A 144,179-nucleotide genomic window follows, 5' to 3' on the forward strand; every position below is an offset into this window, starting at 1 on the left:
CTTCTTCCACCAGTGCCATCTGCATTTTATGGCCAGAGCATCAGCGTTTCCAGACGACGTGTCAAGAATTGTGTTTATCCTCTCATACATGGGTGGGGACACCGCTCAGTGGTCCATAGCGTTGGTGGAGAACGATGATCCTATGCTATTCAATCTGCCGGTGTTTAGGGAAACCATGCGGAGGATGTTTGCCCGACATACGTTTGCGCAGGCTGCAGACAATGAGCTACTTAATCTAAAGCAAGGCAACAACGACTTACTCCATTACATCACTACGTTCAGTAGGCTTGTCAACGAGGCACACTGACTGAATCCAAGAAAGTGTCGGTTTTCTATTGAGGATTGCGTGATGACCTCAAGGATCTAATATCGCAAATGCCTAACCCGCCTGACGAAAAAGGGCCGTTCATAGTCCTGGTAGTCAAGGTAAACTACCGAATACAAGAAAGAAAAAACGAAAAATGGAAAGGAAGTGACAACCCCTTCCTGTCAGTCGGGGACAAAGGTACAGAAAAAGGCAGGGACGAAGCGGCTCCTCCTAGCGATTTCACTGAACCTATGAAGATAGGAGGTATCAGAGGACCCCTAACCCGCCAGGAAAGAGAAAAAAAGAGGAAACAGAACCAATGCCTGTATTGCGGCAAGAGCGGACATTTCGTCAGGGAATGCCTGGTGAAACCCACATGCACACGGAGCCGACGGCCTTTTGCGTTACCCGTTACTAGGGAGACAAGCTGGAAAACGAAGCAACCCAGTTGACACGGGCGTCCGTCCACTGGGTTTATCATCCTGCAAAACAGCGATCCCTGCGGTTTTTAATGGTAGTCATCACGTGGGTGTAGAGGTAACCTTACTGAATATGACAGGGATAACATGGCTGGTAACAGCTCTGCTGGATTCAGGAGCTACCGGAAACTTTATCGACACTCAGTATTCACAAGCGTTAGGTATGACCACTGTGCCTAAAGCTAAACCAGAAACTGTCAAGGTGGTGGATGGAATGGACTTGACTTCCGGCCTTATCCGGCATCAAACAGAAGACATGGTCATGTCCTTCGTGAATCACCATACAGAGACCATCAGCTTCGATGTGATTGATGCACCACAGTTCAAAGTCATATTGAGTCTTCCATGGTTGGTTAAACACAATCCCCGGATCAATTGGGTGTCCAGAGTCATAATTTTGGATTCGGAACACTTCAGCGCATCCTGTTACACAGACGATGGTTCCTTTGGTGTTCGTGGTATACAAGCACACTCGTTACCCCTACTGGGTATGGGCATGGTTACCCAAGCAGACGTACCAGAGGCGTATCTGGACTTGGCAGACGTGTTTGACAATGAAGGAGCCAATACTCTGCTGCCACATCGATCTTTTGATTGCAGGGTAGACCTGATACCCGGTTCCACACTTCCTTGCAGTCGGATCTATTCCCTCACGAATAAGGAGAATGACCATGTACGCTCCTACCTGATTGAGTATCTGAACAACAGGTTCATACGCTATTCCAGGTCTCCGGTGTCCTCTCCCCTTTTCTTTGTGGCTAAGAAAGAAGGCGATCTGAGGACCTGCATCGACTACAGGGCTATGAACACCATCACTGTGAAGAACCGGTACCCTTTGCTGTTGATCTCTAACCTCTTGAATCAGGTGAAAAACGCTTCCATCTACATGAAGCTGGACCTACGGTGGGCTTACCAACTAGTCAGAGTCCGGAAGGGTGACGAATGGAAGACCGCCTTTCGAACTAAATTCGGTCTCTTCGAATACCAAGTCATTCCTTTCGGACTCTGCAATGCCCCAGCAGCATTTCAGTTTTTCATAGATGAAGTGTTAAGGGACTACATCGATGTCTTCTGTATCGTCTATATTGACGACATACTGATATATTCACAAAACGTCAAGGAACACATCCAATACGTACGTGCTGTCCTCCAGCAGTTGAGAAAACATCGTCTTTATGTGAAAAGCGTTTTTCATGTAACCAATGTCGATTTCCTGGGTCATATCATCACTCCTGCTGGCATACAAATGGACAACAAAAAGGTGGAGGCCATTCTGCTGTGGCCCACTCCGAATTCCGTGAAAGACGTCCAGAGGTTCCTGGAGTTTTTCAACTACTACAGTCTCTTCATTACAGGCTTCTCTGACATGGTAGCACCTATCAAGGGAGGTACAGGCGAAAATGAAATAATCTTTAGAAAATAAATGCTGGTGTATGGCTAAGTGCCTGTGGCAGACAAGGGTGTGGGGCCTGGGAGGGGGGCTGCACTGCCCCCTCCTTTAATTGTTTTTTTTAAAGAAAAAGAAATGACCTGTTCTTGGAGGATGGGATCCCTGGGGCTGAAAATGGCCCTGGAGGGGGGCTGCTGAGAAGTTATAGTCAGCGAAAAGAATTTAAAAAATCTTTGAAATTCACTACAAAATCAAAGGTTACAGGGACGTTATAGTTAGGCTGACATTTCACTCTTACGAAACCAGAGAAATTCAGCTGTTATAGTTACCTGAGTTAACTATAAGTTGCACCCCTACAATGCACTGGTTATGACCTCACATATTACATCATTCATGACATGGTCAGTGACATCACTGATGACATCACTGATAACATCTCAAATGGCTAAAAGCTGCTGAAGGATTCTTCAAAGAAGGTCCTAGCAAGGATGTAAACATTTAGCCAGGGTGAACCCGATGATGAAGCATGACACTATTAGAGTGTATGATGGTTACTATACAAAGAGGTATTGCCCCACCAATACTGGTAGAAGCATATAATCACCCCTCTGATAGATAATTGTGCCTATACCTAACAGTTCAGTTCCTTTTGGGCAGGATACTTTCTGATCTTGGGTAGCACAAAAAGGCCATTAGGAATTACATTGTAAAAACAATTAACTCCAGATGCACTGGAGAACTGATGTCCAATAATTTCAGTGACATTTTAAACTTTCACCTTTTTCAACAACTTTGAAATTAAACTTTCCTGTTTTGGCCAATCTTTTTCCTCCCTGACTTTACGGAGTCTACATTTGACACAGGTGGATCATTTCTCACAAATTGGGTATCTACCCAGATGTGGAGCATATAAACTTCTCAATCAATTGTACTCCCTCACACTTGAACTGTGTGCACTCACTTTGCACCCATCAAAATCTATAAGATACAGTCCATAAAGTGACAAAACATGTGACAGTGCAACATAACACATCTCCTCTTTCAAATCGCTTTGCCCTACATTTATAAGTGCTTGATCTGGACCTAATCCTAGAGACTTATAAATGGTAATTACATATGTCAAACGTACAGGAAACTGTTCTCTATTCACATGCAAATCTTTCACTAAGAGAAATCTAGCACTTCACCTACCTATTTATTTTGGTTCATTTATGTGGTCAAATTGTGTTATAATGTGCTCAAACTCAGTTATATTAGGAAATGTGATAAGGTCTAACAGTAGTCTCATAGCAGCATTCACTAAACTCTCCTCTGCATTCAAATTCTGACACAGAATAATTCTATAGTTTTTATAGAGGGTTAGATTTTTCTGTAAACCTGCTGTTTGAGACATTGATTTGTCTTGTCCCTACAATGTCTTAACCACTGATTGAAACAGTGGTAACGTCATACCTTGATGGTCTATATTGTCTTTGCAAGGAAGGGGAATAATGTCCTCATTCACGAATGTCAGCAATTCTGCAGCAAACTGTGCACACGTGTCCAAACTTGGCATAAGACATAACATTTGTTTGTAATTTATTTGAAGATGTTCCATTACAACTGCTGAGGACTTGTGATTTGGAAAAAGAGTAGTTAAAGTGTGACTCTAAAGTGCCAATTTAGCTTTCTTTGTGATTATTCCTATTCTTATGTTTTTCGAAATATTTTTATACTCCACATCTGCAGCCTGTCTCATAGTCTCAGTAAACCTTCTGTATTGGAAGTTTAACCAAATGTTCACATTTGCAATACTGCCTAATGAATTTCCAGTTTGGTCATGGAGCAGCTTATTGAACACCGGATTACCTTTCACAAGGGTCAATTGAAGTAGTTCCCTGAACACTATAACGTATCGTAGCCTGCCCAGAGAACTTCTTGCATTGTCAGGTGAATAAAAGCAAGCATTAAGTTCGACACTATGCTCACTTAACCTCTAATTAGGAACATCAACTTCTTCATAATTATTTGTGAAAAACATCACCACTTAACTTATGGTACTCTATTTTGTTGTCATTCTGCACTAGCAATATCCTAACATATAACAATGTAGGCTGTAAAGTGATTCATGTACATTCAGAATTATTAGGAAGAATACCATGGATCTACTGATGCATTTATGTCTTTGAATATCTCTAGTTACTCTTCATTTAGTTGACCTACCATGTTGTCTAAGCGTATGGTTTGAACCTTGACTTGGTCCATAACATACTGGCCCTGATTCATTGTAATGACTGCCTAATTCTAAATAGTGAGCTGCCCATGTGGATCTTCACTGTGAGATCCTGAATTGTGGCTCCCTTGCAAACTATGGGACATATTATCAAGCCTGGGCGATAAAATTATCGCAGCTTTATCGGCAGAAAACTGCAGATAAAGCAGCACTAATGGGCTTCATAATATGCTCTATGGAATTCGAATCGAAGCTCATGTTAGATGTCTTTCACATCTAACATGAGCTTCGATTGGAATTCCATAGAGCATATTATCAAGCCCATTATCGCCGCTTTAGCGGCAGTTTCCTGCCGATAAAGTGGCGCAAATTTTATCGCCCAGGCTTGATAATATGCCCCTATATTTTGCAATCTTACCTGCCACGGTCTCCGCTTGTTGAATCTCATAATTCAACATTTTCAAAAAAGTTGGAAGCACTGAACGTATTAAAAGACTCTCCATAGCTGTCTTAATGATCTCATAGTTCTTCTTCATGGTGCCACGGTTTAAACAGCTGGAAAAAAAAACTAAATAAAATAACTCTCTCTTATCGGCACATTGGCAAGAGAGTTTGCAGTGGTTGATGAGACTTGCCTAGTTGTATATAACAAAACAAATATTACTCGCAGTCACTGAAAATTTGACAGTTTCAATGTTTTCTTCCACATTGTTTCTTTATGTGTAGAACTAAAGACAGAGATTTTTTAATTGGACATTTTAAATTTGGTAATACGTGTCCAGTATATTTGTTTTTACAATTTCTGTACTATCAGGATCTGAGTGTTCAAAGTATTCAGTCTCATCAAAAGACTTCAATACTCTGGAGCAATGCCTAAACCAATCCAAATGACTGATTTTAACTTTCCATTTAAACTAGAACAACGTAAATCGGTAACACTCCTCATAAGAACCGACCTTTCTGCGAGAAAGCATTTTTAAGCTGAAGGAGTACAACTTCTTTGGTAAAGACTTTTCTGCATAAATATCTTCTAACACCTCTTTCATTCCTGTCTTTTCAGAATGTGTAATGCCAGAGCTAACATAGTGTGCAACAGCAATGGAATTGTCTGCCACAAACTGAATGCCATAATTTACCTTCAAGAAACCTGAGGCATGGGCAATTTCTTTTTGGATGGTTATGCTTAGTTTGTTTCTAATACCACACCCTCTATTCGTGGCAGAGATAAATGGGGGGGGGGGGGGTAAGCACTTTTAGAAATTTGACCCTCAGCCGTAAAATGGAAGGGGTCTTACCAAACTCGACTCACATTCTGGGCACTCTCTCGGTCTTTTCAAACTCTCACAGGATTTTGATTGTGAATGTTCATAACTCTATTTAACTTAGTGGGAACATGATGTGAGGTGTGATCTTGGGCACTTTCTGATAGATTTTATTTACAACTCACCAAGTTTTACAATGTGGATGCTGGTGGGCGATTTTGACCCATACCCTTGTATGTAGTGTTATCTGTATGGTGAAACTGTTGATGCTTGTTATGGTATGGACCAAGCTCACATTAAAAACTCAAAACAGGGGAAATTGTTAAATAATCTGATGTTAGAACATAATTTAGTGATTCTGATTAAAAAGGAGGATGTTAATATGCCTGATCGAATTCCAACTTATAAGGGGGCAGGCTGCAGTTAAAAATGAATTACATGTTTATTTCCGCTTGCCCATTATCTGCCTTTATTAGCTTCCATTTTGCCTGGGTGCTCACTGATACTGCCCAAGGGCAAATGTCTGTATAAGGAATCAGTCAGTTTAAAAGATCAGGGGAGAAGACTTACATGAGAGAAGTTAGTTCCAGCAGAATTTAATGTATGCTTGCTTTCCTCCTGTGAAACCAATTTTTTTTATCTTCCTACATGAGAAGGCCAATAATGTTAACATTTTTGCTCCTTTTTCTAGTCTAATGGGAGTTTTAGGTTTGCCCCTTTTCTGCACAGTGCTGTGCATTTGGTAGGTACACATAAATGGTGTGACAAGAAATGTTTGCAGCTTCCTAGAGTGCTTATGGCTTCCCTTCACAAGCAACCCTGGGATCGTGGTGAATCTAAGGAAGCTAGGGGTTTTATTGCCTGGCATGTAATGAAAGAAAAAAGAGCTATGGGACAATCTTCTGGGAGCTTGTGCCTCACGGCTAGCTTGGCCTTTTGGGGTGTAGTGAACCACCATCTGCTCCGTTTGGAGAAAATGTTGGTGCAAACTCTTAACATTACCTCAGAGGTTTGGCTTGATCATTTTATGGATATTTATGGCTTTGAGTGTGAACTCATAGCATTGTGGCTGTGAGGATGATAGGCTCACCTTCCAGTGAGAGGAAGTTAAAAAAGCTGATCTTGTCCCTCCCTGTTGGCAAGGCCCCTGGACCAGATGAGGTACCAGGAGACCTGTTTAAATCTCCTGTCGACCTGTATGCCTCAATAGTGACTGAACATATTAATGCAGGTACTCGCAGCTTGCTAGTTGGAGCCAGTTGGTGATTGTTTCCCTTTTTAAAAAGAGTAATAGGGTGGACCACTCATGGTATCACCTGATTCCTTTGATGGATAGTAAAGTATAAATTATAGGCTGGGTCATCTTAAACCATTTTACTCAGTGGGAAGACAATAACACTGACCATTCAGAGATCCAGTTTGGGTTCCGGTCGGGGCTGGAGACTGTTGAGCAAAATCTAAATCTGTATCTGTTGATCTCATACTATACCAGAGCAAAACGGGGGGCCTTCCACTTGGCCTTTATGGACCTCAGCTTGTCCTTTGACAGGGTTAACAGAGCTAAGTTCTGAGCTGTGCTGTGCTACGGTCCATGGGGGTCGAGCTGTCTCTTATCACTTTCCTGCATCATCTGCATGAGGGCCTCACTGCCTCTGTAAGGTGTGGCGCCAACGGTAAATGTGCCCAGTTTTTTTTTTGTTTAAAGACAGGGGTGCGATAGGCCTGTATCCTTGCCCCCTTCCGCTTTATCCTCTACATTAATGGTCTGGGGTCAGGCCTACCAGAACTTGGGACTGATGCCCCTTGCGTGAACAGTCGCTGATTGCCTGCACCTTTAAATGTGGATAATGGCGTTCTAATAGCATGCACGGCCAAGAGTCTGCAGCATCTCCTAGATCTTTTTGTCACTTTTATGGATGGACATTTCATGTCCTGTGTTATGGTTATAGGGCCTAGAAATACTAGCTCCAAAAGATTTGTGGCAAAGGGTCACTCTGTCAGTAGAGTAGACACCTTTTCTTATCAGGGCATCCTATCAGATTCCTATTTTTCCTGGCAACCATTACTCTAGAAAAATACCATGCTATTTAAAAGTGTGCTGAACAGTATTAGTGCTTTTTAGAACACCTAGGCCAGACCCACATAAAGATGACACTTAAAGTGTGCAAGGCCAAATGCATTCCTGCAGCTAGTTTTGGGTGTGATATATGGATCTATGCATCTTCTGGTCCCTTACAGGTGGCCAAAAATACTTTCAAGGGAAGTGTCTTAAATGTCCCTCAAGGTACCCTACAGTGAGGTAGTGCATGAAATATTGGGGTTGGGGCACATTTATAATCTCATTGACCTATTTTAGGTTACATTGGTTCCATCAATTGATGTTTTCCATGGGACTGAAATCTCAACACTTGCTGTCTAAGAGTTTTGTTAAGACTTTCATTGGGTAATCTCACATGTTATATACTGCTCAGTGAATGATGGCACTGGCTCATTAGTACCCTCTCCAAATTTGGTGCACCTCTAACCTATAGCAGCATGTGAGTATGTGGGGTACTCTTAGCTTGGTATGCTTTAATCCAAAAGTAGTCAGTGACCTCACCAAGAGTAGTATTTCTTTTGTTGCAAGTAAAGTGAAATATGGCTTGATATTTATAATTAAAGTACCTGCATACTTGTATGGGATCCACTGAGCATACCTCATCTGGTGTTTTAAAATTAATTCCTGGAATGTTCAAGTTAGCTTCACTTACTCTCTTCCTCCAGAAATCCCTACATTCTCCTCCACTGCTTCCTTCAAAAAGGAAGTGAAAAAATCCTAATGCTCAAGTTCCTGCCTGAATAGGCATTGGCTACTAGACTCTATTACTGCCCTCTGTTTGGTCATCTTGATTGACTTGTGACATGGTTATATACCAGGGAATAACATTGTTAGCATGCATTGTACATACATATGTTCGAATGTTCCTCACCCATTACTGAACCCTTATGCGAAGAGTTCCGATACCTACAGGAGTCTTCACGCATCTTGCATAATTGTGTAACTATTATTTTGCCTCCCAATACCCTTACCCAAAATTGTGAAGCGCTCTGATACCCATAAGGGTCATGTTCACGCTATAAAAAACTTTATAAATAAATAAGGAACTCAACCAAATCATCCCAAGGCATACTCTGCATAACTTAGAGTTACAAACATAGTAGGTGCAGCTACGTTTCACAACCTGCACTTCAGCTCACCATGCTGACAAAAACAATGCTCATTGGGTCCACGAGATTCAGGAGGTCAGACTCAAGATTCTCATCTTTTCCTTGAACTTTTTGGACAATCTTTTTTGCACTGATAGGGCCTGTTTCACTTAGACCCTCTGCAGTTGTGGTGGAGAAATGCCGCAGTCATGGCGGAGTCTCTGCACTCATGGCAGAATCTCCACAATGAGTTACATCAGTGCAGAGATTCCGCAACAAGTGTGGAGCCTGCTTCACAACTGCAGAGCCTCTGCCATGACTGCTGAGACTCCTGGTGAATCGGGCCCATATTTTGAAAACGTTCTCCTGTTTCCACAATACGTGCAACTTGATATGACAAAATTAACATTTCAATTTCAAACAGAAGGTGAAATAGATGAGGAATGTTTTGTCTGAATCTGGGATCTTCTGAATACAGTCTTGTTGATCTGTAATCTGAAGCACAATTCTGTACTGGCCAATCATCAGAACGACTGACTTCTCCAGTTGGAAACAGATGTGGAAAACAGTGAGCTTCTATGCACTTTTTCCAAACATTATTATGTTCACCTTTGGCTTATTTCATTTGATTCAATCCCAAAGCATCACACATGCCATCCCTAGAATGAAGAGGGTGAATACTGTAGTGCTCAAATATCTCTTCTGCTCTTGCAGGATCTGCTCGTTTAAATTGCCCACTCTCAGTAGACTTTGAAGTGGATGCCACTAGTGAAGCAACATGATGATCTACATCTTTATAAAATATGTTTCCTCTTTTGAGATATTCAATGGCTTTCTTTACTTTCTCTTCATTAACAATTTTTCTGCCAAATCATTTTTATTCGTCACTGGGACACCATTTACTAAAATCACTAATGCCTCCTCTACTTCTTGATCAATCCCAGGAGTTTCAATATTACACGACTTTTCCTTTAATTCCTTTCACTAACTCACTTTAAATAAATTATCTGCTTTTTGTTTGCATTCTGACTTTGGCTTGACAGGGGTTTACACTTTGAGTCAAAATATTTTAATACACTTTAACTCTTTCAGTTCTAGAGGAATTGGAAAAATGTCTACGTTATTGTGAATACCTGTAGCAGGCATTTTATTATCATCAAGTTTAGTGATGTAGTATGTGCACACCACTTGATTATCGCATAAATCAAACTGTTCTTCTGAAATTAAATACAGGGCACGTTTAAACCACTGAATAAGGTCTTCCTCTTCAATTTTTGCACAGATTTCTATTTTTCTTGTTTGTACTTTGAAGAGCGTGTATCAGCAAAAATCACATATCTTGGCAGATGTAGCTAACAATTTGCTGATGTTCTTCCTGAAATTCTCTAACATAATACCAGTATTCTTATTCTCTAATGTAGGAGCTACTATTACTTCACATACTTCTCTCTGGCTCTCAGTCCAAAGTAACATTTTTGGATGTCTTCAGATTTATTAGTAATTTTGGACACAGTACCATGTAAAAGAACTTTATTCAAAGCTTCTAAATGCTGAGCTGGACGTTATACAAAATAGAACCTTGTAAATAGAGTGCACATTGCAGACAGCATCCAAAAGTGTTGGTAAGTACATTCATATATGTCTTTGTAGAGGCAAGTCAATGAAGGCCCTTGTAGTTTAGAAAATATTCTTACTCTGCAGGGATCAAGAGTTTGCAAAATCCTGATTTTCTTTTCAAAACTTCCTTTATGAAACTTGTCCAGAAATACCCTAAGCGTGTCAATTGGTTCTGGCCTCATCTTACAGAAACTACTGAACTGCCAATCAACCCAAGAAAGAGGTCTGGTGAGAGAATAAATGCATACGCATAAAGCCTTTGCACACCAAATAAAGAATAATGTAAAACTGGAACGTATTCTCAGCTATTAATCCACAGACATCTAATGGAGCTAGGAATAGGCTCAAAGTAATCTCTCATATGCAACAAACCCAGAGATGGAGCTCCAGAAAATGCAAACGAGACAATCCTCGTCTACTCTAGAAACACACACTAATATAAACACAGTAAATTGTAAGTTGAAACAAACTTTACATTCTCTGTTCACAGTGTTCCAAAAAGACTTTTAGTAAACTCACAGGAGAAGATAAACTACATAGTTTCAATGTACTTCACAAACAGCCACAGAAATAAGTCCTTCAAAAGATACATTGTTCACATTTTGTGGTTCAGACTGTTCTTCCCTTGAAGCATACTTCTTTTGTGTCCTTTCCTCTCAGTGAAACCCTCACTATCAGCTGCCTATTCACTAACAGAAGGCTTCAGGAGAGTTTCTATAGTGGAAAGAAAAACATCTTGTACAAAAAACAGTACACTGCGAAATTAGGTCTTTCATTCATAATGTATAAAGCCATGTTAACATAACTTCAAAAATTTGGGCTAACTTAAATCATCACATTATTATTTCTAGTATATGTTTATGAACCTTAATTATGAGGACCTTCTACAAAAGTATTTTTCATATTAAATGTGCTAGCTACCATAGACGCTTTCATTTTATATTAAAATGCGTTTTTTGTTCACAAAATGAAGAAATTCGCTGTAGAAACCTCATGGAGGCCGTTGTGAAAAAAAAATGCTAATTGAAATATTTGCCCTCCTCCTACTTACATGTTACATGATTATCTCTAATGTAAACAATGGACTTGGTGACCCACCGAATAGTAGAATCTTGTCATGCTTTGAACATGCAACCTTACATATGCTTAATTTTATTGTTAATTATTTGCATAATCATGAGTAACTCTGGGGGGGGTCTCACCACACTGCCGGGGATTGCTGCTGTCCATCGCGGAGGTCCAAAGGCACGGGACCCGCGGTATTTACTACCGCTTTGAGCGCCGCAGGAGCGGCTGAAAAACTACATTTCCCAGCGTCCCCTGCTTCTTCCCGGGGACGCCGGGTGCAGCGTCAGGCCACAGCGCACGGAGGCGCATAAGAGAAGGGGACTCCTGCTGAGGAGCGGGGGGTCTCACCACACTGCCGGGGATTGCTGCTGTCCATCGCGGAGGTCCAGAGGCACGGGACCCGCGGTATTTACTACCGCTTTGAGCGCCGCAGGAGCGGCTGAAAAACTACATTTCCCAGCGTCCCCTGCTTCTTCCCGGGGACGCCGGGTGCAGCGTCAGGCCACAGCGCACGGAGGCGCATAAGAGAAGGGGACTCCTGCTGAGGAGCGGGGGGTCTCACCACACTGCCGGGGATTGCTGCTGTCCATCGCGGAGGTCCAGAGGCACGGGACCCGCGGTATTTACTACCGCTTTGAGCGCCGCAGGAGCGGCTGAAAAACTACATTTCCCAGCGTCCCCTGCTTCTTCCCGGGGACGCCGGGTGCAGCGTCAGGCCACAGCGCACGGAGGCGCATAAGAGAAGGGGACTCCTGCTGAGGAGCGGGGGGTCTCACCACACTGCCGGGGATTGCTGCTGTCCATCGCGGAGGTCCAGAGGCACGGGACCCGCGGTATTTACTACCGCTTTGAGCGCCGCAGGAGCGGCTGAAAAACTACATTTCCCAGCGTCCCCTGCTTCTTCCCGGGGACGCCGGGTGCAGCGTCAGGCCACAGCGCACGGAGGCGCATAAGAGAAGGGGACTCCTGCTGAGGAGCGGGGGGTCTCACCACACTGCCGGGGATTGCTGCTGTCCATCGCGGAGGTCCAGAGGCACGGGACCCGCGGTATTTACTACCGCTTTGAGCGCCGCAGGAGCGGCTGAAAAACTACATTTCCCAGCGTCCCCTGCTTCTTCCCGGGGACGCCGGGTGCAGCGTCAGGCCACAGCGCACGGAGGCGCATAAGAGAAGGGGACTCCTGCTGAGGAGCGGGGGGTCTCACCACACTGCCGGGGATTGCTGCTGTCCATCGCGGAGGTCCAGAGGCACGGGACCCGCGGTATTTACTACCGCTTTGAGCGCCGCAGGAGCGGCTGAAAAACTACATTTCCCAGCGTCCCCTGCTTCTTCCCGGGGACGCCGGGTGCAGCGTCAGGCCACAGCGCACGGAGGCGCATAAGAGAAGGGGACTCCTCCCGCGTCGCGGGACCGCGCGCGGGTCGGCGCCCGGGGCGAAGCCCGGGCAAAGGGCGGGCCCTCTGTGGCCCTCAGAGGCACAAGGAGGCCGGGACGGGCCACCACCCTTAATACCCTGTTACAGCAAAGAGGTACTGTGATTCCCTTTACCATCTCTATTTACCCCACTGTTTGCTATTTAGCATTATACCATGTCTATCTGGGACGAGCTTAATGCCATGTGTGGAACCCAATATACCCCCGACCTTTTATCCCCCATAAGCACAGACAACAATCCACATCTTGCTTACGCCACCCTGCAGATGTCACCTCTGTCTGTTAATAAACTCCAATCTCCACTTATAGCACTACCGGGTGGGCAGAACACCAAAAGAAAGACCGATGATGCCAGCAACAACGGAAAGCCACCCAAAACTCTTAAACTATGCCCCAGTCCCTCTCAGCACCACTTCAATGTTAGCTCTGTGTCGGGGGATATGGACCATGGAAAAAAGGAAACCTCCCCATCATCCCCCCAACCAACTTTATTGGCCCAGCTCGAGCATTTATTAATCTCCCTAATTTCACCATTGGTGGAAAAAATCAACGATCTGGGGGATAGGTTATCTAACATTGAACTGTTAGTTAAAACACATATTCCACCAGGAACTAAACCAGCATCATCAAACCCTCCGATCCCCCTCCTTGTCCGGGAAAAACCAAATCTGAACTCCCGCAGGAATGCGCATTCTCAAACTTTATCGTTGCCTCAAACAAACCACACTCAGGTGAAAAATGAACCTATTAGAATGCCACGAATAAATTTACCTCCCGAAGCCGCCCCCTATGTGACTGTTGTCTCCGGGATTTCACCTCTAACCCACGGAAAAATTGAAACACGCCAAGACTTACTACACAAGGCCATGCATTGGTTACAGACTAATAGACCTCTGCCACCTGACCTAGATGGGGGGATCCTAAGTGTTAGGAGGGTGGGGTGGTTGGGCACTTTGCCAAAAGACATTCCAGGGGACCTGGTTCTAATTAGGTTCAAGCAAAGGAAAACAACCCCTTACTTACGTTCCTGCAAGTATAAACAGGGGGATGGCCCAATTCGTATCTGGGACTTACATGACTTTTATCTGAGTTTTCCATCCACCCAGATATCAAGAACACAAGGGCCTAGGAAAACTTGAGATCGATATGGGAGATAACAATTATTGCTGTTTTGAATTTGCTTTTTTAAATGTAGTTTCTAAATAGTTCCCATATCAGTGATTTTTAACCTCCTACTGAGTATTGGATGACTTCTTTTAACTGAAATCGTTTCTTGTCTTTCATTATAATGCTTTTTTAAATTTTCTATAATAATGTATGCTTATATGATATTTCTTCTGAATATCGAATAAAGCTTATTTTGAACCTTTGAACCTTTGAGTAACTCTGTAAAGCCAACTTGATTTAATTATTATTTAGTGAGATGAAAGGCCCAACCTTTTTTATGCTGTTGCATATATCGCACTTTTTATTTTTATTAGCTTTTTCTTGTTACATCAAATACAATAGACAACAATTCTGACCAGGTTAGAAGTGACATATGCAGTTCCCTAACACTTGCCCTCGAAAGAAGAGAATAGAGGCACAAAGAAGTATAAGTCCCTTGCAGCCATTACACCATCAACACCATTGTCAGTAGTTCAAGCATCTTGTTACAAGGTCCGTACGGGCGCATCTCTATACCTCGAGCTCGATATCTCATCCATGGTCCCCACACTTTGGCAAACTGATTATGCATAAGCCAAGCCCATCATGCAGCAATACAAATACTGACACGGTATTTTATTAAAGAATAGCATTTGTTGCAAACATTTAAAACACAGTTTTCGATGGCATCACATTTATATATCATTAGCACATTGTAAAGCGCCAGGGTCAAGCATTAGGTATATTTATCAGTAGGGAAAGTGACTAGGAATGTGTTTTACCCCTACCTCGGATTTTACCAACTTAACGATCTTACTTTTTGCAAATTTGAGAAATACGTTTACTCTGAATCTCGGATATATGTTCATCTTAATTTTTCAGACGAAATGTTTAGTGAATGCAGTAAAGTTTAGAAACTCTTGAATCCAGTGCAATACTGCAACGTAGCAGCCCACTGTGCCTAAATCACGTCGGTGTCGGAACACTGTAAAACACTGACAAGAATAATAACAAGAAAAAACAGATATGCAAGTCTTTCAATTTGATAAATGCAGGAGCTGCAATTTTGAGAAAGGTAATCAAAATGATAAGAGAAAGAAACAGCCTGTATGTTCCTTGAACAATTCAAAAATGATGTGTTTATCACTTCATTTTAGATAAGGCTGCCCGGCTTTTAGAATTATTGCCGTGAAGTCCTCAATCTGGATTTGGCAGATAACGTAATGGAAGCCATGGAACACTTCTGTTTACTGAGGAGATCTAAACATCAGCTCAGAAAGCACGAGCTGGAAGAGAAAACGCATGTGCTTTTTAAAATACATAAATAAATAAATAAATAAATACAAGCCTTCTTGCATGGCAGAAACAACCTTTTAGAATGAACAAGATATGGAATGGATTGCCAGCGGCTAAAAGACATGGAGGAGTATGAAATACATCTTCTAAAATAAAAGGAAGAAATCTTGGCCCACTAATCTTTCCCTCGGACATTTTCTATTTCTGAATGTTGCATTCGGCTGTCAGAATGGCTTATCCCAAAGTGATAAAAAATGGAAAATCTTTTAATGATAGTCCAAATGAGGAGAATAAAATTCTCTTTTCACACTGTTAGTGGCCAAGACCTGGCGGGAACCTTGCCAAACGATATCACTATGTAAGTCTGTTTTTTCAAGCAACAGATAACATTCAAGTTGCTTGTAAAACTATTCTGTGGCAATGTAAGTAGTCCATCAGCCCTATGGTGAGCCATGTTTTCGATTTTCTATGAACACTGACCTCGAGGTATACAAACATTGACCAGCTGCATGCTTTCCTTAAGGTTATAGCCAAATATTTTGGCCTTGCATCCGTAATAAAATTTCAAGTGCCATGTTGGGTAACTGGAACTAGAAAATGATAATGGCTATTTTTATAATGAAAGTACTGCCGTTTTACTGCCATCAAAAGTCTATAATAGGAATCTGGGGCACACAGGTACTTATAAAACAAGGGGCAGATTTACAATAACTGGCGCATCCCTGCATATCAGCAGGGATGCGCCAGTTATTGTGTGCCGCAGCTCCGCCAGCCTGGATGCGCCGCGCTCAAAAACAGCACAGATGCGTGACGCATCTGTGCCGTAAAAGCTGTGCATTGCTGGAGTTGCGTCGCAGGCGCAACGCAGCTCCAGCAATGCTCTGGGGGGCCCTGTCTCCATAATGGTGCATCAATCCTTACGCCTGCTTCAAGCAGGCGCAGGGTTTTGACGCAGCATGGGCCCAAAAGTGACTGAGTGAAATCATGTAGATTTCACTCAGCAACTTTTGGGAGGAGTTCCTGCGCCGGAACGCCCCCCCCCCTGTGATGGAACGCCTCCTTCTCGCGCACGGCTTTACAACGTGACGCATCTCCCAGATGCGTCACTTTGCAAATACCCGCACCATGGTGCATCTTTTGCGCCATCGCTGCGTCACAAAAGTGATGCAACAGCGGCGTAAAAGAGGCGCAGGGGGCTTGTAACTCTGCCCCATAGTGCTTAATTTGTTCCCGTGTTCCTTTTCCTTGTATTAATTAGAAACCAACATGTGGTGGCGCTCTATGTGTAATTTTCAGCAGCTTTTTAATTTATTTTTGAAAAAATTATAAAAGATGGACTTTAACCTGCAGTTTAACGTGACATACGGGTTGTACCAGCTGTTGGTGACCCATATGTAATAACTGACCCCTGGTATTTATTTTTTAACAAATTAAGGACTGACAGAGCCAGAAGGTGGGGCTAAGAGTCTGTTTTGCTCATTACTTGCTTTGGAGTTCCTGTTCACGAAGGCCTTACAACACCATTGATGTCAACATAAGGTGGCCATCGAATTCTTCAGTGTTGAGATACTTGTGGGACATTGACTCCACTTTCGTTCTTCAGTGGAAAAATCAAATCAAACAAAAGACGCTACTGTTAACTGAACTTTTTTTTTCAGGAACTGAAAACACAAGCCCTCGGAGAAGTGTCAATAGAGAGAATAATTCGGGTGACCAAAAGATTAGCAAATTTGGGTGACCAAAAGATTAGCAAAGCCAAACTAGAAAATAGCCTCCAGGAAGTGCATTTCTAAATGCCAGGAAATGTATTCCATCTCATGCTTCTTTTTCCCCACAACCCTACACTTCCTGCCTCTTTATAAGATTGTTGCAGGTTGTTTTTAGTCCCTGATTCGTCCCTTTGTCAATATTTTCTATTTACCCTTTCTCTCTCTCTCTCTTTTTGCCTTTCTCTCTCTTGCACTGAGTCAAATGATGAAAAATTGCTCCTGGTCCACAAAATTCAACTAAAAATCCATACATATGGCACAAGCTATCTTCAACCGTCAAGGGACCTTAAATCTATTACAACAAACATAACGTCATGCATACAAAACGGACTAACATTTGGAGGTAAATCATAGACTATCCTACTACTTGCACTGTGAAGTCGAAAGGAACCCCTAAAATTCACAAAAAACTTGAAGCCGGTTCTATTTAGAGACGTTTTCAACCCTCACACTCTTCTGATCTCCTTGATGTACATTTGTGTTTCTACATACAACTATATAACCTTTACTTCCATGAGGAAACGTTTTACTGTTGTATTGTGGGAAGTAAACACCCGGTGCATGATTTTGGCCATTGTGCCCTTATGGTGCTGCACAATAGTAGGGCAGCCGTCCCTTCTGTGTTTTTGTGGTTCAACATATATTTTGGTTATGCACTAAAAACAAGCTAGATATTATGTGCATAAGATTTGACCACTCTCCCCCTTTGAAATACATAAATCGGCAGTGCTAGTTGTCTTGTTTGGCAACTACTCACTGCAGGTATACATGTTATTGTATCAAAAGAACTGTGTTTGTGGTAGCTGCGCATGCCCTCCTGACTCTGTCACATGTAACACAATCAATTCAATTCAATTCAAAAGCTTTATTCGGTGTATAACAACAACCATATAAGCATACATAAAGCACGAATTACGGGGCATATTACCAAGCAATAGCGATAATTATCGCTATTGCTTGGTTAGAGAGAAAAATTTACTGCTGAGCTGCGGCGATTTTTATCGCAGATAAACCTTGGTATTACCAAGGTTTATCGCAAATGCGATAAAAATCGGCCACAATGCATGAATATCGCTGAAAAGTCAGCGATATTCAGCCATTACCGAGCTAATGCTCTTAGCCATGTTATCCACCTCCAATTGGATAACATGGCTAAGAACTGCTCAGGGCAGGTGTTAGCTTTTGGAGATATTCGCTCTTAGCGCGAATATCTCCAAAAGTTGGTAATAGGAGATAGCGATGTTAGCGACTGTTTCCAGTCGCTAACATCTTGGCACGCCCACTTTGCATGCCATTAATGATAAATATCACTGACATGCAAAGTGGGGCCCATGATGGACGCTATCTCCTACTAGCTGTCGCTAACTGGTGTTAGCGACAGCTAGGTAATAGGGAGATAATTTTATCTCCGCTATCTTGGCTTTTAAAGCCAAAAAAGCGGAGATAAACCCCCTTGATAACATGCCCCTACATTTCCTATTGCTTGCTAAATGATAGGCTAGACATGGCAACCAGAGCAATTAAGTTAGCATAGCGCAATTGCAATACATTAAATACAAAAAATGACTTGTGCTTATAGCATACAATGTATACAGTTAATAAAATCATTTGTACATATGATTGTTCTGTTTCGGAGTTCCAATACTGGTACATTGCATAATCAAGTTAACAATAGCAACAAGGCTATTAGCTTATTATAAAAACATGTGCAAAATACGCTAAAGTGTTAAGTATAAAGTGAATTGTGCATACAATGAATATTTGCAATTGCAACTTTTAATCTTATACATAGATGTTCCTAATACATCACTGATTATTTTCTTTGTTTCCTTTAGTACAAATAAAGTGCAACATTTCTTCGGAGATATATCTTTTTAAAATATAATTGATTTCCTAGCGGAGATACATTTTAAAATATAGGAAGCCGTGTAAAAACAAACATCGGGGCACATCGGGACTTTCCAGTAGGCATAACAACCTCATGGCATTTTTGGTGGATGAAACATTATATTTTAAAAACAATGGTTTCAAATAAAATGTCCTCAGGGAATAGTAACATTTGCAGAACAATAAAAAATGGCAAGAGCTTTGCATAGATGTATTGTCACATGGGCATACTGCACTCGAGCTTTTGTCCTTTTCTGGAAAAGCCACTAAGTGATGTGCAATCCCTAACCATATACGTATTAAAATGAAGCAGTTGGAAGATATGGTTACTTCATCCAAGTATGCCTGGAAGCCAGTTTTAAGGTTTAATTCATTGTAAAATGCAACAGTGGGCTGAGTCCCAGTAAAATTTCCCCTTTTCTCATTTTATGGCCTAAAAATATTCCTTTAAGGTCTTTTTTGGCAATAGAGACTGCGTATTCTGGTTCAATAAAAATGTCACGTTTATATAAGAGACTGTACCAATGACGGATATATATCAGCCACGGAATACAAAGGTTGTGGTCGAGCTTAATACAATCTCTTATAATGCTTTGGGTAAAGCGGTTTCAGGTTTAGCCCAGATAGAGCGCCTTAATAAAAGGGGGCGAAGGCCGGCCAAGTCTGAGATATATTTTAGGCCCACTTCCTGATGTATTATTGCTGTTGAGGCTGAAGATGGGACACACAGCAGGCGTTTAATACATTTATTTTCATCCTGCTGTAAACACTATTCAGAATGGTGACCCTACACTCCGGCGCCATATAATGCAGATGATACACATTTGGCGTTATATATAGATACCATGTCTTTAAATCTTCGTGCACCAACTTTTGCGGAGAAACGGAAAATGCCATTCACATTCCTGCTCATTTTGAGGCGGGTGTGAGCATATTCATGTGACCATTTCCCGTTTCCTGCAAAGGTTACCCCTAGGTAGCAGAAGGATTTGACTGATTGCATTTTTGTACCTTCTAAATAAAAGGACTTTCCCGGTTTAGTTGCGGATTTTCCACATGACATAGCAAATGTCTTTGTTTTATTAACTAAAAGTTTCCTGCTCTTTATAAAAGACTTTATAAAAAGAATAAAATTATCTATAAGACGTTGAAGGCCAATCGGGGTACGTGAAATTAAAACCGAATCATCTGCATATAGTAAAATGGGGACAGCCTTACCCTCTATAGAGGGTGCGTCAGCAGGGATTTGTTTTAGAGTACTATCCACGTGATTATTGAACAGCGAAAACAACAATGGCATGAGTACACATCCCTGACGAATGCCCCTTTTTACACTAAACAGGGGGGTACACTCTCCTGCAGGACCATAGCGCACTTTACAGGACAACTTCTCGTACACCCTTGCTAAAAAATAAACAATCTCCTTAGGGGCGCCGGTGTCCAAAGGTATCTGCCACAATATAGAGTGATCCACCAGCTTGAAAGCACTGCTTAGGGCTGCGAAACATAGATATAAATTATCCCCTTTTGCCATGGTATATTTACTTATTATGAGGTCCAAATTAACACACTGTTCCAGGGTGCAAATACCTTTTCTAAACCCATATTGGGCAGGTGAAAGAATTTTGTTGTCCTGGGCCCATGTTTCGAGTCTTTTCAGCTTAACCCTGCTCATTACTTTGAGTGAGGAGTCCAGCAATGATATCGGGTGATAGTTGCTGGGCACAGATTTGGAACCTTTTTTTAAAAAGGGGGATAATTAATGATTGACCCCATGTTTGGGGGATTTGACCAACAACGGCGGCATTAAAAATAACAGTTAAAAGAGGTGCCCATAAATCCTCCTCACTTTTGTATAGGTCAATGGGCACATCATCTGGCCCTGGTGCCTTTCCCCCTTTGCTGTCTGATAATCCTTCATGAACTTCATCCATTTGTATCATTAAAGGTAGTATAGGCCAGGTAGAGGTAGATAGTTGATTTGTATTGGTCTTATCTGGGTTAAAAATCAATGTGTAATGTTCAATCCACATATCACTATTTATATGTGAGGTTAGTTCCGGTCGGCTATCATCTTTTAAAAAGGGACAGTTGACCGTCTCCCAAAAGAGCTTATTATTATTAGTTGCAGCCGCCGAGCTAAAATTTTCCCATGCCTCCTGTTGTAGTTCTTTTTTCTGTACCCCTATAATGTGTTTATAAGTGAGGCGTAGCGCTCTAATATTCTCCTTGTTTCGGAGTTTTATGCTTAAAGCAAGCTTTAAAGCATGCAGGGCGTCAGTGCAGCTTTTGTTAAACCATCCCGTATGTACCTGTTTCCTGGCTTTATATTTTTTAGTGAGAAGTTGCTCAATAAATACATTAATCTTTTGGAAGTTAGAGATCAAGGAACGTGAGTCCGCCTCCTTGCTCAGGCAATAGTCTATTTCTTCTTTACAGTGGGTGATGACTTCCTTTTGTATTTTATTTGGGTCAACGCTTACCCACTTTAATCACATGCCATTTGTTGGAGAAATATCAGTTATGCAATTTGGTGTATTTACCTGTTAATTTCCCCAGCATAGCAAGGCTATGGAAATGCTATTGTGGTCGCTGACTACCTGTTCCCTAATCCATAAATCCTTTTAATCACTATTCTGAGATAATAAGATATGATCTATAGTTGTTGACGCACCCCTCCCAGTGAAAGTTGGACATATAATATTGTTTTTATTCCTAGTGCAGCTTAAAAGGTCAAGATCGTACTTTAACAAAGTATTTAGTGCTGTGCCATATTCGCCATGGGGGAAGTGCAGCATTTCCTCATTGTCTTCCCTGCTATAGTCTTTGGTAAAGCCACATATTTTACTTAGGGTAAATGGGCACATTTGAGCATTAAAGTCTCCCATCCATAGGATGGTTGCTTGTCTGTTTGGCAGTTCCAGTGCTCTGTCTATTTCTTTTCCGATATCATAAATGGCACCTCCTCTATTACTACTAAACTTATTGTTATAAAAATTAATAAGCAGGAGGTCATTACCCCTATTGAATCAGAGTCTCATTAGCTGACAATTAGTAGTTATAATTGTACAGCAAATGATTTTACACTCGACTAATTTGTTAGAGACAAGTATTACGAGACCTCTCTTTGCCCTACCAGAGGTGGAATCAACCGCTTTAACCCAGTTAGTAGTGTACCCATCCACATAGACTGGTTCTCTGTACCACGTCTCCTGCAAACAGATTACATCATATTTGGATATAATAAGAGTATTCCAATGTGGGGTATTTAACTTGATTTGTAGGCCTGCTATGTTCCAGCTCACGAAGGTATAACCTCCATGCTCATGGACCATATTACTTTCATGTGGGTTGGTTATTTTAAGCGTGGCAGTTGGCTGCCCGATTGGTATACCCTTGTTGTATGTAGGTACTGCTGGTATGATTTTAGGAAAAGACTGGCTTACTACTGCCCCCCCCCCCTGTATTTGGTGCTAGTATATCGTTTCCGAAAGTCGCAATAAAATTGGATTTGATTTGAGGATATTACCATCCTGAATAACTTTGGGTTGAGGCTGTGTCGGGCTGTCCTTGACTACTGTTTTACCACCTGTTGCAACCCTACTCCCAATTTGTTTTAATATTGGGGTTGGTGGGGCTCCCTCAGTTGGCATGAGTCAATCATTATCCTCCACAGAGCCCAGTATCTGGTATCTATTAGATATAGGGATGCTTGGGTATGGAAGTAACGGTGGTGGTGGAAAAAGAGTTTGATGCCAGGTTTTGGGATAGCGGGAGATACTGCCTTGGTCAGATTTCCCCATGAGGTGTCTGTAAAAATAGCCGAGTGGCAATAGTGTCATATTATATTCCCATTGAGATGGAGAGGGCCATTTGCTAATGCAACTCGTGCCCAGACTGGAGATTTAAAATTGATTATAACACAGTCTCCCTCAAATTTCTTCCTCAAAGGACCTATCCAACCCACTCGTTGCACTAATAATATATGTTCCGCAGCCAATAATGGAAAACCATATCTGTCTGACATCCAATGAATTATTTTGTTTTTTAGTGCTATGTGATTTTCCCGGAGGTCTTTTTTTAATTTAGGTACATTCACCATAACGGCCACATAAGGTCCACACTCTGGAGGTAAATTAATAAATGGGGGCACTATAGAAGTAATATTTGTATTACCTGTCACCTCTGGGACCGGTACAGGGGGGGATCTACTTTCTGGTGCAACTACATCCCTTTTATCTTTTTGGCATTGTGTTCTAGTGGTATGTTTGTTAGATGGCTGTTGGGGGATATCGATCAGGTCTCACATCTGAGTTTGGTTACCATTAGAGGGATTCCCATCTTGTTCTTTATTAGTACAAATTGCAGTGGTATTATCTCTCTTGAGGTTGTTCGATACATTCGCACCCGTATCGTTTTTGCATTCACACTTGTTACCTTTCTCTATTTTTGTATGAATTTTCTCGAGGCACCCGCATAATTTGTGCACTTCTTTAGCTATATTGTCTATTCTTTCATGCAGCGGCCTTAACAGAATTACCAATTTGTCAAAAATGTCTTGCATGTTCAAAGTTTTTGGGGCAATATTCTGCTCTGCTTCCTTATTTATTATAGCTACACTCGCTCGTGTAAAATGTTTCTTATCTCTCTTTGACTTTATAGCACCCTGGCCCGGAACTTTTTTTACTAGTAATTGCATCCTTTAGTGGTGATGTGGGGAATGTAGTGGGTGGGGTAGCCAATATAGATAGGGAAGGTGTTTTAGAAATACGTGAATGGTCTTGGCTGATCTCGGTTATATTGTCAGCGTGAATGATTTCATCTCCATCTACAAGCAATGACCCTGTAGTTGGTATATCTTCTATGTTCCCAAAATTGGATTCTTCCCTTGAATTACCTCTGAACGCTGCATTTGAACTCAAAGATAACCGTCTCTCTGTGCGATTGATTTCTTTAGACAGGTCACTGACTGCTTTAACTAAATATGTATCCAAAGTGTTACATGCATTCTCTACCAAGGTCTTGTTTCCCCGTTTTCTAGCCATTGTCACTTGTACCAGTGGAGAAGCGTGCGGTAATTTAAATCATGCAAATAGCTTATAAATGTAAACTAATTAATGTATCTGCTAGTAACACGCAACAGTATCTTCCAGATATTATGGCTGTTTTCAACAGGTTAGAGGGGTGGCCGAGTCCAGTCTCTGCCAGCCTCTGACGGCCGCAGACGGCCCCGCCCTTGTACCGGGCTTCTCCCGGCGCCGCTGCCCTCGTGCGACGAAGGGAGGAGCGCCTCTCCTTTGAGGAAGTAGGAGGAGGTGGGCTGGGTGATGCAGCTAGGAGATCTGGGGGCTGTAGTCTCTCCCCTCGGCGGTCGAGCGTTGGTTCAGGCAGCGGTGGCGGGGGAGATTTGCAGCAGGAGGCAGATGGCCCCCAGATCAGGCGGTGTATCAGGGCGAGAAGGGAAATGCCCAAGGTCACGGTCAGCCCTCACAGAAATTCGCCGGTAAGGCCCCCAATCCACCGGAGGAGCGCCTCTCCTTTGAGCACCTCTGGGCGCGGAAGTGGGCGGAGGTGGGTGGGGTGATGCAGCAAGGAGACCTGGGGGCTGTAGTCTCTCCCCTTGGCGGCCACACGTTGGTTCAGGCAGCGGCAGCGGGGGAGACTTGCAGCAGGTGGCAGATGGACCCCAGATCAAGCGGTGTATCAGGGCGAGAAGGGAAATGCCCAAGGTCACGGTCAGCCCTCACAGAAATTCGCCGGTAAGGCCCCCACTCCACCGGAGGAGCGCCTCTCCTTTGAGCACCTCTGGGCGCGGAAGTGGGCGGAGGTGGGTGGGGTGATGCAGCAAGGAGACCTGGGGGCTGTAGTCTCTCCCCTTGGCGGCCACACGTTGGTTCAGGCAGCGGCAGCGGGGGAGACTTGCAGCAGGTGGCAGATGGACCCCAGATCAAGCGGTGTATCAGGGCGCGAAGGGAAATGCCAAGGTCATGAGCAGCCCTCACAGAAATTCACCGGTAGTGATGCTTTACTAATGCAGTGGGACTGCCATGTAGCCTCAATAGGTAAGACACCAGTTTGTAGTAAATATTTTTTTAATTCTATGTTGGGGTATTGGACTGGAGAATAACCCACTCTCAACAGTGTGAGCAACCACCCCATTGCCTGCCTTAACATCAACAATGCTTACTTATACACACCATCCCAAGTTAACCCCTCACCAACTGTACATAGCAAAGATGTTGAGTGCTTCTTCCCACCAGCCTTTCTTCCCTCTTCCAACGCCATCAGGCTCTCGATCCTCTTATACTTAGTGCCATCATGGTATCCCCATACCAAATACTGTTCCCAAACCTTTTTGCTGCTCTCCAAACACTTGCAGGGCACCAATGTTCTTACCCAACAAGAAGCTCCATTTTGTCCATATTAATCATGCCACATTTTATTATCTGCGTGTGATTGGCAATAGTACTGTCATGAGGCAGTGGAAGACGTGCAGCTGACTTCAGTCACCAGTCCTCTTCCGGTCTAATGACATCAGCAGTGTGTGGGCACATACGTCACCGAAGGACTTCCATCTTCTGAACTGAGCCAGTCCTTGATTCAGTAGGTTGATCCTCCCTGGGTTAAGGCAGCAATGTGGTAAGCTTCTCATCACAGTTTCTGAAACGACAGCTGAGTGAGGGATAGAATCTATTTTCCTGTAATCACAGTAATCTTTTGTTAGCATGATGTATCTATCTGTATGTGTAATCTCCATTATTTGCTATAGCTCTTATCTACCTAGTTAAGTTGATAGGGAATTCCTTTACCGGTTGTTTTTCTGTATTCCTTAAACACGAACCGAAAACCAGACAGACGCCATTTTGTTTGGACCCACATTAGATTCAGCAGTGGTCAAGTGCTGTCCTCCAAGTAGTCAGTTGGCCCCTGCTAGTTGAGTTATAAGAAGCAGCTGAATGCACACTATTCTTTCACATCTTGAGACCCAAGGTCGCATCTGGCTTCAGGGGTGCTAAGCACATTCCTGAAGGTCCCGTGCCTGTGCTCCCAGGCACCGAGATGAAAGGGAGTCACCCGTCCTGACCCTCTCCAATAATAGTAGAAGCAGACTTTCAAACTAACATTGTGTGCCATATATGGTCTTGCCTTCTAGCTTCAGTGCCAATTAGTATCTTTCCATATACGGTGATCTCATGCATCATGATAAAGGTATATATACCATGTATTGACTATGAACCGGCAGTCTTCTCTGCGCACCGACTGGGTGATGACGGAGAGGCTCCTCTATAGAGTATTTTGTGTTAATAAACGATTGATTTTTCTTCACTGCCAAATGACTAAATATTTTGGTAAAATGATATTGGGGCTATTGGTAGGTATAGCTCCCTTTGTTATTTTTATAGTACGTCATGAGTTGCTTCGAAGCACTATAGCAATAGAAGCTTTGGTCAATCTGGTGCACTTCTGTTCAGTGCTTCATCAGCTCCACATTCACTCTGCAACACCTTGGTAAGTGTCTCGAGCCAGCAGATTCACTTCTAGTGGCACAGGCGCATGTGGAGCACAGGGCTAGACTTTTTGAGTGCACTTGCTACAAGTGTCACATCTAGGACAACAAAGTCAATGCGGACATACTTGGTGAGAGCCACGATTTAACAATTGCCTCTTATTGAGCAGTTCAAAAAAACTCAGGCACACTTTGGGCAAGGCGCAGATAAAGTGGTAGTTCTAGGAAAACGAAAAGGAGTATTCATGTGAGAATAAAAGCTAGAACGAGTAAAAACCATAAGAGAGGCAGCATAAGCAGTAAAAAAAAATATAAGCAAGAAGGTAATTTACACTTTAAAATGCACATATGAGTACAACATAGGAACAGACATTTTTGACTATGAACTCCCACTCACATTGATATAAAAAAAACTATCAACAATGATAGAAACAACAATGCACATGGCAACAAGTGTAACACAACAAGACACAATGTCTCATTCACAATAGCAGGCGCCGCTGTTTTGGTAAGAGGACTAAAAAAACACAGAAACAGCGACTGTAGAAACGAAGAAACATACATGGGGCTTGAGGGAACATGATGGATGCGAAGTAGGCATCGCCATTATCCGCCGAGAAAAGAAGTGCAACGTTAATCCATCTGATAGGAAATCGAATAGGTTATATCAGAGAATATTTCTGCATGTCACTTTCACTTGCGTTTGCAGCGGTGATTGAAAGGGCACGTTTAGCACTGGTCACTATTTGACTAGACCAAGTCATTTCGTCACCATCTGTTTACTGTTGATTTATTTTTAGAGGTTTATACATACTTTACATAACCGCATGTGGACATAGGGCATTAGAAACATTGCAATGTAATGGGTACTGCTAGAAATACATATTTACCAGATAACTTTGTATCTTTAGACCATTCTTAGTTTGAAACAACAGACAGTGCATCTTTATGTAATCCATGCAGTTCCAATTTATGCACATTTGAAATGTGACATTAATTTCGTCGTGTGCTTGACTAGTTTCATAATTTGAAACAGTAGACAGTGCATATTGTAATGCATCATAGTGTTCATATGAACATTTGCAATGTGACATTAATTTCGGATGCGCTCGGCTAGTTTCAGAGACGATAGGGTGACAAAAGCAGGATGTCCAAAAGAGGTGATAAGCATTCGCAAATTGTGTCAAATTATGTTCTTGTGGGGGAGCTGAGGTGCTTGTACGTGCAACTTCTTCTAATCGTATTCTTGCAAATGTAATGACTAGAGCATTCTTCAAAAGGGAGGAATACAGCGCGGTCTGTCAGCTGGACGTATTCATCTGCCGGATTGCAATTATCTGTTAACTCATTTTCTCACTCTACCCTTAAACTCCAGGAGCATTCTTTTCTTAGCTCTCCCTTCCCCCAGGTGAACTCTCAGATTGTCAGAAAAGCCGTAAGAAAGTTTGAAGTTGATATAAAAAAAAAATTATGCTAGGATTAACGTATAACAACTTACAATGTATTGTAGCAACTTTTGTCATTCAACCTTCCACTCAGAAATGTAATATCAGGAGTATACTTTTAACAGTTTCCTAATAAGCTGCAGATGAGCCATTAAGTACACTTATACTTTAGTGTGCCGCCTAGATGGGAGGGGTATGGCCAGACATTGGTCTTGTGCACACTATACCACTGGAACCAAGCTGTACCTGGCTGATGAGCCCATAACTAGGGCAAAACAGGTCCTGGGTTGCTTGTCTTCCGGTTCAGGGAGAACATGGCTTGGAAATTAGGTCTGGGAGCCATTGGAGCAGGATCAAGACTGATTTGCATATAACTGGGTTCAAACATAGGTGGCATGGTGTGCAAAATAACAATAACTGGGATGCGGCCCAATGACTGACATTAATACAGCATTTCATCCATCACTTTTTGCATACTTTAGAGCATGCAGACTGTCATTGTATAAGCTGCCACTGACTACACTTTCTGAAATGTCATCAGATGGTTGTGATGGCACCCAAAATGATGCCTGACTAAATGTCTAAGGTCCTAATCTAAAGGACAATTCGACAGGAAATGTTCTTCTTGAGTACCTCCAAACCTTCTGAAAGGATGATTACCAAATTGTGATGGTATGGTAGTTCTTTGTATCTTCAGGCTCATTCCAGGGAAAATCTGGTGAAATTCTGTTGAGTTATTTTGGAGATATAAGGCAAACTGTGAAGCTCTAATTTGCATGTCAATGTACAGGTTCCAAAAAGTTCACACACATTTAACCTTGCAGGAGTACAGATTTGTGAATGTATGGTGTTGCAAATTCCAATATGTTTGAAAACTCTAATTTAAATGAAACTTTCAAAAACACATTTAAATGGGGGGTTTGTGCCTCAGGTATGGCTAATCCTAACTCCACATCACCTAAGAAGCATGAGTGGTGGATGATGTATTTCGAGTTTAATTGTAGACAAAATTACACAATTGAGTCGAAGATATAACATTTTGATTTCATTGGAAGTTTATGGCACTATTTGCATTGCAATGTTAAGATCTTACCCAATGCTGCCATTGTACAAGAAACAATTGGGTTATTCGTGCTCTAGAGGGTCGTGTGTTCCTGCAACCAGGGCTGGAGTTTCCTTTTATTTCAGTGGGCATTCCCCAATGGACTGGAGCCCTTGGAGGCCGGGAAGAAAGCCCAAGGCCTCTCCTTGTGCCTTCGCCACCTTGTCCAACAACCCAAGGTTAATTGAAGCAAGCATGTGGAGGCTTTAGAAGAGAGCGAAAGAGAATGAGGGTGGAGACAGAGAGAAAGCGATGAGAGTGAGAAGAGCGAGAGAGACAAAGTAAGGAGAGCAGAAAGAGAGACAAAGGATAGAAGGAAAGAGAGAGATAGCATAAGGAGAGAAAGGGACTTTTGCTGGTTTGAGCATTTTTGCCAGGACTACTTTTGGTTCCCTAGTCCAGCACTGCCTGGAACACAGAGCTCAGTGAACTCTGAGTAGTTCTGCCACCCAGACTGCTCTGTTGATTCTTTGCTTGTGTTTTCCACAAGGGTTGATCCACGAGCCATCTAGAGTGCCTGTCAGGCATGAAAGTCTTTGCTTGGTTACAAAATCTAGTTTTCAATAGAATATGTTGATGTTAGTTTCTTCTTTAATTTCTAAAAAAAAACATGACTATATGAAAAGAAATGTGTACAAGCCTTACAAAGAGCCTTTCTCAAGATGATGGATGGACTATAGAACTATTTGGGTATTTTGAATATAAGTAATGCCATTTAGTTGTGCAATGCTTCTGACATTTTTCAGTTCCCAGTATTCTCAGATGTTTTGAATCAGTTTGTGTTGTCCGTTTTGAATGACATTCTAGTGTGTTCCAAGACTCCTAAACAGTAACAAATAATGTATGTTTGGTATTGTCAAGACGTCTGTAACGTATTTGTCTTGTTAATCAACAAAGTATAAATCTGAAAAGTAAGAAGTTGTGTACCTTGGGTTTGGATAGAATTTGTGTGGCCTCTCTGAATGCTAAGTAAGTAGCAGCTGTATTGTAATTGTCGTTACTTACTAATGTAAAATTGAAGTGAAATTGACACATTTGTAACAATAAAGCATTATGATTTTTTTCTGCAAAAACAATATTATTTGTTTTTTAAGAAGAAGAACATGAAGAAAGGTTTTTAATGGAATCATCAGCTGAAACATAATAGGATTAAACAGAGTCAGCACCAATATTATGTCACCCTGATTCTTCAAGGAAATTTATTGTCTAAAGAAATGCTTCTGAAAGAGCAGCTAGGGCAGCTTTGTTGCAATAACAAGAAAACCATGGCCAATACTATCCTGTTTTTCAATTGTTCCATGATCTATCAGAATCTGGAAGGAATTATTCTGTACTAGAAACAGAACTTTTTACCATGAAGATATCTTGTTCTAAAAGGAAACATCTGTTGATGGGAACAAAAGAAACATTTGAAATCCAGACTGATCACTGGAATCTACAGAGTGTGTGAAACCTTCACCGAGTCAGTTGGGGATTTATTTCGCCCAGAATTATTACACTACCACCTATCTTCTTGTTTCCCGGAAAGCATTAGAGAATGTTTTGAGTCAATATTATTGTGAAACATGATTTGCCTATGATCAGCCAGTAATTCATCCTCAATGAGTGATTAAAGCCCTTTTATAGATAACATCAAGATAGCTTAAGAAAAGGTGGATTCCCCAGAATAGGAAGCGCTTCATTTATCAAGGTACATAGATGTAGAGTTAAAATATTAAATCTATACTTACCTGTATATACAGAACCTCGTTAAAATATTGTCCCACAAATGTTGGCAACAATATTCTGATATCTTGATATTACATTCTCTGTATTTCAAACTACAACAATTCTCCTGTCAACGAATTATTGATGTTTCATATATTATTGCAAATAACTGTGCTATCAAAGTTTCACATTTGTTGTATGGGCTAGGATTTAATTCAAGAGTTTTTCCATCCTTTCACCATATTGGTCCTCCATCTACAGTGACAACTGAATATTTAAATCAGTTACAGATACATAGGTATCTTGTTTATGAAAGCTTACAACATTCTAAAATTATTAGGAAGGAAAATGCATATAAATCAACTTCGGTCCCCTAGGTTTGATGGTCTTCACATTTCCTACCTGTCTATACATTGCCAGTAAAATTTCAGGGCTAGGTTTTTGTGGCTTTAGTAATAACACATTAAATCAATCCTGTGGACATATGGTAGAAGTTTGCTTATACTTTGAAAATCCTTTCTATTGTTGATTTATCTCAACCAAACAGTAACAGCAGCAAAATGAGGTGCAGAAAATGTGTGATTATGGGATCTCAAAATCATCTTTAATTTCTATTTAATTGGAAAGACTAACCTATATGATAACATTATTGGAAAAATTATTCATCAGTTTATATTCCTTTAGTAGTTTGTGAGTTTGGTTTTAGCTAAGCATTTTGCTTCTGAAGCAAGGACAGTGTTACAACAGTCATTTCAATGTCTTACTCAAAGCCGTATGTGTTCATGAAACAAGCAAGCAGTTTTCATGCTGTAGTCCTGCCTGTTCCTGGAACATTCCTTTTAGTTAAAGGCAAGTACTCACACTGTCGAAACCACTGAGGCATGTTCATGCTCGTGCTCACCAGGAGGGGTGTTACGAGAAATGGCTGGAGCACCAGACATGAAAGTAGGCCTGGGAAAAATGTAAATTGTGGCAGTACAATTTTGCGAACTTTCTGTTATGGTTGTTACCCAAAAGTCCAGAATCTACATTATTATGCCACTTCAAGTAATCACATGGCATTTGCAGAAACAACTTAAGGCAAATACATGGGACCAACAGAATTGGAATCGCTGTTGTTTGGGATGCTTTGCTTAAATACACCCTTATGGCAAAAATCTAAGTCAGGAAATATTTTGAGCTAAAATAAAGTGTAGATTTGCAGATTTGCATTTCATATAATTTTGTGTAATTTTACCAAATGTTAGCTGAAATTAGGTGACAGCATATTACATGAATTTTGCCAGGCAGCAGTGGGGCCTGAAAGCCAGGGTGTACTGAAAAATGTCAAACTTGGGCCTTTTCTTAATCTCTTAAAGAACACCATTACTTTCTAAAAAAGGGGTGTGGACAAACCCTCAAGTCAAATATCTAACTTCTCCTAGGATGACGGATTGACCATTGAACATTATTCAAGATTACTAATCTAAGTATGAGGATTTTCTGTGATGTCAGCTCTTACTTAATCATATATAAGCGACACAGTCAAACAAGGAACATATATCACAACACATGTGTTTCCTTACCTATTTAATGCACTCTTCGACTCCATGTATAAGAAATGTGGATGTTAATTGCGGAAGGTGAGTCCCTATTGCCACTAATAACTCAACCATTGTTAGGGTTGAAGTCTCTAAATTACCCTGAACTCAAGCCCCTGGTAGCAATAGCACAGAGCAGACAGGCTTAACTTAGAGCCAATATGTAAATATTTATTGAATACCAATACAGTAATAAAGTCAAAACACAATAGAAGAAAAATACTAAAACAATTTATAAAAAACAAAGAGAGTACATTTAAAAAACAATAACACTAAAATGACAAAAATCCACAAAAAGTGAAACCAGAGTTATGAATTCTTACAGCAGGGCAAATCTGCAGGCTTTAGCTAAAAAAAAGTCGCACAAGGATGGATACCTTCCCCATGAGGTCCAGCTGAATCCAATATGCCATTGCAGAAACTGGACCAGCTTGGAATGTTGGTCCCAGTACTCTTGAGGTCTTTGAAGCCAAAACGTCCCAGGTTTCAGGATTTGTTAAGAGTATTATACTTTAAAACTAGTCAAGGGTTTTGAAGACTTTGGTGACAGCAATTAGGGTGGGTTAAGAGTCACTCAAGCAGAGACCAGCAACTGGCTCCAGAGCATGTTCAGCTGACATTGGTCATCTGGGCAGTTTGTAATCTAAAGTGTCCCGTCTGGATTTTCTTATCTTTCTGTCATTCACTTCCTGTGGACGTTGGGGAAAAGGAAATAAAAAAGTTTACCACAAACAAGAACAGTGACGGCCAAGAAGGACAAGAAAAAATAGCAGATAACTTAGTATTGAACATTTCTCAATGGCCTTTAACTCAAGTACAATCCAATACTCTACAAAAAGGCACATCATTCGTTCCTACTACTCACACCAATATTTTGGAACTAGATATCAGTTTATTTAAACGCATGAGGAAACTAAGATTGAGAAATGTTTTTGATAATGTAATGATTGAAAATAAACAGCAAGAAGAAGACCAACTTAAAGGATTAAGAACTACAAGTACCTACATGGCCCCTGTGAGCTATAAAACCATTGATTTATTTGAACAAATGTGTAAACAAGATATCCATCATCTTAACACAAAAACGCACAAAAAATATCAGAACATGACGGCCAAACAACTTGGAACAATTAGAGCCATCAGTAACAACGATAAAATACTTTGTCAGAAAGCAGACAAAGGGGGAGCCCTAGTCATAATGGACAAGTCATATTATGAAACACAAGTAACAGATCATTTGGAGGATGAGAATTTGTACATGAAACTGGATAAAAATCCCACTCAAGAAATACAAAAAACATTGCAACAGATTATACAGAAAGCAGTGGAAAAAGGAGTCATACAGGAACAAACTGAAAGATATGATATTTTTGAAAAATCCACACGAGTAACTTTATTAACATTGATTAGGGCGGTGTTGCTTTAAGACGACATACACTGTGAGTCACAGGTTTATATGAATTGTAAAGACCTGCGTCTTCTGACGCATTTGCAGATATCCCAGCATGCACCGAACGGTGCAACAGAGTAACAGTTTCTGAACGCCACTACGGTAAGCGCGATATAGATCGAACATTTTAGTTAATGCGGTTAGCGCATACAGTCATAAACGGCCTCATACGGGGTGAAATGAAAACGCATTACCATGTAACAACTCGGCAAAGCGTAAAAAGAAACCATAGATTTTCAATTTCATATCACTTCAGCTGCCCATTATCCAATGTTTGTTTAACGTTTTACAGAACACATAGTCGAATGTGTAGAGTGTTTCATTCCACTGTCAGTCAACAACTCATATAAGTGGTTAAATTGTTGGTTTATATAAGAATTTACAGCGAGAGAAGGTATAGAATTGTTTTGTGGTCAAATTGTTGCTTTACATAAGAATTTACAGCAAGATAAAGTATAGAATTGTTTTTGCCTTGAGTACAACATTTAGATAGATACAGAACTTGTAAAGTGTATTCACGGGTGGTAATAGTATGCAGAGCATAAAGATTGATATATTATTTTTTTGACAGATTAATCCCTTGAGAAAGGCGCGAAGCGCCGAAATGCATCGGGAAAGAGAAAGTGGCACATGTTGAAGATAATATATATACAAACTTGCATCGTTAATATGAAGATAGATGTGAAGCTAACATCTGACAAAGAACATTGATCAATAAAAGGAATCAGTGATAAAAAATACGAAATACTTTTGTAATCATTTTTCGCTGGTAATCCAGCATATACAGTGCCCATGGAGACAGACCAAGGTGTTGGATCTGCTGTTCACGATACTATTCTAATCCTTGCCACAGGAGATGTGTAAAGTAGTCTAACCCATTTAAGGAACTCCCCTCAAACCCCAACCCTCTGGAGGACCTGCCACAAATAGGACCACTCCACTGAGTCAAAGCCTGTTCTATATCCAGCATTGCTAGGGCATAGTCATCGTCCAACCATCAAGCACAGGGCATGCCAAACATGTGTCATTCTCCTCAGGTTATGAGTGGTACTGCGCTTAGGTATGAATCTGCCTGGTCTGAATGAACAACGTGGGGGATCCCAGGGAGAGGTTGCGCTGCCATGACCCCACCAAGTATTTTCACATCTATATTTAGTAGTGATTTTGGTCTTTAGGAATTGGCTAGCAGTGGATCCCTATCTGCTTTTGGTATCACGGCCATTAGAGCTTCCCTCATGGAGGGTGGGAGCATGACCTGCCCCAGTGCCTTGTTGTAGATCTCAACTAAGTGTTCAGACAACTGGGGAGCATATATTTGATAGAACTCTGCAGGTAGCCCATTGGGACCCGGACTTCTAGTGGGGTTTAACCTTTGGATGGCCAGCATAGCCTCCTCCTATTTTAAAGGCGCATTTAGGGACTCCACCACTTCTGTATCTAGATGGGGGAGCTCAATCAAGTCTAGAAATGTTCGGATCCTCTCTTGTGATACAAGAAGTGGTTGTCCATATACTTTATCATGGTGTTCAGCCAGGATTGCCACAATTGCAATTTGTGAACAAAAACGGTGGTGCTGTCTCTGTCCTTAAGCTATACAATCAGGTAAATATCTGATTCTTGTTTAATCAGGCGAGCTAGCAGAGCCCCGGCTTTATCTCCCTCCATGCGTAATCTTTGTTTGTTTGTGGATCGTACATGTTTTTCTAATCTTTACAGAGCTTTCAATAGGGTCTCACGAACCCTACGCCATTTCTCCATCCAGTAAAGGGCCCCTGGGAGGGCTCTCTTTAGATCACCCAGCAAGGCCGCCTGGTTGGCAATATCTGTTTCCAGCTGGCGGCCTATCCCATATGATATTTTAATACATTCTCCTCTTATAACCACCTTCATGGCTTCCCATTCAAGAGCCTGTGTCAAGGAAGTCCCCCCAATTTTCTAGGGCTATCAGTAGTGTGGCTGCAAAGGGGGGCCTGATAGGGCTTCAGTCCTGAGCCTCCACAGAGGCACAGCAGGACGGGCCCTCACCCCACACAAGCTTAACAGTACGGCTGAATGAGCGGACAGATATCTACGTAAATACGTTATTCCTCCCACTTCAGGTCCTAATTCAGTGGAGAGGAACCAATAGTCTAACCAACTAAAAGTTCTGGATACGGAAGAATAGCAGGAAAACGGTCGAGCTGTCTGGTGCCACTCATCCACCAGATGCATCGCATCTATAATGTCTCATAGTGTTTACCGTCATCCGGGCTTTAGTTTGGGCCTTGAGGCTCATGGTCCATGGCTCCATCCAGGATACAGTTAACATTCCCTGCCAGCAGTACAGATGATCCCAGATAAGGAACTGCCACCCTCATCAGATTAGGGAAAAAGATGGACAGACCTCATTTGAGGCATACACATTAATAATGCACACTTCGTTGCCAACTAAGTTGCCATACAGGATGACGTACCTCCCATCCGGGTCCACAAAGTGATGGTGAAGTTGGAATGGGACACCCGGTTCCACCCATATGAGGCCCCCCCCAGTAAACCCAGAGTACGAGGTGGGATACAGTTGCCCCCTCCAGTGTTTCTTCAGGTAGGGTAGGGAATCACTATAAACATGTGTTTCGTGCAAACATGCTATAGCTACTTTATATTGCCTTAGATAGTCAAATACTCTTCTGCGTTTATCAGGGGCGGGTATTCCAAATGCATTCCATGTGATCAGCTTATTCACAGGGGTTGCCGTATCAAGTACATTCCTGTTCCACCCCTGTTTCACAACCATGCATTACCATATTTTGCTTGTCGCACTTGATACTGTGGCGCCATTTCATATACAGTGATTCCATGAGAAGGTGGGAAGAGTAACCCCAACCAATACCAAACAACAATAAACACCTCTCACACCTTAGGCAGTATTGCAACCCCCGTCGCAAAAAAAGACAAGGTGAAGATGTGGTTTTGATGCCCTATCCCCCAACACAAAGCATATTTAAACAATGCAACTGTAATATGCTATCCACATCTTAACTTTCCAAGTGCCTATACTCCTTGTATTAGACAGGTATAACTTTCCAACATTCTTTTGCCATGCTAGTGGGGGACATGCTAGCAGGGTGTGAGGACTCACCTCCAGTCTGAGGTTTAAAACCCTGAGGCATTGTTTTTCCCCCATAATGGATTTTCTTTGATCCTTCACCCATTGTGTGTAGTCTGGGTATATTGAAATTGGATGTCCTTCAAACATCCATGAGCCTCGAGTATGTGTCATTTGCAGGATAGATATTCAGAAAAGGGGGTGGTGATGAACAGAGTGTCTGAATTAAGCAGACCACTCTTACCCAGTCCAAAGATCAGGGCTTGATCCATCACAGTTATTTAGCTCACTGCACCATCCCAGCTCAGAACCTGGCTATATGCAAATCAGTCTGTCCCTGGCCCAGTGCATCATGGGAACAGGGCAGACTAAACTACCAAGCCAATTCTTCACCAGAAAGGAGACAAGCTACCGGGGACCGGTTTCTGGCATTTCAGCCGTCGTCGGCCCGGCTTGCTTGAATCCTGATGGTGCAGTGAGCAATGGACTCATGTCTGAGTATACCCTGCCACACCTATAGTGGCCAAAAACGATTCAGAAAAGGGGGTGGTGATGAACAGAGTGTCTGAATTAAGCAGACCACTCTTACCCAGTCCAAAGATCAGGGCTTGATCCATCACCGTTATTTATCTCACTGCACCATCCCAGCTCAGAACCTGGCTATATGCAAATCAGTCTGTCCCTGGCCCAGTGCATCATGGGAACAGGGCAGACTAAACTACCAAGCCAATTCTTCACCAGAAAGGAGACGAGCTACCGGGGACGGTTTCTGGCATTTCAGCCGTCGTCGGCCCGCTTGCTTGAATCCTGATGGTGCAGTGAGCAAGGGACTCATGTCTGAGTATACCCTGCCACACCTATAGTGGCCAAAAACGATTCAGAAAAGGGGGTGGTGATGAACAGAGTGTCTGAATTAAGCAGACCACTCTTACCCAGTCCAAAGATCAGGGCTTGATCCATCACCGTTATTTAGCTCACTGCACCATCCCAGCTCAGAACCTGGCTATATGCAAATCAGTCTGTCCCTGGCCCAGTGCATCATGGGAACAGGGCAGACTAAACTACCAAGCCAATTCTTCACCAGAAAGGAGACAAGCTACCGGGGACCGGTTTCTGGCATTTCAGCCGTCGTCGGCCCGGCTTGCTTGAATCCTGATGGTGCAGTGAGCAAGGGACTCATGTCTGAGTATACCCTGCCACACCTATAGTGGCCAAAAACGATTCAGAAAAGGGGGTGGTGATGAACAGAGTGTCTGAATTAAGCAGACCACTCTTACCCAGTCCAAAGATCAGGGCTTGATCCATCACCGTTATTTATCTCACTGCACCATCCCAGCTCAGAACCTGGCTATATGCAAATCAGTCTGTCCATGGCCCAGTGCATCATGGGAACAGGGCAGACTAAACTACCAAGCCAATTCTTCACCAGAAAGGAGACAAGCTACCGGGGACCGGTTTCTGGCATTTCAGCCGTCGTCGGCCCGGCTTGCTTGAATCCTGATGGTGCAGTGAGCAAGGGACTCATGTCTGAGTATACCCTGCCACGCCTATAGTGGCCAAAAACGATTCAGAAAAGGGGGTGGTGATGAACAGAGTATCTGAATTAAGCAGACCACTCTTACCCAGTCCAAAGATCAGGGCTTGACCCATCACCATTATTTAGCTCACTGCACCATCCCAGCTCAGAACCTGGCTATATGCAAATCAGTCTGTCCCTGGCCCAGTGCATCATGGGAACAGGGCAGACTAAACTACCAAGCCAATTCTTCACCAGAAAGGGGACAAGCTACCGGGGACCGGTTTCTGGCATTTCAGCCGTCATCGGCCCGGCTTGCTTGAATCCTGATGGTGCAGTGAGCAAGGGACTCATGTCTGAGTATACCCTGCCACACCTATAGTGGCCAAAAACGATTCAGAAAAGGGGGTGGTGATGAACAGAGTGTCTGAATTAAGCAGACCACTCTTACCCAGTCCAAAGATCAGGGCTTGATCCATCACCGTTATTTATCTCACTGCACCATCCCAGCTCAGAACCTGGCTATATGCAAATCAGTCTGTCCCTGGCACAGTGCATCATGGGAACAGGGCAGACTAAACTACCAAGCCAATTCTTCACCAGAAAGGAGACAAGCTACCGGGGACCGGTTTCTGGCATTTCAGCGGTCGTCGGCACGGCTTGCTTGAATCCTGATGGTGCAGTGAGCAAGGGACTCATCTCTGAGTATACCCTGCCACACCTATAGTGGTCAAAAACGATTCAGAAAAGGGGGTGGTGATGAACAGAGTGTCTGAATTAAGCAGACGACTCTTACCCAGTCCAAAGATCAGGGCTTGATCCATCACCGTTATTTAGCTCACTGCACCATCCCAGCTCAGAACCTGGCTATATGCAAATCAGTCTGTCCCTGGCCCAGTGCATCATGGGAACAGGGCAGACTAAACTACCAAGCCAATTCTTCACCAGAAAGGAGACAAGCTACCGGGGACCGGTTTCTGGCAATTCAGCCGTCGTCGGCCCGGCTTGCTTGAATCCTGATGGTGCAGTGAGCAAGGGACTCATGTCTGAGTATACCCTGCCACACCTATAGTGGCCAAAAACGATTCAGAAAAGGGGGTGGTGATGAACAGAGTGTCTGAATTAAGCAGACCACTCTTACCCAGTCCAAAGATCAGGGCTTGATCCATCACCGGTAGTTATCTCACTGCACCATCTCAGCTCAGAACCTGGCTATATGCAAATCAGTCTGTCCCTGGCCCAGTGCATCATGGTAACAGGCTAGACTAAACTACCAAGCCAATTCTTCACCAGAAAGGAGACAAGCTACCGAGGACCGGTTTCTGGCATTTCAGCCGTCGTCGGCCCGGCTTGCTTGAATCCTGATGGTGCAGTGAGCAAGGGACTCATGTCTGAGTATACCCTGCCACACCTATAGTGGCCAAAAACGATTCAGAAAAGGATAGTGGCACGAGTCTTGCAATAATTACTCTCGGTAGTACGCCCAGCTTCGGTGGGGGTACAAGTGCCCTGTGTGCCCTCTCTACAGTTAAGAACTTAGACAACTTTTTGGGATCTACTATTGAGATAATCCAGTCTTCCAGGAAAAGTTAGCTTCTTCAGGAAATCCTATAAAAACATTAGTTATTCCTTTTTGACCTTCCATCTGAATCCTTTGCCCATTTTTCCAAGCAGACCGCTTTTTTGTGAAGATCAATGACTGTATCCCTCAAGGTGTGAACGTCCTTTTGCAGGGTGTACACCCCTTGTTCCTTAGTGGTGACTCAGCCTGTGAATGAATTTGCAAAGGTCGCAGCGAAGTAGGTTGACCTCAATGACGACCGTGTCTAGTTTATGGACCATTTTGTTGCGAGTGACATGTATAGTCTCCAGCACATCCGCTATGGAAGGGCGTGTTCTCTAGATCCTGCATGTTCTCTTGTTGTTCTGTTAGGGTAGCCTCTTTTGGTCCATGAGCTGGTGGGAGAGGGTGTGCATACTTTGAGATTTTGTTAGTTTGAGGTGCACTGTTCACCTTTTCCTTGACCATGCCATTGGAGTTTGCAAATTTCTACTGTGCTGAGAATTCTTGTGCCTGGGTTTAGCTCCACGGAGGTCAGAGGAGCAGACTGGGACACCGAGACACCCTACGGCACTTTGGTGATCACCTTGTGGGTATCGTCCTGCACAGATACCCCTCCCAGCAAGTATATGTTTCCTTGTTTCAGTGAGATCTGGATGCAGGTTTGTTGATGCCAGACCTTGTTGGTTACCACCTTGAGGTTAGGGTTCCCCTCAGCTTCCTTTCAAAGCAAATGTATGTTCCAATCCATCAGTGACGGCTAATTTCAGATTTGCTACTGTCAGCCTTGGTCCTGTTCTGTCTCTTCTGTTGAAGGCTTTCGGGGTGCTACGTGTGCATCGATCCTTTTCTGCTGTTCCAAAATCCCGGGCTCACCTTCCTTCCCCCTAGGTCACCCCGTGGGGGATCCGAGAAACTGTGGGCTAGTCTCACCCTTCCTGGCTGGGACTATGACAGGGCTTTAGAGTAAAGTTCAACCCCCTCTGCTCCACCTGATCCATCCGGCATTATGAATCATATGCTCTTCGTGGGGGCCATGGGGTTCAGCCAATGCACGTGGTTGTTGCAGCCCCTGCCTCCTAGGTAGTTGTCTGCAGGCTCATACCCTGCCCATGCTGATGTCATACCCAGGTGAATAGGCAGCTGAGGACACCACCGGTGTCTCCCCGAAACCGCCTGCAGCTTCAGACAGTGCCGGTCACACCCAGGATATATAGCCTGATTACTTGTTGAGGCTTGCATCCCGAGCCTTAGATTCCAGCTGCCTGACCACCCCCGGGGTACTTCATAAATTCCTTCCGTCGGTCTCAGTTTCATCCTCGATCTGCAGGCCCGCAGCAACAACACACCATCAGCCATGGACTTCCTGAGGAACTGAACACCTTTCCACACCAAAGTATTTTGTTTCAGTACTGGGAGCAAGTTCACACCACTTCACTCCCGGTTGAAAGCTGTAGCCATGTACATGGGCCTACAAAGGCAATAGGTAGGGCGGAGGTGATTTTCTCATAGTACATTTGATGCACATCTGACATCACTGTGAATTGGGTTCGTAATAAATATTTAAATAAGTCCACAAATGAACTTTGTAGCTGCTTCTCAGTCACAAATAGCAATATTGAATGTAATATTGTATCTCAATGCTTTCATTTGGAGCTGCCAGCTCTGTTACAGTAAATTGGCTTTTAAGGCCTTTCCACTGTGAGGTAATGTTTATCATTAAGCTTTTATATATTCTATTTTTAAATATGGTGCACCCTGCCTCATGGGCAGTAAGGCCTACTTAGGGGTGACCTACTAATATTTAAAAGGAAGGTTTAGGCCTGTCAAAACGTGCTATTTTGAGAGGTCAAATTTGCAATTTAAAACTGCAAAGTTATGCTATACGTGGTAGTCATGCAATCATGTTTAAATTGTCACTGCAGTGGGTGGCACAATGGGTACTGCCGTCCACTGGTGACAGCTAACTTACAGGCCCTGTTACACTTGGCTAAATATTTAAGCGACTTATATATAAGTTAAAATCAAAATAAGCTTTATTCGATTGAGAGTAAACAATCATAAAAGCAAAATAAGATATAATTACAGCAACAATTCATAGGTAAAACGGGTTCATAAAAATTAATTTACTCAGAATTTATAAAATTTCCATATGAATAAAAATTTGTTAAAACTGACAGAACCCCCATTTAAATTAGAGAAACATTTAGGTAAGCTTTTGCTTTCTTTGACTTAGGACCTTTTTCAGGAAAATTGCCGTCCTGTAGACAGAATGCACGCTGTCTAGTTGTTGTAAAGCCAAAAGTGCAGATTGACATTGGCGAAGCCCAAACAGTTTTAATACGGGTAGTAAAGACAGTCTTCTAGAAAAAGAATAAAATCTACATAAAAGGATAACATGTATCGTAGTTTGTTTAGAAGTATAATCACAGGGGCACAGCTGGAGGTCATGAGACCATCATTCACTTTAGGGAAAGTGACTGATCTATGGAAGACACCCCAGTCGAAATCGAGTTAATAGGAACCTAACATAAGCTTCTGCCACGCAAGTAAGGTAGGGTTGAATATTAAAAGTGATTAAGATCATCTGATTGTGTAGGTCAGTGGGTTTTGCTATCTCAGATGACAGTCTGGTGATGTCTAACAGTGACAGGCCCGCCTTCTTTAAGTCCTTCCGGTTGATTTCCCCGATAGAGCTAGGATTGGTAAAATACGCTGAGCATCCAAGGTCTTTCAAAAAGTTTCAGACATAGCTTATCCATGGTATCCTCATGGCCCCATCCAACTTCAAGACATACAGAAGGATGTCTCTGCTTAATTGTGACTCTTCTTTAGTCCAGAGTCTGTGCCACAGCAGCCCAGGCTCAAGTTTAGTTAAATCAGACTCCCCATGACATATACATGCTGAGGTACCATTAGGGACAGATAAAGTATATTTTAAAAAGGAGTTTTCTACTTTGGATGGGTAGCAGATCAACTGGCCCCTCAGACCCCAGTCCCATAAACTGCAGCCGAAACATATTTTGCTTGATAGATCTTGATAAGCTCCTCAGGTGGTCTTTTACCTCGTTTTTTGGTGAAGGAACTAAGGGCAACTGTGGTACGTCGTAGCACCAGTTTTTTCGTGGCCACTGCTTGCATCCAGGAATCATTATGGCCGAAAAGAATGCCCAGGTATGCGAAATTCTTTGTAACCCTTATCTTTTGCACTGCCACAAACATATCTTTTAATGTTTTTTAATGCCGTTGCCACAGCGCATTATAAAAGTTTTGGAAGAGTTGACTCTTAACCCTAAATCTTTCATAAAGGTTCTGAAGCTATCCAGTACCCTCTGAAGTCCTACTTGTGTGCCGACATGAGCACTGCATCGTCTGCATACAAAAGTCCTGGAATAGGTTGCCTTACCACTTGGGGGAAGTCATGATTATCATTTAAAAGAACCTCCCAAGTCTGTGTATATACAAATTAAAAAGAAACGGGGCCAGGACACAACTTTGCCTAACACCACTTTTTATAGGAAAGGGTGCTGAACGTTCACCCTTTAAACCACAGCGCACTTGTGCATTGGCATTACATTAAAACGTTTAAGAAAATAAATAATCTGAATATCAACCCCCATTACTTCGAAAATTAACCAGAGTTTGTTATGAAACACGCAATCAAATGTGGCTGTGAGGTCAACAAATGCTAAAAATAGATTCCCCTTTTTTGCCTGGGGTATTTGCCTACCAGGAGGGACATATTCAGGCCCTGCTCCACAGTCCGTACGACGGCTCGAAAACCGTATTGCAGGTCAGACAAGACAGAATTCTCCTCCACCTAACCCTGAAGGTGTTCCAATATAATTCTCCCTGCAACTTTTGGTGTGGCGTCCAATAGGTAAATTGGCCTATAGCACCCCGGGTCCTGTCTATTCCCCTTTGTAAAAATAGTTAAATATGCCAATTAGGGGAATGCTTATTTTATCATGTTGAAAAGGGATGCTCAGGGGCGCTATCACTGTCTAGCAGGGGTAAAGTGCACAGAGTTATACAGTTAGCATAAACAGTGAAGCCAAAAATCTGCGGGCACATCACACAAAAGATATTGATTTCCAGGGGTGAGCGGTAAACTCTACTCTGACGACAGAGTTCAGGGAGGTCGCCAAAAACTCCACTAACCGCTGATGGAGCAGTTTACCAACGCTCTAATCCCTAGTTTTAAGATTTGGTCTAAAGGGGTGAGTTTTTACAGTGCAGATATTAAGACAGTGTGTATCTGTACTGCCTGCAGCCAGGTATGATTATAAAAGGAAGATATAGCTGTCTGCTGTGCTGGCGAGAAGTTGATCATCCATAGGTCTTTTCTATCAATCTGTCTCGAGAAGACGCTTCTCTGCCTAGCAGCACCACATATCGGCAGAGACCAGACATGCTGTTGGGCAGCAGCAGAGGTGATCAATGCCATTTTTCTGATAGGATGTCAGTCTGCCTGCCTTGTGGTGCAGTGCCACCCACGTTATGTCAAATTCGTTTTCAGTGTGCTTCTCTGCCTCTCAGTGCCACACGTCTGCAGAAACCAGACATGCTCTGGGGCAGCAGCAGAGGTGCTATCTGGCATCCATTGAATAGGATGTCAGGCTGCCTGTCCTTAGGTGGTATGCCACCCACATTATATCATGTGATTTTATATAGCGATTATTACATTTTGCAAATACCCTTTATTGACAAGGGACACGTACTGGCCTGAGTCAAATATTCCATTAACATTGTTTTTGTCTGTGCTTGTACTGTTTAGATTCAGATTTAACAATGGCAAGTGAGGTTAGAATAGACTAGTCTATGGTTTAGTAATTAAATGTATTGGATAGTGACATACCAGTGCGCATGTGCATTTATTGATTGCCACAGTGATAATGCACTCACTACTTCTAGACTCCATATGCACACTGTTGTGTGCAGCTGCCCAGGTCAGCAGCTCTCAGGTGCACACCAGCAGGTACCCTTCCTTCACTTTATCAGAAAAAATTATATTGACCTTATATAGCGCACCAATACTCCAACAGGTAGTACAAGCTCTAGATATTGTCATGTTATCCAGTATTTGTATAGCTTTGAACTGACACTAGGGTGGCACTCGCAGTCCAGAGTCATTAGAGGCAGATCTTTACATTTAGTTGGGGGGTTGTAGCAAGACAGAAGTAGGAAGATTAATGTGCCTGAATTGCACTTTTAATAAAGGTAGTAACTTTGTATGGGAGCATCTGACCACATCCCCCCCCCCTGAACTCTGCACAGGAAGACCTTCACCTGGAAACAAAACTTACTTATGTGTACTTGTATTGAGCAATGTCCATAATCCACAAGTACCCAGTGTTTTTCTACTGGTAGATTGAACAGCCCAATCACCTGAACCCACATATTTCTCACTTTAACTCAAATTCTTCTCACACAAGTGAGGATGTACCCTGATCTTGAGGACTGAAAAATATCCAGATTTCTCTTCTATCACCACACCCTCTTGTCCTGTGACTGGACCCTGTGACCAAGAATTCACTCCTATGTCTGCACCCAACCCCTACTCATCTCTCCTATTCCTCATCTTGACACCACACTTTTCCTCACCAAGATCAAACTCATTTGCCCCAACTAAGGCAGTTCCATCAACAGGCCATCATCAAGAGCACCACTATAGAAGCCTCTGTGTCTGTCCATGGCACTCAGGTTGCTTCCAGATTTGAACACACATTACAATTTAAAGATGTGAGACTCATGAGTCACAGGAAACTTGGCTTCTCTCCAAAGTGTGAGTCTCAAACTTAATGAGTGAGACTGTAAGCGTCTTCCACTATGTGGTGCCTTCTCCCGCAGGGAGCATGAAAGTGCACTACTGAGGATTTCGACACCACACAGACCTGCTGGTGAGGGGGGGGCTAGTCTGTCTGACACCCTATAGTTACCAGGAGTTACACATATGCATGGATGTTTCAAACAAGTTGGCCACCAACGCCAACACATGTCTGGCAATCACAGTGAGAGTGAGTACACAATCCATGCCTACCCTCTCATCGAACAATAAAAGCACTAACATGCTCAGGAGCTTCTATCTATAACCATGCAAAACCTCTTGTGCCCACAGAACATTTTATTGTACTGACTCTGTTTGCTCACCCGGGAACTCCACAGAATTCCTTGGAGTGAAACTCTACAAACTCCGGCCAGGCCAAGTGATTTCCAACAACTTGATACTATTACTTCATCCCAGGTTTTTGTTTTAAGCACATTGATCTTCTTCTGGATTTCTTCACTTTGGTTCTGGGGCATAGTAAATACCGGGGACCTTAACATCCCTAAACCAAGATTTCATTTAAACGTACAGCCAACCTCAAAGACACACTGGTCCACATGAGACCCAAAACTAGGATGGCAAATATCCAAAGAACCCTTTGGGATTCACCCGCAGTTGTCGGCCATTACCCTTGCGGTGGATGTGCTGTCTGTAACCAAACTAATCCATGCAAGGAGATTCAACTGACATGGACATTCACTTGGCACCTAAAAAGACATACAAACTGCAACACAGTTAGATGCATTTACCTGCTCTCATGTCTGTGACATGAAGTATATTGGGATGACTATGAGGCAGGGGAAATTGCCGATAACTGAATTCAAGAGCAATGTTAGATGCCTTAGACTACTACTAAACTGTACACCCATTGCAAGGAGCTCCGACACACAGCTGACAGCTTCAAATGGGTGGTACTCGAGGCACACCAAAACATTACACAGAGAGCATTGTTTAAGATCGAGCAGAGGTGGGTGTACCGTCTGAATACCGATAACTCCGACCTGAATGATAATATAGCATGAGCGATCCTGGCTAATAACTAGTGAACTTCTGGACAGTAATGCCATCATGCCTATCATTCACCATGCTTAAGTGGTGGACACTGACACCTGCGTGCCCTATACATTGTGCCAGATATTTTGTGAACATACAGTATCCGCTGACTTCCACTGCACCAGCAGCTGCATTTACACTTCCCTTTCCTCTTCACTTGCCATTACCTTATGGGCTATTACGCTTAACTATGCCACCACTTAGTCCACTCAAACCGCCTAAGCACCGAACCCTGATGCTGTCTCACTCCAACTAACAAGACATGGTTGGTGTGGTTGGCGTTATGGCTTGAAGGCTATATAGTGATTACGCTATAGTGTCAATGCGTACACAACATCCCTAAGTGTGTCCTATGGAGGACAGGTGAGTTGTTTGAGAGCGGGTGTGTACGTCGACAACAGATGCAGTCTACCATTCCTTGTTAGACGTCCTTCTCGGCGCCGTCCGGGAGTGCCCGACGGGTTTACAGGTTGAATGCTATGCTGTTAGTGACAGTGGGCGAGCAAGGCTGTGGGACTCGGGGATGTGGTGCATGGGCACCGGGAGAGGGGGGATAGGAGGTTGACCATTTTCTGCATAGGGTCATTCCTGTTCCCCCCCCCCCCGGGCCGAGCACACACGCCTCTCTCTTGGCCTTTGAAATGTGCGCGAGGCTTCAGTTACCTGACATGCCAATAACTCAGGGCTTTTTGCCACACCAACATCGGTCTGGCCCCCTTCTGCTGGCTGCATAGACGTTTGGCCAGTCCCTGAATCATTCCAGGAGCCCTAGTGGTCTACCTATATAAATGCACTCCCAGGCATTACCAGACTGTCCACGTCACTATTAAGTTTATGAGAACCCCCTTGGCATTTTATGTTTCACCCTCATTTAGGGCATCTACAGCAAGGTGTCTATGCCGGTACACAGACAAAATATCGAGTTTTAAATATCGATATACCAAAATATCGAAGTTTAAATATCGATATACAAAAATATCGAAGGTAAGTAATATCGACAGTCTAAATATCGATATTGGTATGATATCAGTAATATCGAAGTTGTAAATATCGATGTTAACAATATCGAAATTAATAACTTTGATGTTACTAATATCAATTTTTAAATAAATTTAGTGTACATTATATTGTATTTATTATGTTTTATTATTTATTTTTAATGTAATTTAATTAAATATTGTCTTTTACTACTGTAGCGGGTTGTGGGTTTATAGGGGAATAGGGTGGGAAGTAATTTAAATATGTTAAATTAATTATTAATTAGTAGGAATTATTAATTAATTAATTGAGAATTAATTTTTAATAATTTTTAATTAATTGATTAATTGATAAATATGTTCTGTAGCGGGTTATGGGTTTATAGGGGAATAGGGTGGGAATTAATTTAATAATAATTAATTAATTGATATATGTTTGTACATATTTTAATTAATAATTAATTGGTAATTAATTTCTATTAATTAGTTAATTAATTATTATATTTTTTTCACATATTTATAATTATTAATTAGTTGTTAATTAATTATTATTAATTATTTAATTACATTAATCATAGTAATTTTTTTATATATAATTTATTGTTATTCTTAATTAATTAATTGGGCAAAATAATATTAATCATTAAATTAAATTAATTACAGCAAATGTGCTAATATATTTACTTTATTGTTATTGTTAATTAATAATTAATTGGTAATTAAATAATATTAATTAATTTTGGGTACAGGGCTACTTTTAGGGTTCAGGGTAAGTTTTCAGTTCATGGGTACAGGGGTATTTTTAGGGTTCAGGGTCAGTTTTCAGTTCATGGGTAAAGGGGTATTTTTAGGGTTCAGGGTCAGTTTTCAGTTTTTGGGTAAAGGGGTATTTTTAGGGTTCAGGGTCATTTTTTAGTTTTTGGGTAAAGGGGTATTTTTAGGGTTCAGGGTCAATTTTCAGTTTTTGGGTAAAGGGGTATTTTTAGGGTTTAGGGTCAGTTTTCAGTTTTTGGGTAAAGGGGTATTTTTAGGGTTCAGGGTCAGTTTTCAGTTTTTGGGTAAAGGGGTATTTTTAGGGTTATGGGTCAGTTTTCAGTTCATGGGTAAAGGGGTATTTTTAGGGTTCAGGGTCAGTTTTCAGTTTTTGGGTAAAGGGGTATTTTTAGGGTTCAGGGTCAGTTTTCAATATTTGGGTAAAGGGGTATTTTTAGGGTTCTGGGTCAGTTTTGGGTTTTTGGGGTACAGGGATATTTTTAGGGTTCAGGGTCAGTTTTGGGTTTTTGGGGTACAGGCGTACAGGGTAAAAACAAAAAAATATTACATTACATCAAATAAATTAGATGAAAAAAATTAAAATTACTTTAAATTTTTAAGTGTTTTATTTATTTTAAATGTATATGTATTAGTTTTAATTTTGTTTTAATATTTTTATTTAATACTTGTAAAATTATATGTATTTAAATATTATTTTTACATTATTATTAATACATTTAAAAAAACGATATTTTTGATTCCGATATTTTTGTACTTCGATATAATTTTTTCGATATTTTTGTACTTACCTTAATGAAGATTGGATTCCGATATTTTTGCTGTCGATATTTTTGCTCCGATATTTTTGCATGTCGATATTCTGTCTGTCGATATTATGTCAGACATTCGTCTACGCCCAGGGTAACCGCTTAAGCAAACGCTTCCACTTACTGGGGTGAGTTTCGCCTTGATCACCACCGGTTTCCCGTTGTTTTCTTCATTGTTGATTGTTGTTTTCAGTCACTAGGCTTTTTTAACTGCTTTCTTTTATATTCGGATAGGTTACTTATTTGCCTTTCCAGCTCAACAGTTTTAACACAGTCTGTGAGCACATGCTAGATGACACTTTTATTGTTGTTTATGTCATCCCCTCCAGGTTTCAGCCATGGCCGAACCCTATGTATATCCTTTTTGAAAAGTAGGTTGTGAACACTACACACCTCCAATCCATTAGTGTAGATAGTTTGGTTCGGTCCTGAAAAAATGCACGGTATCATTCTGAACACTATTTTCTGAACACTATTGCATGAAACATGTCGACCAGTACTATATAGAGTAGGCTACAGGTTCGCTGGACCCTTAAGTCAGAAAGCAGCCGCTCTCATTGTTTTTAGTAAGGTGGGTCACCACTTTATTAAAGTTCGGTGTGGATAACCCAACCTTTTTTAACCACTTATACACATCTACACCTTTCACCTCCTCCCCTAGGGCCCTCACACCCACGGCACCATACAGCAGGAACAAAAGATCTCCGCTAAAGAGCCCCTTTATGGGTGCCCGTCGGGTATTGCACCGCCGACCCGACGAGGAGCGTGCCCATATGATGAAACATGACACCTAGCTTGCTGGGTGTGTGAGGACTCTAGTTCCAACAAGGAGGATTCCCCTCCTTTGTGCCTTCACCCACTTTATTTTCAACTGTCGTTAGAGTTTTTTCTTCTCTGGGGGACCATGAACTCTCTTTTGTTAGATTGTAATCAGGGCACGTACACTGGACCCCGTTAAAAAGCCCTCCTTGTCCCTTCTTTTGTTAGAAAAGAATCCTCCTTTCCTTTCACAGTGCATGGCAGGAACATCAGACTCCCCACATGAGATGGAGCCAGCATTGTGGTGGGAAATCACAGCCCTGGAGCACTTTGTTACCATGATTCCTTCTCTTCTTTCACAGTGCAGGGCAGAGAATCAGCCGCACCACAGGAGGTGGAGCCAGCATTGTGGAAGGTAGGCGCAGCCCTATTCAAGTCCCAAGTGCAACTCTTCCCTCCCATCTAGATGCAGATCTCTCTATTCACCACTGGGTGACTCAGCCTGTCTCCGGGAATTCCCCAGCCTTGTCACTTTCAAAACCAGACATAGGAATACACAACCTAGCAGAGGCAGGCTTTGGAAAGTTAGACAAGGAAATATCTACTTTCTAAAAGTGGTATTTTCAAACACAGAATGTTAAAACCAACTGCACTAAAGGGTGTATTTTATCATTCTGAGTCCAGGCATACTAGACTCGAATTTCTTCCGCCTTCCCTGAGTCAGTTAAGATTATAAGAATGTAATAAGCTAACTGCCCATTCTGGCCTATGGAGAACAGGTAGCCTTGCAATTATTCTGAGTCCAGGCATACTAAACTCGAATTTCTACCATGTTCTCTGAGCCTGCTAGGATTATAAACATGTAACAATCCAGCAGCCCATTCTGGCCTATGGAGAACAGGTAGCCTTCCAATAGTGAAAAACGAAAATGGCTGTAATTCACTATTAGGACATGCCACACACATCAGGGCTTGTCCTACTTTATACTTACAATGGACCCTGCCCTTGGGCCTACCAAAGGGGTGTCTGATATGAAGAAAAGGAAAGGCTTAGGGACTGGCAAGTGGGTGCACTCTCCCAGCATGACAGTATCAGACTGCATGCAGACTCTGCAATGGCAGACCTTAGGCACATTTTAAGAGGTTCCTTCTGTGGGTGGCACAACCAGTGCTGCAGGCCCACCAGCAGCATTTGGATTTACACACCCTGGGCACACTCAATACACTATATAAGGGTCTGACAAGTAAACCAAATCAGTCAATCATGGAATCACTAATCAACACATTCATTTACAATAGGGAGTGGCACAGTTGTCAAAGCATTTAACACCAGAAAAAACACATGAGGCAGCAGCAAAAATGGAAAGGAGACCCATGCCAATGGTGCCAGGTCTAACATGTGTCCTCTTCAGCTGAAATGTGGGGAGAACTACCCTACCTCCTGGGAGTTCTCTTCACTAAGGCGGAAAAATCTGGACAGACCATCAGCATTGACGTGTTTTATACCAGGCCTATGTTCTACCATAAAGTCCATACCCTGTAGGGAAATGGACCACCTCAACAGCTTTGGATTCTCACCCCTCATCTGCATTAACCATCAGAGGGGCATGTGGTCTGTTTGAAACCAGAAGTGAGTTCCAAACAGGTATGGTCTCAGCTTCTTCAATGCCCAGACCACAGCAAATGCCTCACATTTAATAGCACTCCACCTCTGTTCCAGTGTGAGTAACCTCCTACAGGCAACATCCATAACAACGCGGTCAAAACACCGCGCTGCCATTACCACGCGTCTTTTACAATGCAAGTCGTTACCACGACTTGCGCTGAAGGGAACTGTAGACTAAGGAATAGTAGATTTACTATTACAACACCTTCCCTACTGTACGTAGGCTGGAGTTGGAATAGTAAATCTTACTATTCCTAAATCCCTTGCGTTGTAAAAGATGCGTTGTGATGTACCGCGATCTAAAAGATCGTGTTGTAACATCATACAACCCCTCCTACTGATGAAGGCTACAGGTTGATCTAGGCCCTCCTCATTCATCTGTAACAAAACAGCCCCAACACCATTCTCTCAAGCATCCGTCTGAAAGATAAACTCTTTGGAGAAGTTGGGTCTCAGGAGCACGTGCAAAGTGCACATGGCAGCTTTCAGCGTCTCAAAAGCTTTTTGACATGTGTCAGTCCAGATCACCTTCTTTGTCTGCTTCCTGGAAGCAAGCTCTGTCAAGGGTGCAATAATGTTACCATACCCATTGACAAACCTCCTGTAATACCCTGTGAGGCCCTTAAAGGTTCTCACCTCTATCAGGATTTTGGGTGGCTCCCAAGCCAGGATGGTTTCAATCTTGGGTTGCAGGGGTGCCACCTGGCCGCGCCCAACTTGGTGTCCCAAGTACACCACGGAACCCTGCCCGATCTGGCACTTACTCGCCTTGTTCCTGAGACCTGCCTTCCACAGCACCAACAACACTTCCCAGAGGTGGCGCAGATGTTCCTCCCAACAGGCACTGAACACTGCAATGTCATCCAGGTAGGCGGCACTGAACTCATCCAGTCCAAACAACACCTGGTTGACTGACCTCTATAAGGTGGCAGGGGCATTCTACATCCCAATGGGCATAACCCGGAACTGGAAATGCTCATCTGGTGTGGAGAATGCTGACCTCTCCTTTGCCCCATCAGTCAAGGCAATCTGCCAGTACCCAGACGTCAAGTCAAATGTGCTGAGGTACCGTGCAGCCCCTGGCCAATCAATGAGCTCATCAGCTCTGGGGATGGGGTGTGCATCAGTCTTTGTGACTGAATTAAGCTCTCTGTAGTCCACACAGAACCGGAGTTCGGGAGTGGCACCTGGCGCAGCAGCCTTCGGGACCAAAACCACTGGACTGGCCCAAGGACTGCTAGAGGGATCACCCCTAGCGCAAGCATCTGTGAGACCTCCTCTTTGATGCAAGCCCTCACCCTGTCAGTTACCCTGTAAGTTTTGTGCTTCACAGGTAAGCTGTCTCCTTTATCCACATCATGGATGCACCAATCTGTGATACCAGGATCCAGGGAGAACTGATCAGAAAACTGTCCCAGCAACTGGCGGCAGTCATTCTGTTGCTCATGGGTCAGGGTGGAAGAGAGGTTAGCACCATCCACTGACCCATATTGCTCTGTTGCAGATAAGAGGTCAGGAAGAGGCTCAGTCTCCTCCTCCATTCCAGCATCTGTTGCTAAGAGCATGCCCACTTCAGACCTCTCTAAGTAGGGCTTAAGGTGGTTGACATGCAAGACCCTCAAGGGGTTCCTGAGAGACCTCAAGTCCACAAAGTAGGTAATTGGACTCTTGCGCTCCACAACCTCAAACGATCCAGTTCACTTATCTTGGAGCGTCCAGGGCTCCACTGGGGCCATGACCCACACTTTCTGGCCAGGTTGAAGCTCGACCAGAGTGGCATTCTGGTCATACCATCGCTTTATCTCCTCCTGGCTGATTTCCAGATTCGCCTCAGCGAATTGTCTGTAACGCCGAGTCTGGTTCCGGAAGGCCAGCATGTAGCTATATACATCCTGGGGAGGTTCCCTGGGAGATTGCTCCCAGCCTTCCTTGACCAGACTCAGAGGTCCTCTGACTGGGTGTCCATAGAGAAGCTCAAAGAGACTGAACCCTCGAGGCGTGGTAAGAGGACGTCCCACTTATGTCTCATAGGTTCCTCAAGACCCAGAATCATGCCTTTTAGGGTTCGGTTGAACCTTTCAACTAACCCATTTCCTTGGGGGTGGTAAGGAGTAGTGAACTTGTAAGTTACCCCACACTCCTGCCACAGGGACTTCATATACTTGAAAATTAAGTTGGTCCGCCGCTCAGACACTACCTCGCTAGGGAATACCATTCGGGAGAAAATTCCCATCAGTGCTCGTCTCACCACGGGGGCTGTCACTGTCCTCAGAGGTATGGTTTCCGGGTACCAGGTGGCATGGTCCACCAAGACCAGGATGAACCTGTTGCCCAATGCTGTCTTGGGGTCCAGTGGCCCCACAATGTCAATACCCACCCGCTCAAAGGTGGAACTGACCACAGGGAATGGCTGGAGAGGAGCCATGTGCTTCCTCCAACTATTTACACTTGCCTGGCAAGTCTGACAGGTCCTGCAATGAGTGTCTGAAATCTTGTGCACTTGGGGCCAATGAAAGTGGGTGACAAGCCTCTCAAAGGTCTTGTCCTGCCACAAATGTCCTGCCAATGGCACATCATGAGCCAGCCCCAGTAGGAAGGCTCTGAAGCGCTGGGATACCACCAGCACACGGGCTGACACAGGCTCAGCAACCTTAGGCTTGCTATACAGGAGACCATTCTCTCAGTAGATCCAATTTGATCCCGACTGATCACTTGCTGCCTGGCTTGCATCCTGTTGCCACAAGCCCTCAAGAGAAGGGCATTCTCTCTGCTCCTGGCAGAATTCTTCCCTGGAGGGGTCTCCTTCCTGCTGCCGATGGGTCAGCTCAGGCAGGTCCCCCAGTTCAGCTACCTGCTCCCCGGTAGGCTCCAGGTGATGGTAGCCCTCCACTTTTTTGCAACTGGTTCCTTCCAGGAGACCATGGGGATGCGCCCAAGGGGATAGAAGTCACCCTTCACATCGGCCAATTCTGCTCCCATAGGGAAATGAATGTAGCAATTCTCATATAGCATCATAGCTGCAAGAACATCCCTCAGCACCTGGCTGAACATGGGCTGCAACATCCCTCCAGCGCTGGCCATGGTCTCCTGGAAGGAACCAGTTGCAAAAAAGTGGAGAGCTACCATCACCTTGTATGTGGGTGGGAATGCTGTTGGATAGTGGCAGCAAGGCTGCAGGTGGGGCTCCAAAAGATCACACAGTTTCTTCAGTGTTGGTCTGTCGAGGCAGAATTTCCGAATGATTGCAACATTCCCCATGTCCTTCAGCACTGCCAGGTGACGTAGGAGATGTGGCCTCCTCCTAGTTGAGATGTAAATGTGCAAATGTCAGTGACAACCATCATGAGATGGCCACAGCACATACCATCAACGATGTCATGGAAAACAAAGACTGCCCTGAGAGATGCATAGCACACCAGGTTACATGGGTGGACATTTGAGACACACAGAGGGCACACCTCTCCACTAACAATACACAAGTGCCGCAAACAACACGTAGGTCAATGTAAATGCACACATACTGAACCACACATTTCACATGTGCACGCCTGGTGCTGTACCATCGGCCAATGTGTCTAAAATGACCATGACTATCATACCCATCTGCTGTACCTGTCACACCTCAATGCATCCTGTAAACTCTGACACATCCACAACACAATGATCACAGTAGCCGGAAAACTTTCTGAAAACTTTCTGTTGTGTGCATGAGCTGATGTGGTACGATACCATGCAGTGAGACAAGCCTTGACAAGGTCAGCACTGACCCACAACACATTGATTTCTTCAACATCATTGACAGCTGAAGAGTTTCAAGCATCATCAACCATCAAATGCATATGTGACATGGCAGGGACCAAAGACCAAAGTGCGTCACACAGAACGTGGATCCACCTTTGGATGATATGGAAGAATGGCATTGTGTGTACAATGATATGCCCTTCACCATGTTGCTGCTGTGTACTGATGCAGTGTTCACGATAGACATAGCCATTAAATGTTACAAAAATGGTGGTAGGTACACCTGGTCACGGCAGTGTGACACCAGCACCACCCCCTTCACAAGTGTGGTAGCCATTGGCATGGAGACATGTGTAGATGGCTGTGGGCATGCTCCACCACCCAAATAACGGTAGGTACCACCTGGCCAGGGCGGTGTGACACCAGCACCACCCCCTTCCCAAGTGCGGTAGCCATTGGCATGGAGACAAGTGTAGATGGCTGTGGGCATGCTCCGCCACCCAAATGGCGGTAGGTACCGCCTGGCCATGGTGGTGTGACACCAGCACCACCCCCTTCACAAGTGCAGTAGCCATTGGCATGGAGACATGTGTAGATGGCTGTGGGCATGCTCCGCCACCCAAATGGCAGCAGCTACCGCCTGGTCGCGGTGGTGTGACACCAGCACCACCCCCTTCACAAGTGCAGTAGCCATTGGCATGGAGAAATGTGTAGATGGCTGGTCGCATGCTCCGCCACCCAAATGGAGCATTGCCTACAGCCAATGGCAACTATGATCGCAGTAGCATGATGCCGATTTGAAAATCGCGGAAGGTGTGCACCGCCACCATGGAGGCGGTTATTGGATGCTTTTGAAAGAGGAAGACCTGGACAACCAATTGTTGCAGCTTTGCAGGTTACAAACAACCCCAGCCTCACATTTCCACTGCTCACAGAGCCTGCTGCCTAGGACCCTCTCTTGCTGCTGCCTCAAGAGCCTGCTGCCTTGGACCCTCTCCTACTGCTGCCTCAAGAGCCTGCTGCCTGGGACCCTCTCCTGCTGCTGCCCACAGAGCATGCTGCCTGGGACCCTCTCCACTCACTTCCATCACAGGTGTTCCATGTCCACAGGGATGGCAAGGACAGAGAAGATCCGTGCCAGTCCATTCACAAGTGAGGAGCTGGAGGTCCTTGTGGACAAGGTGCTGGCACAGTACCCAAGGCTGTTTGGTGGTCCCAATGTAGCGGGAAGTCACCATGAAGGTAGCTGTAGGGCATGGGGGTGTCAGATGTGTAGTTGTGCTGCTGCAGTATATGCCTGAGGGTGTGGGGTTGTGTCAAACACTGACAGACAAGCTGTCTCCAGGGCGAGAGAATGTGTGTGTCCCAATGTCACTCTTTTCCATGTCTGTACTTGTATGTGTGAGTGGGGTGCGTTACATTGTCAGCCATACAGAGCCACCGGATGTTAGCCATGTAGGTGCCAGGACAGTATTTGATTGTGTGAATATTTCAGTGTGCCCCTGTTGTCTGACTCATTGTGGCCCAGAGAGTAGGTCCAGTGCCTGCCCACCCAAAATGAGAAAACATCACCAGACTTACATGCTCTTGCTCCAGTTCCTTCACACTGAATAGTACATATGGCCCATCTGTGCCCTGTATAATTGCACACTTACACACTTCTGTCGATGCATATTGTGTTGATGCATCCTGCCTTTGTGAGATTATCATGGACCCTCTACGCCCCAATGTGTGCATGCAATCACATCTGTTTGGGCCATGCAGAGTGCCCTTGTGAGGGGTCCCCCAGTTTTGGAGGAAGGGAGGTTACAATTGGTCCTGAGTCTGTTTCTTGCTACCGTACTGATAGATGTTGGTACCTGACACTGCGTAACTGGTTGTTTACCCTTCTTTTCTCTCATACCTGCAGCTCAAGGTACAACAGGGTAAGGCCATGTGGAGGGCCATTGCAGCAAAGGTGTGAGCCCTGGGGGTATCCAACAGACGACGCACCCACTGTCACAAGAGGTTGGATGACATCAGCCGTCTGGCAAAGCAAGTGGTAGAGATGACATTGGGGATGCTACCACACGCAGGGCATTTGGCACGGTGCAGCAAGACTCCACTGATGGGTCGCATATTGGCAGTGACTCAGCCAGACCTGGATGCACGTCTGAAGGAGCATCGCCAGCAAGGCAGGGGTGGTGAGTATCTGGGGAGGGTGACTTTTGCTGGGAGTGGATGCATGTGTACAGGGCCTGTGGCAGAGGTGACCCATGTGATGTGCGTGTGTTGTTGTGCTGTGCTGTGTAATGCAGGTTACTGCTGTGATGTGTGCTTGAATCAGGCATTGGGCCACCCTGACCTTACTAAGCTGATCCTCCCTGCTGTACTTTCGCATTGCCAGATGTGTTAGGCTCCACATGGTCATTCATCATTGGGATAGTGTGGGGAATCTATTATGGGGTGAACAGCAGTGTCTCCTTTCTGAGTGTGACTTCATGTATGCCTACTTTGCATACACCATAATCGTTGAGGCCCACACATCTGACAACAATGTGCCCCAGATTTCCACATGGTGCTTGCTATGGCCTACTTGGCATTGTGGACTGTAATGTCATAATAGGTGTGTGTGTTGCCCCCTCCTGTTCCATGAAGGTCTGTCAGTGGTAATAAGTGTTGTACCCACATCAAGTCCCTAGGTGAGGGCAGGGCAAGTTGTGTGTGTGGTGCAATCCATCTACGGGCAGGGTGTAGTGCTGTGTGGAATCAACATGGCTCACTCATGGCAGATATTCTGCATTACAGGCACTGTTGTGGTCTATGTTGTGCGTTGCTGCAAAGTGATTGCAGGGTGTGGTGGTTACCATGTAGATTTGGGCCTCTCCAGTACTGCATTGATTTGAATTCGTGTGACCAGATGATGACACTTAAACAATCCTGTATCACCATGGAGGAACATGAGCCAGAAACCAGTGGTGGCGAGAGTAGCACAACAGCTGCAGCGGAGGCCAGTGACACAGAGCCCACCATCTGAGGGGGACAGAAGTATGCAGGAGGAATCTGTGGCTGAGACACAGAGTACCACATCATCTGATGCCAGCGGGGATGCATCCACGTTGGTAGGCACAGGGGATGGGGAGTCTGCATCATCCTCTACCACCCAGCGGCCAGTGCCCAGCCTCCCATCCACTTCCTCTGGTGCTGCCCGTATCCGTGTCACTAAGAGAGGACGAGTCACATTCACACCTGGCACCGCTGCCCTTGTACCTGTCCCCCCTGCTGCCCTCAGTGCAGAGTGTGTAGAGCTCCTGCGCCAGCTTTGTGTGGGCCAGACCGCCCTGCTCATTGCCTTCAGTTAGCATGACAAGAAGTTAGGCCAGGTGGTTGCATACATGGAGGGCATACACTCTGACGTGGGTGGGCTACACCGTACAGTCCAGACGTTGTCATCCACAGTGACATCTGCCCTTCAACAGGCACATGCTCCCATTCCAGCTCAGGTATCTTTGTCCATCCCTCAGCCAGTGGCCACATCAGATGACTGTGACCATTTTTTGCATGCGTCACCGAAACGATACAGCACATGGAGCACACAACAGACACAACCCAAGCACTCCCACCCACAGACACCATCCCCACTGAAGAGCAGGGCCACTCCACAATGCACAGACAAGAGCCAGTCAGGGAAGAGCAAGGCCAGAAGAGCAATGAGGCAGACATCAGGCTCACATTACGCAGAGGCATCACCAGCAAATGACTCTCCTGTCACTAAAAATTCACACAGACCTACCCATGCAGTGTCTGTGCCCACTGAGGAGGTGTTGCATATCAGAGGTACACCTAGGAAGAGCACAGGGACACATCAACCCCCAATTCCAAAACCATTAAAGCAGGTGGAGGAGGGCACTGTGGAGACCCCCTGGCAAAAAGGCAAAGGAGGGCACTATAAAGACCTCCCCTGGCAAAAAGGCAAAGGAGGGACTGTAGAGACCACCCCTGGCAAAAAGGCAAAGGAGGGCACTGTAGAGACCACCCCTGAAAAAAAGGCAAAGGAGGGCACTGTAGGGGGTACACCTGGCAAAGAGGGGAAGGTGGTCCAGAGGCGTAGCCAGACCAAGCGTTCCGCAGGATCCAGAACATCACCAGAGGTAGTGCCAGTGTCTGCACCTGATGTGGGACAGTTGGTGTGTGTGCCTGTTCTGTCATCACCACTTCCCATCAACTCCAAGACAGGGAAGCCATTTCAAATTTCCAAAAAGTAGAAGCGCAACCCTCAAACCTCTCCCACTCACACTCTGTCAGAGGTCTGCATGACTCCACCTCAACGTGCCACTATGCCACCTGGTCCACACAACCCTCCAGCTTGCCAAGCCACTGTTAGCCCGACATCACCTGGGGCTCTGTCACCCCAGTCAAGTGGGTCTGCTGTAACCGACACACAGCCAGGTCCAAGTCCGCATGACAGCCAGGAGTGAGTTGACATCCCCCTCATTAGTCTGTGCCTCATACTGGTGTACTAGTCCTGACCATTGTTTACAACCTGGGTGTGTTGCTGGCCCTGTTGCTCTGCTGTGCTGTACTCTCCCTTGTGCAGCCTCACATGTACTTGCTGTCTCACCTGTGCTATGGAAACTGGCCATGTTGCTCTGCTGTGTTGGGTTCTCCCCTGTGCTATGGACACTGGCCCTGTTGCTCGGCTGTGTTGGGCTCTCCCCTGTGCCATGGACACTGGCCCTGTTGCTCTGCTGTGCTATACTCTCCCCTGTGCAGCCTCTCATGTACTTGCTGTCTCACCTGTGTTATGGACACTGGCCCTGTTGCTCTGCTGTGTTGGGCTCTCCCCTGTGCCATGGACACTGACCCTGTTGCTCTTCTGCGCTGTACTCGTCCCTGTTCAGCCTCTCATGTACTTGCTGTCTCACATGCGCTATGGGCACTGGCCCTGTTGCTCTGCTGTGCTGTACTCTCCCCTGTGCAGCCTCTCATGTACTTGCTGTCTCACCTGTGCTATGGACACTGGCCCTGTTTCTCTGCTGTGTTGGGCTCTCCCCTATGCTATGGACACTGGCTCTGTTGCTCTGCTGTGTTGGGCTCTCCCCTGTGCCATGGTCACTGGCCCTGTTGCTCTGCTGTGCTGTACTCTCCCCTGTGCAGCCTCTCATGTAATTGCTGTCTCACATTTGCTATGGACACTAGCCCTGTTGCTCTGCTGTGTTGGGCTCTCCCCTATGCCATGGAAACTGGCCCTGTTGCTCTGCTGTGCTGTACTCTCCCCTTTGCAGCCTCTCATGTACTTGGTGTCTCACATGTGCTATGGACACTGGGCCTGTTGCGCTGCTGTGTTGGGCTCTCCCCCGTGCTGTTGACACTGGCCCTGTTGCTCTGCTGTGTTGGACTCTCCCCTGTGCTATGGACCTTGGCCTTCCTGTTTGTATTTAACCTGTGCATAGTATCTTGCATATGATCATCATTTTGTGCCTTGCTGTTGTCTACTGTTGTTCTACTACTACATATGTGCAATAAGTGAATAAATACAGTTACTCCTGTTGTGTGTTTTGTCAGTGTCCTTGCTGATTAAAGTTATTTTGGTGTTTGCATTTGATTGGCTGTGCCCCATGCTCTATGTATCACTTCAACATTGCAAACCTCTTTGCACGCATCAGATTTTTAGACAGGGGCGACAGGGTCTTTAGTCCATTCTGAACCTGATAACAGTGTAATCTGTGATGGCTATTTTACCTGCCATGCAGTTATCTTCTTAGTGATTTGCTATTGTTGGCTACACTGTTCACATGTCAGGTTGGGGGACACTGCCAGCACAGGGTGTGATGCTGTGCAAAGGTTTGGAAGCAGGATGGAATAGGTCATGATGTATGTGTGTGGATTCATTTACGTGTGCCCAGCCGTGTATGTGTATGGCCATCTTGTGTTGGCCCTTAGTCCTGGTAACATGGCCTACATGAGATGCGTAGTCTTGGGTGTAGCAGAGGTGTGCAGTGTGAAAGGTGTAAGTTTGTAGTGGATGTGTGTGTGCCCCTGGATTGTGAGAGACACACATGTGTCACCCAGGAGTTGTATGCCTGTTGTTTGTTTTGTCTTGCCCCGTGTAGAAGATTGTATGCACTTGTGTGAGCTGTTTGTTGTGCACCGTGCTGTGTGTTGGTGTCTCCATGCTGTTGTGTGTGACTCCTCCTTGTTGTGTTGGTAAGTTAGAAGTGTGCAAAGTGTATGAGTTGCACATCAGTGTTGTGTTTGTTTGATCCTCAATGTATCTTGGGTGTATTTGGTTGTGTAGACTGTGTGGCCCTGCTGTTCCACACTGGCATTGTGTTTGTCATGCATAGCAGGAACATGGTGGCTTTTCTCCTCCTGTATGCTATGGTATGTGTGGTGTAAAGCCATCCCCTATGTGTGCCACTTGTGCCTGACCATTGTGGGTCTTCCCTCCCTCTATTTGTGTGTGGTACACCCCTTACATGTCTGCTACTGACATGCAGGGTATTTAACTTTGATGTCAGCTGTCCCCTTGGTTTCCATGTGTGTGTGTCTACCCATCACTTCATTTGTGAGTTTGTGCTTTGTGGTGCAGTTCTTGAGCCAAGAGTGTTGTTCCACTTTTGACATTGCCCCAATGGTTTATGTGTGCTGTCCTTGTGCTATTAGTCATTATGTAGTGGTCATGTGCACTTCAGCTGTGTGTGCTGCCCAGTACTCTGGTGGAGATGGCATGGCTCTTGTATTCCAGAGTGGTGCATGTGTAGTTGTTGTGTTGGATGTCTGTGTGTTGGCTGTGGTGTTGCTTCACTTCCTGGGTGTGCTGTGCTGATTTGTGGTGCGTGTGATGAGGTTGTGTCAATCATGTCTGTGTGTGGCTGTTGTGCTTGTTATGCACATATTGCTTGTTGTGCATGCAGTGCTGTGTGTATGTGGCCTTGGCATTGCCTGAGGTGCATCCCCTAATGTCCTGTGGTGTTTGTTGATTAGGGTTTCATGTACATCTGTGGTTGGTTTGATGTGGCAGTGTGGGTTTGTCCTGATGAACTTCTTGTGTGATTTGTGTTATGATGTGTGTGTTTTGTTCCTGAGTGATGATGTTGTGAACTCCTGTTGTGTGTGTGCTCCCATTGCCTTTCCCCAGTTTGGCTGACAGGGTATGTCTGTTTTGGTTGGGGTTCAGCATGTGTTCCTGTAGTGTTTGTGTGTTGTTCCTGTGCAGGCATCTGTTGAGGCATCCCTGTGTGTGTGTTGTGTTTGTGGCTACACCCAGGGTGTGTGTTTGTTTGTGTGTGTATGTGCTGGCAAGGATTGTGAGCCTTCAGTGTGTGTGGCACTGGTGCTGTGTGTTGTGGCACTCCTGCAGTGGCTGTTTCCCTGGCTGTGTGTTGTGTGGTGCTCGGTGTGTATTGTGCTTGCTTGTTGCAGTGCTTGTTGCTTGTTGGTGTGCATGGGGATGCACAGGATGGGCACCTGGCCTGTGACTTGATGGGGTGTGTTGCTGTGTGGTTGGGGGTGGTGAGTCCTTGTGGTGTATGTGCCCTGCCCATGCCTTGGAGTGGCCCTGCCTTCTGCATAGTGCTCATGTGTTGACCGCGGCGGTGACGTGACCGGGACGTTGCTGCTGGTGGCGGTTGATGTGGGTCCCGGATGCTGAGGGGTGCCTTGTTGTCAGGTGGGTCATTTGTGTGTGCCCTTGTGGATGTGTTGTGACCCCCAGCAGGGTGTCTGTGTGGCGATTGGACCCTGTGTCGGCATGTGTGTTGTGTGTTGTATTTGTGTATTTGCGTACCTGTGGCGGCGTCCACGGCGGCCCATCTGACGGTAGTGTTGTAGGAGGTACATCACCGGATGCATATGGAGGGCTGGGTTCATGGCGTTCAGGTCTGGGTCTTGGCTATCTCGCTCCGCTGTCGAGTTTCCGCCTGCTTAAACTGGCCGGTGTCTCCGCTGCGGTGCGTCAACTTGTTTGGGCCATCCTAATGTGTTGAGTGGGCAGACGTCATTCCGCACGGCGGAGAGTCTCAATTGGCTCCCACCGCCGGGGTGGCGGGAGCACTTTGATGGCGGTGTGCAGCGGTCCGGGGCGGACAGGAAATGGCCTATGTTTTGCTATCCTAATGTGGCGGACGTGAGTACCGCTGCTCTCGGGCGGAAAAAGCTGTTTTTCCGCTCCGCCACCACCACGGTGGTGCCACCGCCCGACATCCTAATGGGCCCCTATATGTTTGCTGATAGATGACTTTGACTAACTAAAGACGGCATATGGAGAGTATTGGCTTCTCTCAGTCTGTCAGCTGTTTTTCCGTAGTCGACAAAGAAGGTAACATGGGGCGGTGGTGGCGGTGACAGCTTATGTATGATTTTTAAGCATAAAACTTTCGAACAGTGGGTAGAGCTTTGTCTTTTCTTCCAGCACACCAGTAGTTTTACAGCAGTTCCACAGAAATGCTGCAAAACTGGCGGATGGATAACAGAGTTTTGTCCGTCAAACCATTTTACTCTATATATTTCGGGTGGAAAGTTATAATGGAGGACGTAAGAACAGATTTTTTTGACAGTTTACCTCATTTTTACTTGAACTCTGGTCTTTTGGTTGTGTTCAGTGAAGAATGTGCTATTATACACTTTTGGGCAGTGTACTGAACACCATGTTCATTGTCCGTGTGCCTTTATAGTAACTTTTGATGCTAAACCGCAGTGCCATGTTTTAGTTTTACAAACATGCAACACCAGGTCACGTGGTTTTGCTATCTTGCCTCCTCTACAATTAAGGTTAGTTGGTGAATAATTGAGGTTAACTATTGAATCAGCTATTTAATATTATTCACACAGAAGAGAATGGCTTTGTTTCTAAGGTGGATTAGTTTCCAAGAATATCTTGGACAGTTTGCACCCGTGGGAGATTATGTTCCAAACGAAGTGCAAACTGTTCTTTTCAAAGTTCTCCTGGTTTAGGGCTTGTGTGTCTGAAAAGCCATCTTTTATAATTCTACCAAACAACACTTGGCATTTCTTCTTTCAAGATTGCTTGTTGGTTGTAATTCCGTTTACACTGGCTTCCCACGTTCACGCTTTCACATTCTGCAAGGCTTCCAAAATGATGTGGCCGGACTATCTGTCAACACAAAAGATCACGATATAATATCTATTTCTCCTTCTTTGAACAAATGAAGTGACTTTGATTGTAAAAAAAAGTTTGGAAAGGCAAAGTCTGCTTAAACGTAGCATGCAGCAGTAGGCTTGCAACAATGCGAATGCCAATTACATACTGCAGTATTACCAACTTAGTACAGCCAGGTAAGCCCTTATGTACCCATGGGAGAGGGTTGGACAGATTCAGGGGACCCTCTTTGGGGAGGGTAAGGCCAGAGGGGAGGCAGAACTTCGCGAACTCCGTGGAAGCCAGCGTGCAAAAAACTCTGCAAACTCCACAAACGGACGGATTTCACTGCCCAGGCTTTCCTTTCACCCCCTCAACAATGGTAACAACTAGCACATTACTCTCTTGATAGCTACATAAAGGATTTAAGCCATGCTGTGCTTTCTGTGCATTAATATTAAACAAGATGTTTCACCGGAACCGAGACAGAAGATGTTATTTCCATGTATCAAGATATATTCATACCTAATATCTTTTTGGTTATTAGTGGGGTTGATTTCCTCATTCAAATCAGTGTAAAATTAGTTCGGTAAGAAAAAAATCTGTATTTTCTCATGTCAGTTACAGTGACTGTCAAAATAACTTGGACATTTAGGTCTGCACTGTAGTACTAAATGTGTGAATCTGCATGTATTAAAGCATTTTCTCCAGATGACCTGTTAAGGGGACACTTTTATATCCACTGCCATGATATGAATATATATTCATCTATTACACACACTATAGAGTCTTTATAGCACCATAATTATAATTTTCTCAATATCATTATAAAAAGTGCATCTTTCTATCAGTTTCACACTTTTAAATAATCTGTGCAGTTCTAACCCAAAAAATAGTGAATCATTTCATTATGATCTTCTCAAGTTTCGGTGATTGAAAACGAGGCACCTGCCTATCTCCTTGGCTATCACTAAACTGTAAATTCTGCACAAGCAAATTGGGAGTAGGTACTAAGTGGGTTCTCCTGGGAATGATCGCAGGATCCAGTACTTCAGTACATGAAGAGGGAATAGACCCCTCACCATCCGACTATGGTCTTGGTTGTATCTTAAACAAGCATTTGCAATGTAATAGGTCTCACATTTGCGAGACTTTGAGCTACTGGTATTGTAAATGACAAACCTTTTAACAATGTGTTGGTTTTAATGTAAATGTAAATGTATGAAGCTTATATAGCGCATGACTTACCCTGGGGCATCTCCGCGCTTGCTTAGGAAACCCGTCCTGGTATTCCCCTGTGAGATAACCCTGGCAGGGTATCCACAAGGTGAAAGCCAGGCATCCCACCGCAAGGGGCCGATGTGGAGATTAAGCAAGCTATTGCCCAGAGTCGCAGAGTGTGAACCCGTGAGTCGAGAAGGCACCGGAGCGAGAATTATCGAGTCCGTGGAATTATTGAGCCCAAGACCTGCCGAGGCAGGGAATTGAACCCTGGTCCAGGGCCGAACTCAAGCTCCAGGTCTGCCGCCTCTAACCCCTGAGCAACACTTCCCCACTTTAAAAACAGATTAAAAAAAGGCATCGTCATTTAGAATGCCAATAGCTTAAAATTTCGCAAATGTGAGACCTATTGTATTGCAAATGCTTGTTACACTCAGGTTGAAAACAAAAAAAAATCAACTCTGCAATAATACAACCATTCACTGCCTTTGATATAACTTCAAAGAGACTCATTTTTCAGTTTTATATAGGGCAAACTTAGAGCGCTTTACATGAGCACCAGTTACATTACACAAGGCGGGGTATATTCATTTTTAAATCACTTGCTGTTGAGCTGTGAGTCTCAAACCGGTTTTCTCAGCTCGAAGGTCAGCTCCTCTAATCCTACCACAACCTCACCCACAAGAGCCAGTCGCATTTTTAATATTATATACAGCCAAGTCATAGTTGGTGCTTATTTATCTTATGCAACTTACGACCGTTGACAAAGCCAATAGTCCTGGCTTGTTGTAGGTAGGATGTTACTTGTGTGATATATCTGGATCAATTTCTCAGATGGAGCAAAATACCAGTGAGGCGGCATGCTATGCTAAACACAGATTTTTAGCTTTGTTTTAAGCCACACCCTTAATAACAGTGGCCATGGCCCTATGAGAGACTCCCCCCCCCCCCCCCCCCGGTGTAATCTCTTATTATGAGTGCTGTGCGTGAGCTCTTTCCACGCTGGGCCACCTCCTCCAGAGTGGCTCCTGCTGCCCCCCGCCCCCTTCATCCTGGTGTTTGAGACTTGAGCTGTGGTTAGCCTGCCCACCCCCCACCTGCAGGGACTTCACACACCGGGCCTTTGAAAGGTGTGTAGCTAGGGACGGTGCACCCCAGTGAAGGTGCATGGGATTTACTTGGAGGTATTCTGGCTACAGAGCGCTGTATGGTGAAGTGATGGAGGGAGTTCGGGGGAAGGAGTCACGCCAGCTGGAATCCTCAGCCAGAGGTATACAAGTGGGTGAAGTGTTGATGGGGAAGCGCAAGACATTAGTGTCTGTGTTCTGGGTAGTAGACAGGAGGGCGGTGGGTGAACTGAAAACAACCTTGTACGAAGACCTTTTTTTTTTAGAGAGAACTCTAGACGTCCTGTGCTCCGTGGGAGAAGAAAGTTCAGTTATGAATGTTCCTTCCCATTATAGTGCCTTCGTTTTGCATTGACCTGTCCCGTTCACTCACTCCTTCATCCATACACCAAAATCAGCACAATACACATTTATCCATGCACCAAATCGGTCAACCATTCAAAAAATACATTAACCTTTCATCCATCCATTCATTTACCTATAGTTTCATAAACTCACTCATCCATCAATTCATTCACTAATCCTTTGACTTATTCTCATAATCACACTATGAAATACAAAATAGCCAAATATTGTTTTCATTAAAAAAAGAGGCTGATTGAGGAAGTAAGCAAGAGAAGAATGGCGCAAGGAAGCTGAAATAAAAAGGAGCCATGTGCCGCAGCTGGAAAGCTGCCAGCGAGGGAGGAGGCTCCTCCGAGCAGCACGGACATAAATATTCAAGGTCGATAACTCCACTACCGTGCTGTACACCTCTCTAAGCAGGCGGCATGAAAAACAAGCATTGGCATAGGCAATAGGTCTCGCCTTTGGGACCTTAGAAGTATTTAGTTATGCAGCACAATATCCTTTGTGCAACAACGTCAGCTGTTGCATGGCTAAACACTTATAAGCATCGTCGGATTGGTTACGATGGCATTCGGGCAATGCCCGAGGGGCTGGTGTCCGAGTTCCTGTTGTGGGCTGCTTTTTTTAGCAGTCTGGGGGCCGATGTGGGCACTGTCTCTATTGTTCGAACAGCCAGCGGCCCAGTGGGTGTCTGAGTGGCCTTTCTATAGGCAGATGGGCGCTCATTACCTCCTGTTTAGCAACAGACAAAGGTATCACTCCCTTTGTCTCGCTGGCTGGCCCATTAATGTGGGCACATAATGAGCGGGGGCAGGGGGCCTGAGTAGAAGGTGTGTTTCAGCAGTGGAAACTAACGCGTGCATCCCCCCCCCCACCCTTGCTTTTTTTTAATAAGATTACACCGAAGCAGTCATTTGAGAAAAGGCATAATGTTCCAAATGTGGGTCGATATTTTTTTGCGTGCCCGGGCTGATTTTCAATCCCAATCCAACCCTGCTTATAAGGTCCCAATGGCGAGACCTATTGGCTATGCACAGTGACCCCTGCAAGGAGATCCAAGCGGGGCATTGTTGCAATGGCAAGTGCATTCTACTTTGCGCACAGCCCTGTAATAAGCCCACATTGCAACTATGTTTACATTTACTGTTTCAAGTGGTATTTACTAGGGGTGTTTGGGCCCAGGCGGGTGCCTTACGCCGGCGAGAACCCTTGTGACGCCTCTGTGGTCCTCGAGGGATGTGATGGAGTATCGCAGGAAGCACAGGCTGTGGGTGTGACTTGTGCCCTACCAGGCATCAATACCAGTCATTAAAGAGTTCTATTGATCTGGACACAATTCCTCTGACAGGGACCAACTACTTTCGAGTCTTGGTAACCCCCCATCCTCCCCCTGGCTTTGCATTGGCTGTGAACGTTAGGAATGGTTTGTAACCGGGATATCCGAGCAAACCCTGATGCAGGGAAAGGCAGCCAAAACCAAGCTGTCCTAATCTGAAGTCACCTCGAGTAGCTCACAGTGACTAATCATCGCTTTAAGTAGGATGAAAACATTGTGTGGGGGTGTCTCTAAAATAGCCTTGCTTTATGTACTTAAAAGCATGGCTTAAAAACGTAAAGTACATTTTTGGGATTCCTATAGTGTGGCTCTCAAGTGGTATGAAACTTGAGTTTCTGTTATTGCATCAAGCTATAATAACACAATAAAATACACCAAAAACCAGCCCGGGCTGTTGTTAGTAGTTGTCTGAGTGCACTGTGCCGAGGCCAAAGATTGGTTGGCCTTGTATTCTGTACACCTTTTTGGCCCACGGACAGGCATTGCAAGAAACTTGCACTGGCTTCAGGCTGAACATAGTGGCCGTTATAACACCTAGAAGCAACTCAGCTGAAAGTATGCACTATACAAGAGTAATGTGCCAAACAAAAAACAAAACCTGTTATGAACTGGAGGCAAGATTCAGTAAAATATGAAAAATAAACGGGACTATCACTGCAACGGATATGAATTAACTGAACATGTTAATTGTTCATAAATCAGCAGGTTTTTCACTGTAAAGTTAGAGGTAAGGGACCGTCGCATCTGAGACCGAAGGGACCCTGCCCGCTTAAAGCCCAGTGACTAATGTTATTTGATAACTAGTAGCCATGCATGTACAATGATTAAAACAGGACTAAAGGTACCAGAGAGCAAAGCTTGCAATCAGGCCTGGTAGGCATTAGTATGTGTCTGCTATGAGGGGGAGGGGTAGACAGCTGCTCACAGTCCGGGACCCTCCCGAGAAGATGTATGGTTAGGTACACAGTGAAAATATCGAGTCCCTGATGTCGACTTGCAGCAATATCGAGTCTCAAATATAGAAGGTAAGAAATGTCGATGTTGTAAATATTGTAGTTTAAAATATCGTTTTGATCTATTGTGTTTAATATCGATGCAAGTAATGTCGAGATAAGAAATATCGATATGTAAAAATATCGAAATGTCAAAATATCGTTGTTTTATGTATTATAATTGTAACATTTTTAATTGTTATGAATTATTTTTTTATAGTTATTTTAAAAAGTTTAGTAATGAATTAAAACATTTTAGGAGCGGGATGTTGGGTTTATAGGTGATAAGGGTGGGGAGTGCTTTAAAAAAATTTAATTTAATTTATTTTTTTATAAAATTTATAAAATAGAAATAGGAATTTGAAATTTAAAATGTATAATTTCATTAAAAATCTTAGGAGCAGGACGTTGGGTTTATAGGGGATAAGGGTGGGGAATGTTTTAAAAATATTTAATTTAAAATAATTTTTTAATAAAATTTATAAAATTGAAATAGGAATTTGAAATTTGAAATTTATAAATTCATTTAAAATTTTAGGAGCAGGATGTTGGGTTTATAGGAGCTAAGGGTGGGGAGTGTTTTAAAAATATGTAATTTAAAATAATGTTTTTATTAAATTTATAAAATTGAAAATGGAATTTAAAATTAGAAATGTATAATTTTATTTAAAATTTTAGGAGAGGGATGTTGGGTTTATAGGGGATGCGGGTGGGGAGTGTTTTAAAAATATGTAATTTAAAATAATGGTTTTATTAAATTTATTAAATTGAAATTGGAATTTGAAATTTATAATTTCATTTAAAATTTTAGGAGCGGGATGATGGGTTTATAGATGATAAGGGTGGGGAGTGTTTTAAAAATATGTATTTTAAAATAATGTTTTTATTAAATTTATAAAATTGAAAATGGAATTTAAAATTAGAAATGTATAATTTTATTTAAAATTTTAGGAGAGGGATGTTGGGTTTATAGGGGATGCGGGTGGGGAGTGTTTTAAAAATATGTAATTTAAAATAATGGTTTTATTAAATTTATTAAATTGAAATTGGAATTTGAAATTTATAATTTCATTTAAAATTTTAGGAGCGGGATGATGGGTTTATCGATGATAAGGGTGGGGAGTGTTTTAAAAATATGTATTTTAAAATATTTTTTTGAATAAATTTATTAAATTGAAATAGGAATTTGAAATTCAAAATTTATATTTTTATTTCAAAGATAAGGAGTGGGATAGTGGGCTAATAGGGGGTAAGGGCGGGGACGGTTTAAAATAATTAAAAATTGAAATTAATTTTTAACAAAAATTAAAGAAATAAGAATTTTAAATTTGACATTTTTAATTTTATTTGAAATTGTTGGAGTGGGATGTTGGTTTTTATAGAGGATAAGGGTGGTGAGTATTTAGAAAAATATTAAATGTTTAAAATTTGAAAAATTGAATTAGTAAATATCTAATTCTAATTTTATAATTTGCACTACATTTTTATGATTTGGATGTTGTTTTTATGTGTGATTGCTGTTCAAATATAACAAATTTCATCTAAAAATACTTAAATTATTTGAAATTCACTAGAAAATAAATTAAGATATTTCAAAATTATTTATTATTTAGAAAAATATTTTGGAATTATAAATTAAATATGTTCAGTGTCCAGCACCTACCCTAATTAAATGTAGATTGGAGTTGGAATAGGAAATTAAATAGGTTCAGTGTCCAGCACCTACCCTAATTAAATGTAGATTAGAGTTGGAATAGTAAATTATTTTGGTTCAGTGTCCAGCACCTACCCTAATTAAATGTAGATTGGAGTTGGAATAGTAAATTATTTTGGTTCAGTGTCCAGCACATACACTAATTTAATGTAGATTGGAGTTGGAATAGTAAATTAAATAGGTTCAGTGTCCAACACCTACCCTAATTAAGGGCCTCATTAGGATGGCGGACGGACCTGCGTCCGTCCACCACCCCAGAGTAGGAGGGACTGTCCGCAGGGGCAGCGGCGGTCCCTCCGTGCAAATTAGGATGTGACCCCCATCCTGGCGGTCACATCCTTCATATTTAACATTGCGGCGGGTGCTGCTTGAAGCAGCACAAGCCGCAATGTTAAATAAAGCATGTATACCATTGCGTGCAAGAAGCTGCAGGCACCGCGTGGTGCCTGCTGCTTTGTGCACGCAAAGGCAGGGAGGTACCATAGGTACCCCCCATGTGCACCCCCCACTTCCCCTTCACCCCTGGGGGCCTACATCGGGCCCCCAAATAAAAGTCTGTATGCCTTCCCACGGCGGAAATACCGCAGTGGATAGGCATAGGACCGCCTCCATCCTAATATGGCTGGCGGTGTCTGATAGACACCGCCAGCCATGTTAGAGCTTTTCCACCACGGTCGGAAGGCGACCACAGCGGAAAAGCGGCGGACGGAAAAAAGATCCCCCAGCCATCCTAATCTGGCGGGGGGTCTTTTTTCTGTCCGCAGCGGTTAATCCGCATCCTCCGGGCCGGCAGTGGCTTCCGCCGGACCGGAGGATGCGGATTAACCGCAATCCTAATGAGGTCCATAATGTAGATTGGAGTTGGAATAGTAAATTAATTATGTTTAGTGTCCAGCACCTATCTCAATTAAATGTAGATTGGAGTTGGAATAGTAAATTAAATAGCTTCAGTGAACAGCACCTACCATAATTAAATGTTAATTGGAGTTGGAATAGTAAATTAAATAGGTTCAGTGTCCAGCACCTACCCTAATTAAATGTAGATTGGAGTTGGAATAGTAACTTAAATAGGTTCAGTGTCCAGCACCTACCCTAATTAAATATAGATTGGAGTTGGAAAAGTAAATTAAAAAGGTTCAGTGTCCAGCACCTACCCTAATTAAATGTTCATTTGAGTTGGAATAGTAAATTAAATATGTTCAGTGTCCAGCACCTACCCTAATTAAATGTAGATTGGAGTTGGAATAGTAAAATATTTTGGTTCAGTGTCCAGCTCCTACCCTAATTAAATGTAGATTGAAGTTGGAATAATAAATTAAATATGTTCAGTGTCCAGCACTTACCCTAATTAAATGTAGATTGGAGTTGGAATAGTAAATTAAATAGGTTCAATGTCCAGCACCTACCCTAATTAAATGTAGATTGGAGTTGGAATAGTAAATTAAATAGGTTCAGTGTCCAGCATCAACCCTAATTAAATGTTATTTGGAGTTCGAATAGTAAATTAAATAGGTTCAGTGTCCAGCACCTACCCTAATTAAATGTAGGCTGGAGTTGGAATAGTAAATTAAATAGGTTCAGTGTCCAGCACCTACCCTAATTAAATGTTAATTGGAGTTGGAATAGTAAATTAAATAGGTTCAGTGTCCAGCACCTACTCTAATTAAGGGGTCGATTAGGATTGCGGTGAATCCGCATCCTCCGGGCCGGTGGAAGCCACCGCCGGCCCGGAAGATGCGGATTCACCGCTGCAGTCCATGAAACGACCCCCACCACATTAGGATGGCTGGGGGGTCATCGGTGGACGGGAAGACCGTCCGCCGCTTTTCCACCGCGGTTGCCTTCCGACCGTGGCGGAAAAACTCTAATATGGTGGCGGTGTCTATCAGACACCGCCAGCCATATTAGGATGAGCTTTAGGACATGCCTTTCCATGACCGCAATGCCACCACGGAAAGGCAAACGGTCTTTTCTTTGGGGGCCCGTTGTGGGCCCCCAGGGTGAAGGGGGAGTGGGGGGTGCATATGGGGGTACCTATGGTACCCCCCTGCTTTTGCATGCACAATGCGGCAGGCACCGCGCAGTGCCTGTCGCTTTGTGCATGCAAAAGCGCAGCATGCATATTTAACTTTGCAGCGGGTGCTGCTTAAAGCAGCACCCGCCGCAATGTTAAGTATACGGGATGTGACCGCCAGGGTGGTGGTCACATCCTAATTTCACCGGAGGGACCGCCGCTGCCCCTGCGGACGGTCCCTCCACCTCGGGCGTGGCGGATGGACGCAGGTCCATCTGCCATCCTAATAGGCGCCTAAATGTAGTTCGGAGTTGGAATAGTAAATTAAAAAGGTTTAGTGTTCAGCACTTACCTTAATTAAATGTAGATTGGAGTTGGAATAGTAAATTAAATAGGTTCAGTGTCCAGCACCTACCCTAATTAAATATAGATTAGAGTTGGAATAGTAAATTAAATAGGTTCAGTGTCCAGAACCTACCCTAATTAAATGTTAATTGGAGTTGGAATAGTAAATAAATAGGTTCAGTGTCCAGCCCATACCCTAATTAAATGTAGATTGGAGTTGGAATAGTTAAATATTTTGGTTCAGTGTCCAGCACCTACCTTAATTAAATGTAGATTGGAGTTGGAATAGTAAATTAATTATGTTTAGTGTCCAGCACCTACTTTAATTAAATGTAGATTGGAGTTGGAATAGTAAATTAAATAGGTTCAGTGTCCAGCACCTACCCTAATTAAATGTACATTGGAGTTGGAATAGTAAATTATTTTGGTTCAGTGTCCAGCACCTACCCTAATTAAATGTAGATTGGAGTTGGAATAGTAAATTAAATAGGTTCAGTGTCCAGCACCAACCCTAATTAAATGTTAATTGGAGTTGGAATAGTAAATTAAATAGGTTCAGTGTCCAGCGCCTACCCTAATTAAATGTTAATTGGAGTTGGAACAGTAAATTAAATAGGTTCAGTGTCCTGCACCTACCCTAATTAAAAGTAGATTGGAGTTGGAATAGTAAATTATGTTGGATCAGTGTCTAGCACCTACCCTAATTAAATATACATTGGAGTTGGAATAGTAAATTATTTTGGTTCAGTGTCCAGCACCTACCCTAATTAAATGTAGATTGGAGTTGGAATAGTAAATTAAATAGGTTCAGTGTCCAGCACCAACCCTAATTAAATGTTAATTGGAGTTGGAATAGTAAATTAAATAGGTTCAGTGTCCAGCACCTACCCTAATTAAATGTTAATTGGAGTTGGAATAGAAAATTAAATAGGTTCAGTGTCCTGCACCTACCCTAATTAAATGTAGATTGGAGTTGGAATAGTAAATTATTTTGGTTCATTGTCTAGCACATACCCTAATTAAATGTAGATTGGAGTTGGAATAGTAAATTAATTATGTTTAGTGTCCAGCACCTACCCCAATTAAATGTAGATTGGAGTTGGAATAGTAAATTAGATAGGTTCAGTGCCCAGCACCTACTTCAATTAAATGTAGATTTGTGTGAATAGAAAATGTAAAAAAATATTTTAGTATAGCTATTTACATTTTTTAATATCTATATATATATATATATATATATATATATATATATATAAAGTTTTAAAATAACAATGTTTTATATATTGGTAGTGATATTTTTTAATAGGTAGTAGACAAACATTGCACAGTTTTTGGATTTTTTTTATTTAATTATTCATACAGTACATAAATCAAATAATACATTTTTTATAAATGAATGTATACTATTTTAAGAAATAAATATGAGTTTTTAAAAAAATGTTAAACAAAATATTTGGTTTTTGTATAGTTTTTGAGTCAAGTACATTTTAGGTACATATAAACAATATAGTAAATCAAGATATATTTAACATTAGAATATATATAGTACATACAGTTGGAAAAAAATGTGTACATTTCAAAATATTTATTACTGTACATTTTATAACATTTTTAACAGATTTTGTGTCTAAATTATGTTATACATGTTATAGTTTTCAAGAACAAGATTGATATCATATATTGTTTTATATTATACAATATACATTTTCTTAACATTTTTTAATTATAATATTGGTTTCATTTTTTACTTGTATTAATATTAATATTTTATTATTAATATTAATATTGTTTACGTTTCTAATTTTTTTTAACAAAATACATATAAAGTATACATTGTTTTTAGCATTTTTAACAGACATATTTTTAAATATAATATTAAATATTATACTGTAATAATATTTAATTTTATATTTTTACAATAAATGAATATAATAATATATTTTTCAAAAAAGCATACATAAATTACATAAATTTGGAAAAATAATTTAATAAAGTTTAACTACATTTTTCAATGTTAAATACATTATTTTGTCATTTATTTAACTATTTCTGTGGTGATATTATTATTTGGGTTTTTTATTTTGTAACCGCTCTTAGTCTTTTGGGTCATTTGGGAAGATTCAAGCTCGCAGTTGGAAGCTACTTCGCATCTGAGAAGGTAAGAGTTCTATTCTTTATATTTTAACTATTTTAAGTATGTTTAGAAGGTAGTAGTTTGTTATTTAGGGTTTGTGGACTTGTGTATTAGGATTTAGATTGTTTGTAGTTGTTTATTTACGTTTTTAGTTTTCGCTGCATTTTCTCGATTTACGCCTTGTTGGAGTTATTGTGTTTGTGTGTATTTACTTACTTTTTGTGTTAAATAATATGTATGTAACAGTGAATAATAATGTATGTTTTTATGTTTTTTGTGGGTGGGAATGTTTATTTTTCTATTCTAGGTTTTTTGGATACAGCGTTTTCATTTTCGGAACTTTTCCATTTTATTTTGTTCGGGTTTCCTGGAGCGTTACTTAATGTTTTTTAACTTTTTCGTGTTTTTGATGGATTATGGATTTTCGATTTTTTGGGATGTTCGATGGATTTGGCACAGTTGTATTTTTGCATTTTATTGTTTTTTTTTATTTCTTTGGATTTATTACTACCTGGATTATTTTGGATCATTTGGATTTGCTATTTACCTTGCTGTTAAAGGTAAGTGATTTTATATTACTTTTTTTGTGGGTTGGGAAATGTTTTATATTTATACAGTTTTTGTTTAGTTAGATATTTATTTTGTCTATATATTTTTAGATATGTAAATGTATTAGACAAAGTAAATATGTAATAATTTGTAAAGGAAATGTGTCTGTTTATATTTTAGGGAATTTTAGGATTATTTTTAGTTTATATGGTTTGTGTTGTTAGATTAGTGTTTTGGCAATCATTTTTAAGTATTCTAGTCCTCTTGTTGTGGGATAAAGTTGTACTTGTTGTTGTAAATATTGGTACATTTGGGCAGTTTGTTGTGATAGTTTTGGTTTTAATTGTAAGACAGATTGCTCCATTCTTAATTCTTGAAAACTTTGTTCTTTTTGTATTGCCATTAGGAGTTTGTGTAGTGTAGGAGTTGTTCGGCCAGTTGAAGATATGAAGGCATTATGCCAACCCTCCACTGCGTTGTTTGTTTTGGCTTCCTGGTTTAGGGTTGGTAGATATACATTCCACCAAGGTATTTGGAATGTTGGCTGGCGTCTGTAGCCTGACCTGTGTAGTCTCCACACCCAGGTGTCCTCGAAATAATCAAGAAGTGGAGCTAGTTTTTGTTCGTTTTTTGTATAGAAAGGACTTTCTATTAAAAGGTTATAGTGCTCAGCCACATCGGTGATTGGCACGTATGCTAGGGCTATCAGGTGTTTTATTTAGTATGAAAATGTGATATTGGTTGCATATTCAACACTAAGGGGTCAATTCCAATTCTGGTAAAAACAGTCTGTATGATTCGTATCCGGAGCCCTCTCCGTACGAATCATACCCGTCCGTCCGAGTCGCGTAGTACAATCCGTATGTTGTGAATCCGTCCGAATCATAGCGATCCGTACGTATTGCAAGGCTGAAACTGTGAACCGTACGACTGGTACACATGCCGTACGACCCGACGAGTACGATCCAGAACGGGGTCTGAGGACGCGATTCGTACGGCCCACGTCGGGTAAGGGGATTCGTACGGAAAAGCACACAATCACATACACTCCGTATGGTCCGTTCGCCCCATGATAGCGGGGTACGGAGCCTACACCCCATGATCGCAGGGGCAGCACCGTACCCCTGCGATCATGGGGGGTACGCACCATACCCGGGGGTTGGGGGCCTTCCGTACCTGTTTCGAGGCAAACTCTGCTTTTATGGCTGTTTTCGGCTGTCGTAGGAAAAGGGTCGTACGGTGCGTACCTGACACAAATCTTACTTGCTGGGTCGGAAAAACCAGCCGCGAACCATACGGATGTCGCATACAGCGGGTTTGGAGGGAGAATTGTACGGGGATTTCATTTGTACGGTCTCTGTACGATTTGTACGGAGTACAGCTCCTGGTACGAATTGTACTTTGTCGTACGTACGGGGGACGCTGCAGGGTACGATTCGTACAGGAAAAACGCTCCGAACTGCTATTCGGATCAGTTTTTCCCGAATCATAATCGACCCCTAAGTGTTGATTTTTGTAAATGTCTCCATAGACATTGGTTACGGTGGAAGTAAGATCCTTGTATAGATGTGTGAGGATATATTTTAAGGATGAAATTTATCCTGGCTTGTTCAAAGTGTATTATTATTTTTAATGGAAAGAAGTCTGTTGTTCCTTCTTTTATTTTGTTTAATATTTCTGTGTATGTTGAAGTTTGTTTGATTGGTAACAAACAATAGATAAATGGTATGCAAGTATTATGGTATTGCCCATGTACAGTATATATTTGATAGGATGGTATAGGGCATATGGTAAATGTGCCATCCATCATCCATGTTTGGCTTTCTTTTAATTTTTTTATGTTGTTTATTGTAGAAAACATTATTATCCTTTTATCTTTATTGTTGTTATCGTAGAAGATAAAAGGTTCATTGTTATGAGTTATGGTAAGGGCAGGTGGAATTATTACCTCTTCAAAATTTTAGGTGTTGGTATTGTTGGTCTTGTGGATTTTTTTGGTCTAGCTATGGTTCTTTTTATAGAAGCTATTGTTGGTAATTGACCTCTTTTTTTTTTTTCCTCATTTGCCAACTCGCCACCCAGTTTACTAACTGTTCCACCTGCTGGTTTTTTTTGTATCTCATACGCTAGTATATCGAGGAAGAGACATCGGGCTCACCTCCACAGAGTCCAGCCAGCGTATTATCCAAGCCCTTAATGCCATTTGACCCATCCGGTGTGCCCATCTAATCCTCATTCCTGGAGCCTGAGTGTCAACCCAAATACTAGCGAGATAGGCGTGGGGCTTAATCATAGGATTGATGTTGCTTTGTTCAATAAACAATTCAAAATTTCCCACATGCAAATCACCCAAAGTGTTGAAGAAACGGTGCCCAAAATGCTAGTTTTTTGCTGGTGTGATTCAACATATCTAATTTAGCTGAATATCTCATTGACTTTATCCAGTCCAAAACATTTGGAGAGAGGGGAGAGACCCACAATTTACAAAGTTCTGTACGTGCCAGTAGTATAGCATAAAAAATAAATTTCACCTTGTCATTAATTCTATCTTCCTCTAGGTCATTACTCCCAGTAATTATAAGTTCGGGGCTTACCTCTATTTGTAGGTTCAGAGCTTGAGATAGACAGTTACTCACATCTTGCCAAAAGCCTCTTATTTCCAAGCAAAAGACAAACATATGGAGGTCATCGGCGTTGGGGGTCTTACATTTTGCGCACTCCACCACTCCACTTGATTTAAGTTTCGTCAATCTGCGCTGAGTCCAGTAGGCCCTGTGGATTGTGAACAGAAGGTTTCTTCTTAAATTCACAGGTTTAACCACTCTGTATAGTATAGCCATAGATACTTGCCATTGGTGTTCTGTTGCAATCTTTGGCAAGCTTTGCTTCCACAGGACCTCCGAAGTAAGACGGGACCATCTTCCATCTCCAACATTGACCAATACCACAAGGCCACCTCCTTCCTAAAAGACCCCTCCATCGCCAGTTTTGCCTCAAAGTCATTCTGTATCCCAATTCGAATTTCGGCGCCCTTCGCCCAGCTCTGAATCTGTAGGTATTTATACCTTGAGAGGACTTGCCCCCACCTTTGTTGGCATTCACTCCATGCCAACAAATTGCCCTCCTGAAACAGGTCATTCCATCTCCGAACTGAACCCTCTCTCTTCAATGAAATTGCCAATAAGTTCTTTGTCCAAGGCGGAGAACCTGGTGAGTCCCATACTGGAGCCATACAACTCAAATATGGTATCTTTAAGAATTTCCTAATCTTGTACCACATCTCCGCCAAATCATATAGCACTTTCAACCTAATCTTTTTTTTAAACTTAGGATCTGAGAACTTATACAAAAAAAACAAAATCTGTATAACCACCATTCTTTAACATCACACCAAATAAATCTCCTATTGGTGACTGAAAGCGAGTACCCAATAGCATCCTACAATTTTTCAACTCAAAAGCCCATGTATAAATTTGCAAGTCTGGGGTAGCCAATCCTCCTTTACAAAGCCTCCTTCTTATTTTTTTCCACGAAAGTCGTGACCCCTTTGAGGCCCAAATAAAAGAAGCTATCTCGCTCTGGAGCTTGGCTAACCACTCCTTTCGAAATCCAAGCGGTATAACCTCAAACAGAAAAGTTACCTTTGGCAGGATCATCATCTTCACTAAATTGGTTCTGCCATATAACGACAAAGGTAAATTCATCCATCCTTTAAGCATGGCTGAAACTTCTTGTTTAACTCTAAAGAAATTTGTTTTCGCCAAATCCGCAATGTTATGAGTAACCCTTACCCCCAGGTCTCTCATATCCGCCTTAGTGACTAACCCCTCTGTGGGTAAGTTCCTAGCCATAATCTCAGTTTTTTCTTGGTTGATCTTATAACCAGAGACAGCTCCAAAGTCCTTAGTAATACCTGTCAGGGCATCCAAAGAGCCATGCAAATTTGCGGAGAAAATAACAATGTCATCTGCATAGAGGCCTATTTTTTTTACCAATTTGCCATCCCCAAAAGGCAGAATCCTGTTTGAGCTCCTTATTCTGCAAGCTAGTGGTTCTATATATAAGTTAAACAATAGTGGTGACAAAGGACACCCTTGTCTCGTACCGCGCATAATCCATTAACCAGAACCCTGGATGTCGGAAAATCATAGAGAGAAAAGATAGAGTCAGTAAATCTCTTTCCCAAATTAAGATGTTGTAAAAGAGTTTTTAAGAAAACAAAATTAACTCGATCAAAAGCCTTGGCGGCATCTAAAGCGATTACCGCCAAGGGAAGATCGTTTGTGACTGCCATATCTATAATGCCAATAAGAGCAAAAGTTAGTTCTTTTAAATAACGACCCCTAATGAAGCCTTTTTGATCTTGGTCTATCAACTTAGGAATCACTAGGCTTAACCTATCAGCGAGAATCTTTGTGAAGAACTTATAATCACAGTTAAGGAGTGATATAGGTCTATACGAATCTAACGATCTAGGGGATTTGCCAGGTTTAAGTAGCAAAGTAATAATAGCCTCATTCCATGTACTCGGTATAGCTGCTCCACCCATAAAGGTTTGATTAAATAAGTTACACAATACTGGAGCCAATTCTTCTACTAGGGTCTTATAGACTTCAGAAGGGAGGCCGTCTGGTGCCTTCCCCCTTTTACTCTCCTTAATGACCTTGAACACCTCTTCTACCGTTATGTCGTTATTTAGCACCACCTTCAGATCCTCAGCAAGGGGCTCCACCTCCAGCAGCCATCCCGCTATCTCCTCTAGCCTCGGGTGTAAATCCTCCCTATATATATACTCCAAAAAAGTGTGGAAGGCTTCTGCTATCCCTTTACTCTCAGTTATCAGAGACCCCGTAACTGAAGTCTTAACCCCCTTAATTTTATTCCGAAGCAAGTCCTTTTTGGCTTTCCAAGCTAGCAGTTTACTGCACCCTTCACCATAAGAGAAATGCACTAGCTGACTCACCTCCCATTTTTCCTTAACTCTTTGTGACAGTATAGTTGTTAGTTCTAGCTTTAACTCAAACAGCTTGTTCTTTACCTCCTCCTCACCCAGTGTCCCCCCCTGAACCTACACTTGCCTCCTCCCATGTGCGAATTTCCATCTCCACATCCAAAACTTTCCTCCGATATAATCTTCGCTTCTTGGCGCCCTGTGCTCCCAACTTCCCTCTCAAAAAAGCCTTACGTGTGTCCCAAACGACTTCCGCTTTAGTCGAACCCTCATTAACCTAAAAAAATGCTTGTATCTCACTCCTCATGATGCCTACATATTCCATATCTAAGAGGACTGTTCGATCCATCCTCCAAGTTGAAGTCGAACCCTCCGCTCCTAGTGTTACCTTCAAGGCCACAGCCGAATGGTCAGAGAGGTGCGCCCCCAGATGCTCCACTTCCGCAACCTCATCCTTCAATCTTACATCAACCAAAAAATTGTCTATACGGGACTTATGGTTATATTTCTTGTTGTGGAAAGTGTACCTTACCTTCTGCCCTGCTTTTATTCTCCAAATATCACACAGACCCTGCTGAGCAGTAAGGAGTTTTATCCTAGCTGCCATCTTGCTGTTTACTACTGCCCTGCTATTATTTGACCTGTCTAATTTATGATCTAACACAACATTGAAGTCTCCCGCCATGATTACTTTACCAGAGAAATCCAGCAGTTCTGCAGCTAACTCATCCAGGGGAGTTTCATCATCTACATTTGGCCCATAGTAACCAACCACTACTAGCTGTTCCCCGGCCACCCTCAATTTCACAATTGCCCATCTTCCACTCTTATCCGCCACCTTATCTTCCATAGAGATATTAACCCCCTTTCTAACCAGTATTGCAACACCTTTTATTACTATCTCTTGAGGGGTACAGAAAGTATTGGCAATCCACCGCTGAGAAGAAAAGATATCCTTACTCTCACTTGCAGATAAGTGCGTCTCCTGTAAAATTATCACATGTGCTGGGGAATCTTCAAGACACTTCAAAATCAGCTGCCTCCTAGACTTCACTCGCAAACCATTAACGTTCCATGTAAGGAACCTTAGCTCCACAGGCTTAACCCCATTCATCCCTGCTATCCCATCTTTTCCTTAGACTGGTGACCAGAGTGCTCCTGAGGATGTTTTTTCGTTTTTCTCCCACCCCTCCCAACCCCAACCCCCAACCCCCCCTCCCTCCATCAACGAAAGCCTAACCCCTCCCCTGGAAAAACCCAGCCAAAACATCCGTGGCCAATAGGCCCATTGGATGCCCTTGAGTGGCGGTGCATCATCACCAACTATATTTTTAGTATGACATTAGTGCTGAGCTTGCTATTCTCCTTGGCACTGCTCAAAAAAATCATCCGCCTCCTCAGTACTCCGAAATGTAAACATTTTATTCTGCCACATAACTTTCAAAAAAGCTGGAAACTTCAATTGAACTGTGGCCCCTAGTGCTCTGAGCGGTTCCATACGCTTTCCCAGCTCCCATTGTCTATTGACTGTAGCAGGAGATAGGTCTGATCTGATATCTACAGAGATTCCATCTATTGTTATACTTTTCCTTTTTAGAGCCAATGCTAAGATCTTTTCCTTCAAGTTGTAGGTCAAAAAATTAACCAAGATCTTCCTAGGTTTGGAGCGGTTCGGGTTCAACCGGAAGGGATCTCGGTCAATCCTCTGTATATCTTTAAGTAGAATTTCTTCTGACTCTTCCAGCTCTAACTCTGTTTTTAACAGGTGTACTATATATGTATTATTATCCGTCCCTTCCTTTCCATCGGGTAATTTTAAGATTTTCAGATTATTTCTCCTCTGCATATTTTCTAGCCTTTCGACCCTTTCTTCTATCTCACATTCTCTAGACTTAATTGTGACAATCTCCTTGTGATTATCAAAGACCCTCTCCCGCATCACTTTCACTTCTGACTCCAGGACTTCTGTGCGGGCACTCAGAATATCAAACTTAGTCCCAAATTGGCTGCAAGAGGCTCTAATACTCTCCTGATTTTTCTTTGAGTCTTCAAAACTTCTATTCAACGCTTCAAACCCCTCATGAATATCCTTCTCCAGCTTCCTAAGAAGCACCACTACCGAGAGATCCGAGGTATCAAGTTCAGGATCCACATGCCTCTTCTCTGAATCTGTGTGGATTAAGTCAACACCCTCTCCCGCTACCTAACCCTGTGAGCTTACTCCGACAGTTAATCCCACACTTAACTGCAGTGAGATATCAATTCTATCCGCTGCTGAAACAACACTTGACTGTATTAACTTATCCTGGTTGTCCGTGCCAGCTACTTGCACCAGCCCTCCTTCATCCGCCATAGTGAAGACCTGAAATCTATTGGGAGTTGTATGTCGTGACCAGTCTTGAGCTGCAATATTCTCTAAATTATTTACTAGACTAAAATCCTCTTCTGAATCTAGTTGGGGATTTAGTTGATTATTTTGAGTGTCTTGCGGTTTTAGAACCAACATTTTTGGAATAGGTTTAAAGAAACTAGTGAGGGAAGGTGTTGTTACTAACTGATGATTAAGCCTCTTTTTCCAGCTTCTTTTTTAACTGATTCTACCCACTTCTCCTCTCCCCTGTCAACCACCTTCTGCGAATTCTTCAGCTTATCTGAGGAAACACCCAACTTTGCTTCCTTAATGCTTCTTAACGGGTACCGGGAGGGGTCTACACTGTTTGTTACCTTATTCTTCCTGCTTCCTGCTTTCTGTTCCACCTCAAGCTCCTTCTCAGCTGCTCCCGTCTTGCCTGCCAACTTCCTAGTGTCAGCTAACTTAGGTGATAGTCCTTCCAAGGATTCCACACCTTTCCCTCTCCCACCAACTCCTCTCGGGGAAGACCTAGCCACGGCTTGGCGACCTCTACTCAGCTCTAATGCTGCTCTTCTCCAAGTAGCAGTCCGTGTAGATGTTACAGGGCGCTGCACGCTTTCATCTTCATCCAGCCCCTCCCAAAGATGTGCAGATCCCTCAGCCTCCGCCATGCAACACTGGGTGGAGAGTCTGAACCACTGAAGTACTGGTTCACAATGGCAATAACAAAAAACAATATGCAATACGCCAGATTATCAAACAATGAGCTCCCTATGTCCATACCTCCTCCCAGTGCCTCCAGTACCTCTGATACCTCCAAGCAAGTCCTCCGCCTCTGCTGAAAATAAACCAAGCCACTACAGATAGCCTCTCCTGTCTTTCCAACCCCCCGTTATAGGGGCAACGATACTGAGGCTGTTTTACCAACCCACGGCCGCCATCCACCAGTCACAAACAGCAACACAGCCTGCAGAGCGACGGACCGCGTCAAGCAGTTCACGGCAGTTCATGTCTCCTCCTCTCTTCGAGACCTCCGCAGCGGCTGCCGGTGCTCGGCAGCCAACAAACAAGCACGATAAAACGGTAGCCGAGCCAAAACTTAGCCCCAGAAAAAACCACTGCTGCCCAACTTTCGACAGGCTGTCCGCGACCGCGGTCAGCCGAATGTACAAAACAGCTCACCGTTCTGCTCCTCTTTCCTGCCGCCTCCTAGCGGGAGCAGTATATGGCAGCCAGACAAAACAAAATATCGGAGCCGCAGCCGCAGCCGCAGCCGCCGCCGAGCCTCAGCAGAGTTGCCAAGCCTCCAACAGGACAGAGAAGCCGCTCAGTAGCACCCAGGTAAGAGCTTCAAACGCCCAGCACTTTCAGCAGCACCGCCACTCTCCTGACACCCGCGACCCGCTACCTAGCCGGCCACCATGTTTTTCCCTCCCGGTTTGATACTACATCGTTGGTAATTGACCTCTTGCTTCTCTAGGTTCTCTAGTTAGTATTTCTTTAAGTATTACACTTGTTGGTAGTTCTGAGGTGCTGCTTATTTCCTTAATATTTTCTATAGTAGATCTAGCAGCTATTTCGGAGATATTAGGTGGATGGTTGTGTTCAGTTGTAATAATTGCACTTGTTTCTCTGGTTGTTGCACACCCATAACATTTGTTTGAGTAATACTTAGTACATTTCCAGTTTACTTTATGGTCTTTTTGTTTTTCCTGAGTATAAATATACCCCATATAGCAGAACAAACTTTTTCCTATCTGAAATGTAATTAATTTAGCATCTTCAGTCATTGCTGTGTTCTTCAATCTAGAAAGGATGTATTAAATATTATTAGAAAATGTATTTATAATATAGGAATAAATAATAATATATGAACTTCTGTTAGGTACTTAACAATTATAATGTAGTTGACTTTCAATGTAGATGTTGTCTATTTTGGTTGATGATGTTCTGTATTTTAGTGGTCTGTGGAAAGAAAGTTAAGTATATTTTAGTGAATGTTTACATGTGTATTTTGGTTCAACATTTTGTAGGGTACTATATTTTATTATTAAAAAGTTCTATTTATTTTATAAAAATTAAATACAGGTTTAAAAAATATATATATTTTTAGTTAAGTTAAATATTAACATTCTTGTGTTTTTAAGAGAAATAATAGTATACGTGCATTTCTTATATACTTACCAAGTGTTCTTTATTTGTTGTTCAATGTTGATTTTTTCTATATATATTTCTGCTTTTCCTTTTTAAGTTGTCGTGGAAAGAAATAAAAGTATGTTTAATATTTTGTTTGGTATTTATATGTGAAGTTGGCTTTTTTTAAAGAAGCTTTTTAGATTTTCTTTCTTTTAAACATGTGTTTACATTTTTTAACAATTTTGAAAGTAAAATAGGAGTTTTTTAGATGCTTATAACATTTGAGCATTTTATTTAGCTTTTCCTTAGTGTTTAAAAAATAAATTTAGTTTACTTACATTTTCAGTTGGTTGTTTTAGTTTGTAGAAAATGTTCTTATTTTTCTTAATGTGGAATCTGTTGTGGAAATATGATAAGATTTGTTTTTAAGTTCTGAATATGAATTGTAGGTTACATTTAATTTTACATTTTATCCAGAAACATTTGATTACTTACTTTTTGTTATCTGTAATTTGTTTATTATCAGATGATTCTTTAAGGTTGTCGAGAATTTTGCAGTGTTTCTTCAAGCTGAATATTTTCTGCTGGTGTTAGAGTATTGAGTTTTATTCTTTAGATAGTGTGTCTTTAATTAGTGTTTGTATGTCATTGGTCAGATACATTTAAATGTGTTTCTATTGGTTAGTTTGAATTTTTTTAAGTTACTTAATTATGTTAGTTGTATGTGAAATAGTTATTTTGAGATTTTGTTTCTTTTTATGTGTTTTATGAATAGTTTTTAGAAGTTGTATAGCATATAAAAAAGTATTATATTTATTTAAAAATGTTTTTTATTTTAAATGTGTTTGTTTAAATTGTTTTAATTATGTCGTATTTTTTAATAATTATTTTAGGGAGATATCTTTTTTTAGTTGTGTTTGGTATTTATATTAATTGTTATATGAGTGTTTTTTAAATAGTTTAAAGGTCTAGTGTGTTTAATAATATTTTTTTTATTTTAGAGATGTCGATATTTAGGGTATGTCGATAATATTGATGTCTATATTTTTGGTTTCGTTATTTTTGTAATGTGATATATTTATTTATAACTGTCGATATTTTTAATTTCGATATGTGTGTTTACGATTTTTGTGGGATCGATGTTTTTGTTTCACGATGTTGTATAATCGTTGTTTCTGTTGTTTTATAAATAAATATAGGGTGTCGATTTAATTTTACTCGATATTTGAGACACAATATTTGTGTAATTCGATTTTTGTGATTTCGATGATTTGTCAGTGATTTGTATAGGTACCCAACTTCCTCTTCAATCTCCGAGATGTCTGCGAAAATGAGAATGATTACAAGCAGCGTGGAGGCCCGAGCATTCAGCAACTGCGTTCCATGTGCATGGCTCAGGGCGGGCACGGGCGGCCACGTGGTGAGCCCAGCAACAAAAGATCAGCGCAGGGATTCTCGTGCTCGCCTTCTCCTCACAGACTGCTCGAGCTGCGTCTAGTCTGCATGTGGTGGTCTGTGAACCACACACCGACTCTGATGTGAGGAGGGCAGCTGTCTTACTGCCTCCTGCCCCTCTTCCCTGTGCGGGTCTGGGCTGCACCTCTTCCCTGTGTGTGTGCAGGCAGCTATTCCAAACCTTTCTGCGGGGGTCATGGTGCCGCCTTCAAGACCGAGAGAGGGAGGTAGGGGGTTCAAAGAGCACGGAGCAAACAGAGCAGTTCCCTCTCTACTTTTCTCAAAAATCCCTCTCTGGCGCCTGTCCCTCGCAGCATGTCCTTTCTCTCTCTCTCAATGTTTGTCTGACAGTGAGAGAGTAATGGCACCTCCTGGAAGGGCTGCTTCAAAATCCAGATTTGATCAAGTGACGCCTGCCTTCACTTACAGAGAAAGGGTGGGGTGGTCGGTTTGTGATGCCTCCCCAGCCCACTGACTAAGAGACCGTAGTATAGGGAGGGATAATAAACATTATGGACTAAATGGAAAAAATGAAACAAAGAAAGGAGGGGAGAAGTCAGGTGAATTTTTGCAAATGAGGGAGGATGCCGGCGAAAACATTCGCCTCTTTTTCAGGGGCTTGCTTTACCACACGCCTACTTGTTTAAGGGAGCTCATGGCGTTTGTTTGAAGATCTCGGGGAGAATGTACGGAAGGTGTGTTAGAACAGAATGAATCTAAGATTCAGCAAAACAGTCATCATTGCTTTACAGGAAAACAAGCGCGTGCGCCTAGAGCGGTAGCAGTGGGGGAGAGGAGGGGGCCTGCGCGATTACCTTGTGGGAGCTTGCAGCAAGACGTGATAATTGATAACATATGGCACCAACTGCTCGCTCCTGCAAGGGAATCACCAAACATGCATGTGTTGCCATTGAAGGCAATGGAACGCGTGCACGTTTTTGGCGAAGTACTGGTGGCAGCATAATGTGTGCCATATTAAACTCGGGAGGGGGAGATTATCCTGCTATCCTATTACATAGATGAGCCGGGTACACTCACCTCTGCAGCTGCTTGTGAGCCTGCAGCCAAGCAGGAAATATATGCATTGCTTGGCTACTACTACAGTTTATAGGACAAAACCGAAGCACACCTTCGCCACGGCCGCCATTGTTTAAGATTAATGGCGGGCCCCCCAAATGAATTGCAACGTCCGGCAGCATATGTTGGAGATTCAGAGTGCTGCGCTGTTAAACCAATGAATAACAGCAAAATAGAAGAGCAACCTGTGCGTCCACCATTGTTTAGCATTAATGGCGTGCCGCCCAAATGAAAAGCAACGCCAAGCAGCATATGTTTCACATTAGAAGTGGTGCACCTTTCAAAACAAGCATTGATCTCTTGTCTTTATGGGGCCATGTGTTTCTAAATAGAAACACATGGCCCCATAAAGCTAAGAAAGTGCTTTGCGAAAGCAGCAAAGCAGGTGACCCAGTCCGGTTTGGAGGTGAAAGGGCGTCAACCAAAACCCCTCATTTCCAATGCAGGCCACCATTTAGCATAAACGGTGACACCAGCCAATGGGAGGGGGGCGGCTTCAAGACCTCTTCTTAAAGTCCTCCGTCACAATAAATCTCACCGAGCAAGCAGCGCATGCGCTGCAATGCTAGGCGAGACCTAAAAATAACAAGACTTTAATGATTCTAATATTTCTTTCACTTTAGCTATTCTGGCCCATGTTTTTTCTCAAGGCTACGTGGTAGTGTAAATGATGTGCTGATGCAATTTCGCCATCTCATGTGTTCATGTTGTCAGTCTTATTCAAATGTTAAAATAATAGCCTCAGTTACTGAGGAAGTAATTGTAGTGCTGACTTACAGTCAGTTTGCTAATGTAATATAGTAATATAGTGGATTGCAGCAGCGGCTGGCATGTAGGCAGACTGTGGGTGATGGGCATATGTGTGGCCGGTTCGTGCATTCATGCAAGGGGAGTTGTGAGTGTAAATGAAAAGAAATAACCACTTCCCTTGCTACGTCCTCTTCGATCAGGTCTATGTTCTGCCCTGTCTCTAGAAAATTCCCCCAACCAGCATGAGAGAAGCACCAGGATTGAAGGGAGCTGCATTTCTCAACACTCTCAAGAGCACTGGAGGCCTGTGCTTTCTCTAACTCAGCTGTCTAAGACAGTTAGGTTAGAGAAGTTTAAAATGTGCATGTCGGAATGGCTGTCACAAGACAGCTGGCCAAAAGACATTCTCACTTTAAACTGAAGTGCACAGCTTAATATTGCCACTCAGCAGCAATGGCCTGCCCAGTCTTGACACTCGGTTAAGGACCGTTGGATAAAAAATAAAATTGTAATAAATTAACGTTATCACTATTTCATTTTTCATTTCTGTCACTTTCCTGGGGGAGCCCTTTGGCAGTGGGACGGCGCTCCTCCGTCCTAATGGAGGAGCTGCTTCGATTGTACAATATTCATTTCCTTGTTGTCTTTCCTTTGCCTTCTATTCCTTTGGCATGTGTCTGTGCATGCAAGTGACTCACATTGTTTTAGTGTGTTGACAAGCTCCGACAGTTGGTGTGCAGCCCTTACCCAATTTTATGGCTAGATGCAACGTGAGTTAAAATAAACAAGTCATGCTCCCTTCCTTGTGCCTGTGTGTGTACTACAGCAATCCTCATCCTTTCTTTGTGGAAAGGTTTTTTTCCTCAGTGAGAAAAATAGCCTGATTTCAGTAGGTAGCCACTGCTGTGAGAACTAAACATTGACAGCGGTAGTGAAGTATAACTTTGAAGTAACTGCAGCATCCTTTAAATGTACACACATGAACTAGGACAGATAAAAGAGGATTTCTAATGACCACGCAGTACATACCTCATCTCTGTTCACTTTATCAATTACATCAAAGCAACCATAAATGCTCATTCTAATCAGCTTTTTGGCTGACAGAGAAAATTATTCTCTGTTTATCAAAAGAAAAGAAGAATTACTAGGTTGCATGCTTGAATTCATCTCAGCCACGGGTAACTTCTCAGGACTGCGTTAAAGTATATTGTTTTTAGCTCACTGTGCCATTTCAGACGAGGGTCAACCATTAGTCAACCCCATTGCTACAGTCCACAACGAACTACTAGACCATGTCTGCTAGAAAGAGAATACAACCAACCCTGGAGCTGTTTTTGCCTCGTTGGACCTCAACAATGTGGTGGAGCTTAGATCCTATGACACAGCAAGCTACAGGCTCACATCTGGGCTCACCCAGTGAGCCATGGGGCCGATGTCTGGGTATGGTTGATTCATTAAAGAATTCAAACAGTTTGAAGCAAAATAAATATAGGCAAAATGCCTTATCCAAATATGTGTATAACATTATATTCAACACATGACCCATATAACATCATTCTGCTAATGTTCGCAGCTTCAAGTATCATGTTCAGTTGACAGTTTTTTTGTGGGGACAGAAAAAAAATGTAATATACTATGAACCCACATAACTCAAACATCTGGTTAAGTAAACCTGTTGTTCATTTTCATTTGTATTTATAATCATTCTCAATCCTTCACATTCTTTCTGGATTCAAATATAACTCTTGTTTCTTTCTCGCACACATTATCATATATACATACTGCCACCAATGTATGGCAGAGTGGTAGAGGTAGCCTCTTGTACAAAATATGAAACACATGAAAGGAAAGTTGCAGAAATGCATGGCATGAGTGTACTGACCAGTGCAACTAGCCATGACTTCTGCCATTTAAATAAACCATAGGTACATTTGCAGATCATTTTGAAACCATTGACCTTTTTAGCTGTTTTTCATTATTCACTCATCACTTGCATAGCCACACTTTACAAACTGGACCAGGTGGCATTTCTACATAACAAATACATAACCAAGATGCCCTTGCTTAAACCATTTCCCCAGTGGCTGCTAAAATCATCCTATTGCACATTGGTCATCTTCCTTATCACCAAATAATATTGAGTAATAGATCTTCACCCGAGGTAATCTCTACCTATTGCACTTTATTTTCAGGTTGTTTGTCATATTGACATTTCTGCATCTTATAAGAAGCCTTCACTAGAAGACAGTGGATTATAAGTTGGCCGAGGGGTATGTTGTAGTCCAGCCTTTTTTTTATATTATTATATTTTCATTAGTATTTAGAAATAGTAACAGTACGCCACCAACCATCAGGCTTGTTGAAAGAATGAATACATAAGCTCCTAATTGTTCTGTACACAATAATAAGGTTACACTGTGGGTAACATAGTGAGAGTGAGGACGTTTACAGGTCTTTTATCAACACATTAATGAGCATATTAAGCGGTTGTGAGGTAAGCTATAACGGGAAGCATAACATTTGCAGGGCATTTAGTTGTAGGGATGAACAAGCGATGAAGTGATTCCGTCTTACTGTGATTAATCAGAGCCCTACCTTTGAAGCAGTTCCCAAACATCATTGGGGCGAGATCTGAGTTGCATGAGTTCCCACTTTTCCTACTATATGGAGAGTTGCTCTTGACAGTATGACATGTCTGAAAACCAGGCTGTGATTGTCGGCTGGTCTTCTGCCCCAATTGATTGCTGCCATGCATTTTGCTGATAGATGTAGCAAGGCTCTAAGCCTGAGGTGTGTGTTAGGTACTTCTTTCACATAACCAAGTAGGCCAACCAAGGGAGTGTCAGGGAGGGACGTGCCAGTGATCTCATACACTCCAAGCTAAATGTAGACACCTTAAGCTGTGGTGTGTAATATCAGGCCCACCATGAATCAGGTGATAATCTAATTTTGGCATTTTTTAACGCTGTAAGGTATAAACGGTGTAGATATTTGAAATGGATAAGGCGCAGATGATAATTTTGAGATAGTAATTCTAATGGACCATCGCAATAGTCCCACTGTGTGTCTGACAAGGGGGAGTCTAGCTTTGAGTTCAATGCTAACAGAGCTTTCGATGGAGTATATGCTTGCATGTGATCCCAGAGGTTGGTAACCAATTTGCGTTAGTTAGACTGGTGTGTAAATGTTCTAATGCTGCAAGGGTCAGAGGAGGGGAGGAAAAGGTGTCATGCAAATGCTGCATGTCATGAGTAATTAAAAATATAATAGTGTGTCTGAGAAGGTGGGGGAAGGAGAGGATGTGTTATCAAAGAGGTAAAGGAAGTGGTCGTCGGAGTATAACTCCGAGAAGCCTCTGAAGCCCCTCATGTATGCGCACTTTATGGCATCCTTATCTTGTAGTGAAGGCACAGTGGTGTTATGGGTGAGTGGAATAGAAGGGGCATAAAGGAGCAAAAAGCCAGTAGTTCAGTCTGAAATCATCAAACAAGAGGAGCTTCTCAGACTCAAACACTTCATCTACCCGCTTCTGACCACAATTCTTCAACCACTTCTTACACATCTAGACGAAGTCCAATGAGACACCATAAGAGCAGGTATGGTGTGAAAGTCATTCCCATGATAAGATAAAAGATTCAAACAATCTCCGACACTGATAATTACTTGGGGCAACCTTTTACTCTCTGTGCCAATCTAGACAGGGTCAACTTTATGTACCCCAACTATCCTCTCTGCTGCACTAGAAGAGTTCATCCCAAACTGCCTCACCATGCTCCCGCTGAATCGGAACTAAAGTACCCCCCACTGGTTTCAACTGTGTTGGTTTCAATTAGAGAGGTCTAACCAGGATCTTATGACACCATGAACGATGAGAACCATGTCCAGGCATACACATCAAAAGTAGGGCATATCCCTGACCGGCATTTCACCTCTTCCCCTTTTAGTGCTGCTTATGAGGCCCATAGCATCACTCATCAAATCATATCAAACATCACCTAAGATACCATCAATTAATTCACTGTTGTGGACACTTATGATATTACAAAATGTTTCTATCACATCAAATCATTTGAGTCAAAAGGTTTTTAAAATTCTCAATTTCACAGGCATTACTATTGCCATCACCCAGGAGTATTACTATAGATGTGTGGAGTATTCTTGACAAAACCTGATATGATGAACACAGAATTTACACCCACACTCATTGTTCTAAGTGTATGCAAATACCATATCCTTTGGGAACTTCTTAACTTGAAAACTATGATCACCACTTAGACATAGGCTGAAGCCACACTTTCTCATCTATCTTTTCCAGAGAATATCCAGAAAAAAGTATGTTTAGACCTTTCTGGCTTCTAGTGAAAAATACACTTCAGGCATTGTTTTCAGGAAAACTATATTGTTAGTTTAACTCTACCAGAAAACACAACTGATAGTTAAAATCTGCAACAGCCACTTCACTCAATTTTAAATATACTATCTGAGGGAGATTCTAACGATTATATAATTAATTTGAATATCAAACATGTACTATTATTTATGACTGTCAGTAGGCATCTATGACTAATTTGTGTGCATAGAACAAACAGGTACATAGTGTATAATAGTAGCAAATCCTTCAAATGTACTCTGGGCTCCGATACTGTCACATTCTTCAACTTGGGGTGTCCTTGTATTCTGTAGGAACAAATGATTAATTTGTACCTAGCACATAACGCACAAAACGTATTTTTCAAGCACACTCCGTCATGTATCCCCACTACTAACTAAAACAGTTATTTTTTCTTTTTAAGTGGTGTATAGTAATGTCAATTCAAATAAACTTTATTTGGTTTCATGTACAGAAAACCATAAAAGATACACAGCATCCAAATTTCATTTAAAACATGATACAATACAATTACATACAAATTACAATTCATATCAATAAAAGAGGAAAGAGAAAGGCCCTGATAGTATGACTCATGTGCTAAACATAAAAACAGATAGTACTTTCTACCAAAGAGGGCTGCTAATTGTCCAGACAGGCCCTGGTTCTCACTGAAGATTTCAATGAACCCACAATGAAAAAAATACAGTCAGCCTTCAACAGTTGCAAATACAAAAGTGCTGGACGAACCTGGTTAAAATTCAACTTCTTTAAAAGGGGGAATAAAAAATATCTCCAGGGTACCTCATAAAATTTACAAAAGAACATGAAGTGTAGCAAATCCAATGGAGACACACCATCGCAGCCACAGGCTGCTAACAACAGTCATCTACTGCACCCTTTCGGAACAGCGAGTAACAAATGAAAAAAATCCAGACGAAACCTGGACAATAAAAAACGCTTGTACGTAGACAGTGACCCCAGGAGATGAGGCTCTGTGGATGGGTTTGTTTTTAGCTTCAAGAATTTGTGGACGCTAGGTTTTCGCACTTCTAGCTCGTCTCTTTCTAGTTTCCTTAGACTGCTAAAAGCTTTCTTGACAAACTCAACGTCCTTTTTGTACAATGGAATTAGTCTTAGAGAAAAGTAAATGGCGCCCCAACTCTGTACGGGACAGGTGGTTAAGGCTCATACATTCGGTTATAATCTGCTGACTGAGGGCTAGGCTAAATCCTTATTCAGCTAACACTTGAGCCAGAATACTAGGGGGCGCAAGGCCAAGGTGTCACAAAGAAAAGGCACCCCCAGTTCCTCATGAGCCAACAGGTTCGATAAACCGCTTGGCGCGCCCAACAAGCGCTTTGAAAAAAGTTCTCAACCACCTGCAACGCATCTGTGGCAGTGTGCCCCCAAATTTCACTACCATAGCAAGCTGTAGCTACACTTTTAGACTGATAGACTTTCAACATGGCTGCAATTGGGCGCTTGCCCAACTTTGCAGCAAAGTGGAAAATAGAAGCATTTACCCTTGTAAGCCCCCCCTTTTTCTTCTGGATAAGAGGCCCCCACTTCAAACGATCATTCAATAAAAACCCCAAATAAGAAAAAACAGTTGTCAGAGGGACCTCTCGGGCCCTACTGTGAAGAGAAACTTTTTCCTATACTAAAGTATTAATTCAGTTATTGGCTTTAATTACAATGCATCATCAGATTATCTGCAGTAGAGATTCCTCTTGCTCCTAAAGAGATGTCCTTGATGATGTAATCCGTGAGATCATATGCCACCTCATCAGTAATGTATTCATTAATGTAATTTGAGATGTCATAAGTGATTTCATTCAAGATATAATTTGAGATGTCATCAGTGTCATGCGTAATGAATGGCAAGGGCATACTGTCATTTGCAAATGTCAAGATTTTTTATTTAATTGTGCAAGCATAACATCACTTATTTTGAATTTTCAAACAAAGGATAATGGGTCATGAGCTACAATACACATAACGTATCTTTGATAAGGATTTGTATGTATTTTTTATGATAGATTACATTCTAATTCAATGTTAATAAATTTCACAAAAATCCAACTCTTCATGTGTCAAGTAAGCAAGACCTTAAAATGTATTAATCAGAGGGATGGACGCAGGACTGCATTTATTCCTATATGGAAGCAACCCATCATGCACCACTTACTGTTGGCCGTTGAGCAGCGTCCTGCCCTGTAGTTAGGTCAGCCACAAATGCACATAGCTTTTGGCTTTGCATCACATGATCCGCATACATGGCTTGGCTTTCATCTAATGTCCTGTGCAGCCCTGTCCCACAGCCAAAAGGATTGAATGCAGAGCTAAACCTGCATCTAGGATATTTACACAACCCTCCACATGACTGGGCCAATCCCCAACCACCTCAAAGGCTTTAGTTGAATACAGAAGGGCTGGATGTAAGGTCTGGGGCCAGACCCAGCATCCAATCCTCTGTTCAGCCAACTTTCGTTGCAAACAGCTTTTGGTCAGGTGCAGTGAGAGCTGGCCTCAGGGTCTCCTGTGCAGCCTGGCCCTGCACCCAACACAGCATGCAGCAAACTTCCACTGGGCACTAACTTTGCCTAACATAGCTTTTGCAGCAGGGATTAGCTCTGTGGTTTGGTCTGTAGCCAAGACCTGCACATGACTTCTTGCTCCTCAACTAACCTCCACGTTGGCCGTTCTCAGAAAGGTTTACCACAGGGCATTCAGCTATGACCAGTGCCAATCCCTGCTGTGCACAGCCTTTGACTAAATGTAGTGACGGTTGGTCCGACACAGTGGTGGCTCGTACAGGTAACGCTGTGGGGTGGGGCTGGGTGGGTGGTCAGTGGAGTGCGACATACGACGCGATAGTGGAGAGTAAATAAATAAATAAATGAAAGCACATACTTTGCGCTCACAGCATCACCGAGTTGGAGATGCTGTGAGCGCAAAGTAAGTGTTTTTATTTATTTATTTATTTATTTACTCTCCACTTTCTCGTCATACGTCTCACTCCACTACCTCCCCAAACCAGCATTACCTGTGCGAGCCGCCAATGGTCAGAGGGCATTGCTTGTGACCAGGCCTTGCACCCAATCCACACTGAAGTCTTAGTAAAATCTGTGTTGACTGCCGGCGCTATGTCCAACCTACAATTAGGGTGGTAAAGTGGCAGCCTAAATTCTCCAGAACAGGCAAATTCAACACATCAAATGTTTTTTTTTTCACAAAACTAAATGCATTTTCAATAACCGTGGGGCCTGCCCTCTATCCAGCTGTACTCCAACAACACTCAACATGCGCCCCCTTGCCGAAATGCCGAATTTGTCAGCTTGTTAGACCTTTGAATTCAAATAATGCTAATTTCTTACCAACGAATCAAATATATCTATACTCTCAAAACTGGTTAACAGCAAACACGATTTTAACGCTCATAAAGTCAACTTACAAGATATAGATAAAAATGACCAATACAAAACCCGCCCTTTATCCTTGAAGTGTTTCCTGCAGAACAATTATGGAACAGTTTTGCACCAAATGATATAGCATCACCTATTCCTTCTAAAGTTATACTTTTATACCAAGTTTGCAGTAATTCATGTCATTAGTGTTTGCTGGAGCAAAGAGCAAAACGTTGCAAAAACGCTTCTCTTCCCATCCCACCTCTCCCCACTACACTCCTCTGCAATCTTTTGCAGGAAACTTGACAGGGAAAACTTGGTTAAGTCATACAAAGTGTGAGCCACATTTCATGTAGATTGGTCAAATGGTGCCAAAGTCTTTAGCAAGCATGTTGTAATGCTACATATATGTACTTGTGTGGTTTCATTTCCGAAAAAGACAACATTGGAGCACTTGATTTGCTTGGTAATTTATTTCCCTCATTATGCACTTTTCTATTGGAGTCATTGAACTGCATTTTCTTCTTATGCTGAACATCTGTGGTGCCCTGGAGCTGCTTGCAGTAGCAAACATTTCTTACAAATGTTTGCATGGACAAAAATAATTAGAAAAATATGCATATATTGCACGAAATTATGTCATAAATCATCACTGTCACTTTAATGTTCAAATGAAATGAAAACACAATGCATGCATTGGTAACATTCCTATAAGACATTTTAATGTGATTCAGAATGTATTAATGCTGATGACCAGTCTGTTCCAGACATATTCAGTTTCAATCGGTTCTTAAATTTTTCAAACTTGGAAACTCTCCTGTGGAGATTGCATTTTTTGTCCTATGTAAAACATGTAGGGGCCAACATATCACATATTAACTTGCTGAAAATATTTAATATTGTCATCACAGTTTTTTTCCAATCTTACATTTTCCTAAACTTGCTCAAAATAAATAATAGTTACACAGCAATGTTGTATTTTCCACCAGCGTATCTGTATATTCTGATTATATACTTTCAACATAAAATTAAAAATTTCGTAGATTATTTGAAACATTTTTCATGATGTTTAGAAGGCCTAATAGCTTCTCCATCCACCTGATCTACAGAAACCATGGAGTGGAGAGTGTGTGCTGAGAAAAACCTGGTATGTTGGGAGGAGCTATGCACACTTGGTCGACGGGATCCCATCAACCACATTGTTGGAGTGTTGGTGTGACTGTACAAATCATATGAGTTACCTCACAAACGCATTGAATGCGGCCAAATCTAATTGCTTTCTCAATATAATTCACCCCCTATGCTCACATCCTCAAAAACTCTCTAGTACCATTAACTCCTCCCTTCACCATATCACGCATCACTTAGTCAACCTCAGGGATGCCCTTACCTCCATTCGATCAAACCCAAGCAACACAATCCACCACAAGTAATGCCACTAGACCAAGTACACAGCAGACCACATCTTCTGTGGAATTGATTCCCTGCCACAATCAGCCGATCCCATTTAGTGCACCACCTGATTTTTAGAGTTATAAGACTGAAAAATCCCTGCCCCTCTAAAATGCAGTTTTTATTTGCTTAACTTCTCTCTTCAACTACTCTCTCATCGCTCATTACTGACTGTTACGCTTTAAGTCAGCTGGGGTATTAACACTACGAAAGAAAGTGTGGACCCATCTCACTGTTGACTCATTTCCCATCAATCCTTCTTATCCAATGTACTGGAAGCACTTGTCTTCTACCAGTCTTATTTCACAACTCCCACAAGCTACTGATGCCCTCTAACTTTTAATCCAAAGTTATTGTTGTCTTTTCTGAAATGTGTTTCAGTGTGTAATGCTTTTATTAAAAGTTCATGCAAGACAAAATGTGCTATTGAATGATGTAGTAGTAAACAGGTATAAACCAATGGTTTTCTATATGTGTATTTAAGCTATACAGGCGGCATAAAATTCAGGAAGTTCTGTTTTATATACCCTTTGGCAGTTTGCTCATTCCAATGTAACCTTAAAGATTGACAATATTTTGCTATACCGGTTTTGTACTAGGTTAGCATATATTAAAGACTTGTAAAAACTCACATGGTGTGTATTAAAGGTTGGTGGTAACTGAGGGGGACCTACAAATAACTGCTACGGTCTCTTTCAGGTTTGATTGCAAGCTGTTTATGGGTCTTCCTTTTGAAACAGTCTGAGGTGGGGTTGTGCGATGCTTGTCTGTTTCTTCCAGTCCTTAGCATCCCATGTAGAATAAGAGGGGGCCATTGGGGACGAGAGGGATCTCCTTGGTGAGGACAAAATTTTAGTACAAATCACAGTCAGTTCCTAAGCTTTCAACTCTATTGAAACAACCCTTTTCTTCTTTCCTCATTTCATTACTGCAGGCCACCACAAAGATCTATTGTGTAGCCTCAGGTAGATAGACCTCTTAGCCACGTTTAATACCACGAATTATTCCACCCTCATATCAACTTCTCTCCCAGTATCAATACCAAAGACCTCAATTCAATTCAATAAACTTTATTCGACTTCTAGAGAAAATCACAAAAGCAGATACAAACAAACAATAATATTTACAAGACTAAGAAAATCATATATTTACACAGTTAAGTATGCAATTATCTTTTTAAGCACTCAGCAAGTTATCCTCTTATATGTTTGATTATACTTTCTCTGTCTCACGGTACTGATTTCTCTCACCACCAATACCATTACCAGATTGGAAGCCAGAGCATCCAGTCGTTGGTCCTATGCTTTTCTTAAACTTTATTTCGATCAATTTGACCTTAAAAGTACAGTTAAAGTGGACAAGTACATTTACAGTTTGTGGGATATAAAAAACAAAATAAGTCCAAATACATAAAATAAAAACACTTGATTTGAAGGTTCAGAACATGACCTATCATATTTATATGATAAAATCTATTCATCAATTCATGGGTAAAAAAGAAAAGAAAAATCTGTTCATATAAAACGATGAATTAATTTTTGACTAAAAACAATTTCTAACAACAAAGTGCTTGTGCAAGAAAACAAATGTAATACAATGGACAGGACTCCTTTCATTTCACTTGGCTCTGACCCTTATTTGTTGCTATGACTTTGTTTATCTTTTAAGAAAATAGTACAAGGGCACCACATAGAAAATAGGAAACCAGCAACTGAATACACAATCGGGAGGCTAGTGTCATGTTTAAATATCCTAAAAGCCTCACAGCAGCGTCTGGTACCTAAATTTCTGTAAATCTGGACCAGCCACCGTTTTCTTGTTTTATTATAGCCTGGGAAGCTGAAAAAAACATGGAGTTCTGATTTTTGTGGGCAGTCACATGCCGGGCAACCTAAGTTTGGTAAGCCACCCCAGTTTTTTGTGAAATGGCAGAGTGGTAGGACCCCGTATCTAAACTGCAAAAACAACTTTCTTGCAAGTGCCGGTTTGATCTCGTTCAAGGTTGGCTCCAAGCTGTACTGGTCCTTTACCTCCAGGAATAGTGTAGTCAATTTACCCGCAGAAGGGTTGCTCCGAAGTTGAGCCAGTTTAAATTCCTTGTAGCAATCCCTCAGCGCTTTCCTAGAGATCAAGGAACACGCAGCCTCAGGGCATCCCAGAGGTTAGCTCGGCCCAGGATCACTAGCGTTTGACTGCTTCCCAAACAATTTATTGTGCTCCATTACAACCTCCTCCACCAGGACCTGCAGCTCCATGGTGCTGAATTTAATCTTCCTCTTCCTCTCTGCAACTTCAATCTCTGTGTCTTTGCTTGCCATTTTGTCAATTTCCCAGCAGTAAAGTTTTCCAGTGGCTAAAGGGCTCTGCTCTCACAGCCTCTTCAGCAGCTTCAGATTGCTTGCACCTGCATGGGTGGGGGCACTTCCTGGTTGGAAGGAGGGGTGGTAGCACATGATTGGCTGAATCCTGGGTTCTTTCCAATTTGGACTAGCCGATTCAGTATTTACCAATTCGGTATTTTCAGATTCTGAATTTACCGATTTGGTATTTACCGAATCGGAATTTACCGATCAGTGTTGAGGATTCGGTATTTATTTACCGAATTGTACTGATTCAGTAATTTTTACCAAATTATTACCAAAATCCCAAATACCGATTTCTAAATACCGATTCGATAAAATTTGTTAAAAATCAGTATTTAAGAAACAGTATTTGGCTTTACCTACATATGGTCCAAAACCTCTAATCAGAGACTCTTCTGGCTTGACATAAGCAATTATGAAGATTTTACAAGGTCAGACATTGAAAAAGTGTGACTCTACAGAAAGTAGACAGAACACGAAGAACAGAAGAGACTCTGGGGCATTCACTAGGGACAAAAGAAAGGCATCTGAGTTGTATGTGATTATGATTCAATATTTGAAGTTGATTTAAAACAGGTGCTGAAGCATGCACATGTTTGCACTAATCATTGGAGCTGAAGATGCCAGGACCCAGGCCTTTATATTTGTTGGGGGCATGACAGAATGTGAAACTATGCTTTAAGCAGCATCATATTTGTTGTTATGTAATGCAGATTTGTGGAGCAGGCTATCACCAGGGAGAGTTTACGGCCTCTGAGCAGGTGTAAGTCTAGTCAAACTTAGTTCCTAGTGGGATTACTCGACTAGCCAGGGCTTTAGCTTCTTGCAGAATTCAAGAAGTAAGGATGAGGCTACAATTTGTAGTGGCAAGCTGTTTCATGCTTTAGAAGCAATATAAGGGAAGAATAAACCACCGGTTTTTGATATGCATAGGATGTGTGCAAGTAGGAGTCCTAAGAAGCTGAGGTGCCTGGAAGGTTTGTGAAAGCAGAAGCAACTGTTAAGATATGCTGGATCAGTGTTCTGAAGTGTCTTGAAAGTGATTGTGAGGAGTTTGAATTGTGCTTGTTTGTGTATGGCGAACCAGTCAAGCTCCTTCAGTAGTGGTGTGATGTCTTGGTGGTGTGGGAAGTTGAGAATGAATCTGGCTGCAAAGTTCTGAATGGTCTGCAGCCTTATGATGATGTTTTTTGTTGCTCCTAAATAGATGGTGTTCCTGTAGTCCATCTCGCTTGTGACAAGTGGGTGAACAAATGTTTTCTGGGTGCTGATTGGTAGCCATTTAAAAATCTTCACCAGTATATTCAGGGTATGGAAGCATGAGGAAGTGACAGCTTTGACTTAGGTGGTCATGTAGAGTTTGCTGGCTGCGATGATCCTAAGGTTCTTAGAGTGGGTGGTGGGGTGGGTGTTGTTTGTAGCTGTTTTGGCCACCTGGTGGAGTCCCACAGTGACATGCTCTTTCCAAAGATCACAATTTCAGTCTTGTTGATGTTTAGCTTTAGACAGTTGGTCTTCATCCCTTGGGAAACTTCAATCATGCAGGAACTGAACTTGGTATGACTACTGGGCTTCTTGACTGTGAGGGAGAAAATGAGTTGTGTGTCATCAGCATAGGAAGGAATGTTGATGCTGTGAGACTGGATGATGCTGGCTAGAGGGATCATGTATACATTGAAGAGGGTCAGGATGGGGAAGGTTCCATGTGGAACATCGTAGATAAGTCATGGATGGCTGCGGTGTATGCTCCCTGGTTCACTGACTAGGTCCTTCCAGTCAGGAAGGAGCATGTCCATAGGAGTGTCTGTCCTTGTATTCCAATGTCATATAGGCATTCATTGAGTTTGGGATGGGAAACTGTGTCATACTCAGTTGAGAGGCCCAGGATGATGAGTGCCGCTATGTCTCCTCCATCTAGAGTCATGTGGATGGAATCTGTAGCACTGATGAGGGACGTTTATGTGCTCTGGTTGGGGCTAAAACCAGGCCAAGTGATTTTGAGAAGTTTGTGGTCATTGAGGTATTTGGTGAGGCATCTGTTGATGATTTTGTCCAAGATCTTTGCCGGAAAATGGAGCAGGAAGATTGGTCTGTAGTTGGTGAACACTGAAAGGTCTGCAGAGGGTTTCTTCAGCAATGGGAAGACAGGTGTGTGTTTCCAAGCATCTGGGAAGATCACGGAAGAGGTGGAGGTGTTCAAAATGGGTTGTAAGCATGGTGCGGATGGGTTGCAGTCATCTGGAGTAGGTGTGATAGAGGCCAGGATCCAATGGGGCCCCCAAGGGAATGAACTTCATACTTGTTGTGTTTTCTTCTGGGGTAATGACAGTTCATGTGGTTAACGGTAGTTTTTGGGACAAGATTGGGAGGCGTTTATTTAGGTCTTTCTAGTTTGGTTGTGGATTGAAGTTGTAAATGGTGCTGATTTTGTTGCTGAACAATTGGGAGAGATTGTTGCAGAGGGTCTGAGATCAGGTGATCTAGTTAGAGGGGGCCCTTGGAGGGGTGAAATTCTTCACAATGGTGAAGGTTCTTTTGCTTCTGTTGGTGCTAGTATCAATGCAGCCTGCCTGAGTCTCAGGTTTGGTGCTCTGGATCATTTCAAACCATGTAAAGAAGGTCATCAGAGACATTAGTTTAGAAGAAAAACACCCATGCCATTCAGGTGGGAAAGATAATTAAAAAATATGAAAAATAAAATATGAATAGTTAAATTTTAGTGCAGTCCAACTTCGCTATGTTGTTATCCCAAAATTTAAAGAATGTCAGAACAACCCAGTACTTGTCCCTTAGCCACATGCAGGAGCAACACTTACAGGCACATCACAACTCTTAATGTTGAAATAGTCCACAAAGAGTGACTCCTGTAGACTGTGCCCATGGAAAACAACAAATTGCATATTTTCACAAACTCACTAATTTACCTGCACCCAAACACTGTGTGGAAGCAAATCACTCATAACACAGCTGCCACCGCATAACTTTGTATATGCCCCTCATAATATTTCTCCTCTGAACTTGAAACACCTCCTTACAAACTGGTCTCTTTCCTACGACCTGGAAACATGCCATGTTGATTCCTATTTTTAAAAAACCCAAAGCCGACCCGTCTGTTTTTAGCGATTACCAGCCCATTACCCTTTTAACTAAACCAGCTAAAATTCTGGAGAAAGTAGTTCAAGAACAACTCTCTAACTACCTTGAGTCTGGACAACTTCTCCACGATTTTCAGTCCGGTTTCAGATCCAGTTATAGTATCGAGACTGCACTACTGGAGGTTTCAGAGACTATCCACAAATGCATGGACGCAGGCTACGCAGCATTGTTAGTGCTCCTTGACCTGTCCGCGGCAATCGATATGGTCTCTCATGCCATACTGATTGAGAGACTGTATGGTCTTGGGATTTAGGGCACCCCTTTGGCCTGGATCTGATCTTTTCTAAGCGGTCGCACCCAACAGGTCTCCCTTCAGCCTTTTGTCTCGGAGAAGAAACCACAAAGTTGTGGAGTCCCTCAGGCTCTGCCCTGAGCCCACTTTTTTTAATGTCTACCTGTCTCCGCTGGCCACTGTAGCAGAATCCTGTGGGGTAGGAGTGATCTCTTATGCTGACGACACACAATTGGCGTTTTCATTTAGAGATCACTCTGACGCTACCTTTATTACCTTCAGACACTGCCTTAGCAGAATCTTCACCTGGATGTCACTTAACACTCAGGCTCGATTCGGATAAAACTGAAGTGTTGTTTTTAAATCAAAAAAATCCCCCTCTACCCCTACTTTGGTGGCCACCTAAGCTGAATCCCCCTCCCCAGTCCCAGTGGAATCAGCCAGGAATCTTGGATTCCGATTTGACAATGAAGTGGCCAGCAAGGCTCAAATAAATAGGGTCTCGTGTTTTGGTACACTATACATGATACGCAAAGTTCTCTACCTTTTCTTCCTTTGGATGCTCACTGGACCATTATTCATGCCCTTATAACATCACACCTGGATTATGCGAACAGCCTGTATGTTGGAGTGCCAGCCTACTTGGTCAAACGCCTGAAGATTGTGCAGACTACGGTGGCAAGAATGATCTGTAACATTCCATATTGTCACCCAATATCACCACATTTGAAAAAGTTACACTGGCTACCTGTGACTAGACGCATTCAGTTTACATCTATGGACCTGGCTTTCAGATCAATGCAGGGTCAGGGTCCTGCCTATCTCAGAGCTAGACTTAAGCATGCTCAGTCCCACCGATCACTCAGATCGAATCACCTGAGCCTCTTGCGGACTCCCCGGTTTCGTTGATCTAGAATGGGGGGCAGATCTTTTGCAGTAATTTATGCTCAATCTTGGAACAGCTTACCATTGTCCCTTCGTATGACAGAATCTGAAGGTTTATTTTGACGCAATTTAAAGACCTGGGTATTTACCAACCCCTAGCCGCTCATTGATACTTACAACTGCTAACTCTCCCAAGCGCCGGGACACCCCCGTCTGGGGTAGATGCGTGCTATACAAGTTTCAAAATAAAGAAATAAATAAATATCCACCCATGCCAAAATACTTCATTTAACACCATGTCGATACCCCTATCATTCTGGGCTTGTGTTTACTCCTTCAGGCCTTCAGCCCCTCCCCTATTCCCCATTCACAACTTACGGGAGTGAATAGGTCTTGAAGGGTCCTGCTTTTCCAGCTCCTCTCCCAGCGGGCAGACATGGTGGGTGACAGGAGGAGGAATTGACATCCCCATGACCTAGTAGCCACATATTGGTATGACTCTCAGAGGTGGCTGGCACAGATCGGGGGTGCAGGGTGGAGTTTGGGGGGAAGAGGGGGTAAAGATAAGAAAATGCCCCTCCTTGTCGCTTCTCGCGTGTCTCTTCACCGTTGCCTCTCCGCACCTCTCCAGGCACAGGAACAGAGCGCACAGGAAGCACCAGCATTGAGATTGGTCTGAGCACCATGGTTCGGTGCTTAGGCAGGGACTGGTAGCTCTGGACATATTCTACACCCAAGCTGTAATGCAGCCAGGGTGGAGAACATACAAAGTGCACATGACTGGCCGGCCCAAGAGGGTCAGCCAAACAATCACGCACTCTTAAAGAGTGCCCACTGTTTCTATCTCTGCTCCTTTGTCACCAGAACAGGCCTTCCCCACACTGTTGAAATGCAGTGCTGCAACATTCCTCCACCTTAGCAGAGAAGCCACCACTGATGGCTCCTAAGGGATTGGCAGAGTGGCATCTCTCTGTCTTGTGAGCACTGAGAAGGCCGAGCCCTGAAGTGGCCTAGTCTTGACATGAAAGAAAGCCTGGGTAAATGAGGCAGAGGAAGTCAAGACAGGGGTCCGTGGAGCAGAAACGTTGGGTTCCCAAGGGCAGCCTGGACACAGAAATGTAGCATTTACATACGTAGAAAACAATGTCCACTTCACACTTTGTCGTTGCCATATCCCACCTTGACCTCTGAGGTATCTAATACTGTGAGCTGTCTGCCAATCTCAGGAGGAGTCAGGGCCATAGACACTTGGCTATGCTGGTGTCGGGGCAGCTGGACAAGCCAATTGGTCACCTAGTGCACACGATAATCTGCTGCTTTTGGTAGCACTTGGTTTCCCTCTTTGTTGCCTGTCACATACACAATGTGAACACTGAAAAGAGGAAACAAAGCCTTTTACTATTGATTTACACAACAATAACACAGAAAACGAAACAACAACAGCTTTCTTTTCACAGCTATTGATATAAAGTCAGCCTCTCTCTTATTTCTGGTGTAAATTCGAAGACTGCTACACTGTCTCCTATTCAACCCTTCTTCATGGCTGAATGGGCACCACTGGGGGTAAAATTCCGCAGTTTTTCCTGCCCAACTATGGGCCTGAATCCGATCTTTTTATGTGTGGATCTCTCCGCCCGACTATGGAGTCTTTACAGTCGCAAACTTACTATTAACTTGGAGTTTCTGATAGCAAAGTATTTGTAAAATTACACAAAAGTGTAAGTTTACCTTTGTGAATCAGTTTCCCTGTCTCTGTGAGACTAACGTTTATGAAACAATCAGGATTACAGCGGACTTTGGAATGAGTGACACTGAACAGTGTTCCTGGCATTCTTAAACTGCTCTATTTACATTAATGTTCAATATATTGGAGCAGATCCGATCCCAAATAAATAACCAATGTCTGGCCTAGATGCAGGCCAAGGCTTATAGAATATTCCTTCATAGGCAGCCCGTGGAAAAATGCGTAACAAGTAAATGGACTCTGCACCACCACTCCACAGTAATCTAAGCATTGCATGCTACTGCACAAGTTTCAGAGTCAAATCAATAATGTAAATGTAATACCACAGTTTATTATACATTTTCATCAATCTTCCTCTAGGGTTTCTTTTTCAGTACGTAAGTTGTATTTTGGTATTCTATTAATTCCTTGTGTTTATCTCGAAAGGGATTGCTTCTAATGGGCCTCATTACTATAATCTACTGTCTTTTGAAAGACATTGCATCTGAAAACAATTGCCTACAATTGATTGCATCTCTCTAACGGAAGTATTCAGCCAATAATGGATTCGCCATTTATTACATAGAACCAGATATATTATAGATGGGATGTTGATTAGAACTTGACCTGCTCACTTAAAGGGAATTGATTTTGACATCTGTTGTGTACAAATGTAATTATCATAGGACAGAAGACGATTTTCAGGAATTGAAAATGCGATGGTCTCTCGAACAATTGCACATTGTACCACGCTGTTTGAAAACATAAGGAACAAGTTAATTAAAAACTAAAGGATGTCCTTGAGCATCAAAACTGCACATATATAAGCATGTTTTTTCTTTAATGAGTAGCATAATGTGGGGCAATTAAGTGTATCTTTTCCCTCAGTAGCTTCCATTATGTTCCAAAGTTGCTCATTTTCTTCACTATCCAGTTATGGAGTGACTAAGTCAAGTAGGGATACCTAAAAATACATCTTTTTTCTTCTGAGGCATACAGACTCTCTGCAATTGAGAACAACATTGAAACGTCATAATTCTTTAACTGCTTTGGAGTTCGGTTGATTATGGTATCGGTCAGGACTTCTTCTAGAAGTATTTTAAACTGTACACTAGCAGAAAAATAGCTTATATTATATATGTTCTTCAGTAAAATCACTCATGGCCTACCCCCTTCACGGCCTCGAAGTAAGTATGTAGGGCCAGGTGTATGAACAATTAGCATATCGGTAACCAGTACCAAACTATTTAATAGCTGCCAAAAATGTTTTCCTATGTGCGTGCAAAATAATATTTGCTCTCTATGCTGTGCAAACCGAATATTGTTCCCCTAATTTACCAACTCCAAATAGAGATTCGTTATTAGGGATTTCTTATTGGAAAATGGTTCGTATATGTATAAAGAATTCGCAAATAGCAACTCGTTGCAGCATGAAAATTTTGCATGTGCAACTTGCCACCAGATGGAATCAAGGAGAATGCAAAGCAACCTATAGAAACATGCCCAAAATACACAACCACATATGAAAATGGCAGGTCCGATGGACCACTGCCTTCTCTGAAAAAAAATGAAAAGAAAACTTTTCATTTCTATTTTTTTTAAACGCAATCCATTTCCTTTAAGGAAAACAGGCTGCATTTAAAAAAAAGATTGCTTTATTTAAGAGGAATCACGGACATGGTGGTCTGCTGACCCCAGCAGGCCAACATCCCATGATTCTGGGGATCGCAAATTGCGATCTACTTCATTAATATTAATGATGTAGGTCGATTTGCGACCCCCCTAGGAATCGTTAAATGAATTCCTATGAGTTTCATACACATGTAATAAAGATTCCCTAACTGCGATTCACAGGAAATCGCAATTTGGTAATCGCTATTACAAACGTTGATACATGTGGCCCATATTCACTTAGGAGTCAGGTTACTGTGGATCTATTTGCTGAACTTAAACCAAAGCTAGAAAGAAATACTTCAAGAAGCAACACCATACCTATACTTGTGCTCTATATGGTATGGTGTTAGCTGTTTAGAAAGTTGAGCAAATAATGGGGAATTGTTACAATGGGATGGCGTGACCAGAACTTCACTTTTTCCGATGTTCCGGTGGCACAATGTCCTGCACCATATTTACAAAGTGGCGTAAAACCACTTTGCATGGCTTAATGCCACTTTGTAAATATGGTACCCTTTTACTTTTGTTTCTCCTCGTTTTTGCTTTTTCTGCGTGTGCTGCATTCTGCAGAACACACTGGTCACAGATCACATCACACTCAGGATGGGTAGCAGTACCTCAGCAAACACACACACACACTTTAGCTATCACCTACTGATGTACAACTCTGGAAAGCACAGATGCATGGAACATGACTAGAGGACTGTGCTGGTAAAACTTCTGCACTGTACATGAGCAACCGTAACTGCAATCAATTAGAAGAAAATAGCACATAACAAATTGTGAAACAGTCCTGAGTGGAACATTGGTCCTGGACACAGATCACTTTCCCACAGTATAGTGTCACACTATGAAGTGGTGGGAGGGTCACACACTGGCAAGGCATGGGGTGGAAGACATAGGCAGAAGTGGTATGTACATTAGTATTGGACGGGAGAGGAGTGTACAGAGCAAAAACACATAGAGGAATAACTCACAATGTGAAGCCATCAAAAGCCCCCCTTTGTGGATGGTGTGACTCTTAATACCACATGCTTGTCCCAGAAATGTGTGAAGTTACAGCAATGTATGAGAAAAGTCACTTATAATGTCAGTTTGACTGAGTAGGTCAGCCCATGAGCACAAATGTAAACAAGAGCCATGGCTGATTAATAAACCACAACACAGACATTGCAGTGAACCACCCTGCATACTCATAACTGACAGCGACAACAAGTAGTTGTACCCCAGGACTGCAAGGGCATACCGACACACTGCACATTGCTCAATGAAGAACTCCTACATGTGCGCACAATCTAAAGCATGTGTCTGATAATCTAAACAAACAGGCACTCATTACCTGGATCATGTAAGTGTGCAGGTGTCCTGTATAACGGCACATACACCTCAACACTTCTGCCAACGACTGACCAATACCACAGTCTATGACCAATCAAGTGCACACATTCAAATGTTATGTTATGTTAAAAGTTTGTGTAAGCGCGACAGCTGCCCCAGCAAAGGGGTGTCCAGCGCTGGTAGATCAAGTGCAGTACCGAAGAGGCAGGCCAAGTCGGGAGAGCAACCCTAAGGGGTAGGAATGTGACTATGAAGTCAGGCCTACACAAGATGACTACACATCTACACTGCTGTTCACACATCAAGATAGATCCCGCAGATATGACGGACCCTGTCCACCACGCAAGTTATCCTGCAAATATAATTTTCTTCAGTTGTGGTACAGCATCCAAATATGACATGTGTACAAAATGAGAGACCTGGCAATAGAATGATTAGGATAAGAGCAGATCATCACAGACAACCATCATTGCCCCCTCAAGTCTCTGAGTCAAGAAGCACAAAAGTCTGTCACCTCGGGCAACCTCAGCAAAAATAAATCAAGTACATGCCATTATGAATGTGGCATACAGAGCATGTGTTACATGAACATATACCCATACATTGCACTGCATCATTAGCAAGGGCAGCGACAAAGCTCACAACACGAATAACAGTCTTTATTACATAAACTCTGTATAGTCATCAAAAGTACAAAACATCAAGGCCATTGGCCAGTCCAAATTTCTAGGCCGCACATGTGTGCATGAAAACTTGTACATCAAATAGGTAACACAGTCCACTGCCATGGGAATACTCACAGTTCAGGGGGTGTTTCGAACGGGCAGTCCAGGTACCGCTCTGGGAGAAATGGTGTGGGGAGAGGGACTTGGCTACAACTTTGGCTTCAAGTTGAACTGGGAGGTAGCTGATTGTCGGGCCAGTTGGAGGACTGGACCTGGGAGGGAGAGAACTGGCTGAGGTGGAGGGATCCCTGGGTGTGGGAGACTGAGGGTTGCTTGGACTGGGTAGAGTGGTGGCACGGGGAGGTGGAGACCTGCTGTGTGGAGGCTCAGTGGCTCAGGGTGAATGTTGAGGGCTGGGTCTCAACTTCTTAAGGATCCAATATCCCAAAAGTGTCTTGGCCAGAGTGAGAAGTGAGGTGGGCACAACAGCCTCACTGGTCCCCAAAGGTATTGCAGGTGCAGGTGGATCTCCCTGTGGGGATTTGCTGGACCTGGTGGGTCTCTGGGGGTGGCCTTGCTTTTTACCCAGCATCCCCTGTTGTTGAGGTACACTCCCCACTTTGCAGTCTTGTCCATGCTTCACAGGGGTAAGGGTGGGAGGGGGCGTTTTGGGTGTAACTGCCTTTGGAATGTGTTTGGGTTTAGTTGTGGCATACACCAGGGTCACTGCAGACAGGGCAAGTGTTTGTGTGCCTTTGGGATCAGGTGTGGGGATAGAAGTGCCCTCGGATGGTGATGATTTGGAGGAACGTAGTGTGGATGCATGCTTTTTTGCCTTATGTCCCTGAGTGCCCTGTGATTGGCTTTTTGTCTTGTGGTCATGTGTGCTCATTTTGTGCTGTGGTGATAGTTTATGGTGACTGGTACGCTTAGAGTGCTGAGGTTGTGTGCTCCGTGTGGATGAGTGGGTGCCTGAGGGCTCTGGCATGTGTGTACTCCTGTCAAGTGGGGCCACTGGCAGGGTGGCTGCCGAAGGGACAGGAACTGGACTGGGAGCCTGGGACTGCTGAATGGCTGCAGTCACTGTGGAGGACAAAGACTGGACAGTTCGGTGTAGGCCACCCACATCTGAATGAATGCCATCCATGAACGCAACAACCTGTGACAACTCGTTGCCATGATCCTGGAGGGCATTCAGGAAAGCAGTCTTACCCACACACAGCTGGTGCAAAATGTCTACGGCCTCCACACTGCAGGCAGCAGGAAGACAGGGGCAGCGGTGCCTGGGGGAAGGAGACGCTACCCTTCTTAGGGCTGCGGGCACGGACAGCACTTGGGGGAGCATTCAGGAGGGTGGGCTCTGGATGAGGTGTGGCAGAAAAAGATGCAGATCTGGTACATTCATACATTTGATTTTTTCTGACTACTGGTGTATGTTGGACCATGCTGCCAAACAAACGTGGTTCTACCCTGATCATCTCATCTACCATGACTGGCAACTCATTGTCTGTGAATTATGGCTTTTTTTCTGTGCGATGGTGTGTGATGTGCAAATGGGTGACAAGTGCAGGTGGGAAGGTGGTGGTGGAGATGTGTGAGGTGTGTGTTGGTGTTGTTGGTGTGGGTGGTTGTGAAGGTGTGATGTGTGATGATTTGCCTTTCCTTTCTGCTGTGGTGTTTGGCCCTTCACTTCTGGAGTTGTGCAAATGACGCTGGCCAGGGAAGGGGTTATATTTATACTCAGCTATTTGAGTGTGTCCAAATAGAGTATTCATGTCAGGTGTGTTTTCTGGGTTCATCTGGGATTTGTATTTTTTTATGCCATGGGGATGTGTCATTGGGGTGTGTCAAATGATTTTGAAGGCAGCGGAAAATAATCAGCCACACATGGTAGCCTTGTTGTGTGGTTGCATTCGACCGCCATTCCTCTTTCCGCGAGACCGCAGCGGTCTGAACGCAATTATCGTTCTGCCAGCTCTGCCATTCATCTTTTTGCGGGACCGCAGAAGTCAGAAAAAACTAATCATTCCGCTTGCTCTGCCATCTTATCATAATTTAACTTCTGGTCATTCCGCTTGTGGATCGGCGTTTATGGTGCTTTCTGCAGCATTTCTGTCAGGCGTGGTCGGACTTTCTGGTTTTCCAGATTTTGGCACTTACCTCTGCGCACCATGTGCCTTGCACAACATGGTGCATGGCACACAGTGCACAGATGTGCAGGAGGTGCTGCATGGCATTGGAATGTGCAGCAGCTCTTCTCCACGGCTGTGGCATGCTCCTGCCGCAGTAGCACCAACTGCAGACCTCCAATGCGTGGTCCGATTGCAATACGACATGCCTCATGCTTATCGGGTGGTCTCCCGACCATCTCAATGGCTGTCAGCGGTCCGACCACCAGCATCCAAATTGGGCCCTTAATCATAAGAACCATAGGTTCTTTATATACAATATTATAGCAAAATGCTTATTTTATAAGTGGTAATGCTTACGCTTTTAGATCATGGATTTTAACACCATCTCTAAACCCAAGCAACCAGATGTAAGTTATTTAATGGGGTGTTGGTTAAGCTTGGGTTGGTGTATTTGCACTAGGAAATACTGAGGTAGAATGTCTCGATGTGGAGTCAGGTAGGGAGTCAGTCAGAGCACTGGGAGAGTGGTTTGTTGGTGAGGTGGGATAAGGTCTTGCAACCTTTGCTTTGATGATCCGGAAGATGTTTTCCAGTATATTAAGGCTATGGTCTGAAGCCTGGATGAGGATGATCCCATTATGATAGATCGTAATTGTAACAGTTGCTTTGTAGAACGGGGAGGGAATGATGGATAATGTAAGGGTTAACTTGCCAGTTAGGCATGGCAGTTTAAATCTAACCCATTAGGCTCTGCAATTGCAGGCCTAAGAAATGTTTAAAGTGCTACGTAAGTGAGTGGCAGAATCAGTGCTATAGGCCCACTAGTAGCATTTAATTTACAGGCCCTGGTCACATGAATTGCACTTTACTAGGGACTTCTAAGTACATTAAATATACCAATTGTGGATAAGCCAATTTTACTGTGTTTTAAGTAGAGAACATATGCACTTTAGCGCTGGGTAGCAGTGGTAAAGTCTCCAGAGTCCAAAAGTCAGCAAAAATTAAGTGAGCAAAACCGGAGGTCACTAGGCAAAAAGGCATGGGAAACTATGGCAAGAATGCCAGATCTAGCAGGTGAAGGTAAGGTATGATGTTTGGGAGGCAGCTCCACGCTTTTCTTATATTTTAAGCCCTTCTGTGGTGATCTCCAAACAGGTTTCCACTAAGAAGAGGTAGGGTTTGAAAGGGGACATCATCTTTTTTCAGCTGGTACCCCTTTCGCTGCGATCAGTTCTCAAGGGCTGACATATTCCACAAGGGCACGGATAAACCTGAAAGCAGTTGACGCTAAATAGCACTTAATGCATTCACTTTCATTGTGTGATGTCAAACAATGAAAACAAATATTAACTTTAGGATGCTAAGGAAGCTCCTCCCTTACATCCCTATGTTGTTTTGAAAAAAGAAGATCCTTCTGTTGTAATTTACAGTAAAACTATACCCCTAGTGTGAAGGATGAAATATTCATGTCCTTTGTCTCATCCTTTGCCCTCTGCAGAAAAGGAGTTACATTGCAATATATAAAAATACATACTGAACAAGAAAAATATGTACTAGACCTGTCGGATCTTAGGCTGGTCTTCCCCCAAAACTTTTGCTGTATTCTTCAATTTTTCAGATCTTGTTTTTGTTGTGCACAATACTTCTGCTGACCATTGCTAAGGTGCTTGTGCTCTTTACTTTAGACATAGTAATATCAGCTTCCCCCCAAGTAGCGCATTTAATTTACATATAAGTCCCTAGTAAAGTGGTACCACCTGTTCCCATGGGCTTTAAATTAAATGCCACTAGTGGACCTGCATCACACTTGTGCCATCAACTTAAGAGACCCGTTAAACATGCCTCCGGATTGACATTGCAGCCTTTGTGTGCAGTTTTAAATTGCCATTTTAACCTGAATGAAATAACCAGGCCTATACCTTTGCCAGGCCTAAACATTCATTTTTAATACATATATGTCACTCTAGGATAGGCCCTAAACAGCCCATATTTAGGGAGAAGTGTTTTAAACAAAAGTGGGACATATTCATGTCCTGGGAGTAAAAAACTCTTACATTTATTTTTCACTCCTGAAAGGTCTTCCTCTCCCATAGACTAACAGTGGATGCCATTATTACATTCAATAAGTGATGACTTTCAAATGGAAGCATGTAGAAATGTGGAGGTTGGTATCCAAAGAATTGTAATTTTAATCCCTCTTTAATGGTAAAGTCGGATTTCAAATCGCAATTCTGAAAATGTCAATTTTAGAAAGTTGGCATCTTCATGACCTTACTATCTGGTGTCTACAACCTGTATCTTGTATGGATAAGAAGTTCCCAGATTCTCGTTTATGCATCTGTAGGAGGAAGTTTAATCTCCCAGTGCTCCAAGTTATATTGCTGTTGGCATTCCTTCTCCCAAAGTGGTGCGTGTTAAGGTCCCTGTAGATAATAATTTCCAGAGATGCATGTTGTGTTATCAGATTGTCAATTTGCTTAATCAGCAAAAGGACCTTATTAGTGGCTCCTTGCCCGTGAGGGTTATAATATACATTGATTAATAAGATAGGTAGTGGTCCTTCAGCACACTTCAGTCCTTTCAGGATGTCAGCTAAAACCATGTTGGAGGTGTTTTTTATTTCCGTGAAGCTCAGCTACAAGGAATGCTTTATGTATGATGCAATGCCCACGAAAGGTCTTCAGAATAAACTTGTTTTGGTTGCAGGTTTGTAGAATGCTACATACCCTGTGAGGGGATTAGATGTAGTTGGCCAAGTCTCTTGCATCTAAATAAAGTCGGCCCCTTTGAGAAGCGTGTTCACCAATGGACTTTGTAGGGTCTTGCCCATCCCTGAACGTTCCAAGTAAGAAAATTTGTTGTTTGAGTGCTTACCGTAGTACTCTTGTGACTGAGGAAGATCATGCTTAAGTTGAGGCCTTATTTTGTCAGCCATGTTGGAGGCGACCCATCCCCAGTATGCTGAATCTGGAGAGGATGGAATACGAGTGAGTGGACTTTCGACATTGGTTGCAGTGCCAGACCTTCCGCCTTGCTGACCATCCACCATACACTTGATGGTCATCTTTGTATTTCCTAGGGAAGTAACTCCTCTGCTGGTCCCTTTCAGGACCGAGGTAGTTGTGGTGTTCTTAGAGGGTGTGTGTAAGATGAATGGGTACTTTTCCTTGTCGACAATGTGACTGTTGATCCCCCATTCTGCACATGGATGTTTTTCATTAAGCACGCTTTCTGTTAGACTTGTGTCCTGCCAAGTTATGATGGTTTGTTCCTTCCTCTACAACATTGTCATGGTTACAAATTGTACCCTGGCAATGTCACTGGAGGTAATATAAGACAGCGAATGGATGTGGTGTAAAAGATTAAGTATATTTATTCCATTGAGAACATCCATGTTGCCTTTTGAAGAATACAATGGAGTCATGCTGGTTTTGGGCAAATGTCTATCCCCTGTAGCAGGGTTATTTGGCACTAGGCAGCTGTCCATATAAGGGGGCTTTGCGAAGCTGAGATTGACTTGAGTTTGTGAGCTACATGGTTCTTGTTGGTATCCTCGTGTGCTTGACTCTGCCCCTTGTGCTAAGTTCAGGGTTCTTTGTCCCTGGGGGCTATGTCAGGCCAGATTGGCTGTTCTGTTGGACTTGTTCTGTTGTTAAGACGTACTTGATTGAATGTTTCTGCCCCCAGGATTTTTTGTGATGTTGTTGGAAGACTTGAATGAGTGCCCGATCATTGGGGAGGCTGGGAGGCCACCAGTTGCTGTCCCTTGAGTTAGAGTGACCTTGCCCGGGTTGCTGGCCAGCCGGCCAGCCGGCTGCTGGTGTTTGTTGGCAGTTTTGGCCATAGAGTGAGATTCTGGATATTTACTTTCTGCTGCTTTATGGTCCAAGCCAGTAGCGATTTTCCCCCTTGCGGGGTAGTTAATTTCTAGGCGTGGCCGGCCCCCATGGTGGCCTGCGCATATGACTGCAGACATCAATGTTCCACTTTGATGGGTCTTTTCTGCCTGCTGTGTTGCTTGTTTTGTGTTAAGAAGTTGTTGTTAGATGTTTTTGTTGCTTTTTGAGCATTTCTTCTCTCTACGTGCCATGGGCAGTGATTTGTAGCCCCTAGATTATGAGATGTTGAGGCCACTATTTGGTTACTGTTCTCTGTCAGTGATTCTGAAAGAGGTGGCCAGGTTGAGTTGATTGTCACCTGCTGTCGCTGTTGCCTAGGAGCAGATACCGGATCTCTGTGTACATCTATAAGCTCATTTATTGTTTCCTCTAAAGTCTTTGAGGATGAAGAGATTTTGATTTTGAATTTTGGCTCCTCCACCAACAAGGTGAGAACCCTCGGAAGATATGCAAGTTTGCCACTATCTCAGGGCATCAGCATTCAGATGTGGGGATAAGACTGCTGCTGGTTGCACAATACTGTCGACTTTCTTGGCCATGTAAGTCATTGTGAGGGCCATTAGTTGCATGGTTTCCATCTGTCGTTCCAATTTCTCTGATTGCCATGGTAGAGCATTTATTGTTGCTGACAGAGAGGTGTTGACTGTTTTAACAAGTTTTCTTGGGCACATGAAAGCTCCAATGGTAGTAGCAAAGGTGATCTATGCAGAGAGTAGCCTGCTTCTGGCTCCGATAGAGTCTAAGATGATGCATGAACCCTCATTTCATGTGTGTGAGTTTATTCTTGGAGAAGCTCGCCCTATGTTTCTCTATTTTCTGTGCGTGTAATGTAGGGGGTCAAATTTGAACTGTTGAATGGACTGATGTTGCCCTCCCGACCTTCTTAGGCAGTGGCGACAGCTGTTTGAGTGCTTCCTTGTTGCATTCTGTTCTCCGTATTGGTGAACTCTGATGCAGTGTTTCGGTGCTCTCCCAATTTGTAAGTTGAGTGAAGCCATTTATTTTCCCGGAGGGGGGTGCCATCACTGGGGGGACTTAGCGCAGTATTTGTAGCTTTTGTATGTGAGATCTCTGTTCCTGTTAATGCAGATGCAGGTCCTGACCCAGTATTGCTATCTATACTGTCCATGCTGTCGGTGCTCACCGTGGATATGCCTTGTGCAGGTGTGCATTGTATATTTTTAGATGAGAAGGCATCAATAGTAGTGTCTTTTGGGCATGTGGCATCCTTGCTGATGGAACCTGGGATGCGGTCTGTAGAAGTCTAGTCCCAGAGTAGTGTCCAGCTGCCCAATTCCTATATCTTTCAGTTTGTGGGCTGGGTTGTTGCTCCCCCAGATGTATCTGCGTGTGTCGGCAGGTTCTCTGAGGTGGATTTGGATCTCTGCTTTGACTTGGCCACTAGTAAGTGTGTGCTTTTCCTTTACCATTTTTACTGGTAGTGTCCTTGTCCCGAACTTGAGAAGTGGGGGGCCCAAATGTTGATATGTCAGGTTCCCAGATGGAGGTTTGAAGCTTGGGTAAGACTCGGGGGGGTCTACCCAAGGACTGGTTTTGCATCTAGTTGTCTTATTTGTTTCACTGGGTTTGGCCACCTGCTATTCCTCACCTGGTTGCCCCAGACTTTCTCCCTGGAGACAGGGGCACAAATTGTCACTATATGGAAAGGTGGAAGGGTGGGAGGATGAGGAAAGGGGGGTGGGTGAGGGTGGCCATCACAGGCGTGTTACCGATTTTGCTGTGGTTATAAGCAGTAATGGACAGTGACCTGGCTGCTCTACCTTGCAGTGAGCTGTGGGTACTTACAGGCTAGCTATGCTGCTGTGGCATAAGTGGAGCTTTGGTTGGTGCTTTGCCTTGAAAGTTACTATGCGGCTTTCGGAGGCTCTGGCGCTTTTGCTGCTTGCACATCAGCTGCTGAAGGAACAGTTGGTAGGAATGAACGGAGTCATCTGGTTTAGTGGTTAGGTGGGTGATCCTTGAGTCCTTACTCCTTGATTTCCTTGAGAGCCCTTAAAGTCTCTTGAAGACCTTGGATCCGGTGTCGTCTGCGAATGTACCTGCCCCTCCTATCCGGTGCTGCTCAATTTCTCTCTCCTGCTCCCTTCTCCCCTCTACCTCCACCGCCACCTTTTGCCCCTGTGGGGCTATCAGGGTAATTTCTGGGGGGTCAGGAATCATTGAGATGTGGGTGGGATGGCATCCTGGGGGCCTTGGGAAGAAGGAGGGCAACATTTAGAGAAAGGGGAAAAGGCAGCGAACTGAGTGTGGCCTCCCATCCTAATGCCGAACACCTCCATGAGTTTTCAGGCGGAGCTGCAGGTTCTGGCCTTTGATGTCACCACTGTACTCTTGATGAAGACGACGCAGGGCAGAAATCTCCCAATTCTTCACTGGGGGCAGTGAGGGGCAGTTTGCAGACTCTCCCACACTTACCCTCGGCTTCTGCTGTGAGTATGAACTCTGTTCCTGTGCTGTACCTCCTAAAAGCTCCTCCTACGTGCTCCTCCACTCCCCACACAAGAGGAGAGAGCGCTTCCTCTGTCTGCACAAACAAGTTATATGTTATTGTAGACTGGGTCCAAGCCACAAATTCAGGCTGATCACATAGGAGCACAGGACAGATACAGGACAGGGTGAGGCGAGATACAGGACTGAGTTAAGTCCACTGAAAAGTACCTTGTGGCCTGGCCATTGATATGTGAAGTCCTTGCATCAATGAACCAGTGACGAGGAGCTGGATGCGAGATCCAGCATCAATCAATCAGTCAGGGTTAGTAAAGCACAACTACTCACCTGTGAGGGTCTCGAGGTGCTGGGCATCAAGATGCGCCACACAGTGGTGGAGTTGATTACTGTTGATGAAGAGCTGCTATGCGAGGTCCTGTGCCGAGGAAGCTGGTGGGGCTTGTGGAGACCTGCGCCACAATGCATCAGTGCAGGGGATGAAATGCATAGCAGTGGGTTGGTGTCAGCGTGACGCTACCTCGGCATTGACAGAGCTTCTGGAGCTTGCGAGGACTTGAGCTGGGATGCTTCAGCATTGAGGATGATCTATATCACACTAGACCAGAGTCGATGGAGGCTGCACCCCCCTGTGTCAAGATGTGGGGGATGCAACAACATCAAAGAATCCTCTTTTGCCCCTTTGGTTTGAACAGGGGGCCAGCTGAATGACCATTGGAGATTTCCCGGAGTTCTGTGTCCAAACTGGCAGGCAGGATTCAGCAGGGCAGCTCACAGCCACAGAAGGTTCCTGGTGCAGCATGCCTAGCATTACAAAACAGGCCTTGGTCTTTAGAGCAACGTTTGACCAGCAGAGTTGTCTTTATAGCTGGGCAGTCCTTCTTCCTGGCAGAGTCAGCAGGTCCAAAAGTGATCTGAAGTGTTGGATCCGCGGGTCCAACTTATACCTGGTGCCCACATTGAAGTGGGAGAAGCTAATTGAGTCCTTGTCCTACAGAAGTGTCTGGAATTTCCTGCTTCCCTGCCCTGGCCCAAGCTTGTCTAGGGCCATAAAGGACTTCTGTGAAACCCTTTTGCATGTGCTGAGGCAGAGTCATTGCTAGGTATAGTCCACCCACTGACTTTTAACAGCCAGACAACCATTGATTACATCCTACTGAGCCAGCGATTAGGGAAGCCTATGTTAAGCTACAAAGTGCTCCCTCGGAGCGGAAGCAACCATGCAGACCTTGTACTGAGTTTAAAGACCCCAGCGGATAAACAATATACTCTTAGCCACCCGGGCACTCAAATGGTGAGGAACAGCAAAGACTCATGAGGAGCATCAAATGGGTGAACATCACCATCAACAAATTTAATTCATGGAAATCCTCATGGACCAGCTGGGCAACTAGGGCTACTGTTCAGGACACCATAGGGGAATTGGAACATCTTGCTCCAGAACTAGCCACTCTGCTTCATGAAAGCTTCCTTACACCAAAACAAGCATGGGAGCTCATATCCAAGGTTCAACCCCACAGACCAAACAAAGTGCACAGCAATTAAAAAGAATCAATAGAACATACAATAAAAAAGTCACCAAAGCATTTAGGAAGGAGCTGCAACTAGCAACAAAGGCCCACAGGCATCTAGTCCAGAAAATAAAACGGGAAGCCACTGAGGGGAAATGGATAGAAATTTTCAACCTTATAGCACCGAATAAGGCCCAACAATTTTGGGTATATTTAAACAATCTAATCCAAGGATTATCTTATAGAGGGAACCCGATACCCACAGGGACTTGGGAAGCACATGTGAAGCCTGTATACAGTAGCAAACAGAGACTCCCATAAGTAAAAGGTCTCTTCACCCAGAGGGATAAAGAAATCGCCAAGATTGATCACCCGAGGTATTCTGCTGAACTCACAACTCAAAGCAAGAGTGCTGTCCGCATTGCTTTAAAAGGATCCAGAAAAATGGGGCACCAGGCCCCAATCGACTGCCCAGCTCTCTTTTTAGGGAGAACATCAACTTTTGGTCTTCACATTTTGATAGAAACATCCTTTGGTGGAAATTGGTGAGTTGGAACATCGGCCTTGGCCTACTGTGTGATGTTACATCTTTGTACTCGAGAACATGGGTAAGGATATAACTCTCCATGGAGTCACCTACAAACAAATTGCCACAGAATGGGGATTAAAGCAGGGCTGCATCTTGACACTGATACTATTCATACTGTATACCACCAACTTGGGCCGGGCACTACAGGGAGCCTCCCTCGTCAATCCAAAAATCAGGGACAAAACAAGCCATCTAATGCAGTATACCGATGAGCTAGTCCTATCGGACCACACACGAACAGGCCTCCAAGCCCTGACAGCCCTAGCTGAATATAATACCAAAAATATGCTAACAGAGAACTTGAGTAAATCCAAAACTGTGATCTTTGGGAGCTATCCAAAGAAAAAGCTCATCAGGTGGCGCTTGGGCACTCTGATCCTGGACTGCGTGCAAAGCTACCACTACCTAGGTGTCTGGCTAAGTGAGAACGGACACTGTTCGATCCACTTACAGTGACTACGGCTGAAAGGAAAGTTTGTCATGCAGGCCCTCTGCAAGCTGCGTGCCACACTAGAAAGCCCAACAACTATGCCGATCCGAAGTGTTATGCAGGACACACTGCTACCATCACTTATTTAGGCGCAACAGGCATTTCCTGGAATGCTTGTGGAAGAGCTGGAAAGAGCAGCACACAAGAAAATATATTGCCTGCCCACACTCACAAGAAATACCTTGATCTGCCTAGAGTTTGACCTTACCCAGCAAAAATCAGCAAAATACCATCACTTGGCAATCATGGCCCCAGCCAATTCTTTGAAGGCTGTCATAAAAAAAAAATCCAAACCAAAAAATCCCTGGTCCATCAAACTTGCAGAATCTAAGGAGCAACTTCAGCTAGCCATTGAAACTAGGACCCGTGTATAGCAGACTATGCCACCATCAAATTAACTATAAAAAAGCAGCTGTGTATTTGCTCCCATTCACTGGACATAGACGCTATTGCTGCCAGCGACTCATAAAACTTGGTGCCTCCGACAAATTCTACAAACAACTAAGCATCATCTCATGCAGGCAGTGTGGAGCCAGGCATTATACAAGATTTTAGCTCGAAGATTGCACCCACTTCCAATAAAAGAACTATATCCAACCTGGAAAGCACTTACAGATATTACTGCATGCCGACTGTGCAACTATAGAAGGGAGTCTCTGGCACATATACTCCTATGTTGGCTGGCCCAGTGGCAAGCGTGCAGAATCTACCTCAGGCCCATACTTCTCTTCCTGGGCACAAGTACTGCAAAGGATGTTATCAGCCAGCTCTACACCTTGGAACAGAGAGGAAGATGGCCAACTTTGCCAAATTTATCTACCAAGCACACTCACTTCTGAAAGAATTAATGTCACACAGAGAGAATGATTAACAGTTAGACATGCTCCTCCATAATAAAAGTCTATTCAACAAAGATTACCTCCCCCAGGGACCTAAATAATGAACTATGGTGAAATTGTGTTTTTATAACTCAACCATACACTCAGGATCAGCTGGCTACACACCCTTTTGCTGCCATGGTTTTTAAGTCTGACCAAGTTTTAATTTGCAACATATGTTTTATAATCTTATATTGTAATAATTTCAAGTAGTCACACAATAAATTATTCATTCATTCATTCACCTGCTATTGGGGCTTTTGCCTCTTAGCGCTTAATTTCTACCAAACTCTTAAATTTGCATATCTATGATCTACAAATTAGATTTTTGCCCTTTTGGTGTCAAATAATTTATTAAGGTGAACTCTATTTTCCTACATTGGTTTTGGGTTATTCTTCTTATGTGTTTTCACTTAGTTGCTTTTTGTGTGCTGATGCTGCATAAATACTTTACAAATTGCCTCTACGTTACATTTGACTGTTTTTAAGCCAAGCTACCAGATTAGTGAGTATAGAGGTTCACTCTAATGGGGATTGTGGCTGTTGCTTGAAGAGGGCTCACACACCCTCCAACCAACAACCCAATTTCCCACAATAATACTACATTCATAGTAGTTTCTCTCACACTGTTAAGGGCAAAATGATATGTAATATCATCTGTAAGATTATTTATAAAAATGTTAATTGCACGTCTCATATTATGGATGAGGTCAACCGCATAGCAGCAGTTTGTAAGTTATAGTTTGCATGTCTACTGTGTGATTTATGGATTTTGATCTGAACCATAACTTACGAATTTCAGTGGTTTTTGCTTTGAATTCACAATAAACTGTTTTTTTTTTAACAGTGAATGTCTGAGGATTTTTCATACTTCTCTTTATCTGTTTTAAACAAAGTTCACTATGACATCACTTTAATCTTTGTGTTTTCAGTGTATACATAAATACATGTTCTGAGATACAGTGAAAATAAAAGTAACCGAATAACACCCGTTATTTAGAGCAAATATACTCATAAATGTATACTTACACAATTATTACTGCAGTTTAAAGCACAAATCCGAGCTTATTATCACAGTACAGCAAACCTGACATGAGAAAAACATCCCCTTTTGCCCTGAGGGCAACCTCTGCTGTGCACTGCGAAAAGCTGTGCACAGTGGGAGTCGTACACTCAGAGTGGGTTGGCCACTGGACTTGAACAAACCCATGGGCCTTAAGACCAGCCCACACAGTTAATGGCAGAAGGCTGTGCATGAACGAGACTTGAATCGCATGGTGGAGCCTTTTCTGGAACTGGCTGAAGGCCAAGCCCTGTGGCCATCTTGTGCTGCATAAGGCCGGTGTCTGTGCACAGCTGAGGTTGGCAACTCATGGAAGATTGTGCGCTAAGTTAAGAAAACAAAGGTTAGGGAGTGAAGAGGTAGTGCTCAACAAGAGTACTATGGTGGATGCATCCTCCTCCATGCAATGGATTAGAAAAAAAAAAGATCCAACTCTGAAAGGTTTCTGTATGTCTAGGAGTCAAGACATACACTGTGTTTGTTAAAATTCCCCTCACAAACCAAAAGGGCCCTTGGTGTCATGCTTCATCATCAGCCCCGCTGCGGGACGGGGCATGCTACGACTGGCGACTATGCTTCGGCGCTCAGTTTTGTTAGTGCTATGTGAGGTGTATTTGTAGTGAGTGAGAAGGGTCAAGGGTCGATGAAAAGTGTGATATTAAAAAATACCTGGCCTTATGGATTAAAAAAAACGTTATTTGGTCATAGGCTGATACTGTTAAAAAAGGGTGGTTCGGAGAAATCACGCTAGTAATGTGCTGATTCTCCTGGAAAAGTCATCATGTTTCGAAGCTGCAAGGCTTCTTCATCAGGACGGAGTAAGATCCCTCTCTCACTCACTATGTTGCTATCAATATGTGAAAAAATATGTGAATATATATACAAGTGATTTTTAAAAGAATCCTATGTGGTACGGTTATTTATTTTCTAAAGCTCTGTCAGTATTTCTGAAAATAAGTCTGTAAAAGAGAGCACAGTTACTTCACGTGCGCTTCCCAATGCGCAAACACAGATCACCTATGAGAGAGAAAAAGGTGTTGCATAGTGAACCTTGTAAACATAATATGCTACAGTTAAACATTGGTGCTGTGACCTGTTATGGTAAAGGAAGGGGGGACGGGTGACAATACACATGACAAACATACATAAAACGGAAAGAACACACTCTATAACGTGAGTCTAAAATGAGTTGTTTTTAGCTGAAAAAAAGTGAGTTTGTTTAGAGCTGAGAAAAAGTACATACTAGAAACGTAAGGAGTCAGCGCTCCATGAGCCTTCGGGTCGAGAGGTAAATAGAAACTGTCATATGAAGTTGTGAAGTCCTCGCTTTCTCTCTCGCCATCCCGCTGCTCCGTGGTATGGAAGAGAGGGTGGACGGTGGTGTATTTATATGTAATTCAATTGGATTAAGTGGTTGGAAACGAGTTGCGCCTGGCGGGGGAAGGCGTGTAGCCATGTTGGTGGTAAGAAACACTAGAGCATTCCCCAATAAATTCAGGAAACCCTTAGAGACGTCCGATTTGTTCTCTGAGCCGGAAGTTGTGAAACGAGAACACGAGCAAAGACTAGTGCGCTGACCTGTTTGGATGTCAAACGATGCAGAAGTCACGTGGAGTGATATCCTCAGGATCAGTGCGCCCGTAGAGCCGCTCATGGTTTTCTGTGGTAGAGTCCTAGAATACTACCTGTGTGTTAAACAAGCATTGGAAATGCAATAGGTCTCGCATTAGAAAAGTTGGAGCTATTGGTCTTGTAAATGACAATTTTTTTGTTTTGGTTTTGAAAATAGCTAAATTAATATCTTTGTCATTTACAATGCCAATAGTTATAACTTTCGCAAATGTGACACCTATAGCATTTGTAATGCAACAGGATTTGTATTTACGTGACTTAGCTGTATTTATATTACAAATAACAATGGCTTTTAATTTTTTAAGTAATTAATACTTAAATAAAAGTGATTGTAATTTATAATGGTAATAGCTTAAACTTTTGTAAAAAACCTTTGTGAAGATTTACAGCCTTATTCATCAAGGCCAAATCGGCTCGCAAAGGGCCAGATTCTGAGAATCTGGCCCTTTGCGAGTGCGATTTTTGCATTTGGGATTCATCATCCCAAATGCAAAAATCGCTGATTGCGATCTCGCAATTTTGCGAGGAATTACATTTAAGGAATCTCTATTTGAGATTCCTTAAATGTAATTCATCATCCACATTTCTTTTGCGAATTCGCAATTTCTGGCCGCAATTAACCGCGAGGTCAAACCTCGCGGTAAATTGCGAAAACTCAGAAAAATGCATTTAAATGCATTTTTCTGAGTTGCATGTTACACGCACACATGCCCTTTGGACATGTGTGTGTGCAACACCTGTGTCAAATGTCATTTATGGGGTACTACAGGGTGTCCTTTGGACACCCCTGGCACCCTTCAAATCGCAATCTTATTTGCGATTAGCAAATTGCTAATCGCAAATAAGGAATACTCCCCATTCATTTCTATGGGCCTTTTGGCCCATAGGAATGAATGGGGAGTTTTTCCTTATTTGCGATTAGCAATTTGCTAATCGCAAATAAGGAATCAGTAGGAATCGCAAAAAATTTTGCTAATCCTACATGAATCCCGTTTTGCCAGTCCTTAATAGCGATTCGCTATGATTCGCTATTAGGGCCTCGCAAAACGGGAGATTGATGAATCAGGCTGTATGTTCAGTGTATTTTATTGTGACGAAAATCCAAGAACAGAAGTGAAATATTAACATTTTTTTGTGACATTTGTAATAAATCTTGAAACATTGAGAGGACATAATTGAACCAGTTGTTGTTGAATGGTTGCACAGATTGATGCTGTGATGGCGCAGTGGTGCTGAGTGATGCTGTGGTGGTGCTGAGTGATGCTGTGGTTGTGCTGAGTGATGCTGTGGTGGTGCTGAGTGATGCTGTGGTGTTGCTGAGTGATTCTGTGGTGTTGCTGAGTGATGCTGTGGTGGTGCAGACTGGGCTGTGGTGGTGCTTATTGGTGCTGTGGTGGTGCTGTGGTGATGCTGACTGGTGCTGTGGTAGTGCCTAGTGGTGCTGAGTGATGCTGTGGTGGTGCTGAGTGATGCTGTGGTGGTGCTGAGTGATGATTTGGTGGTGCTGAGTGATGCTGTGGTGGTGCTGAGTGATGCTGTGGTGGTGCTGAGTGGCGCTGAGTGATGCTGTGGTGGTGCTGAGTGATGCTGTGGTGGTGCTGAGTGATGCTGTGGTGGTGCTGAGTGATGCTGTGGTGGTGCTGAGTGGTGCTGAGTGATGCTGTGGTAGTGCTGAGTGATGCTGTGGTGGTGCTGAGTGATGCTGTGGTGGTGCTGAGTGGGAGATGGGGAGCGGGAGAAAAAGGAAAGCAGGGAAAGGGTAAAGAGAGAAAGAGATGAGCGAGGGGGGAGAGATGAGAGAGAGAGGGGGAGAGAGGAGAGAGAGATGGAGACAGGGAGAGAGGAGAGGGAAAGGGAGAGAGGGAGAGCGAAGTGAGGGAAAGGGAGACGGGGAGAGAGGAGAGGGAAGAGAGGAAAAGGGAGAGAGGGAGAGGGAAGTGAGGGAAAGGGAGAGAGCGAAAGGGAGAGAGGGTAGAGGGAGAGAGGGAGGGTAAGAAGAGAGGGGGAGGACAAGAGCGAAGGACGGGGGTAGAGAGAGGGGAGGGAGAGAGAGAGAGAGGAGAGCAGGCAGAGGGGGAGAGGGAGAAAAAGGAGAGCAGGGGGAGGTAAGGAGGGAGAGAGGAGAGAGAGGGGGAGAAGGGGAGAGGAGAGAGAGAGGTAGAGGGTGAGAGAGGAGAGAGGGAGAGGGAAGTGAGGGAAAGGGAGAGAGGTAGATGGAGAGAGGGAGAGTGAGAGAGTGAGGGGAGGAAGGGAGAGGGAGGACGAGAGGGAAGGAGGGAGAGGAGGGGAGATAGAAGGCAGAAATTGCCTGAGAAACAGACACAAAGAAGGAGTAAGAGAGAAAGGATGGCAGGCTTTGAGGAAGAAGAGTGCCGCAGACAGAGATTATGCGGTGAGAAACAGGAGGTGCAAAGGCAGATATGGAAGACGACGATCCACCGAGCAGGTCAAGCCGCGGAGAGGCACAGGCATAGAGCAGGCAGAGCACGGAGAGAGGAAGGGGCACAGAGAGACTGAAGGGCAGTGGCAGCTAGATTGTAGGTGCTATGAAAGAAGGAGATAGTGAATCTGAAAAAGGTACGAGTGGGGAGAGATTGCGAGAGAGAAAGATGACAGCAGACAATATGAATGAAAGGGAGAGAAACAGTAAGACAAACTGGAGGGAGACAACGAGAAGTTGGGGAAAAATGAATGCATGTGGCTAGCAAATGAGGGACTGGGAAGTACGTGATACAGACGAGTGTACAATAGGATTCAGCCATACTAAGACATTGCCTGAGACTTATTTCCCACGGTCTGCAACTCTTTGGAGAAACTGCAGAAATCCAAGACGGGTGCAAAGACAGTGCATATGGCCACACGAGTACTGTAACATGTTAACATGAATTTGAATACACATTTATATGTGTCATCCATAAACATGTTGTCACATTGCAATCTATTCTGGTTTGGCCCTTAGCATCAGAGGTTAACTTCAATCCATCCCCCAGACAACGCACACTTATTGACAGCACTGGAACAAACTGTAAAAAATAAATAAACTGTAAAAATAAATAATCTGGAAAAGATGAAAGTCCGTCTAGCACGGGAACAAACTGTAAATAAAATTTATCTGGAAAAGGTAAAAGCCCGTCTATCAGAATACAAATCTGGTGCATCTACTACCAGTAAAAATTCAGACTCGAAAAATACTGTAAAACAAATGCTTATGCAAACAACTACAATGTGTGCCATAACCACACGTATACATTAAGGTCTGCCACCCTTGTTATTACTGAAATAAGATTTTGGAACTATTCTGCATGAAAAAATAAGCTCATCAACAACTATGTAGAGAGACGTTCCTCCTATGGGAAAAAAGTGAATGATGACTTTAAATGGCATATTTTGTTTGCAAGTCGCTGTCTGAAGAATTGGAAGTTTCGTATAAAAGGGAAACAATGGCACATGAAGGGTTAATTTAGAGAGGCCTTCCGTGCAGCAGCCCCTTTCTCTGCACTGCTAGAGGGGCTCTAGACCAATAACTGTAAACTGAAAGATGAAACAAGGAAGAGGGAAAGAAAGGATGGAGGCTGACAGGCCAAAATAAGGAAAGGAAAGAACGAAGGAAGAAAGGGATCAGGGTGAACAGAAGGAAGGACATTGAGGAGAAACGTAGCCGCAGACTCTTTGGACATTAGGAAAAGGCATGCTGAAGGGCGAGGGAGGCAAGGGAGGGAGGAGAAATGTGAGAAACGTGTGAAGCAGGGGGCGGGGGTAGCGGATACCTTTGAAGTGAAGCTAAGCTTCAGTTCAAAGGCTTGTTGGCACAGCGCACGCTGGGGGATGACTGTGGGAGGGAGACTGGTGTCTGTGCGCGCGCTTTTTATGGCAATGCACATGCGCATTGAGCGAGCTTTGCACGGGCACTGCATGGAATCGCCCGATCTCGGTAAGCTCTGTTTAAGCCCCTTTATATCTCGCTCCGCTCAATGCCCGCGCATTGATAGGTCACGAGACCTAAAAATTACAGCGCCGGTTCTCGTCTCAGAAATTGTTAAATGTCTTTAGCAGAGCCTATAAATAATGAAATAGTTGAGCCAGGTCGTCGTGAGCTAAGGTAAGTCAACCCAGATGCTCGTAGGTAATTATCACGTCCCGGTTGCCTGAGCCTGGACTTAAAGAGTCAGCAAAAGTTGTGTCGTTATGGGTAGGAGTTCCCTGTAGATCTGGAAAGACGCCTGTCAGAGCACCTCACCTCCACACCCCAACCTTCCAATAAAAGTAAAGAGCATTACTAGAATACGGCCCATGTCGAGGGCCTGAAATATATGCAGAACTACAGCTATAATCTGCTAGCCAACGTGCATGTTGTTTACTGGCCCCTGTAACTGCAAGTCTCAATCATGCGCCGTAGGTAGTCGGTAGGAGATATGTGCGCACAAATTATTTAGGCCCCTCGGAGTCGTCTCAAGGTGGGGGTACTTGCGCTTATGCACATAAATACATAGGGTTGAAAGTGCAGCTTTTAGCATACTTTTCTGACATCCTCTCTAGCTTCCCTAGTTATGAAAAATATGTAATTATTTCTGCAACCCCAGTGGCAAACCTGGAATATAAATGTCCTTTTTGAGGAATTTTCTTCAAGTGGGGGGCTGCCGAGCAGCTTGTTAGGAGTGAATGAACACATGAGAGATGGGGCGGGTCGGTCGAGTGGCGGTTGGAGGGCGGGGGTAGAGGAAGCATCGTCAGACGAATGGGTGCCCCGGTGAAGTGGCTTAAGCGAGACTGAACTGAAGTTGAAAAAGTCTGCTTGTATGTGTACACTCATTGATTAAAGTTGCGTCTAGATTGGTCTGTCGGTCATATTTGTACTCATGGTTATAGAAACATGCAAGTACATTTAATGCCATCTTGCAATTCCTCTCAGAAATTGTTAAATGTCGTTAGCAGAGCTTATAAATAATGAAATAGTTGAGCCAGGTCATAGTGTGCTAAGGTAATTCAACCCAGATGCTCGTAGGTAATGATCCCGTCCCGGCTGCCCGAGCCTGGACTTAAAGAGTCAGCAAAAGTTGTGTCGTGATAGGTAGGAGTTCCCTGTAGTTCAGGAAAAACGCCTGCCAGAGCACCTCACCTCCACACCCCAACCTTCCAATAAAAGTAAAGAGCATTACTAGAATACGGCCCATGTCCCGGACCTGAAATATATGCAGAACTACAGCTATAATCTGCTAGCCAACGTGCATGTTGTTTACTGGCCCCTGTAACTGCAAGTCTCAATCATGCGCCGTAGGCAGTCGGTAGGAGATATGTGCGCACAAATTATTTAGGCCCCTCTGAGTCGTCTCAAGGTGGGGGTACTTGCGCTTATGCACATAAATACATAGGGTTGAAAGTGCAGCTTTTAGCATACTTTTCTGACAGCCTCTCTAGCTTCCCTAGTTATGAAAAATATGTAATTAATTCAGCAACCCCAGCGGCAAACCTGGAATATAAATGTCCTTTTTGAGGAATTTTCTTCAAGTGGGGGGCTGCCGAGCAGCTTGTTAGGAGTGAATGAACACATGAGAGATGGGGCGGGTCGGTCGAGTGGCGGTTGGGGGCGGGGGTAGAGGAAGCATCGTCAGACGAATGGGTGCCCCGGTGAAGTGGCTTAAGCGGGACTGAACTGAAGTTGAAAAAGTCTGCTCGTATGTGTACACTCATTGATTAAAGTTGCGTCTAGATTGGTCTGTCGGTCATATTTGTACTCATGGTTATAGAAACATGCAAGTACATTTAATGCCATCTTGCAATTCCTCTCAGAAATTGTTAAATGTCTTTAGCAGAGCTTATAAATAATGAAATAGTTGTGCCAGGTCATAGTGAGCTAAGGTAATTCAACCCAGATGCTCGTAGGTAATGATCCCGTCCCGGCTGCCTGAGCCTGGACTTAAAGAGTCAGCAAAAGTTGTGTCGTGATAGGTAGGAGTTCCCTGTAGTTCAGGAAAGACGCCTGCCAGAGCACCTCACCTCCACACCCCAACCTTCCAATAAAAGTAAAGAGCATTACTAGAATACGGCCCATGTCCCGGACCTGAAATATATGCAGAACTACAGCTATAATCTGCTAGCCAACGTGCATGTTGTTTACTGGCCCCTGTAACTGCAAGTCTCAATCATGTGCCGTAGGCAGTCGGTAGGAGATATGTGCGCACAAATTAATTACGCCCCTCGGAGTCGTCTCAAGGTGGGGGTACTTGCGCTTATGCACATACATACATAGGGTTGAAAGTGCAGCTTTTAGCATACTTTTCTGACAGCCTCTCTAGCTTCCCTAGTTATGAAAAATATGTAATTAATTCTGCAACCCCAGCGGCAAACCTGGAATATAAATGTCCTTTTTGAGGAATTTTCTTCAAGTGGGGGGCTGCCGAGCAGCTTGTTAGGAGTGAATGAAAACATGAGAGATGGGGCGGGTCGGTCGAGTGGCGGTTGGGGGCGGGGGCGGGGGTAGAGGAAGCGTCGTCAGACGAATGGGTGCCCCGGTGAAGTGGCTTAAGCGAGACTGAACTGTAGTTGAAAAAGTCTGCTTGTATGTGTACACTCATTGATAAAAGTTGTGTCTAGATTGGTCTGCCGGTCATATTTGTACTCATGGTTATAGAAACATGCAAGTACATTTAATGCCATCTTGCAATTCCTGTGCTATGATGGTGTTCATATTATGGTAAATTAACAATGCAAATGTTGGAGCCAAAAAGTATAAAAAGGTAGATGTAGAACAAGTTTAGGGGATTCAGTGGCAGACAGACGATTTGTTCTCTCGGTTGCCAGCTGAGAAGCAGTTTTGTGAGCGCGGCAAGATTTGGGTCGAAGCAGTGGAGCACCATTGGTTGTGTTTCCTTAAGAGGGAAAGAAAAGATGGAGGCTGATGGGCCAAAAGAAGGAAAGGAAAGAACGAAGGAAGAAAGGGAGCAGGGTGAACAACAGAAGGAAGGACATTGAGGAGAAACGTAGCCGCAGACTCTTTGGACATTAGCACGCTGAAGGGCGAGGGAGGCGAGGGAGGGAGGAGAAATGCGAGAAACGTGTGAAGCAGGGGGCGGGGTAGTGGATACCTTTGAAGTGAAGCTAAGCTTCACTTCAAAGGCTTGTTGGCACAGCGCACGCTGGGGGATGACTGTGGGAGGGAGGCTGGTGTCTGTGCACGTGCTTTTTATGGCAATGCACATGCGCATTGAGCGAGCTTTTCACGGGCATTTCATGGAATCGCCCGATCTCGGTAAGCTCTGTTGAAGCCCCTTTATATCTCGCTTCCGCTCAATGCGCATACGCATTGATAGGTCACGAGACCTAAAAATGACTGGCACCTGAAGGCCAGTAGTGGAAACTCTTATCTCACAGGCCAGGGTTTTGTGGCATATATATATTACTGTGGTGCCCTTAGTGCCTCATGGTAAAAACGGTTGTGCGCTAAGCCTGATCAAAGATTCAGGCCCTGTTGCCAAACCCTCCAGCACGTGGCCACAGGCTGAATCCACCACTTTGCCAACAACCCAGTAACAAAAGACAGTCTATTTGGAGAAAAACATGGTGTGGGGCGTTCGTTATGGCAGCGTTGAGTGCATTGCTAACCATGACTGATGATTTTTTTTTTAGCTTTGAGCTGGAGACATGGTGACTCTATTTGTAACTGTGTTTTGAGTGATGTATATGAACAAGCAATTATTTTTGACATTTGCTGATGCTTCTTGCTTGTGGAATAATAATATGCAGTCGAGGTAAATGTAAATAGATGTAAAGTATACAACAGACAGGAGTGAAGAAAAACCTTTGTTTATGCCTGTGTCATTGAACTCGTGGTGGAAAGTCAAATCACTGCTTGATACTTGTTTTTGCAATGAAAAATGCTCTTCACAGTTAATCAGCTCTTGTTCAGATGGATTCAAAACAACAAAGACGCTTCAACTTTGCCCATTAAGATGAGGGATGCTGAAGAAAGTGACAGGGCTTCAGTCGGGAACAAGGTTGAAATAATAACAAGTGCTAGAATGTAAGAATTATGAGATATGGAAATGCAATAGTGAATAATAACGAGTCGAAAATATCGGTCACATTCATTTTTTTGTGGACATAAAATGTAATGTGAGTGGTGCAGGACGTTGAAAGCTTAAAAGTCAATTTTCCAAGTGTCAGTGTTAAATTTACTGAAAGGTGTAATGAGAGCCAAGATGAACCCTGTGTTTATTTGGCAGGAAATGTGTGTGCATGGGGGAAATGCTGAAATAAACACTTATTGATGTATGTGATATAAAATAGTTTTATAGTAATAAAATGAAATAACGTTTACTAATTTGGTTTTTATGTAATTATTTTATCCAAAGTACCCACCTAAAATGTTTAGTACCGTACAAGATGGTACTTTAAATTGGAGCTACATAACCTGCTGTTAGAAAGGCTGGCAGGACAGCTCAATGCGTGGAGCACAAGCCGTTGATGAATGTAGTATCCGGGAGGTCACGATTCGGAAGGCCTTGCAAAGAATACTCAAGCTTTTTGAGGTCGTTGAATTGAGTATACTACAATAAATTGTCGGGTAATTACAGCACTTATTAATGGCAGAAAGGCGATATGAAGCACTACGTCATCAAAAAAGAAGTTATGAATGATTGTTTTTTTCCCCAGTATATGTCTTAAGTATCTTGAATATATATAAAAGCATTCACCCACATGCACACACCCATACACACGGACACACACGCACATACACACACAAATATATATTCCCTGTAAAAAACAAAGGTTAAAATGACTATCGTTAGATGGGCATGTCAGTGCCAACATAACAATTTGAACAAAAAAAGCAGAGCTAATTATAACTTGCACCCCTGCCATGCACTGCTTATGATACACATATTACATCACTCATGACATGTGATATGACATAATTTATGACATCACTGATGACATCTCAAATAGCATCATTGATGATGTCCCTGATGACATCATCCAATGAGTATGTTACACTTTTTTGTAGCTTACAAAGTGGCGTTTAACTACCATATTACTTCTCTATCTAATTTTGTACAGGTTGATTCCGGCTAATAGGTATGACTGTTTACCAAACATAGGTCCTCTATACATCAGAGTTGTGTAGAGGCATTGAACACGTTATAAATCTTTGTACTCAGGAATAACTCATAGTGTAGGTGACAGTTGGTGACTGTCTGGAATGTCCACACAAGTTCTTTTGTTTCTGAAGAAAAACGGTTGTATGATAAAACCACAATTCCAACAACCACTCATGCCTTAACAACGCGGTCCTAACAACAACTGTGTCTTTTCTATAGATGCTTTTACAAGGAATTTTGTTGTAAAGGCATGACTGGTAAAAGAATATAGGTAGTAAAGGTCTCACCCTATCCTCCCCAGCCTGAACCCTAAAACCATGCCCCATCCCTGCAATCTATCTGCCCTGCACTAAAACCTACCCCTACCCCCAGCCCCCACGACCTGAGCCCTACAACTTGCCACAGCCCCACGACCTGAGCCCTAAAACTAGCCCCAGCCCTGAGCCTTAAAACTGGCCCCACAACCCTTGAAACCACCCCGACGCACAACTCCCCCTAACCCCTCAGCCCTACTTATAAATTCAAATCCCAGTCCTTCCTTTCCTGATCCTTCCTTTCCCTCTCCTGCCCATCTACACTGCATCTAGGGCGCTGACCGGCTTAATCACGCATATGCGTGGTTAAGGCATATGCATGATTAAGGCAAGAGTTGTTCCGCTTACATAGAAACTGCATGCGTGGCCGAGCTTGTGGTGTAATGGCTCTTTCCCATTAATAACAGGGCAAATATTCCATGTAGATTTTAAGTATTGTCAGCAGCCTTGAGTATTTAAACAGAATCGTCCCAGCATGCCATTTCTACATGAGATAGAATCCTGTGTGCAACAGTTACTAACCTGTGTCCATGTGATTGATTCACTTCAAAGATGGACTTTCTGAAGTTTTCACCACAGTATGAAGGCTGCAGCTCGTATGACCTTTAGACGGTTTAGATCTAGAGTATTTTTAATGAATAGTGTCTCTTTGGAGAAGTTTTGCATAGAGTGAACATGGTTCTCAGTAAACTCATACTATAAATTACTTTGTAGTGTTTTTCTCATGAGAGTTTCACTATCTGCAAACAGTGCGGTACAGAGTAACCTCTCTCAATAGCTTAAACACCGTTTTCAGTGCTCACTTTTTTAATCATGTCCGCATTAGAGGTTTACTAGGATTTAGTGCAGGCAAAAGCCTGTCCTTAATAGGGCATTAGTTATATGACAGGGCTTATGTCTTTGGAGGAAGTTGGTTTTCTCAGAGCAGTAGTGCACAGATTGAACACCATATGCAGTTGAGGTTACCCATCTATGTGTGGTTGATTGTCAACATCAGAGCCACATAAAGTGTAAGGTATAGGGTCAAGGTTGAGCATAACGGGGGGCGTGGCTAGCCAAGCAGCGTGATGGCCGCTCTGTGATTCTGAAATCCTGCCATAATCCTTCTTCGGGTCCCTGCGGACCCCCGTCATACCTGGGGTTTGACGCCGGACACCCAGCAGATCCCGCTGCTGGAGTTTGGGGCGCGGAGTCCCCCGAACGGCGGAGCAAGCGCCATCTGCGACCTTGCCGACCTGCGCGCCAGAGGTGGCCCGCGGCTGCGGAGCTGGGGCCTGGGCGCTGCAGGATACTGTAGGCCGCGGCTTTGGAGGCCTTTGGAGATCCTGAGGTGGAAGGCGCGGGACCCTGGCGGCTGCGGTGCCGCTCCCTCGATGCACACAGGTGAGCCCCTGCTGCCCGGAGAGGAGACCTGGACACGACTGGTCCGGAGAGCGTGAGGGGTGGACAGTCCCCCTCCGTGGGGGCAGGGCCTGCAGCACTCCTGAAGACGGGCCGGCCATTTTCTAACGGCTGACGCATGCTGACCGGCACTGCTAGACTTCGGCTGGGAGCGGGGCCTGGCTTTGAGCGGCGACCCACTACATCCAGCAGGGTGAGGCGAAAACTTCGCGAAGAGGGGTGTAGAACTGCCGTGTTGCCTCACGTGTGCACTGACCCACCGCAGTGGCGACTCCGACCTTCTGCACCGGGGCTGGTCCGCTGATTGCGCATGCGGTGCCCGTGGGGACCGTGGGAACCGAGAGCCTGCTGCTGAAGCCTCTACCCCGCGCCTAGACGACATACTGGACCGGGCTCGGCGCTGTGCAGTCGGTGTTCCGGGATTGACGCTGTCGCCATTTTGTAGCCTGTTGGCACTCGGGGCTGTGTGCTGCTGGAGGCACGGGCCTGGTGGTGCTGTATACCTGTGGCCCGGAGATATAGTTGGCGGGTCTGCACCCTCTGCTTTCAGCACACACTGCTTCAGGCGCTGCGAGTGCTAGTACGCACACAGGCTATTTGCGGAGGCTGTCTGAGCGGGACACTTGCTGCCCGGGAACCGCCGCCACCATGGGGAAGAATGAGGCCAGACAGCCCAAAATAAGCTTTGACAATAAAAGACTGCCAAAACACCCACCAGCTGAAGTAGACGGGGGAGAGTCGTCATCGCAGGGTGCACCAGCGGACATAGACTTTGGGGCACTTATGATGGAGGTACGATCCAGCTTGAAAAGTATTGATAACAAGCTAGACGCCATGTCCGAACAGCTGGAGTCAGTGAAGGCTAAGGTGGGCGCCCATGAGACTAGACTGGATTGTCTAGAAAACAGGCAAACTGAATGCTGCGAATTCCAACAGCAGGCCAAACAGCACATCACGAACCTGGAGAAAGAGCTGGATAACCTACGTGCTAAGACATATGATTTGGAAGCACGTTCCCGTAGATCCAATATTCGCATTACGGGTATTCCAGAGACGGCAAACACTGGTAAGATGGAGGCGTTTGTGACTGATCTGCTGCACGAGCTCTTTGACCCGGCCCTGTCGCCAGTCTTTACGATCGAGAGGGCACATAGGTCACTTGGGAAAAAACCGCCGCTGGGTGCACCACCGCGTCCCATACTCGCTAATCTGCTAAATTACCAAGACAGAGACCTCATCCTAAGGCTGGCGAGGGAAAAGGGCAAGATAACACATAAAGGAAATAATATTTCATTTTACCCGGATTTCACCCCCTTGGTGCAAGCGGCCCGCAAGGAATTTCTGCCGGCTAAGAAAATATTGCTACAAGTTGGTGTGCAATATTCCCTGTTATATCCGGCGAAGCTGAAGGTGCTCCACGACAACGAAACACACTTCTTCACGGATGCGAAGTCCGCACTTAAATTTGCAAAACACATCAACGGCCCGGGAGCCAGAAGGAAATCGCCCAGACAGGTAAATGCTACTGAGCAACTCAGTGATAACGACTAGGTGAGCTGCCAATGTCAGCGGCGTAACGCTAATTGCCTGATCCCTCCATGTCTTGCACTGGGACTCTGAGGCCCCCCCGCACCTATTGCTGTTACACTTGAACTGAGCACGAGTGGGGTAAGACACTGATGTATTACCGGGGGTGCATTTGGGGCTACCCGTGCCCTGGACCTTATGTGACATTGGTTGAGGTGGGGTTAGTCGACCCTGAGGCGGGGGCACCGCTGGGGCCACGAAACCTTATTTTTTAATGTAGCCACCCCGCTAACACGGGGGTGTAGGCTGGGTGCACCACACCCCCATGGGGTGTATCCCACTGTTACTGACGTTGGTTGTATATCACGCTATGCGTGTTTTTCTACGGGGTATGTCACAACCTGATTGGGGGGTTGGTGAGGGAGGCGGGTGGCGGGGGGAGTTGAAGAAGATGTTGTTTGTAGTTCTAGATTGGTGCATTGGGAGATATCTTCTGTTTTCCTTTTTGGGCACAGGGGCAATGCGTGTGCTGTGTGCTGGGGCTGGCGGAACTGGGGGGCGGGGGGTGCTGGGGAATGTGTTGCTTCTACTGAACATCCGAAATGGGGGGGGTTAAACTGTGGACCTGGAACATTAGGGGTCTTGGGGACTACAAGAAAGCCCGATTGATGCATGGTATGCTGGCCAGACATAATGTGGACATCTGTTTTCTGCATGAAACTCACATTAACACTGTCCCTTCGCCTAGACTGCGGAATTCCAGATGGTCAAATGTATATTCTGCCATATATTCTAATTATGCGCGAGGGGTGGCTATACTTGTACGCAGAGGGCTGGACTGGCGGGAACATGCATGTGTGCAGGACAAAGATGGGAGATATGTTATCTTACATGGTTCATTGCAGGGGAGACCAATTGTGCTAGCTGCCATTTACGGTCCAAATGTAGATGATCCAGACTTCTTTCGGACTCTATCGGCGCGAATTGCACTGCTTGATTGCCAATCGATTATTATTGGAGGTGATTTTATTGTTGTGCTGAATGATGGCATGGATCGGTGTGGTGTGGGTAGACCAACGCATGTTAGAGCGCGTCAGGCTGTCCTTGATATAATGGGGGAAGGGTTGCTTTCTGACGTGTGGAGAGTTTGGCATCCCGGGGAGAAGGTAGGCACTTGTTACACATGTCATCAGTCTGCTTGGTCCCGGTTGGATTTCTGGCTGGTGTCGCCTGAGGTGGCAACATGGGTGAAAGAAGTTGATATCCAGGCCAGATCACTGTCGGATCATGCCCCGTGTATGTTGGAGTTGTGCCTGCCTTATGCGATTCATAGGGAATTCACGTGGCGTCTGCCCCCGCATGCTCTCACGGACCCAGTATTTGTTGAGGAGATTAGGGAGGATATCATTACATATTTCGCAGAAAATGCAGGGTCCGTTTCATCAGAGGCCATTATATGGGACGCCTTTAAGGTGGTGATCAGGGGCCAGTGTATGGCGCGGCAGGCGGGAGTGCTACGAACCATCCGCGGAACACTGGCCCAATTGGAACGAGAGCTGCGAGAACTGGATGCGGCCTATAGCCGTGATCAGTCCTTGGAGATTGCTGGCAATTTCAAAACCAAGCTACTTGCCTTTAATGAAGAGGCGGAACGTGAGTTGAAATTTCTGGGGAAACAGGCCGAGGCTCGAAGATATGGTGAAGGGGACAGGCCAAGCAAGACCCTCGCTAGATTGATAGCTCCCCGTACACAATCGCACTACATACATGCCATCCACGACAAAGATGGGTCCCTAGTAATGGGCCAAGATGCGGTACTGCGCGCCTTCACTGATTTTTACACGTCCCTATACACCTCCAGGCAACCAGTGGCCCCAGCTTCTTTGGAGAGCTTTCTGGATTCCATCGCCCTAGTTTGGTTTAATGATAACCACAGACAGTATATGGACCTCCCGGTAACCGTTCAGGATATCATTCAGGTCATTAAAAGCATGCCGGCCAACAAGGCCCCTGGCCCTGACGGCCTGACAACGTCCTTTTACAAAACGTACGCAGACGAACTAGCGCCGAAACTGCATTCGGTGTTTGTAGAGGCCCTCGAATTGAACTCCCTCCCAGACTCCATGCATGAAGCCTTAATTATTACCCTATTGAAACATGACAAAGACGAACTGTTCCTAGATTCCTATAGGCCCCTCTCCCTGATCAATGTGGACGCTAAAATCTATGCCAAAATCATTGCGGATAAACTACAGCCAATGTTGCCGATCATCGCACTACCCGACCAATCCGGGTTTATCCCTGGTCGAGCCACGTCACATAACCTCAGAACCATCTTCTCTGTCGTGCATTACTTACACCCGTCTGTTCAGGCGGCAGTGGTGTTCCTTGACGCTACTAAGGCATTTGACTCCTTGGAGTGGCCTTATTTATTCCGGATCTTGGAGAGGATGGGCTTTAGTCGTAATTTCATAACCCTAATTAAATTGCTGCACAGCGCGCGTAGGGCTAGAGTGAGCGTAAATGGCCTCGTTTCCAAACCCTTTGAGATCTCTAGAGGAACCAGACAGGGGTGCCCATTATCTCCTCTCCTGTTTGCTATTGCAATGGAGCCACTTGCGGCCAGGATACGGCAACACCACACTGCGAGGGGCAGAGGGTTCAGCTCCCGGAGTTTACTGATTTCGTTATACGCGGACGATGTCACCTTGTATATCGTCAACCCCAGGGATAACATGAACCCGCTGCTCCGTGAATTTGTGCGGTTTGAGGGCCTTGCAGGAGTGTCCATAAATTGGACTAAGTCTGTCGCGTTTCCCCTTACTGATGAGACGAGTCAGCCGTCACGGACTACCCCCTGCGTTGGGAAACTGACGCGGTTAAATATCTGGGTATCTGGATCAGTCGAGATGTACAGGAGCTGTGGTCTCTTAATTTTGGCAGAGCAGTGGACTGGCTTGAGAGGAAAATCGAGGTCTGGAACAAACTACCCCTTTCCCTGGTGGCACGAATAGCACTGGTGAAAATGGTGATTCTACCCAAATTCCTATACTTGTTCGTGAATGTCCCGCTGCCCATGACGGCACATTTCCACGCGCGGGTCCGCTCTCTGTTGTTGAATCTCGTTTGGGCGGGAAAACAGGCGAGGGTGTCCTGGAACCTGCTCACGCTCCCGCTACGGCAGGGTGGCCTCGGAGCTCCCGACCTCAAGCTATACTCCCTATGCGGGCAGGCGCAGTTTCTACATTGCTGGGCCTTCCCCACTCCTTACCAGCCACATGTGGCGGTGGAGCTCGCCGTTGCTGCCCCGTTGCCGCTGCGTGTGGCGCTTTATGGTAAAGTCAATCGTCCTTCGAGGGATGTGGACACTGTGGAGATGATTTGCTGGTCTTGGCGCAAATTGCAAACCAGAGCGGGACTCTCCTTGCTGTATGCGCCAGCTGTCCCCTTACGGGGCAACCAGGTGTTGCCTTGCTTGAGTACCAGAGGTGACACCCTCACACTCCGCGGACGGAGGCTGAATACATTTGCTGATATCTACCCTGAGGGCACTTTTGGGGAATTGCACGCAGGTGCGGACGACCAACCTGAATCTTTCGCGGACGCGCTGCTGTACTACTCCCTCAGGGAGTCCTGTAAGAAGTTGGGGCCCCAATTCCCTGAGGAGCCGCCGACACTGGATGCCCTTCAGAATCTACTTTCGAGACCCTCCCCCAAAAAACTGGTGTCAAGACTGTATAACTGCATGCAGGAGCAGGCCCCGATAACGACACCCACGGCCAGGCAGGCTTGGGATGCAGACCTGGACAACCCTCTGACAGATGACATGTGGGAATACTGCTGCAGGCAGCTCACGGCACTATCTCCGAATTATCGTTTGAGGCTCATCCACTTCAAATTTCTGCACCGATACTATCGCACGCCGGCTCTGCTGCACCGCATGGGCGTCCGCGATGATGCAGCTTGCTGGAAGTGTGGGGGGGCAGATGCATCCTTCATTCATGTGGCGTGGAGTTGTCCTAAGCTAGAAGAGTACTGGCTGGACGTCTTCACTGCCGTTAACCAAATTCTACACAGGACTGATACACCATCACCACTGCTGGGTCTGTTGGGATACGTCAAGGACACAGAACCTTGCGATAGAAAACTACATGCACTACTCCTCCTCTATGCCAAACGACAAATATCGCTACACCGAAGGGCTCTTCCATCGTACACAGACTGGATTAAAGACGTGACATATGGACACACGCAACTGACTAATTATTGGGAAACGATGCCCACCGCTTCCAGACCTACTGATATCTGGGAACCTTTCCTACAATGGACTAGAGAGCGGGCGGGCTCGGACGCTTCTGCTAGTTCACCGGATGTGGGTGTGTCGGATGATATGGGATGAGAGCTGGGTGATGTGGGCGCGTGATAGCTGCCCTGGTGCGCAGTGCTGATGTAGTCTTCCTTGGGGATGGGACACGTCCCGACTCTAATGTCCTGACAGCTTCCTACATGTGGCGCTCCCTGACCACCCCCCACCTCCCCTGAGACCACATGACCCTATAGATCATACTGCCTTGGCTTCCCCCCCTCCTCCTCCTTTCCCTCCCCCCCCCCCCCCTATCTTTGCGATTAAGACCTGGCGCATGCACTGCCACAGCCCCTACCGCTGATTGACACTCGTTGGCAGCTGCCCAGCGCACGAGCACACAGCCCCATGTATGAGTGGATATTGCGTGATTGGTATTTCTCGACTGCACCGTTGTTTGTTGTTCTTGTTTTTCTTTTGACCGTTGAGACAAGTTGGGTGAAAACAGTGCTGGTAGGCGCATCCTTTCAATCTGCCGCTTCAACAGGCTGTGTCCTGTTGCTGGCTTCGTGGCAGCCTTGATTCCTTTGGATCTGCCTTTCGTCTACGACACTGACAAAATGTAAGACCATTAAACGGGCTGTCAAAAAGGTGGGCCAAAAATATGTTTTCCCCTTTCATTTTTCCATAGGACATCCAGACACAGCTATAGCCCAAACGGCTGAACAGATTTACACCAAATTTGACGGAAAGCTAAATCTTGGCCCAGAAAGATGCTTCTCTGATTTGATGTTAATCACTTCAGTACTTTTTTGCAATTGATGCTCAGAAACATTGTACGTATTACACTGAAGGGTACAAGGAGCACACAGATCTCATTATGATATGTGATTGGATGCCACAGCATTAGCAAGGATGTGGCAGCAGACTTAGTCCTGAGTCCTGAAAACAGGTTACAAAAGAAATATAAGGAGACAGGGTAGGGATACCCTGACCCCCCCTAGTCCTGGTTGTGGGGTCCCAGAGAGACCCACCGAAGCCCAAATCATTTTTTTAAAATATTGCTGCAAGTTCATGGAGTATCAGTGAATCTTTGGTAAGATTTTGTTTTAAAAGCATGAGACCCAGCTCAATTTATAGCAATACCCCCTGTTTTGGGCCGTGGCCTGGGTGGGTGATTAAGCCTTTATGTGGGTAGAAGGGGTGCATGGCCCCTCTCTCCAAGATTCAAAGAGCCCCTGGGACCCCATCCCCTGGGGTTCAAATTTTCATAAAAGGACGGGCATGTGGCTGCCCCTCTCAGGGCCTGACTGTGAATTACGTGGGCTTAGATGTACATGGTGGTGTTGGCTTCTAGACCTGACCAAAGGCCGAGTCCTGCTCACAAACCCCACTGTCCATGCACTGCAGGGAGTTGACTGCCAGGGGTTTGGATGCAGGGCCTGGCCGCAGGCCAAACCCTAAAGCCAATCCCCAGCTGCGCACAGATGAAGCCTGTGTGTGTATGGGATTTGGCTTTATGTATGGTATTAAAATCTTACTTTACATTAAGAAAACAAAAGGTTAAAGTGATGTTATTGTTAGGTGAAATTTTAGAATAAAAAATATGGAAATTCACTGGTTATTATTATCTTTAGAATCTATTATTTGTGCCCTAAGGTAACTATAACTCGTGCCCTTGAAATGCCCCACAAAGAACATCATCTCTGTAACCTTTGTTTTCAGTGAATTTCTAAGGTTTTCAAATGCTAATTCCTAACTATAACGTGACTGCAACCTTTGTTTTTTCAGTTAAATTTTATGTCTTTTTAACTAGAAGTCACGTTTACAGAGTGGTGGAGAAAGAGGGCTGGACTTCTGACCAGCTCTCAGTAATCCCACTGTGTAGGACTTACAGAAGGTACCAGAAGGGTTTTTTGGCCACCAATGTCCCTCAGGAGTAAAGACGGCATCAGCTCCCAACCAGTAGGATTGCTGAGACGTGGTAGGAGGCCATGCTCCTTTTTCTACCACTCTAATAGTCAATTAGTTGGGCCAGGAACTTTCCCTGAGGGACTCCTACTAATTGGAAGTCTTATCTCCTTAAAATCACTGAATTCACCAGGACAATAGCAGTGTCTTGGTCATAGATTACCTCTTCTTCATCCATTAAACCTTGGTCTAAGCTAGTTGGATCAAACATTTTGTAATGTGCTCAAGCCAGGTTTGAACTAGGATGAGGGTCTCAGCTGTGGTCCTTCATTGTTGGACAAAAAAGAAAGATTAACAAATTTCCTGAAGGCGCTGCTGTCTTTTAACTACCTGTGGGAGGGAGGGGCGGAAGTAGAAGCTAGGAGGCTTAAACGGTTTATCAATGTTTTTTTTTATTTGTGATAGATGATAACAAAATAAAAGACGTTGAAATGAGCAGAAAAGATGTGGGA

The sequence above is a fragment of the Lissotriton vulgaris genome, chromosome 4_1, assembly GCF_964263255.1.
Source record: "Lissotriton vulgaris chromosome 4_1, aLisVul1.2, whole genome shotgun sequence".
In the NCBI taxonomy this organism is placed as follows: domain Eukaryota; kingdom Metazoa; phylum Chordata; class Amphibia; order Caudata; family Salamandridae; genus Lissotriton; species Lissotriton vulgaris.